Here is a 142,382-nt window from a genome sequence, read left to right as displayed (position 1 = left end):
TCATTGTGGTGGCAGGTGGGCTGCCTAGTTGAGCCCTGCGCAACTAATACAGCGCACCAGCTACATAGTGCAGTCTTCCTTCCGGTGCTTGTTTGATTTCCTGTTTTTGCAGTCCCAGGCAGGCAGCAAACAATATGTTCGTTTTGCTGCTGGTGGAACTTTCGATTTCAAAAATTCTGGTGTTTTTTTTTTTGTGTGTGTGTGGTGGCCGGGATTTTGAACCTTGGGCAAGTCAGGGGGTGTGGCTATACAAGGAAGTGGCTGTGCAAACCATCCCCTTGGCTACCCCCTGAAGGAACCCCACACAGGTACTCACCCCAGTGCCGAATTTATGGGCTCAGTGGGCTGAAGCCTAGGGCCTCTAAATCTAGGGGGCCTCGCCAGCCCTCCTGCTCCCCAGTGGGCAGTCACCCCTCTCCCAAAATTGCAAACCCAAGACTTCATGTGAGGGCAGGACAACTCAGGCCTCTAAATCTAGGAGGCCTTGCCCGCTTGCCCGCTCCCCAGTGCCACAGTCTCCCCTCTCCCAAAATTGTGAACCCAATACTTCATGCAAGGGCAGGGCAACTCAGGCCCAGCAACTATGAGCATACCTGCCAAGTTGCTGTCAGAGAAATAAGGGACCGGGCCGGAAATAGCGCTGCTGCCATTTTGGAACTGGGCGGAGCATGCTCAGAAGTGACTTTTGATGCTGCTTTGCCCAGTTCCAAAATGGCCGCCACGCCAGAAGTCGTACTGCAGCCATTTTGGAACTGGACAGAGCAGCATCAAAAGTCGCTTCTGAGCATGCTCTGCCCAGTTCCAAAATGGCCACCGTGCCAGAATAAACCGGGAAAAAACAAAAAAATCCATTTTTTTCAGCTAGGAACAGCTGGAAAAACGGGGATTTCCCAGGGAAAACGGGAGACTTGGCAGCTATGACTATGAGACTCAGGGCTAGCCAGTGGATAGTTTTGATGAACTGCAAAAGCATTTGTAGTTTGCTTTCTGTTGCCACCCTGGAACTTTTCTTTATTAGTGCCACTTTGTTTTGTACGATTCCTTGCAAATGAAGGGAAACAACTTTTCTGCTTGTATATGTTGATAATATAATTTTGGTTACTGAGGAAAAACAAGATTGTAGAGAAACAAGATTGGATGCAGGCCTGGCCAGGACATAGGGACCCTGACTGTGACAAAGGTGACCTGTGTGCTTGCTTGCTTAACAGCTGTCGAGAACTTCATGGTCCCTGCTGTCCCTTCTTATGGTCTTTGTGCTGGACTTGGAGACTACAATAGAGAGCAGTCCATGTCAAGAAGGATGGCAAGTGGGCACCCTATCAAATAACAGGGCAGGAGCTACACAGAGCAGGGCCTTTTCGGTGGTGCCCACTGTATGCCTCGCTCTTCCCAGACCTGCTCTCTTTTGGCCTATATTTTGGAGCTTGGTTGCAGGGTTATTGTGAGGATTAATACGTGCAAAACTATTTGAGAAAATAAAAGAAGCTCTATAAATGGTATTATTAGCATGACTGCTACTTTAGAGCAGTGGTTCCCAACAGGTGGTCCGGGGACCCCCAGGGGTCCGCGAGCTAAGCCAGAGGGGTCCGCAAGATGCTATTAGAATAAAAAATATATTAAATATATTTCGTATGATAACAGATTTTTTGTTTTGGCCGCTTCCTGCATGAGCAGAGTCTAGCGCAAAACTAGAATTAGATAGAGGCAGTAGTTCTGCTGTATGCCGTTAGGTGGCGCTTTACAAACACTACTGTTTTGCAAAGAGGCAGCGCGCGCATTCTACTAACGCTCACCTCCCCAAGATGCTTTGCGCGCGTCGGCTTTATTTGTGCGCTACTGCGCAGGTACCCTGTCTTCTCCATTCCTCTCCCTCCTCCCTGGCGCGTGCTGCCTCTTTGCAAAACAGTAGTGTTTGTAAACAAAGCGTTGTTTTTTGCGGAAGCTACAGTTCGCGTAGTTAAAAATAGACCGTTGGTTAAAAAGTGGTTCATCTCATTAAGAACTGAAAATTAAAACTAACTGTATACTGATGGAGTACTCTGTTGTAACTGTAAAAAAACGTATAAATATAAAAAGACTCTTAATTTGGCTCTCACTTTTTAATTTTAGGATTAGGAATTAATGGGGGTCCTTGTCACAATAGCGGCTCGATGAGGGGTCCTCGAGAAATTTTTGTTGGGAACCCCTGCTTTAGAGGATACATAACTGTAGAGCACATGATTCCATGAGTAAGGGCCAGGCATCTCCAGTAAAAGGCTTTTGAGTAGAAAGAGAGGAATGTCCGTAAGGCCTGGTGCTTTGACACTGCTGTTATAGTTGGGTGGCACACACATGTTCATTGCCAGGAAAGTGGAAATAGATCACGCCCACACCCACACAAAAAGACAAAAGGGAACACATATTTGCATAAAATTTGCATATGCTAATATATAACTCAAGGACCGCCTTTCTCCATATGAACCTACCCAGATCCTGAGATCATAATATGAGGTCCTTCCTTGTGGGCAGCAACATGAGAAAGGGCCTTTTCTGCGGTGACTCCCTGTTTGTGGAATGCTCTCCCCAAAGAGGCTCCCTTGGCACCTTCATTATACGCCTTCAGGCACCAGGCAAAAACATTCCTCTGCAACCAGGCCTTTGGCTGATTACATCCTATACCCCACAGGGGGGCAATTTGATTTTTAAGGGGGCAATTTGAGAATGAGTTATTAACAGTTAATGGCCTTTTAAGCTTCCTCCACATGTTCACTTTTTGAATACAATTTTCGATTTATGAACGCCGCGGACCCATCTGGAACGTATTAATTCACTTTCCATTACTTTCAATGGGAAAGTTCGCTTCAGTTTATGAACGCTTCAGTTTATGAACAGACTTCCGGAACCAATTACACCTTTGCTTCGGGTTAAGTACGCTTCAGTTTAAGTACTCCGCGGACCCGTCTGGAACGGATTAATCCACTTTCCATTACTTTCAATGGGAAAGTTCGCTTCAGTTTATGAACGCTTCAGTTTATGAACAGACTTCCGGAACCAATTGTGTTCTTAAACCGAGGTACCACTGTAATAAGAATTGTATGTCACCGGGCTGGGGGAGTGGGGGTGCACCAGGATTTTAGAGATGCTTAGGTGGGGCATGGCCAAAAAAAGGTTGGGAACCACTGTCCTATCCCCTTTCAAATGTGCTATGGGAGGGGGGTTATTGGTTTGTTTTTGTTTTTATAATGTATTTTGTGTTTGTTATCTTGCATTTTTGTGCTGTGAACCGCCCTGAGATCTACGGATGGAGGGATTATAGAAATTTTTAACAACAAGAACGGTAACAATTTGTATAAATGCACATTCAGAAAAAAATACAATAATTTAAACTAAGGTTACCAGACGTCCCTGTTTCCCAGGCTCAGTCCTCGGATTTACAAATCTGTCCCCTGACAAAATCCTATCATTCCTGTTGAAATTGAGAAGTGTCCCCGGATTCATTGAAAAAGATCTGGTAACCTTAATTTAAACGCATCTTACTGCAGTAGGTAGGACTGCATCCGGGTGGCCTGCTCAGTCTCAGTGCCCGGTTGTTAACTGTGGACTGCCAACTTCCATAGCTGCCAAGTCTCCCGTTTTCCCCGGGAAATCCCCGTTTTTCCAGCTGTTCCTAGCTGAAAAAACGGATTTTTTTCGGTTTATTCTGGCGCGGTGGCCATTTTGGAACTGGGCGGAGCATGCTCAGAAGCGACTTTTGATGCTGCTTTGCCCAGTTCCAAAATGGCTGCAGTGCGACTTCTGGCGCGGCGGCCATTTTGGAACTGGGCAAAGCAGCATCAAAAGTCGCTTCTGAGCATGCTCCGCCCAGTTCCAAAATGGCGGCAGCGCTACTTCCAGTCTGCTAGTTCCGGCCCGGTCCCTTATTGCTCTGACAGCAACTTGGCAGGTATGCCAACTTCAGAGCTCCTGCCCTACTTTCAAATGGAGGACTGCCCTCTATAAAGGAGGCAGAAGTGGCCACTGGAGCAGGAGTTTTGAAGCTGACCTCCTGGCGGTGGCATTGAAGCTGCTTACAGGAATTGGGGTGGGTGGGTGGCAGGATGTCAGCAAGGGACAGAATGGTGTGGACACACCAGCTGGAAAGGTGGCTTAGGTTTGCTAGTTCACCTGTGACGCCGTGACCTATGACATCCCTGGCAACTGTAAGTGCTGCTGCTACCAGGAGGCTGTTTCTGGGGCAGTACCCCACCCTGCCAGCTGCCCTCGAAAGGAGGACAAATGACCAGTCCACCTGGCCACAATGCTGGCCTAAAAGGTCCAATAACTGTTTGACTGGTGTACTTTCCACACGCTATTTCTCATTTCTTGCGCTCTATTTTTTGACTAAGAGAGTTCGTGTCCCTGAGTGATCCCTGTCTCCCAGCGCAAAGTCAGGTTAAGTCATGGGCTTGAGACCTCACGAGATTTCAGTCCCTGCAGAGACAGAACTTCTCAAGCGTGTTTACAACTGCCTCTGTCGCAATTGAGCACTCTGCTTTCTTAGCAGAGGCATTGCCTTCGTCCTTTGAGGCTTACTGATTTTGCAAGAGGGCAAAAGCTTCCTTCTTTCCATTCACCATCTCGCCCACTGGGAATTTAGAATTATTTTCTGGATGCCTTGCCTTTTGGAGAATGGAGTGCTGAAGGGGATTTGTTGGAGATGACTCATTTTTTAGAAAAAATTATTCACAGCCCATGGCAAGTTTGGAAATGCCACCGTTGCCCACATGGCAGCTGGGTGGGGGTCGCTGGCCATTTCTTTCTCTTCAAAAACCTGCCTTTCGCTGCTTTGTCTTACAAAGGTTTGCCACGTGTACTTACATTGCACAGAACCTTCATATTCCAAAATGAGTTAAAAATAAAATAAAATAGGGCTCATGAACCATTTTAGGAGTGATGTGGTGGCTTAAGTGCCTGCAGGTTCTGCGCTGCCTGAAACGGCAGTCTGCCTACTGCCGCCCTACAGCTGAGGGGGAGGCAGTGGAGAGGCTCCAAGCATTGGAGAGGCTCGCCCCGCCCCCATGGGCAGATCGCCCCGCCCCGGCTGCAAACACGCCCCCACACCAGGCACTTGAGCAGCTAGCTATGCCACTGGGTGAGATTAAGTCTTAAAATTGTAGAGCTGCAAGGGACTCCAAGGGTCTAGTCCAGGGGTAGGCAAACTAAGGCCCGGGGCCCAGATCTGGCCCAATCGTCTTCTCAATCCGGCCCATGGATGGTCCGGGAATCAGCATGTTTTTTCATGAGTAGAATGTGTCCTTTTATTTAAAATGCATCTCTGGGTTATTTGTGGGGCATAGGAATGCCTTCAATATTATTATTATTATTTCCCCCCTTCAAAATATAGTCGGGTCTGAGGGACAGTGGACCAGCCCCCTGCTGAAAAAGGTTGCTGACCCCTGGTCTAGTTCAAACCCTTGCAATGCAGGAATCTTTTGTAAACCCACAACCCAGGGATTAAGAGTTATATTTGTCTGCTTTTGCATTTCAGCTTTTGCAAAATAAACAGACAAACAAACAAACAAGCATCAACTTATGTTGTTGTTGTTTAGTCGTTTAGTCGTGTCCGACTCTTCGTGACCCCATGGACCATAGCACACCAGGCACTCTTGTCTTCCACTGCCTCCCGCAGTTTGGTCAAACTCATGTTCGTAGCTTCGAGAACACTGTCCAACCATCTCGTCCTCGGTGGTCCCCTTCTCCTAGTGCCCTCCATCTTTCCCAACATCAGGGTCTTTTCCAGGGAGTCTTCTCTTCTCATGAGGTGGCCAAAGTATTGGAGCCTCAGCTTCACGATCTGTCCTTCCAGTGAGCACTCAGGGCTGATTTCCTTCAGAATGGATAGGTTTGATCTTCTTGCAGTCCATGGGACTCTCAAGAGTCTCCTCCAGCACCATACTTCAAAAGCATCAATTCTTCGGCGATCAGCCTTCTTTATGGTCCTGCTCTCATTTCCATACATCACTACTGGGAAAACCATAGCTTTAACTATATGGACCTTTGTTGGCAGGGTGATGTCTCTGCTTTTTAAGATGTTGTCAAGGTTTGTCATTGCTTTTCTCCCAAGAAGCAGGCGTCTTTTAATTTCGTGACTGCTGTCACCATCTGCAGTGATCATGGAACCCAAGAAAGTAAAATCTCTCACTGCCTCAATTTCTTCCCCTTCTATTTGCCAGGAGGTGATGGGACCAGTGACCATGATCTTGGTTTTTTTGATGTTGAGCTTCAGACCATATTTTGCGCTCTCCTCTTTCACCCTCATTAAAAGGTTCTTTAATTCCTCCTCACTTTCTGCCATCAAGGTTGTGTCATCTGCATATCTGAGGTTGTTGATATTTCTTCCGGCAATCTTAATTCCGGCTTGGGATTCATCTAGTCCAGCCTTTCGCATGATGAATTCTGCATATAAGTTAAATAAGCAGGGAGACAATATACAACCTTGTCGTACTCCTTTCCCAATTTTGAACCAATCAGTTGTTCCATATCCAGTTCTAACTGTAGCTTCTTGTCCCACATAGAGATTTCTCAGGAGACAGATGAGATGATCAGGCACTCCCATTTCTTTAAGAACTTGCCATAGTTTGCTGTGGTCGACACAGTCAAAGGCTTTTGCATAGTCAATGAAGCAGAAGTAGACGTTTTCCTGGAACTCTCTAGCTTTCTCCATAATCCAGCACATGTTTGCTATTTGGTCTCTGGTTCCTCTGCCCTTTCGAAATCCAGCTTGCATTTCTGGAAGTTCTCAGTCCACATACTGCTTAAGCCTGCCTTGTAGGATTTTAAGCATAACCTTGCTAGCGTGTGAAATGAGCGCAATTGTTGGTAGTTGGAGCATTCTTTGGCGCTGCCCTTCTTTGGGATTGGGATGTAGACTGATCTTCTCCAATCCTCTGACCATGGCTGAGTTTTCCAAACTTGCTGGCATATTGGGTGTAGCACCTTAACAGCATCATCTTTTAAAATTTTAAATAGTTCAGCTGGAATATAAGTTGAAATAGTTCAACATATGTATTTCATAAGCTGAAATAGTTCAACTTATGTAGTTTTTATTAAATGTGTTAGCCACATTGAACACCTGAAGAAAGTCTTTTAAGCATAGATTTTTATGCCTGCCTGCATCTATTCATAGAATTTGATGTTGCTTTTATATATGTAACTGTTTTACATGTTTTTGATGCTTTTTATTTTTTATTTATAAAAATATTTGTCATAAAACTATATCAAAGCAGTTTACAACAACAAAAGGCATAAAATGACACATTAAAACCAATTTTAAAAAGTTAAAAACAGACATTGATTAATACAATGTGGAAGGATGTGTACTTAACTGCCTTCGTATAGGCTTGGCAGAATAAAAAAGTTTTCAGCTGGCATCTAAAAGTTGGCATTTAAAAGATTTTTCAGTAAATCGCTTTGAGATGTTTCATAGGCAAACATTTAATAAATGAAAATAAATAAATAAAATAATTTAAAATCGAGTTAAATATGTAAAACATTACAGAAATCTGCACTGCAATCTACAGCGCTCCCTTATAATTGAAATTTTGATGCTGCAACATTGGTGCATACAGACAGCTGAACTTGGGGATCTGAGACATTTTAAAATGCCCCATGGTCAAATGACATTCTCCAGTATCTACAGCAGTGTTTTTCAACCACTGTTCCGCGGCACACTAGTGTGCCGCGAGATGTTGCCTGGTGTGCCGTGGGGAAAAGATGGCAGTGGGGCGGCGAGCCGCCGCGTCGCACCTGCAGGATCCCTGGCTGGCTGGCTGGCTGAGCGTGTGTGGTTCCTTCCAAGAGGAGCTTGGCAGGCGCCAGCAGGGGGAAGCGCTTCTGCGGGGAGAGAAGGCAGAGTCAGCCTTCCGGGGCTTCCGGTTTCCTCGCGCCTGCTACGGACACGCTTTGCCGGAGCTCTGAAGAAGCTCCGTGAATAAAGCGGCCGCCTAAAGGGGTTTTGGGGGCAACGCAGAGGCTAGGCGACCCCGTGAATCCTGGGGTGACCAGGATGAAACTGAAGCCTGCAGCGCCAGTAAAAGGGAGACCACCGAAGCCTACATCTCTGACGAGGTGAGACGACGACGGGAACTCGTGGCGCAAGGCGGAGAGCAACCCAAGGCGAGCAAGCCTTAGAGTCCGAGGGGGCAAGGCGGGGGAATATCCATTAACATAACCCCAAAATAAAACATAGAAAAAGTCATTAGAACCATCGAAAGAGAGGGGAACCGGAAAAAAGACTGACGCTGAGCGCGGAAGCGACCAGCTTATTAAGGAAAAAAGGACTCTTTCCCCATTAAATGAAATAGACGCCAGTGAAGTATTTCGCGGGGAAAAGAAGGGAAAATACGAAGGAAGCCCTTCTAATATTACAAAACTGTTAACAAGGGATTTCTTACGAGGCAAACGTTAGTTAAAAAGGGAGAGAAAAAACAAGAGAGACTGCGGTGTGTTTTACATTAAAGACAGAGACTTTGTTAAAAGGAGAACTGAGCAGCTAAGAGCGCCGGTTCTAAGGAGCAAAAGCAACGCTAATTAAGAGACTCTGAACGCCAACACAAAGCCAAAAAAAAAAAAAGAGTAATTTTTTAAACATTTTCTAATGGTGGTGTGCCTCGTGATTTTTTTCATGAAACAAGTGTGCCATTGCCCAAAAAAAGGTTGAAAAACACTGATCTACAGAAGTTTTACAGAAAGGCTTTCCTTCTACAATAAAGTTAAGCAAACATTCAAGGTATTCTCTCCCCTTTTCCTCAAATGGCAGTGACATTGTACATTTTACAAAATAAAATTGCTTTCTGATCAAAGAAAACAAAAGGTGGTTTACAAAATGGAACTGTGTACATTATTAATGGCAAACGTCCTTCAGGGTGAATGCCGGAAATGGAATATTGAGACTGCATCTGAAGAGTGCCACCTAATGGTACATAAAGTATAAACAATTGTGTGTGCTTTTAAAAATATATACGTAGATCAGGGGTCAGCAAACTTTTTCAGCCATGGGCCGGTGCACCGTCCCTCAGACCATGTGGTAGGCCGGACTATATTTTCAATAATAATAATAATAATAATAATAATAATAATAATAATAATATCGAAGGCATTCCTATGCCCCACAAATAACCCAGAGATGCATTTTAAATAAAAGGACACATTCTATTCATGTAAAAACATGCTAATTCGTGGACCATCCGCGCATAGCTGTCAAGTCTCCCGTTTTTCGCGGGAAACCCCCGTATTTAAATCTGTTTCCCGTTGTTATCCCGAATGGCAAAATATCCCGTAATTCCCCCGGATTTATAAGAAAGCAGTTCCTGCCGGCCGAAAATCGCCTCTGTGCACGCCCGGGCACCCACCCTGTGGAACGCCCTCCCATCAGATGTAAAGGAGATAAACAACTGCATGAATTTCAGAAGATAACTGAAAAGCAGTCTTTGTATCAGGAAGTTTTTACTGTTTGACATTTTATTATTTTTTATATTTTGCTGGAAGCCACCCAGAGATGGACAGGGTATAAAATAATAATAATAATATCAATATCAATGTATTCTTACAAAGCAAAACATTTTATTAGTGGTGAGTGCATAAGAGCAACACACCTTGAAAGTATTTGCCTGATCTAAGTTTTTGTTTTGGTATGAGCTTTCGTGTGCATGCACACTTCTTCAGATACACTTGAAACAGAAGAGTCAGACCCTTATATATATACAGAGGGTGGTGGGGGTGGGTGGGAATGGGTGATGGACTGATAGGAGTGGTAAACCTGTTGATGGCTGTTAACGACTGTTAATGACTGCAATTGGTCCTGTGGGGGGGGAGCAAGGCTGAGGCGCTAAAGAAAGCTTGATCATGCATAATGAGATAAGAATCCTATGTCTTTGTTCATCCCAGGTGGCTCCGTGGTTTTAAGCTTGGTAATGAGTTCCAATTCAGCAACTTCTCTTTCCAGTCTGTTTCTGAAATTTTTCTGTAATAAAACAGCTGCTTTGAGATCTTGTATAGAATGTCCTGGGAGATTGAAGTGTTCTCCTACTGGTTTCTCTGTCCTGTGGTTCCTGATGTCAGATGTCAAGATGTCAGAGAGAAAGCATGACATCAACTGTTCATAATCAATATGTTCGTTCAAGACATTGAGGGTGTGGCCTATATATGCAATTGAAAGGGGTGGGAATGAGGTGCCAGGTTCCTGAGGTGCTAGGGCTGTATCATTTTAAAGTAGGGAGGGGGGTCATGAATGAATGGCCCCGTACACTCCAACATTTCTCCATTGAAAACAGGGACATCTTACTCAATAATAATAATAATAATAATAATAATAATAATAATAATAATACCCCACCCATCTGACTGGGTTGCCCCAGCCACTCTGGGTGGCATCCAACATATATACTGTAAACACATAATAAAACATTAAACATTTTAAAAAAACCTCCCATATACAGGGCTGCCTTCAGATGTCTTGTAAAGGTTTTATAGATACTTATCTCCTTGACTTGGGGTCGCATAACTCCATACCCTCCAACATTTCTCAAATGAAAAGAGGGACGTCCTAAGGAAAAGTGGGATATTCCAGGGTCAAATCTGAAACTGGGACAGCAAGGGCATTCTCCTGTTTTGCAGAGTTTAAAATTGTCTGAACAGCAGTAGGTGGCATGAGAGGATGATTAAATTGTGTGCCTTGTCTCTTGCAGGTTCATGAGGGCTCACTGAGGATACATTGTTGGAGACCGCCCCCGCCCCCCCCCCAAAAAAATTCTCAAATAGTTCCCACCCTGGTTCATTGTTTGGAGACAGCCTGGAGAGTTCAGTTGGTTAGAGCAGGCTTCCTCAACCTCGGCCCTCCAGATGTTTTTGGCCTACAACTCCCATGATTCCTGGCTAGCAGGACCGGTGGTCAAGGATGCTGGGAATTGCAGTCTCAAAACATCTGGAGGGCCGAGGCTGAGGAAGCATGGTGCTGATCATGCCAAGGTTGCAAGTTCGATCCCAGTATGGGACAGCTGCATATTCCTGCATTGCAGGGGGTTGGACGAGATTATCCTCAGGGTCCTTTCCAACACCACAATTCTATGGGTCTATGATTCCCTGGGCTCTAACTTTCTGTTGGCCCCATTGAGACTGGATCTGGCTTCACACTGGATTGTTGGTTGCTGGCTACCTCACAACTGAGTCTTTCAAACACCTCAAACTTGTTTGTGAATCATCAAATTCACTGCAGTGCACCTTCTTTTTCACAGCTGCCCAACCTTGAATAGTCTGCCGCGTAATACTCACGCTGGTTACTTCCTCCTCCCAACGCACCTGGTGCCAAAGGAATCAAGACAATATTTTTTAGTTGTCAAGACTTTTTGGAAGAAGAAGGGGGGGAAAGCTCTTGGTAAACTGCAAATTCACTGGAGGATTACCCCTTCCTGGATCAGAATATCACCAGCACTACTGGTAGGTTATGTATAAAAATGGATTGACATCTGAGAGTTGTTTGCTGTGTGTGAGTCACATGTCATCTCTTTGACATCAATGAACAATGGAAGGAAATGTAGAAGAAGGGAGCCACCCACAGAATAATGGCTCGTCTGGTCCAGTGTAAGATCTCAAAGCATTCAGACAACGTATTGGGTTTCCTTTGCATTTTGTATTACACATGCTTGAAGACTAAGTGACTTTTCTGGTCTTCCATTTGCGTTATGAAGTCATTGGTATCAAAGGCGTTTATGTTGACAGCATATTTGGGAGTGGTATTCCACACTTTAATTCTACCTTTTTTATTTTAGATTGTAGGCAAACTGTATGCAATATATGAATCTCTCCATTTAATTTGTATGTAATATGGCTAAGCTAAAATGTGCAGAAGGCTGTTCCTTGACATTTTCACTCCGTTTTAAAAAATGTTCCCCTTCCATCAGTTTTTCAGGATGGTGGCGACTATGAGTGGTGGCGAACAAATTTGCTGCACACTTTTTTCCTCAACGCCCATTCAGAGTGAAGGCAATACTTTGTTGCCCTCACTCTGAATTGGCTTCATGGTGTGAACATTGTTAAATGTGATTGGCCGTGTGGTGCCATCATGCTGGTTCTGTCACCCCTGACAGGCTGAGATCATGCTGCTAACAATGTTGTCCTCTCAGAGTGAAAAGCTGTGAGGAAAAAGGAAAAATACCAGACGAGAGCTGGGAGGGGCTGCTACCTTCTGTGAGTGGTACAGTAATGGGTTAAAAACTACCTTTAAGAGAGGACTCTGTATTCTACTTATTCTCTTCGTACTTTTTGTTAATTTGCATTAGTTTTGCATATCTTATTGTAGCATGGAAAACCTTGCTAAAAAGCTCACATGAAGATTCTCCCAAGGCCTGCAGCCACGACACGACAGTCAAAGGATGCAAACATTTTGAAGAACCTGTCTCCTGAAATGAGAGACTGCTTGAGTTTGCTGCTTTCCTGCCTCTTCTTTGTTATTTCTTTGCATCCTCACCTGTCCTTCAAAGCCCTTACCTGTAACAACACTGCCATGGTCTGCCACACTCGGCACTCTGGGGCATTAAGTGCTTTTAAGTTGTAAGAAACGGTGGCATTGTACCGGGGCAGCCTGCTGCTTCTCTTCAGTCAATAGTCTACACGGCTGGGCTGAGACCTTTGCGGCCCTTAGGCAGCTAAGTGCCTCCAGTCTGCCTAGTCTGAGCACTTCAGGAGCAAAAGGATGTCATTAGATACATCGAGTGGTGAAGCTCTGAGAGTTCCCAGCTTTTTCAGCAGAGTCGCTTGTACAACAGAGCATGGAATGCTTACTCTGCCTTTTGTCTTGACCTGTTTCTTAGGCCAAGGTTTATGCCGTCTATCCTCTTTGCTTTGCTGCAGCAGTCAAGGAGTCAATTTCATGCAAGGCTCCCCATTTTCCCGACTAGTAGGAAGATCTTTCAGCAAGTGCTTATCATGTGTCTGTTTTGCTGGCTGCATGCACACCATATATATAAAGCACTCCCTCCCCCAAAATAAATAAATCCTGGGAGTTATAGTTTGATGGTGGTGATTTTGAGTTGTGGGGGGCAGACCCCCATAATCTCTACATTCAGCAAAGGGTCAGATTTTGAACAAACTAATAAATTCATGAATTTAGCAAGGGCTCGAAATAACTCCCTTGTGAGGCCAGCCTGGTGATACCTTCTGGGGGCAGGAGTCAATGAAGACACAAAAAGCTTATAATGGTTTGTTTGATTGTTTGTTTGTTTTCCCCAATAAATTTTATTGCTTTTCATGTAAATACAAGAACAATGGTTTGCTTGATAATGGGAGCCACCAACCAGGTAGAAGACCTGCTGGCATGGAGGGGGAGGTTGCCAGGGTAACGGAGGGGAGTGATGTCACCGCAGGAAAAAGGTGTCCCTTTGAATTGAGGGGCTTGGAGCAAGGGTTTCTGGGAAGGAGAAAGGAGGGGCCAGAACTTCATGCAAGCTGGCTAGGAGAGGCTGTACCAAGAGACCAGGGGGGGATGGCTGGCTTGCTGAAGCTATAGGAGAACAACATAGGGTGCAACGTTCTGCACTCTCTCCATCAAAGCCCAGGTTGCAAATATGTGCAAGATAAACCATATTTCTTGAAGACACTGATCTCCACTGTGCCTTCTTCCAAAGGAACACAAACGCTAGTTAAGTGCCAAGACCTGGAATCTTGTTACTGCTCGGCAGAAATGGGGATGACCTGTAACAATATTTATATCCCGCCTTGTCCCCAGATATTTATATCCCGCCTTGTCCCCTTCAGGGACTGAAGGCAGCTTACAGATAAAATAGTGGAGACCTTTGTAAAAAGCCTCCTCCAGATGACCTGTTTATTGAGCATTCATCCTGATTTGCTTGCGAGGCATTTGTATGTTTTCCCGTTAATCATTCTCTTGTCCCCCCACTTTTTTAAACCGCAAGAAAAGTTTATTTTTAAAAGCGGATCTTTGGGGCTAAGGTCCCGGGATGCTTTGATCTATTTTCATTGTGCAAACCTACATTTACGGTATGCACTTGAATCCCAATAGGCCCAAGGAATTTGTGCTTTTCCTCTCTCCCTCTAGCCCTGGAGGAAAACCCCTTCTCTGAAGCTGGAGTTTGTACTGGGAGGAAATACCCCATTGACCCACATTCTTGACACATCACAGCTTTCTCTTCCTTGCACTGCCCAAACATGCTGGTCTGTGACTTCCCATTCCCCTCTTTAGCTTACTTTCTCCTGGGTCTGTCTAAACAAGCATGGTGGGGAAGTAAATGTTGCTGATTTCTATGGGGAAAGCAGTGGCTCCTCAGTTGTGTTGAATTTGGCTGATGACTCATATTTCTTTTTGCAGGATTCTTCAAGCATTTTCTGGGAAAGAATGTGGACCTCAAAAAGCGACATTCTGCTCATGTTCCAACCCAGAGTGTTTATTTACTCAGCTGAAGGTGATTTTTCGCCTTAAAGGAAAGCCGTGCTTCGATGCCAGCTCTTTCAAATGTGCAAAACCACCTGCAATCCGAGAGAAAGTGTGTGAGAGGAGGTTTTCCATTCAAACAAAATCTGGACCTTTTACTGGGGCAACTGTTGTTGATGTTAAGACTATGGGGGTTGTTGGATCTTGGAGCTTGTCTGATCTTAAGAACCCCAAAGTGTAGGGCAAGTGGGTGCTTTAAGAGGAATGCCAGCTGACTGACAGGGCCTGCAAACACCCTTTCAGCCAAGCCCTGCCCTTACCTGCCCCACACCTGACAACAGGTATAGAACAGGTGGGTGTGGCTTAGCAAAAATGGCTTCATGGGCCAAATGGGAAAGTCTGGTGGACCTAATTGGCCCTGTGGGTAGGGTTGCCAGACTCAATAGAGGACAGGACTTCTGTGCCTTTAATTGCCCTGCTCTCTTTTGAGTCTGGAAACCTTAAAGAGAAACCAGCAGACCCTTTGTTTAATTTCCAAGCAAAGGGTCTGCTGGTTTCTCTTTAAGGTTTCCAGACTCAAAAGAGAGCAGGGCAATTAAAGGCACAGAAGTCCTGTCCTCTATTGAGTCCGGCAACCCTACCTGTGGGCCAGAGACTCCTCACCACCATAGCTGTCAAGTTTTCCCTTTTCTCACGAGGAAGCCTATTCAGCATAAGGGAATATCTCTTTAAAAAAAGGGAGAAATTGACAGCTATGCTCCTCTCCCCTATTCTATACCTGTGGTGCATTTCTAGAATCACATAAGTGTTGGAAGGGACCTTGAGGGTCATCTAGTCCAACCCTCTGCAATGCAGGAATCTTTTGCCCAACATGAACCCATGACCCTAAGATTAAGAATCTCATGCTCCACCTACTGCTGACCTATGCAGCTTTTGTCGTACTAAAATTCCCATCATCCTTCACAGGGCCGTCTTAAGCACATCGGGCGCCCGGGCGCCATGGTGCGATGATCGCTCTGGCGCCCCCCTGCCCCATTTCTCACTGCGGCCCTGATCCTTCACCATTGTTTGTCATGATTCTCTCTGAGAACTCTGGCCAGGAGTTGGAGGCGATTGAATGAAGGTGGGGATGAGACAACAGAGCACCCAGTTCTCGTGAGGGGGTGGGAGCCCCAGAGGCTGCTTTTTCTCTGTGTAGAACAAAGGGGGCTCTACCACTGAGCTCCAGCACTCCCCCTAATTCAAGTTTGTTCGAGCCTTAAAACCCTGGCTCCTCTGTTCCTGAACTTGTCCATGACATGCCCGGCGTGACACATGACACGGAAAACCACGTGCTTCTTTCTTAAACCTCCCTTCCAGAGGTAGAACATGTATGCGAGCTCTGCGGAGAAATCCACTCCATTGTATCCCCGGGAGTCAGAAAGTTCATGCATTGTGGATCAGAGAAAGGGCGTTTGCAGCTTGCAGGAAATGCACTGACAATGGTTAGTAAACACAGCTCAGTCCGTCAGAAAAGGGGAGCTCTAATGCTCCCATTATGTCAGGACAAAGAGGAGATGGCAAGGAGGACTACGACTGGAGCTCTCAGACTCCAAGAGTAAAACAATCTGACTTTCTCGGTTGCCTGGGTGTTCCTGTTCCATGACATCAGGACAAAGCACTTCGGTGAATAATCCTCCTAAAATACCTGTGGCGGACGGCACAGCCAATGAAGCACCCTCCTTTCCATCACTCTGAATGGGCTGGATAGGTTTCAAGACCTTGCCTTAATCCCTTAGATACTGAACAGCCTCTCCTTGCCTGCCTGCTGCCAGGGAGATGAGAGTGAGGTGTGGCTCTGTTCACCGCCCACAGGTCCTCTTCATTGCTGTGGCTCGTGCAGAAGCCCTGTGGACACTTGGAGGGCACACAGAGTTCACCCCACAGCAATCCAAGCAGTTCAAGGGATGGAAAGTGTCTTCTCTACCATGCAAAAGTCCAGCTGGGTCAGCCTTTGGCCCAACCTATTGCCCTCAAGATGTTTTGGACTACAACTCCCATCAGCGCCGGCACATCCTGCTCTCTGGGGCTGATGGGAGTTGTAGTCCAACATGTCTAGAGGGCACCAGGCTGATCTAGATATTTTAATCCAGTGGCATTTTATCCTTCCGAACATCTCTGTAAATCCTGGCCATGTTCACCCCTCTCAGCGCTTTTTTCAGCTGGAACTATCCGGAACTCTTGGTCTTACATCCAAATATTATAAAACATTGAAGGATTGTAGTCCCTAGGGTTCTTTTTTGCATGGAGTCCTTTAAATGTATCTTCTTCTTCTTCTTCTTCTTCTTCTTCTTCTTCTTCTTCTTCTTCTTCTTCTTCTTCTTCTTCTTCTTCTTCTTCTTCTTCTTTGGCGATCACTTTGAGTAAGATTGTCTTCCATGAACACGGTCTTAACAGTGAGTCCATAAGTGACTGTGGAGGCCAATTCTGGATCCACACGTCCTTCCACAGAGGGGACATAGGTTTCCGGGCGGGAGTTTATCATGGTGAAGGTTTGCCAAATGTGCCTTACTCTAATTACGTTCCTCCCTTTTGTCCTGGGTTTTAGCGTCTTCAAAGCCCATGGCACCTGTGGTAAAGGCTGTTCTCCAGTTGGAACACTTGCAGGCCAGTGTTTCCCAATTGTCGGTGTTTACACTACATTTTTTTAGATTTACCTTGAGAGAGTCTTTAAACCTCTTTTGATGACCACCAGCACTACACTTTCGGAATAGAGTAGTTGCTTTGGAAGACGATAATCAGGCATCTGAACAACATGACCAGTCCAACGAAGTTGATGTTGAATCATTGCTTCTTCCAATACACTGGAGATCTTTGCTTCTTCCAATACACTGGCATTAGTTCACCTGTCTTCCCAAGTGATGTCTAATCCCCCCCCCCCGGAGACATCGTTTATGGAATCTTTCAAGGAGTTGGAGGCGGAGTTTATAAGTGGTCCATGTTTCACAAGCATACAGTAAGGTTGGCAGTACAATAGCTTTGTAAACAAGCATTTTGGTTTCCCTGCAAATGTCCTGGTCTTCAAATACTCTGCACTTCCATCGGGAGAGAGCTGCACTTGCCGAGCTCAGGCGATGCTGGATTTCGGCATCAATGTATGGCGGTATCCAGCCTCTGTTACTCAGAGTCAAAACTGTAACGACAGAATAGCTTGAGAGCCCAAACTTCCAGTAAAATATAAAAGGTGTATTTTGCTATGATTCCTCCTGGGTGTAAACTGACATCATTCGAGACCTTTATAGGGAAAACCCTATATACTTTGCATTGGAAATTGGTTCAGCTTTAAACTGGAAGTGCTCAATAAAGTCTGCAGTGGGTTTTGCCTCTATTTCTTTCTATTTCTTTGTGCACAGCCTTTTTAGCGGGTGCCGTAACTCAGGATATAACATCTCTTTTAAACCAGCAACAAAACTTCAAACATCTTGAATGAGCTATTAACAGTTTCGTGCAGGAATCAAGGTCTGAAAAACTGAGTAACCCAAAACATGTACTGATTGTCTGGGGAAGACTCCCTCCCACTTGCTCAAAGAGAGGCTTTTGCAGTGACGCAAGTTTGTTGTGATTTCTGACTTTCAGTGCTGCATAAGCTATCCTGAATAGAATGGAATAGTCCTTACAAATGCACATTAAGGACTGTGGATTTTAACAGCCTTAAATTGTATTAAGTTCAAATACAAGTATAAAGAACACAGATAAGTATCAATACTCAACAAAGCCCACTGTAGTGAAATAGCAAACTTTCAAAGAATAGCACTATAAACACAGTGGCTGCCTAAGAGCCTAGCAGCATATTACCATACCCTCCAACATATTCCCATTAAAAATAGGAATGTCCTATTCAACAACAACAACAACAACAACAACAACAACAACAACAACAACGATGATTTTATTATTTATAACCCGCCCATCTGAGTTGGTTGCCCCAGCCACTCTGGGTGACTTCCAACTTATATACAGTCATACCTCGGTTTAAGTATGCCTTAGTTTGAGTATTTTCAGTTTAAGTACTCAACGGACCCGCCTGGAACGGATTAATCCACTTTCCATTACTTTCAATGGGAAAGTTCGCTTCAGGTTAAGTACGCTTCAGGTTGAGTACTCCGCGGACCCATCTGAAGCAGATTAATCCACTTTCCATTACTTTCAATGGGAAAATTCCTTCAGTAGCACCTTAAAGACCAACTAAGTTTTTATTTTGGTATGAGCTTTCGTGTGCATGCACACTTCATCAGATACACTTGAAACAGAACTTAGTTGGTCTTTAAGGTGCTACCGAAGGAATTTTTTTATTTTGCTTCGACTCAGACCAACACGGCTACCTACCTGTAACTACAGTGGAACCTCGGTTTATGAACACCTCGGTTTATGAATTTTCGGTTTATGAACGCCGCAGACCCATCTGGAACGGATTAATTCATTTTCCATTACTTTCATTGGGAAAGTTCGCTTCAGTTTATGAACGCTTCAGTTTATGAACAGACTTCCGTAACCAATTACACCCATGCTTCAGTTTATGAACGCTTCAGTTTAAGTACTCTGCGGACCCGTCTGGAACGGATTAATCCACTTTCCATTACTTTCAATGGGAAAGTTCGCTTCAGTTTATGAACACTTCAGTTTAAGTACTCCGCAGACTGTCTGGAACAGATTAATCCACTTTCCATTACTTTCAATGGGAAAGTTCGCTTCAGTTTATGAACGCTTCAGTTTATGAACAGACTTCCGGAACCAATTGTGTTCATAAACCAAGGTACCACTGTATTTCGATGGGAAAGTTCGCTTCAGGTTAAGTATGCTTCAGTTCAAGTACTCCACGGACCGTTTGGAACGGATTAATCCACTTTCCATTACTTTCAATGGGAAAGTTTGCTTCAGGTTAAGTACGCTTCAGGTTAAGTACAGACTTCTGGGACCAATTGTGTTTGTAAACCGAGGTACCGCTGTAAATACATAAGAAAAAAAAGAAAAAACTTCCCTATACAGGGCTGCCTCCAGATGGCTTGGGGGTCAGATAACTGATGAAAATAGGGACATTCTAAGGAAAAACAGGACATTCCGTATCAAATCAGAAACTGGGGTGTCTTCTGTAAATCCAAGGCTATCCCTGGAAAGTAGGGACTGAAAACAAATTTCTTCCATCTGCTATGGAACAGCTGACTCCACTACAGGGATATCCTGGCTTCAGCCTCGCATAGTATTTTATCTAGAATTTCCGATTGGCCAAAGTGGTTTAAATTTACAAAGCAGGAGTGTGTATTCTCAAGTTCCTTGAAGTAGTGGCTAATGGTGTAGCAATTCACAAACCTGCACCCACGTGCTTCGTTTTAGGCCATGTTTGTGGCGCAGTTGCCTGGTGTGCTCTGTGAGCTGAAATTACATTCCAAGGATTTAAAAAAAAAATAAAACCAGTTTGATCAAATGCTTGCGAGAGAAGGCACTGTTCCGAACCACTGCACTTATTTGGAGTCAGTCAGACTTCACTAAGTACACAGAAATGTGTATCCTACATTTCAACAGCTGAAACGAGAGGGCTACAGAAAAATGTAGGCGCAGCCATTTCCCCCACAGTCCTCTCTAATTAGATCCTTCTCCCCCCCCCAAAAAAAAATGTCTCAGAGACAAGCCTATGTCTAATCTCTCTCCAACCAGTCAGTACATGTACTTATCAGGAACCTTGGATCTGGTGAGTTGCCACCACTTTCACACTTTTCTTTCTCTGGGTGTGTGAGTAAATTAAACCTGCATTTGAATTTAGCAGCTATGGCTTTTTATTAAACAACCCCATCACTTCAAGCTTTTGCACTTAAGAAGACAGGCTTCATTAAAGGTATTACAGGCAGCGGCGGCAACTAAGGCCTTCAGGGTGGCTTATGACAAAGGGTATATCAAATCATAACTGGAAGCAAGTTAGATGAAGTTTGAGTGTCCAAAGCACACCCTGTATTACCCTTACAACAACCCAGCAAGGTAGGTCAGCATGATTACCCCCACATCGTGGTTGGGACTGGGGAGGTTAAAGATGAGAATGAATGACTTGCTTAAGCCCCCTGCATAGCTGCCAAGTTTTCCCTTTTCTCGCGAGGAAGCCTATTCAGCATAAGGGAAAATCCCTGTAAAAAAGGGATAGCTTGGCAGCTATGGCCCCCTGGCGAGTTAATGGCAGAGACAAGAGTCAAAGGAAGGGGTCAGTGTCTTGCACTGTTTACTCAGACCTAACTCAACCCTGAGTGCTCACTGGAAGGACAGATCCTGAAGCTGAGGCTGCAATACTTTGGCCACCTCATGAGAAGAGAAGACTCCCTGGAAAAGACCCTGATGTTGGGAAAGATGGAGGGCACTAGAAGGGGACGATAGAGGACGAGATGGTTGGACAGTGTTCTCGAAGCTACGAACATGAGTTTGACCAAACTGCGGGAGGCAGTGGAAGACAGGAGTGCCTGGCGTGCTCTGGTCCATGGGGTCACGAAGAGTCGGACACGACTAAACGACTAAACAACAACAAGTTCCACCGAGGAGGCTTATCTCCAGGTAAGTGTGCATATGATCCGTAGACACGATGACATACCAGCTCTTTGCACCACCTGGTTGCTAAGAAAAGATAATTCTCTCTCATCCCGAAAGGCAGCGGCTTTCAACCAGTGTGCCGTGGCACCCAGGGGTGCCTTGAATGATGGTCAGGGGTGCTGCGGGAGGACGGGAGGAGAGAAGCCAAAAAGAAGAGGTGAGCACAGGAGCCAAATCCAGGGGGCCATGGGTGCTTGGGCACCCACAACCCTGAGAGCGAGTTGGTACCCATGGAGATGAGTCTGGCTGGTGAAGAATCACAGGTGTCTCCCCCTCCGGCTGTGACAAGCTCCCCTTCCCCCTTGTCTCCCAGAACCGGAAGAGACCTGAACAGGGCGGAGGAGAGATTAGCGACACTCAGACGCAGCCTCCGATTGTTGGGGGGAAATAAACCCCGGAGAGGAGTGGACTTAAGAGAGCTGTGGGGAGGTGGTGATCTCCAGTCTCAGCACCAGCTTTGAAATATACTCGGAGTCCTGTAGTGACTTCATGCTCTTTATTGCAGCTTGTAAAACAGTGCCCCCCCCAAACCTCAGGCTTTTATATACAGTACATTATTTACACAATGAGTCCTGTCTGATTGGCTGATTCTGCTTCCCAACCGGAGCCTGATTGGTCTTTTCCTGCAGGCCAATCAGTTGTTGCATTCTATGATCCTACCAGCCTAATAGGCTGATTAACTTCTTCCTGGAGCCTGATTGGTCTTTTCCTGCAAGCCAATCAGTTGTTGCATTCTAGGATCCTACTTGCCTATTGTTCTAGGATCCAAGCTTAGTACATAACACGCTTCATGGGGGCAAGACCTGCCAGAGATGAGTTGCTGTGCTCATGAGGCCTAACACTCATGTGCCGATTGTGTTTTTGCTAATAAAGAGTTAATTCCAACTTGCACCCTGTGATTTACTGCTGGCTTGCTCCTGACACTGCGGCCATAGTTGCCAAGTCTCCCGTTTTCCCCAGGAAATCCCCGTTTTCCCAGCTGTTCCTAGCTGAAAAAACGGATTTTTGTTTTGTTTCCCCCCCCCGGTTTATTCTGGCACGGCGGCCATTTTGGAACTGGGCGGAGCATGCTCAGAAGCGACTTTTGATGCTGCTCTGCCCAGTTCCAAAATGGCTGCAGTGCGACTTCTGGCGTGGTGGCCATTTTGGAACTGGGCAAAGCAGCATCAAAAGTCACTTCTGAGCATGCTCTGCCCAGTTCCAAAATGGCGGCAGCGCTACTTCCGGTCTGCTATTTCCGGCCCGGTCCCTTATTTCTCTGACAGCAACTTGGCAGGTATGCACTGCGGCATCGGCATTGGGGCTGGGGCTGGATGCATGTGTAGTTTTCTTTTGCGGTTGCCAAGTTGCACACCCCGCCCCACCCTTTTGTCGCCTGCTTTGCCAGTGTCACCAACCCAGTACCCTCCAGATGTTTTGGACCACAGCTCCCATCAGCCTCGTGCCAGCCCTGGTTGGCAAAGACTGCTTTACAGACTGATCTGATGATGAAGAGATGGGGGGGGATTGCATTCCCATCATATGCCAGCCTTGGCAGAGAAGTTAACGCCTCTTACCGGTAGCTCACAAGCCGCAGAAGCCGTGGGCCTGAACAGTGCCACCTGCTGCTTTGCAGCAGCAACAACAACAACATTAAAATAAAAATGTCCCTTTGACTTTGCTTCCACTTGGGGGCTGTTTGCGACTTATATGACCAATCTCACGGCTGTTTAGGAGTTTATTTGGCAACATTCATGTTTATCTGGTGCGTTTGGTACCGACATTAACCTTGCATTGCACTATGGAATGTATTTTATACCACTCGTTCTTTTTTAAGCTTTCTGTGATTAAAGGTAAAGGGACTCCTGACCATTAGGTCCAGTCGTGGACGACTCTGGGGTTGCGGCGCTCATCTCGCTTTATTGGCCGAGGGAGCCAGCGTACAGCTTCTGGGTCATGTGGCCAGCATGACAAAGCCGCTTCTGGCGAACCAGAGCAGTGCATGGAAACGCCGTTTACCTTCCCGCCAGAGCGGTACCTATTTATCTACTTGCACTTTGATATGCCTTTGAACTGCTAGGTGGGCAGGAGCAGGGACTGAGCGACGGGAGCTCACCCTGTCGTGGGGATTCAAACTGCTGACCTTCGGATCGGCAAGCCCTAGGCTCTGTGGTTTAACCCACAGAGCCACCCACGTCCCCTTTCTATGATTAGGATGGTTATTATTTTTCTAGCTTGCAATTTGTGGCTGTGATTACTTCTAGCTTGATGTTTTGTTTGTTGGGGGGGAGGGAATCAAAATAAAATAAAGATAACCAGACACAGCAGCCAATTGTGTGTAAGGAATAGAGGCTTCTAAAAATTACTTTGGAGGCCAGATATGGAACATGTGCCACCCCTACTTTAAAACCAAAAAGTCACCTTTGGAACTTACCTTTTCTGTTTGATGTACCTTTGATGTACCTTGCTTGTGTGGGCAATAAGCCGCAATAAAGAATCTATCTACCACCTTTGGAATAGTGGGTCCAGATGTGGCTACCCACCTAAAAAAGCTGGAAAAGGGATCAGAAAAGGTAAATTATAAAGGCACTGGAATGCATCTCTCTCTCTCTCTCTCTCTCTCTCTCTCTCTCTCTCTCTCTCACGCACACACACACGGGAGGATGCCTAAAACACTTGGAACTTTTTAATTTAGAAAAACAGTTGACTAACGTGGCAATCCTATACCAGCCCCATTGAACTCGATGAAGTTTCCTTTTGATAAAATTTCTATATCTATATCTATACAGTGATACCTTGGTTCTCAAACTTAATCAGTTCCAGAAGTCGGTTCCAAAACCAAAGCATTCCAAAACCGAGGAGTTCTTTCCCATAGAAAGTAATGCAAAATGGATTAATCCATTCCAGACTTTTAAAAAATAACCCCTAAAACAACAATTTGCCATAAATTTTACTATCTAACGAGACCATTGATCCATAAAATGAAGGAATTTTTTTTTTTACATTATGTTTTTATATATGTTGTATTATCCTCTTGGGAGGCTAATAGCACCTTTGGGTGGGGAAGTTTGAGTCCGGGAATAGGTACAGAGAAGAGAGTTCACCTTCTCCTCTCTCCAAACGAGCATTTTATGCAAAATGGTGCCCATTTTGGGGGTCTGTCAACCATACACCCCTGATTCACAACTTTTTAATAAGATTTTGCTGAACTACTAAGTGAAAGCAACAACAACACAACCACAGCCTGTCAAGTTATTAGTCACTTCACTGGTATAATTATTGTGATCATGCTGTTTTGTTTCCCACATGTGCTGAATTGATTTTTGTTTAAAATGAAAGTTCTGCAATCAAATGCATACAACTTGCAGGCCAATCATGTAGTCAATAACCTAGCTTTTCAAAGTCATGTAATTAAATGTTTCTCCTTTTGTACACACATGCTGCGCCCTCTTTTGTGATGAAGTGCGTTGAAATCATGGCAGTCTCCGAGAGGACCACCCAAAGTCAAATGGAGGAATGCTTTCACACAACTGACAGCCTCTGGGCTGCTGGTGTTTTTTTTCATGTTCCTTTCAATCTGTCATTCATAAAACAATAGATTCCTGTACTGGTGGCAAAGTTCAGTTTTCTGCTTATTCATGCTGTTGACAAAAAAAACCCCCACCAAAACCCTACATCAAGATTAGGGGAGGGGCATTTTTTCCAAGGAGTACATGAATGGGGTAAGATTAGCCAGCTACTAATTTATTTTCTGAAGTTAGGCCACAGCTGTACTCTTCAGAATTGCAAACAAAGGCCACACTTCAGCAAATCCACAAACTGCTAGTCAGTGTTTTTGCACATGACATGTTGATATGTTGCGGAGGCCCAAAAGATGTTAGCAGATAATATGGCCTGTCGCTTTTCTCAGCTTCTGTAAGACCTCCCTCTTGGTCTTATTGGCTTAGCCCATACATGATCAGCGTAGTTCTGTTGATCCGCTGTTCTGTTAACACCACTGCATTGCTAACCCCTAATTTTATGTTTGTTTAATTAAAGAAGTTAAGTGTATTCTTGTCTGCTAAGAGCAAGGATGCGGAAATCTCTCGTCCTCCAGTTGTAGTACAGCAACATCTGGAGCAGCAGAAATTCCTCGTCTCTGGCAAAGAGCAACAGGATAGCTCTGTGCTGATGGATAGCTGAGTTGGTTAGAACATGGTGCTGTTAATGCCAAGGTTGTAGGTTCAATCCAACTTCATATTCCTGCATTGCAGGGGGTTGGACTAGATGATGCTCAGGGTCCCTTCCAGCTATGATTCTATGAATAGTCTTTAGCTTATTCAGACCTAGGGCCTGTCTTTAATCAAAACATGCACAGTACCCACTTTTAAGATTTTTGCACTGCGTTTGCTTGTCTCTCCCCACCTTTTCTTTCTTTAAGAACACCCTAAAGAAAAGGAATGGGAGGTGATGCAGTTGGCATACTTCACTGTAGATCACATCCCAACTCACAAACTGAAAACTGGTGTTCTAACTTGATCAGTTCCTCAGGAAAGAAAGAAAGAAAGAAAGAAAGAAAGAAAGAAAGAAAGAGAGAGAAAAGCTTCTGCTCAACTCAGAACTACCTGCCAAAAGTTTCCTTTTGGAATGTGGGATGCAATCCACTGGGAGCAGTCAAATACATCATTCCTTGTTTTCCTAGAGTGGACATGCAAGGGAATGTTTGGTCCAGCCAGTTGGAACTTCCTGTTCCTCCTGACCTGGAGCATCCTTCCTTGCATGTGACTAGTGGGTGGGCCAGGAAAATATTAGAACCCATTTCAGTCTGGACAAGCCAGATTGCTAAGTACAGTAAAGGAACTTGCTAGTGCAAGTCAGGAAGGATATTAATACACAATATATCCTCTCCTGCCACCCTGAACTTTCCCACATGGAACTGCCATTGTGGTATACATATGTGATTTTTAAAAGAAATTAGCTGAAGTCTAAGCTCATTTGGAAATCTAAAGATTTCATTCATGCAGAATACTCCTAGAAATAAATCCTGGAATTGATTAGAAGCCGCATCATTCATTATGGTGTTTGATGCCGCTAAAAACAGAGACCGTCCACAGGTCCTGTTAGCTAGGGATGGTGGGAGTTGTAGTCCCAAAACAGCTGGAGGGCCAAGTTTGGGGATGCCTTGCTTATGTCCTTGGTCCTGATCTTGCAAAGAGTGTTCAATCAGCCTGGGTGTCTCTGGTGGACTTTTCCATGACCAACTGCAAGAAGGGACCAAAGGTCTGAATTATCTCTCTTGCTATAAAAACAACAACACAAAACCTCCCACTGTGGATGTGTGCCTGGTCTACACACACCGCATGTCAGGGAGAAGGCCAAGATCCTGTGGATGCACGTGGATGTCAGCTCCTAGACCAGGCATCCCCAAACTTCGGCCCTCCAGATGTTTTGGACTACAATTCCCATCTTCCCCGACCACTGGTCCTGTTAGCTAGGGATCATGGGAGTTGTAGGCCAAAACATCTGGAGGGCCGCAGTTTGGGGATGCCTGTCCTAGAACTTGGGGTATAGAAAAAGTGTGGAGTGGAGTTGGGGTTTTTTAAGCAGTTAAAATGCTGGAATGCCTGCATTTCAGTACCTGTGTGGCATTTTGTCACAATGCCCAAAGAGTTTTGGTTTACGGAGACTGAAAGGCAATCTTTGGCAGCAGCGATTCGACTAGAAAAATCACAGCTTTCTTACTTCCTGGATTACCAGCTGACAACAAGAGCGTGCTGAGTACTTTGGTGGCAGAACAGCAAGCACTGATGCGAGGTTCATGTGTGTGATGGAGAGGGAGGGAACGGTACAAGTGAATCCCAGCTTTTACCTGACTCAACCTCCTGCCACTTTCTTGTCCAGAGATGTTGTTGTGCCTCCCCTGATCTACTGGAAAGTGATTACGCTGAGATGTAAAACCCTTGTTGAATAACAGTAAAAATAATGACAAGCCACACAGTGGTGTTTTGTTTTGTTTTTAAATAAAAACCCACAAGGCATGCTCACATCCTGCCATGTCCTCCTGTCGTCTCCTGTGATAATAACAAAAATAACAAACTTGCATTAAGGTTGCCTGTCAGGGAAGAGTGCCAGGTTTTTTTTTTGCCCTTGAATATTTACACTTCAGTTTTTCTTGCATACCTTGGATTTTCAGTTCTGGGGCAGGAGCTTTCAACACTTGACGTGCTTCTTTAATTGCCCATCTATCAGCCAAGTTCACAGACAATAGGTGGGAGATGATAAATGAAGCCGAAAGACAGCAGAAAGACTACTCCAAAATGAGCCTTCCCACCAGGTGGCAAGCAAAGCCCAAATCTATTGGAATAGGTACCGTTTATTTATCTTATTAATTCAATTTCTAAGCCATCCTTCGTCAACTGTGATCACAGGGCAGTTTGCTGCAGATGCATCAGCCTTAAAACAATACCTTTCCATAAAATAACATTAAAGCAATAACTAAAAATAAGTCATCTTAGCAATACTGTACCAGAAAACAGACCTCTATTGATCTATAGCTCTTTGACTTCTTCCAAAATCCCAGGTGAAAAGGTACAGCTTCAACTGGCACCAAATTAACAGTGGTCCCAGTTGTGCCTCCAAGGGAAAGGAGTTCGATAAATTAGGTGCCACCACAGAGAAAGCCCTTTCTCATGTCTTCACTCACTGGCAGGCCATGCAGATCTTTATATATGTGGGCAGGCTGCTAGAGGAAGAGATGATATTTCAAGTATTTGGTTCCTAAGTCACTTAAGGCTTTATAAGTTAACAATGAATTGGGCTCAAGAGCATACAAGGTGTGACTGGAAAGTTCAGTGAATGGTCACAGAAATTGGACAGCGATAAATATTTGAACATACATACCTTACAGGTCTTCAAAGGAGGCCCCCTCTGATACAATGCACCATTGTCAACGTACATAGAAATGTTGGTAATTTCTGTGGTAAGTCCTTTTTTCGTACTGCTTTCATTTCCCTCACCACAGCAGCAGCTTGGACGTGGAAAACGTTGGAAAATCTGTGCCCTTTCAGTGCAGATTTCAGTTTTGGAAAAGAAAGAAATCCGATGGGGCCTGATCAGGAGAATATGAAGGGTGGGACAACTCAGTAACCTCAGTAACAATTTCACACGGAATATGCAATTCTTCTGCCATCATTCGGATGGACAAACACCGATCCCACATCAATAACTCACAAACTCTGTCGTCACTGTCTTTCGAGTTACAGCTTCATCTCTGTACACAATTGTGAGCATTTCGTGGATTTCCGATGTCGATTGTATGTTTGAACATTTCTCGCTGTCTGATTTCTGTGACCATTCACTGAACTTTCCGGTCACACCTTGTATAAACGATCAGTGCAGACCCTGCAGAATCCGTGTTATATAATTCTGATGAGCAGAACCACTCAAAATTCTATCAGTTGTCACTTCTGGACTGTTGTTCTTGTTATTATTATTATTATTTTACCTCCCCCTCCCCACTTTCACAGCAATTTAAAAATGGATTCTGTGTGCAAATGGCACACAAAATGAAACCCTTTATGGCAGGACAAGTTATTATTATTATTAATAGTAGTAGTACCCCGCCCATCTGACTAGGTTGCCCCAGCCACTCTGGGCGGCTTCCAATGTATATAAAAACATGACACATTATGTAATTATGTAATTAATTCCAAAATAACTTAATCCACATATTGGTGATGCTAGGACTTTTAAGGCAATTTGCACTCTGAACCCAAAAACTGTAGTTGAAAACATGTTCCATTGACATCAATCAGACTAATTTCCAAATTACCTTTCTGGAAGCCAGAAAGAAATGCCATTACGTTGAATTGGGATAAATGAGTTTTCATTAAATATCTGGATTATTTTAGTTCACATTGAACTGCTGGTTAGAACAGGTGAAACTCGGAAAATTAGAATATCGTCGAAAAGTGCATTTATTTCAGTAATGCAACTCATTATTTTTTCTTTTTCTTTAATTTTTACAAATGCTTTTCTTTTGGAAATTCCACAGTAATAAAACAAATAGTTACAATAATACAAAAATAATCAAAAACAAACATAGCTATTACATTGCATTAATTCCATTCCATTTATAATTGACCCGCCTAATGACAAATAATTACAATTACAACAAATCAAGGCTTGACATATCTTGCTTTACATGTCATGCATCTATCTCATATATTGGTTTCACCTTTTAAGTTGCATTACTGAAATAAATGCACTTTTCGACGATATTCTAATTTTCCGAGTTTCACCTGTATATGATCACCATTAAGGTACATGAGTAACATTGTCTGATTACAAGCATTCATGTATCAGAATACTGATCTTATGACCCATTGCATTTGAATCCCTCTGTTGGGATCTTTTAAATCCAGTACTCTCAACTTCCAGTTTAGTCAAACAATGTATTTCCTCTCTCCTCACATCAGGGCAAACAAGAACAAACAAAAAACCTCAATCCTAAATACCGTTACAATTGCTGTCCAATCCAGCACCAATTTTGCTCCTGAACTCAGTGAAACTTACTCCCAACTACCGGTAAATGGGCACAGGACTGCAGTTTAAGGCTATTACACCATCAATTCTAAAAAAAGAAAGAAAAGGTAAAGGACCCCTTTGACCATCCAGTCAAAGGCGACTATGGGGTTGTGGCGCTCATCTCACTTTCAGGCCGAGGGAGCCGGCGTTTGTCCACAGACAGCTTTCCGGATCATGTGGCCAGCATGACTAAACCACTTCTGGTGCAACGAGACACTGTGACAGAAGTCAGCCCGCACGGAAACGCCGTTTACCTTCCCACCACAGTGGTACCTATTTATCTACTCACATTGGCGTGCTTTCAAACTGCTAGGTTGGCAGGAGCTGGGACAGAGCAATGGGAGCTCACTCAGTCATGGGGATTCAAACCGCCGACCTTCTGATCCACAAGCCCAAGAGGCTTTTACCATCACTTCTACATTTGTATGAAAACCGATGTACAAATCCGCAAAGCTTTTAGCGCACTCTGCTGTCTGTTGTCATGAGTGCCACACATTTGTTTTACCTTCCTTTCAGGGTTTGATCATAAAAAGATCACTGGAAGAAACATCAAGGAAGAAAGTAGGTTTGAGGAGGACATGGTGACGAACTTTCCTGTTATGCTATGTTTTAACAACGCAAATGACCAAGTGATAAGAAAAGAAGAGATTCGCACACAGGTATGATATATACCACCATTAGCTAGGAATTTATTTGCAAAGGCCTGGAAAGAGGAGTGCAAACTTAAGTACAACAGAATTGGTCTGTTGCTTATGGGAGCAGGTGGAATCGGTTAAATTGACATGAGTGCTTAAGAAACGTGGAAATGATGGAAATGGTTTATTGAATATTTACTGTACAGATAAATTGTAAACAGATAAGATCATTGGCAGGATTATTGTAATAACCTGCAGTTTTATAAGAGTTGTTGTTGTTTAGTCGTTTAGTCGTGTCCGACTCTTTGTGACCCCATGGACCATAGCACGCCAGGCACTCCTGTCTTGCACTGCCTCCCGCAGTTTGGTCAAACTCATGTTCGTAGCTTCGAGAACACTGTCCAACCATCTTGTCCTCTGTCGTCCCCTTCTCCTAGTGCCCTCAATCTTTCCCAACATCAGGGTCTTTTCCAAGGATTCTTCTCTTCTCATGAGGTGGCCAAAGTATTGGAGCCTCAGCTTCAGGATCTGTCCTTCCAGTGAGCACCCAGGGTTGATTTCCTTCAGAATGGAGAGGTTTGATCTTCTTGCAGTCCATGGGACTCTCAAGAGTCTCCTCCAGCACCATAATTCAAAAGCATCAATTCTTCGGCGATCAGCCTTCTTTATGGTCCAGCTCTCACTTCCATACAGGTATATAAAGAGGTATATAAGAGTACAGGTATATAAAGTAGTAGATGAATAAGAAAACCCTGCTGAACCATAATAAATAAAATAAAAACTTAGTTGGTCTTTAAGGTGCTACTGAAGGAATTTTTTTATTTTGCTTCGACTCAGACCAACACGGCTACCTACCTGTAACTGCTGAACCCTGCTTAGATTTGCAAAAGTGCTAGTAGTTTTTACTGCTGCACCATCTTTTATTGGAGGCGAAGCCCTTCTGCTGTTCACGCGCAGCCACGGTCTGCTCTTGATTGATATGGCTCTCATTTCTGCCCCGAAGTACATTTTTAAAAAACCACACACAAAACAGGCCTCTGAGTAGGAACGAGGAAGTGTCGTCTCTATGGACGGCCGTCTCTATGCTTTCGTACTTCTGCATTCACGGAGGTAGCCGAGCGCTTCTAAAGGGACGGCTTCCCTCCAGGAGCATGCGCAGACGGCCTCAAGAAGCCAAGCCCCGTGTGGGCAGGCAAGGTTCCTTTTTCCGGTCTTGTTGATGTCTTGGGCGCCTCTCACTTTTGCAGAAAGGCTGAAAGCGGCTGGCAGAAGGCAAGTCCGCCTGTAGCTTGACCTGGGCTGGGCTATTGTTTGTTGGGTTTTGTTGTTGTTTCTGCTGTTATTCATACTTTGCATATTTCTTTTTTTAATAAAAAAATTATCATGCTTTTGTTGATATTAATATTTTGCACCTTTATTTCTTTTAACCTCTTATTACGAGGCAATTGCTCGATTCTGTGGACTTTTCGATGTGTTTTACTTATTGTTTGTGACTACTTTTGTAATTGCATGATTCCCCCCTCCCCCCGGTGCCATAAGCTGCTTTAATTATACAAATAAAATGATGATCTACCGGTTTGGTAAGTGGAATCCAAGCATTTGCCTTCAGATCTGCTTCCTGTTGGAGCAAATGCTAAGAAAGGCCTCATTTCAAGGTGCAATCTCACTCACACCCACATTTACCTGAGAGGAAGTCCCACGGTCGATTTGATTTAAATCAAATTGATTTAAATCACGATTTCAATCATTATTTAAATCACTAGTCAGTAAGACTTGATTTAAATTTTATTTTTATTTTTTATTTTTACAGAAAGGCATTCCTGTTGGTATAATCTTAATATTTACAACCAGATGAAGGTTTCATTTTTGGAATAATAAAATTTCAGAGTAGTTTTTACAGTTATAACAGAAATTACTGATTTGGTTATACTATTATAAATGCATAGACAGATAATTATGAAATTATTGTGAGGTTTAATAAGTTAACTGTTTATATTTGGACAACTTTTCTGCTGTACTTTATTGGAAGGTGAAAAATAATCATTTCCTTAATAACAATTTAAACAATTTATTTCACTAAAGCAATAACATTATAGCTTATGTATCCATGTTTGTCAACTGATGGGGTTAGACATTTTTTTAAAAAAAAACACCTGAGACTGATTTTCAGCACACATGAAATACTTAAAACAAATCCTTATTTCCCAGACTATAATGTATCTGAAATAGAAAGCTATCTTTAGAAAGATATTTTCCTCCAAAAGCATGTTATTTTAAAAATCCAATTTAAATAATAATAAAATCCGATTTAAATCTGATTTTTCTAAAAGTAATAATTGATTTTTATCCACCCTACACTGAATTCAGTTTCAGAAGTCATGCCTCTGAGTAGCTATGCATAGAGCTGTATTATTGGAGACTAGGAAATTTATTGGCGCACAAAGCGTTGAGGACTTTACCAGATACATGAAGTTGGCAGATGGAAAGGTATGAAATCCCTAACTCACAGGACCAGAGGTCCAGAATGATGGGGCCAACACCTGCTGCCTATTCCCCTGGTTGGTAGCTAGCAATCCTTTTGGCTGCTTTTATGATTTCCACCTCCTCCTTTATCATCATCATCATCACCATCACCATCAGGGTTCCCCCCCCCCCCAAGCTGGAACTTGCTGCAACTCAGTTCCGGCACCTCTCAAGTGAGCGCCATTGCCATTATAAGCGAACAAGGGAATGGATACAAAAACTTATGGAATATGCAGAAATGCCAAAACTTACCGAAAGAATAAGAAATCAAGATAATGAACTTTTTATAAAAGAATGGAAATGATTTATTGAATATTTACAGATAAGTCGTAAACAGACAAAAACATTACCAGGATTATTGTAGTAACCTGCAGTTTTATAAGAGTATATATTTACAATAGATAATTAAATGAGCAAGTTAAATGAACTTGGATGTGAAGAAGATATTAAAAAATAAATTGAAGGAGCCTCAGAAAGAGGAGGAAGGAAGCCAAATTGTCAAATGTTAATTGTGGGGAACCGGAATCGTTGCATCACATAAAATTCTTGATTGTGCTCTTCACTCATCGGCCAGGAGAAAGTTTCTTGCTCCATATCTAAAGGGAATCGCCGATGATTCGAATGAAGCCAAACTGAGATATCTACTAAATGATGAAGACCCCTTAAGATCACTCACGGTTGCCAGATTCTTGATCAGTGTCCTATCCCTAAAGAAGAAAAATGGACTCCTGTGCGGCTCGGATAACCCTTTAAAACCATGATTTATGTTTTAGGATGTAATTAGGTGATATCATCATTGATGTCTTTTATTAATTTATGAGCAGAGGGCGATGGTTATGTTGCAAATTTATTGTATGCTGTTGGTTTTTTGTTTTTGTTTGGTTTTTTTGTAAGTTTTTGGCTGTTTTAAATTTGGAGGTTTAAGTACATATATGTTGGTATGGGAATTGTTGTGTGATGGGCCAATGGCCGTAATAAAAATCAATCAATCAATCAATCAAATGTTAAATGGATTGTAAAACTAATGAAATGTATAAATTTGAAAAGTATAAATTAAAAAATTAAAAAGAGAAGAAGGGAGGCATTCATGGTGAGTTCCGGCACTACTTTTTATAGAAAAATAGCACTGATCATTCTTATTTCAATTTAACCTTTCTAGATTTCTGTCTCTGAATCCGGCCATGGAACCTCCTGCTCCTGAAGTGGAGAAACCCGCACTCTCTGCCGCGATGAGGGCAAAGATAGAGCGGAATCGCCAGCGGGCCCTGATGCTGAGGCAGGCAAGGCTGGCTACTAGGCCTTACCCTCCTACCGGCGAAGGTTCGCTTGGCACTGCAATGTAATACACGATGGACAGGTCCAGGTAGCTTGTGCATGTTAGCCTTCAGCTGGTAAGAGAGGCATGTGGATAGGGAAGAGGGAAATCTTAGAATTGTAAAATGGGAAGGGAGCCCCAAAGCTCATCTAGTCAACCCCCCCCGCAGTGCAGGGTTGATGTTGCGGCCAAAGGGCAAATTCTCAAGCCTTTCTACGTCGGGCTTGCCACTGAAGCTTCTGTAGTCTGAGCCAGTTGTGCATATGGCTAGCAAAAGTATACTGCAAATTAAAAGGCACATTATGATGGGAAGTTGTAGGTTTCTTTTGTGGCTGTGTGATGCTGAAGTTTGTGAGCCCCTGAAGGAGGGTAATGCAATGTTCCTTAAAAACATTCAGGCAGGAAGGGAAAGCCTTCAATCTGTAATGCTACAAAGCAGAAATCTTAGGTGGTTGCCACCAGCTTTGGAGTTACGATCCAGGGATAGAAAATACCTGGGGTGATCCTTGATGTTGACAACCCAAATCTACTTAAAAGGAGACTTTTAAGAGACCTCAGGCCCATCTTCCTTGTTAGTTCTAGCAATCTGATCCTCTGCCTTCCGAAAAGTGAACGGGGATCTCTAAATCAGGCATCCCCAAACGGCGGCCCTCCAGATGTTTTGGCCTACAACTCCCATGATCCCTAGCTAAGAGGACCAGTGGTCAGGGATGATGGGAATTGTAGTCCAAAACATCTGGAGGGCCGAAGTTTGGGGATGCCTGCTCTAAATGTATAGAGAGGCAGTGTGGTTTAGTGGTTAGTGTCAGACTAGGATCTAGGATAGGTCTTTGGACTACAGTTCCCATTATCCCTGACCACTGGGTCCAGCTAGCTATGGATGATGGGAGTTGTAGTAAAAAAAGACCTAAGTTTGGGAAATCCTGATCTAGGAGACCAGGATTCAAATCCCCAAATGGCCTGGAAGCTTGGCCTTGGGTCAGTGCCCAACTCTCAGCCTGACCTACCTCACAGGATTGTTGTCAGGATAATATGGAGAGAGGGAGAACCAAGAATAGGATATTCAAGCAATGCAATAATAATATAATGGATTTCAATAGATGCTCCTCTTTTTTAAAAATTGTGGGCTTCTTAACATTTGAGCAAGGTTAGACATGGCTGTCTCACCTACTGATAGAATTTATTACATTAGTGTCAAGTACTGATTGCAACGTTTATTTTTGTTGTTTGCCTTTGCAGGCAGTTCCAAAGTGAAAGCACCTCCAAAAACAATAGATACCGGGGGAGGTTTCTTTCTTGAAGAGGAGGAGGAAGATGAACACACAGCAGAGAAAGTTGTGCATCTCCCTGGTAAATATGGCAGTGAGGAAACGGCTGCTGTTGGTAATGCTTAGTTAGTGGGAGGTGCCATGATAGGGAAAAATGGAAACTGAGCCAAAAGAGAAATTCCTTGTTTGCAGAGACATAAAAAGATATGTCTGAAAGACTGGTACAAATACACATTGCTATGTGTTCTTCTAGAAGAGCTGATGAACATTATTGTGCATTGGTTCATAATTATCCAAACAGTCTGGTCTCGCAGGGCTGGGAAGGTAAAGAATGTTAAAAGGATATGAATGTCCTTTCACTAAGCTAGACGGCTGCATGCATAAATACTATATTTACCTGCAGGACAGAGAGTCGGAAGTTCTTTTATTCTTCTTTCTTTCTTTCTTTCTTTCTTTCTTTCTTTCTTTCTTTCTTTCTTTCTTTCTTTCTTTCTTTTTCTTCAGTTTCCCCTTTTTCTTTTCTCATTTCTGCCTTTGTTCTTTTTTAGACTAAGTAGCTGTTTTATATCAGTACATTATAAAAAAGATACTTTGCAATGGGTATTTTTGTATATCTCTGAATAAATATCAATCAATCAATAATATAAAATATATATTTGCTATCTTGAATGCACTTTAACAGCTCAAGCCCTGTTGTTGTTTATTCTTTTTTTAAATAGGGCCTGTGTTAGAATTTGATTACATTATTTGTGAAGAATGTGGTAAAGAATTCATGGATTCCTACCTCATGAACCACTTTGATCTAGCAACATGTGATAATTGCAGGTATATAGCAAATAAAGAAAGGGGGAAATAATGGCTTATATGCAATGCTGTGGCCAGCAGGATTCTACTGACCTTTAGCACCCTAAACGGCTTTAGCCCTGTGTACCTGACGGAGCGTCTCCACCCCCATCATTTAGTCCGGACACTGAGGTCCAGCTCCGAGGGCCTTCTGGTGGTTCCCTCAATGTGAGAAGTGAAGCTACAGGGAACCAGGCAGAGGGCCTTCTCAGTAGTGGCACCTGCCCTGTGGAACGCTCTCCCATCAAATGTCAAGGAGATAAGTTACTATACAACCTTTAGAAGACATCTGAAGGCAGCCTTGTATTGGAAATGTCTGATGTTTCACTGTGTTGTTTTGTATTCTGTTGTAAGCTACCCACCCAGAGTGGCTGGGGCAACCCAGTCAGATGGGCAGGGTGCAAGTAACTGAATCATTATTATTATTACTGGCAAAGCGGCGCTCACCTTTTCTCTCATTCTGCCCACAAAACTGCTCGAGCACGCTTTCCCAAACTTGAGTCTCCAGCTGTCTTTGGACTACAGCTCCCATCATCCCTAGCTAGCAGGGCCGGTGGTCAAGGATGATGGGAAGTGTAGTCCCCAAAAAGTTGGAGACCCAAGTTGGATCCTCCAACTCTGGAGCCGATTTGGAGAGTGCACAGAACATCTAGAGGGGACAGAAAGTGTAAACTCCATTGCGCACATGGAAATATTTTGTGCCAGCGGAGCCACAGCTTGGCCTGTGGCTCAATTCCCTTAATATTTAATGGTTTTTTGTGTGTAGTTTAGTGTTGTAAAAATTATTCTTGTCTCAATATAAATGTCCTTTGATAAACTTCATTTCAGCAAAGTGTGATGAAGTTCGTTAAAGGTTGTATGTTTCAGCTGAGCAAAAAGGCACCTGAATTTTCACGCTAACATGAGCTGCCTGTTGTAGAGGTGTGTAAAGGACAGCCCTGTTAAGCACATGCTCAAGTCTTGCGTGGAATGAAATGAATTAAATATAGCCCGATATTATGTATGTGTACTTGGAAGGAACACACACTATGCCCAGTGCAGATAATAATAATAATAATAATAATAATAATAATAATAATAATAATAATAATACAGTGGTACCTTGGTTTACGAACTTAATCCGTTCCAGAAGTCCGTGCTTAAACCAAAGCATTCTTAAACCAAGGTGTGCTTTCCCATAGCAGTGGGGACTCACGGAACACACTCAACAGGAAGCGGAACATTTTCTGCTTCCAAGGCAAAGTTCACAAACACCTACTTCCGGAATAAAAAAAAATATCCTTCCAGTAGCACCATAGAGACCAACTAAGTTTGTCATAGGTATGAGCTTTCGTGTGCATGCACACTTCTTCAGATACACACTTTTTCAGATACCTACTTCCGGGTTTGCAGCATTCTTAATCCAAATTGTTCATAAACCAAGGTATTACTGTAATAAATAATAATAATAATAATATAATAATAATATAATAATAATAATAATAAATTAATTAATTACTTATACCCCTCCCATACCCTAATAAGTGGGATTAGGATTGCATCCAAAATTGCTGAACTTTGCCTGGATCGTTGCTGCTTTGGTGCAGTTATTGAGCAACTAGAACAGGGAATACTTTTTAACCATGAGACGCAATTCATGGCTGGCTTTAAGTTTTGTGGGCTGCAGTGCTAGGCACACTTATGACAGTGAGCCACATTAAAATACAGTCATACCTTGGTTTAAGTATGCCTTGGTTTGAGTACTCTCAGTTTAAGTACTCCGCGGACCCGTCTGGAACGGATTAATCCACTTTCCATTACTTTCGATGGGAAAGTTCGCTTCAGGTTAAGTACGATTCAGCTTAAGTATGGACTTCCAGAACCAACTGTGTACTTAAACCAGTGTTTCTCAACCTTTTTTGGGCCACGGCACACTTGTTCCATGAAAAAAATCACGAGGCACACCACCATTAAAAAAGTTAAAAAATTTAACTCTGTGCCGCCCTATATTGACTATATAAGTATGACTGTAATTTAACCCATGTGCAACTGTACTTCGTGCCTATTTTATAGTTTTGTTTTTCATCGTTTAATTTCCATCAGCTGTCATAACTGTTCTGTTTTATATACATTATGAATATTTTTTTAAGCTTTACCTCCCCCCCCCCAAAAAAATATTACAATAGTTCAGGCAGCTATCTCCCTGTCTTGCTATTTCCCCCCTAGGCATTTTATTTTATTTGAATACCTATAGGCCCCCTATTAAGTAGGAAGGAGGAAATTAATCTCCCTCCCGCCGCCCCATGGGAGGGGAGAAGCCTTCAGACCCCCAATTCTCCTCTCCCGCGGCCCGAAGTGGTACAGTCCAGGCAAGGCTCTGCCTGCCCCCGGATTACAAGGGTTACCTTGGCTGCTGCTTGCGAGTAATTCCGGACCGCGAAGCCCAGCGTCCGCCGCGCAGCCATGGCGAAGGACGGGCGGAGGCAGGGGAGGCGGAGCAACCTCGATGCAGCTTAAGGGGGGCCGGCGGCGGATCTGGAGCGCGCCTCCCTAGGGGGCCTCCCTAGACTCTAAAACCACCCTCCAGTCGTTTGCACTGAGCTTTGGGAAAGAGGAGAAATATTGCTTTCCGGCGGGTTAGTGTTGTTCATTGGCGGCCGCCAGGCACGTGACAATGCAAATCGCCCTTCTCGTCACGGCACGTCGCGGCACACCAGCCAGCGTCTCGCGGCACACTAGTGTGCCGCGGAACAGCGGTTGAGAAACGCTGACTTAAACCAAGGTACCACTGTAGTAGGATTTATTTGTGTGCGTCTGTGCATAGGACCAAAGGGAGAGGGCCATGGCTCAGGGATGACCACTCTTTGCTCTCAGAAGGTCTCGGGTTCTTGCCCGAGCATCTCCTGGCAGAACAAGGGAACCGCTTCTAGTCACTGTAAACAATACAGATCTCATGGACCAGGGGACTAACGCTCTGTAACACACCTTCCCATATCAGATTGCTGATCGACTACTTTACAGCTCAGAAAATAGCAGCTCATACATAATAACAGTCTTAGATTCACTGAATGGGACTTGTGTTTCAGAGATGTTGAAGAAAAGCATAAACTCATAACAAGGAGTGAAGCCAAGCAAGAGTATCTTCTGAAAGACTGCGATTTAGACAAGAGAGAACCGGTGCTAAGATTTATTCTGAAGAAAAACCCTCATAATCCGCGATGGGGTGACATGAAACTTTACTTAAAGCTACAGGTACCAAGCTTTGTTCAATAAGGTGTGATCTCTTTATTATTATTTATTTGCAGTAGTGAAGACAAAATGGATGGTGTGACCCTCCAGAAAAGTTAATTGGGTACCCGGCGGTGAGGGAGCGGTGGTGGTTTCACTGGAGGCACTGGAGACGATGCAGCTTGTTTTTCCCTCAGCGCCCGGGCACTGGGGGCAGAGGGAGTCCCTCTGCCACTGGTGCCCCATGTGGAGGAACAAGATGCTCTAAACCCTGTGAGGCGCTGGGGTGAAATTGCCACTGCTCCTGCCAAGGAGCTGAGGCGGTTTCACCCCAGCCCCTTGTGGGACTGGGCCCAACGCAGCTCGTTCCTCCCTTCCCTTTTCAACATCACAATGTTTGGCTGCCGATACATCATGTTGAAAAGCTGCTATCGCCAAACCCTGTTCTGAACACTGTTATGTACATTCCTCAGCACACACACCCTTTACAGGCAGGAATCATAGAATTGGAAGAGACCGCAAGGGCCGTCAAGTCCAACCCCCTGCCAAGCAGGAAACACCATCAAAGCATTCCTGACACATGGCTGTCAAGCCTCTGCTTAAAGACCTCCAAAGGAGGAGACTCCACCACACTCCTTGGCAGCAAATTCCACTGCTGAACAGCTCTTACTGTCAGGAAGTTCTTCCTAATGTTTAGGTGGAATCTTCTTTCTTGTAGTTTGAATCCATTGCTCCGTGTCCGCTTCTCTGGAGCAGCAGAAAACAACCTTTCTCCCTCCTCTATATGACACCCTTTTATATATTTGAACATGGCTATCATATCACCCCTTAACATTCTCTTCTCTAGGCTAAACATACCCAGCTCCCTAAGCCGTTCCTCATAAGGCATTGTTTCCTCAGAAGGCATCCCTTCTACACGTTAATTCAGAAGGCCAGCATTGTTACAAATGCCTTTGTTGGATACAGATTATGTACCATGTTTTCCCCAAAATAAGACACTGTCTTATATTTATTTTTCCTCAAGAAGACACACTACGGCTTATTTCTGATTCTGATTATTTCTGATTTCTGTATTTTAATGTTTTGTTGGAAGCCGCCCAGAGTGGCTGTGGGAACCCGGCCAGATGGGCGGGGTATAAATAATAAATTATTATTATTAATTATTATTTTCAAAGGATGTCTTATTTTCCAGCCTCGCCTCTTCCTTGGCGCCCTCCAGAACTGCGCCTATCACTATGTCTTTTTTCGGGGAAACAGTATCTAGTTTATTAAATGTCACATTACTTCTGTACCAACATGAATAAAACTAGTGAGGTGGGTGTCTGCATAGTTTTGTGTCCCATTTTTATAGTATGGAGGGAACCAGAGGAATTCTCTATCCAAGCCAGAGGCCTACACAGACCAAGCCGTTCAGCGTAGACCGTAGTGCATTGCAACAGAGTTCAAACTCTGAGACCGGGTTTTTGTTTGTTCAAATGTCTCATTCTGCAGGTGATCAAGCGCTCTCTTGAAATCTGGGGTAGCGAAGAAGCGTTAGAAGAAGCGAAGGAAAGCAGACAAGACAACAGAGAGAAGTTGAAACAAAAAAAGTTTGATAAGAAAGTTAAAGGTGAGTGAATTGAGCGCTCTTGACCACTGCACCCCACAAACCTACCAGTAAAACAACAGGTGTTGTAATCTTCTAGCACACTGAACAGCTTAATGGGTACTTGTACAATGCGGGTGGCGCTGTGGTCTAATCCACTGAGCCTCTTGGGCTTGCTGATCAGAAGGTCGGCGGTTCGAATCCCTGTGACAGGGTGAGCTCCCGTTGCTGTGTCCCAGCTCCTGCCAACCTAGCAGTTCGAAAGCACGTCAAAGTGCAAGTAGATAAATAGGTACCGCTGTGGCGGAAGGTAAGTGGCATTTTCATGCGCTCTGGTTTCCGTCACAGTGTTCTGTTGTGCCAGAAGCTGTTTAGTCTGGCCACATGACCCGGAAAGCTAGTTGTGGAAAACGCCGGCTCCCTCGGCCTGAAAGCGATATGAGCACCACAACCCCATAGTCACCTTTAACTGGACTTAACTATCCAGGGGTCCTTTACCTTTTTACCTACAATGGGGGGGAGGGGAGTTAGTCCCATCTATAGGATAATTTCTCTGTATTTTGGTCCTCTGCAATATTTCAGTTTGGTATACAGGTGAAACTCGCAAAATTAGAATATCGTCGAAAAGTGCATTTATTTCAGTAATGCAACTTATTTTTTTGTTTTTCTTTTAATTTTTACAAATGCTTTCTTTTGGAAATTCCACAGTAATAAGACAAATAGTTACAATACAAAAATAAACATCACTGTTACATTTCATTTATAATTGACCCGCCTAACGACAAATAATTACAATTGCAGCAAATAAAGGCTTGACATATCTTGCTTTGCATGCCATGCATCTATCTCATATATTGGTTTCACCTTTTAAGTTGCGTTACTGAAATAAATGTACTTTTCGACGATAATTCTAATTTTCCGAGTTTCACCTGTAATTGTTTTGGAACTTGCAATGTTGGGGAGACTTCTGCAGTTTTTTCTGCTCTTACAAATCCTGGATTACAATATACAAATTAGGGATTGTGGTTGAAAGCAGGAGCCCATCTCCAGGACACAAAAGGAAAACTTGGGGGCTTCTGGTCTGCCTTCAGTAGTAATTTTCTTCTTCGTTTTGTATTAGAACTGCGACGAGCTGTAAGGAGTAGCGTATGGAAAAAAGATACAAGTCTTCATCAACATGACTACGGAGCTGAAGAAATGATAGACGAAGACCTATACAAGAAAACCTGCACGACGTGTGGTCATGAATTAACATATGAAAAAATGTAGTATGTTCTTAGTGTTGCATTAAAATGTAACTTTTGTAAATTTTTTTTTAATCCAATGAACTAAGTGCTCAGCAACCTTTTTTACACAGTCCTTCTCATCCACAATTGAAATACAATGTTAAAAATCTGAGTTCATGGGAGAACTGCTGAATCATGCAAGTATTGAATTGTATTGTGTATCACTGCTAATAAAATAAAATAAAATAAATGAAAGCAATGGTATTTTCAGCCCTGTTTTATCTTTCATTGTACCACATTATCTTCAATAATTCCTGCTGGATATTCTAATAGTGTGATACAAAGTGTTAAGACTTCCATTGGGTGTACATCCCAATAGCATTTTGTTCACTTAGGACTAAAGATGCTACCAAAGTAATTTACTAGGGCTTGGTAATGCTCTACACGAGTTGGAAGTACAGGAAGTGCCCCCCTCCCTTAAATTATGCACGTGTATGGTTTCTAGTTTTGCTGGATAGAGGAAAACCCAGCATACCTCTTCCCTTAACCACTTGAGATCTTATTTAGCCAGCAGTCCTTAGCATACCAAGTACATGTAACTTTTGTTACCGTACTTAAAATGAAATGTGAGAAGCAGCAACTCGAGTCCTAATCCAGTGGAATCTCACATACGTACACAAAGCAGTGATTTTATATCCACCACAGCAAGGGCTTTTAAGCCAAGACAATCTCGGGTTTTTCAGTAAGAAACAACTTAAATGGTGAAGGCATTCAGTAACGAGATGTGCAGAGAAACCAGATGCAAATTAAGTGCTTGGGGAAATTAATCGGAGACAAATGGTTCTGTGCAATGAGGAAAGGTAGGAACACCTAGCAACACTCAGACTGCAAATATCGATGTACACTCCTGCTGTGAGAATGCCTCAGGAGGCAAATCTCAGAGACAAGTTACATAATTTTGTTAGAAGATCACAAATTCATTTTGAACCCTTTAAGATGCCATCCGGGTCCGGCAATCTCTCAGTTTTTCAATGCAGCCTAATACTTTGTTTCTTGTCTTAATTTGTCCAACTCCATTGCTGAGTTAGTCAAAGATTAGGGAAAAGCTAATTTAGACCCATAATTTAGGACTGCTAAAATACTCTTTTCTAATATGTGATGGTAGCCTGTCCAGTCTTTACCATCACTCCTAAGTTTTGCCTATCCTTTATAGTTGTTCATGGCAAAGATGATATAGGTGAGAAATTCAACAGTATCACTGAATTGCAGAATGTGAGGTCTTCGGAAAAACCATCAAGTCATCTTCACGCAGTCCTTGGGCAAGAGAAACAGGTTCATAGCATGTGGGAAAACAGTTAAGCCCTGTGGTGGATCTGGATAGGTAGTTGCTCCCAGAGCCAAGAGGGATGTGATCAAGATGTCTTGCGAAGCCATTTCTAACTCAACACTTCATCCTGCCCAAATTCCTGAGCAAGTATGAGCATTTAGGACGATGCACAACAGAGGCCTGTACCATACCTGTCTGATCTGCTTTATAATTTTATTTTATTTTTTTTACAGCAGAGAAGGCTGCTTTCTTCTTAACAAAGTGAGATGGTCTGGAGACAAGGTTCTTCCCAGTCCAGCTCACAGTCAAGTTTGCTTTTTTCAGAAAGTTACCCTGTAATGACAGCTGGAGCAGAACACATCCCGGAGCTTGGGCTGCCAACTTCTGATAAGGAGGTGAACGCCACACTTTCCACTGTTACGAAGTCATAGGAGTCTTAGGCAAGTAACTGTCACTCAACCCGCACCCTGCCCTCCATCAAGGACATAAGTGAAACACTAAGAAATTAAATAAAAAAATTCCTTCAGTAGCACCTTAAAGACCAACTAAGTTTTTATTTTGGTATGTGCTACTGAAGGAATTTTTTTATTTTACTTCGACCCAGACCAACATGGCTACCTATCTGTAACCAACACTAAGAAATTGTTATGTATTGTAGTTATTTCTTACAGGATGTTTGCGACCCAAATATACGTTCATCTATTCGTTGCAATCCAAAATAAGCACAACAGGCAGATTTAAAAAACATATTCTGATTGTATTTCAACCATGTTTCATACAACCATGAAAATTTATTTTGATAACAAACATATACTCTAGGCTACTTTGGACGCTTGACCTGTTTAGCATTTCATATGTCCTATGCTTCTGTCCCTCAGAGAGTTTAATGTTACTCATTGGGAAGCTGCTCTTCAGATTCACAAGTCTTGATGCTTGCTTCACATTATTATAATGAGGGAATTCATTATTATGTAAGGGCCAAGCAAAGGTAACCAAATCCTATTTATTCCCTATTTTTTATTTTTATACCAACAACAGAAGGGGACAAAACAAATGCCACGATGAAGCCAGCATTCAAACCATTTCAAAATTAGAAATCCACACATTATTCCATCCCAGTCACCTAGCAGTCGTAAAACAAGAGTTAGGCCTCTACTGCTAAAAGAGTTGCCCCGTTTGAGTGCCGTGTAGCTTATCTACAACAGCTTGGTTTCCAATTAAAAGCTTCATTCCTTCTCTTCCCTCATCAGTTTCCCCATTTTTGTTTTAAAAAGGTGAAGTCAATTAAGTCCTGTACAAAAACGAAGTCTCTCAGGCCTGCAATGCACAGAACTGCTGAAATACAGCCAATATATGATGATCCAATTCTGCTGTGAAGAGAAGGTTCTCCAACGTCACCATGTACTGATGGATGATCTGGTGATGCTGCAGACAGAAAAGAGCCGCCTCGGTTACTCATTAATGGCCTTGACATGACATAGGGAGAGAAAGCACAGCCCCCCCGCATTCACTCGGCAGCTGAGGAACACCAGAAACTTAGATGTTTATGAATGGACACAACACACTGAGAATGTCGTCTGCAATTCTGGTCATTCCACTTAAAAAAAAAAAAACCAGAACCTGAGAAGAGCAGCCAGAGTCAGGGAGAAGAATAGTATAAAAAATGGTTGAAGGGCTGGACAGTTTTAATCATGGTTGGCAAACTAAGGCCCGGGGGGCCGGATCCAGCACAATCACCTTCCAAATCCGGCCCGCGGATGGTCTGGGAATCAGCGTGTTTTTACATGAGTAGAATGTGCCCTTTTATTTAAAATGCATCTCTGGGTTATTTGTGGGGGATAGGAATTTGTTCAATTTTCTTTTCTTCAAAATATAGTCCGCCGCCCCCCCCCCCAAGGTCCGAGGGACAGTGGACCGGCCCCCTGCTGAAAAAGTTTGCTGCCCCTGGTCTTAATCATAAACAACAGTGACAGGAACAATCAGTCGGTTTAAGACAAGCAAGATGTGCTTCTGTATAGAACGAGTAAGTGAAATGCAATTCTCTGCCTCAGGTTTATGCTGGCCTCTGGTATAAATGATTTTGAAAAAAGCCCATTTATATGGACCATCAGCTGAAAATAGCTTCCTCCTGAACATTTACCTCAAGCAAGTACTTGCGAATGCAGAATTATCAGTGGGTCAATTTGCGTCAAACCCATTTCTGTGTGACCACATTTCTATGCAATTTTTAGTTACCACATACAGTGATCCCTCAACTTACGAAGTACTCGACTTGCGAAATTAGTTACGAAGGAAAAAATGGCCGCACGCTTACTTTTTTCGACACCCGAAAGGAAAAGTGCTGCAGTTTAGATGGGGTTTTCTTGACTTACAAATTTTAGATGCAGTTTACTCAACTTACGAATTTTTCCGTTTCCAATGCATTCCTATGGGAAACCGCTTTTTACGACTTACAAACTTTTTGACCTACAAATGTGCATTCGGGAACGGATTAAATTTGTAAGTCGAGGGACCACTGTACATGACTTCGGAAAGTAATGAGACCTACTTGTAAGAAGATCTGCTGCAGCCTCTCTATACAGTTCTTGTACCAAGGTGTAATCACATCAGTGCCTCCTGTTTCACATCGCACTAAGTGCTCCGTAAGGATCATAATGAAGCGCTGGAAAGGGCAATATTAGCAACATCTTTCAAATACAGGGAAGTCAACGTCCACAGGCAAGAGAATGAGGACATGTGAGAAATAGTATTTCTGAATTAAAGAATGAAAATTTCATGACAGAACAGTACCACTTAGCACAGAAGTCATTGCTAATTTTTGGAGATCTTTCCCCAGGTTCAACAAGCGTGGGAACAGGCCAGCACAATAGTTTCTAACCACAGCCATGAGACCGTGCTGCCTTCCAGAGCTTCTCCAGCACAAGCCTTTCTGCTGGTACAACTAGCAGTACAGTTCAGGGACTTTAACTTAGCACTGCAATGAATTCCTTCCCCGGATTCCCAAATACTTGGGATTGCTTCCTCTACTTGAAACTTTTCATTTCATTTATTTGATTCCATTTATGGATTGCTTCCCATAAAATATCTCAAGCAGTCTTTACTGCACAGCAAAAACACCCACAGTAAAACTGGTTAACTTAAAGGGTTAAAATACACATTATAAAGTTTTGCAAAGCTGAGGTTCATAGCTTCCCTAATACTCGACAGCCCACCTTCTATTAACCCGCTTTCTAAAAAGCCAATGAGTATTTCTGCGTTTACCTGGAATATTACAAGGAAGAGGTTTTTTTGTTCACTTTGAGCCGATTCAACTTTTTCTTGCAGGCGTTCTATCTGCTCTTCGAGGGGTCCATCTTCCCTGTCACTACTTCGATCATCGTCGTCGTCATCATCATCACTGTCTCGCTGGGGAGGAATAGTTAACATTTAACAGGGGTATCCTAAGTGCTCCGAGACCAAAAGGTTAGCTGGGGCACATTCTGTTTCGTTCCCTTTTTTAGTTTATAGAGACCTGTCCCACCTAAGTGCTGAAAGCTTCTCTCTTCCAGCTTGGAGTGAGCTACAGTCATGATTTTAGCATGCATCCATAGCATTTACTAAAAGAATAAACAAAACATGTAAGATATAGCAAAATAAAAAAGGACTGCTGCATGTGTTGCCTAAAGCCATGAAATATTGTTCTACAGTAAAGATAAGCTGACCCAGCCCAGCAAACCACTTGGGATTCCCATAATAAGCTGCTCTGGGGTTCTCAGAGAATGAAAGGGGGTTGTCACAGTGGTACACAATACAATGAAAAACTCAATCACTGCAAGCATTTCAGATCTCTGCATGTCCTATTAGATTCCTAGCATAATTTAAGCCAGTATTCAATGCACACTTTCTATCATCAGTAGAAGGACTTTTGGCTGGGCAACAGAACTTCCTCTCCCCTTGAGCCCCCCTATGTTCTGGGGGGTGGCTGGGGGAACCTGGCCAGATGGGCGCGGTTTAAATAAATTATTATTATTATTATTATTATTATTATTATTATTATTATTATTATTATTATTCTGGGGTTTCCCCCAGCCCCATGGAGCAGATCTGGGAGAATGCACAGGGTGTGTCAGAGGTGTGTGTATTGTGCAAAAATAAATCTTGCACTGATGGAACAAGTGGTTTGGCTACTGCCCAATGTTGCAGCTGCAGAGGTGGCCAATGTCACCAGGAACAGGGTGTGCAAGGCAGGAGGGTCTGAGTCTTAACAAAAACAAAAGCTTGCATTGGAATTAATGGGAACTTTTCATGTAAGCCTCATAGCTAGACTAGGGTGAAGCAGACGACTTCCGGTTCACCGCGCTGGCGAGAAGGCGCAGAAGCCTCGAGCTCCGAGGCTCCTGGCAACACGGGGGGAAGACCCGCGGGGGCACGCGGATCCCCGTTAAACCCCGGGTAGAGCGTCCCGGGGGCTTAGCTAGCCCGGCAGAGCTCCTAACGCGACTCCTCCGCTGCCCGGGAAGCTCGGCAGAGCCCCCGAGAGTCAGCGGAGTGGCAGTCGCGGGAGCCATTTTGGGCACCATCGTTACCTCCAGTAGCGAAGCCCTGAACCTGTAGCCAGCAAGCGGTGGATGCCTTCTGAAAAAGCTATGATTTGGAAAAGAACTCAGCGTGAGTAAAAATCTTGATTGACAATTTTTCTTCTTTTTAAGAATTGGACACGGTGGGAGACTCTAAAAACGGAAGTCGGTCTCCGGCATTGATTGTATTGGGACGCAGTAACCTGATCCCCAGCAGGGAAAGTGAGAAAAAGCAACCAATTTACCAAGAATTGGACTTTTAAAATCCCCCAGGAGACTGGACCTGGGTTCCTGGAGAGATCAGTGAATGAATTTATAATTTTGTTGTTATCAAGATGGGACTATTTTATTGACATTTGGATTAGTGGAATAGCCAGAACTGGACTTAAAATGGTTGCTACTTGGGAATTTGACTCCTGCCACATCCGGTTTGGTTATCTTCTGTTTTCCCACGGGATCTGAGAACAAGACCGATGGCAGACTCAACATTATCACAGGATTCATGTTGGCAAAAGATTTTTTTTGGGAACTTTTGAATATCAAAGATGAACTGGTCAAGAACAATAAGCTATGACAACAAATTAATAAACAATTTGAGGATGCAAGATGCAACATGGAAAATGATGTGGAAAGAGAAGAGACCTGTTCTGAGGATATAGAGGCAAAATCACAAACGACAGACAGTAATGACAATTTAGAAGAACTTAAAAGCTGCAAAGGAGAGGAGGAGGAAGGCTGGCAAAATGTCCCACAAGTGGGAGATGTGGGACAGATTCTGGATCTGAAAAAATAACTCCTCAAGGGAGAACCAGAGGGTACCCTTGCACACCCAGTGAGAGAGGGAGTGCAAGGAAATCTCTGGGAAAATGGGAAGGAAGGAGGGTGATGGGAAGTAGCAAGAGAAGTGTGGAAACAGCAGAGTGGGTCTAAAAAAGGCTGGTGGAAGTCCTCGGAAAGGGTGGGAGTGGGATAAAAAGATTAACCATGTGATTTTAGGCTGGATTGATTGAAAAAGTCCGACACTGGTATGAAATTTGCTGAGATATCTGGGAAATCTAGACTCAGGGGAAGGGGGGATGAATGAAGTATTAAATTGGAGTTCATTGCTGGTAAAAATTTAAGCTAAGGGGAGATATAATTAATAGAATGTAAGTATATAAAAATATTGAGTTTATAGATAAATTGAATGGTGATAATTAGAGAGGAAATTTTAATTAATTAAAAAAGAATTTGTATATTGTGAAAACTGCTTTACGATCAATTGAAATAGGGAATCAGTGAGGGGGGAGCCGGGGAAGTCTATAATGTTATGAAGATGATATAAGATTATTAGATATATATTTTCCCTTTTGCTCTTTTATGCTATTTTTGCCTTTTTCTTTTTCTGTGCTCTTTCTTTTCTTTTCTTTTCTTTTAGTAATTTGTACTTTAATGTATTGTTTTTCATATGTGTAAAATGAATAAAGATGAAGCAATTTTAGTCAGGATCAGTGCTAGGAAGGAAAGGGGTAAACCTCTCCTCCTTGCATGTGTTCCCGGTGACAATCAGTCAGTTGTGCCTGTGATTAAATAAAGAAAAAGCTCAGATGTAGCAGCTTGCTACAAAATGAAAGTAACAGTGTAATTTGGTCCTTTGGTCTGCCATACATAACACCCATAATCAACATATTACCTCAAGATGTGGTGATTGCTATTTGCTTGATGGCTTTTTAAAAAAGGACTGGGCACATCCATGGAAGATAGGTCTACCAATGGCTATTTGCCAGGCTATCCCCCATTTTTCAGAGGCAATATATCAGATGATGGAGACAAACACAGGATGACGTTTACAGAAGCCTCTGGCTGGCTGCTGTTGAAAACAGAGTGTTGTACTTTTACACAGTATAGCAATTCTTTCGTTTTTATTGTTGGCGGAAGAGAGTTGCTGCTGTTTACACACATCTTTACGTCAAGTAACATTTTTTTCACAGCCCTGGAAAACGGTTACTTACACGTTTGTGCTGTTTGGCTAATCTCGCTTTGGCCTCCTCTAGCTCTTTTTGGATCATCACCACATGCTTGTTCATCTTACGGATTGTTGAGTGTAAGATTTCCCAGATATAAAACCTAGCAGAGAAAGAAACAGACGCTCTAGTTCATACAATATACTTTGGCTCGTTTCAGTCATAATGCTAATGTACACATTGTACATGCTCTCTTGTAAAGCTGGCTATTAACTGCAAGATACAGGAGGCTGTGGATTAGGAATAAACAACCTGTACCATCACTGGATCTTCCCTACAATTCATGTTAAGGGGCACTTCATAAATGATGTCTTAGACGTACAGTCAAACCTTGATTGTCAAATGCAATCTGTTCGGAAGCCCATTTGGCATCCGAAATGTTCAACAACCGAGGTGCGGCTTCCGATTGTTTGCAGGAGCTTCCTGCACGCAAGCGGAAGCCGTGTTGGATATTTGGCTTCCAAAAAATGGTTGAAAGCCAGAGCATTTACTTCCAGGTTTTCGGCGTTCGGGATACGAGGTTTGACTGTACTGTAAACCACGTCTCTTGAAGTATCAAGCATGAATGTAACAATTCTGTTTGCAACCTGGAGTGCATCGCACAGGTACATGAGAAAGAACCGGCACTGGCTGTGGCCTATTGTCATTCACACACCCTGTGGCAAATCCAGGTTTGTTGCAGCATAATGTGTGTGAATTGGGCCCAACGCACCAGGGTTTTGCTCCCTGCCATAAACAGAAATGGTGGAATTACAAAAATTTCTGCAATTTCTTCGTGTGAGTTTTGAAAAGCTGAGTGAAAGACTGTTTACTCAACACGATTATTCAGAGAAAGTTAAAAGGTGATCTGCTGCCAGCATCATTCAAATCACAAGCCAAACAATTAAAAAAAAGGGGGGGTGGAAGAGGGAGATTTACATCTAGTTACCTAGTGAAATCATGAGCCAGCTCTGGAGAGAAAATCCAGTTTGCCACTGCAGCACAATCCACAATCTGGGTGCGAATCATCTTATCCACCAGCACAGCGATCATCTGTGTTATAAGGGAAGCAAAGGGATCAGCTTATCAAAAGCAGGTGCTTATTTGCAACGAAAAGAGATTAGGCAAAATAAGGGCACACCCTTGTCTCTCCTGCTCATTTATCTTATAGTGGTGACAACTCAGGAAGCATAATCTAGTGCTGCTTTCTAAATTTTTGAAAGCTATGGTACACTTTTATTTTTGAAATTTAATTCAGAATTTTTTAAAAAAGGTTGCAAAACCAAAAAGGATGAGCTTATTCTCCTGTGCTTTGGTGAGAGTCACAAAAGAGAGTTCAAGGTGTCACTTAAGAGAGAAGTCTCTGCACTGGGAGGCAATATTAGCTGTGCTATCCCTGCCACCTGCAATTTTAACCGAAAGGAAACTACACTCCAAATATCAAAATATCACCTTTAACTGTTAAATCTGCACGCAGGGTTTAGTCCAACTTAATTGCTGTACAGAAACAGGTGTCTAGGGCACTTTGTATAATTATTCAACGATTGGAAATCATTGCTGTATGCGGTAATAATGAGCTATCGTACTTGTGAAGATTACAGGGAAAATACAAGTGGAATGCTGTTTAATACTACAAAAAAGGTATTACCGTATTGGCCCGACTATAAGCTGCACCGCAAATAAGCAGCACCTTTAAAATTTAAGGCTTATTTGCGGGTGCAGCCCGCCTCCTGGCACTACCGCGCTGAACGGGGGGCGGCCGGCGCTTTGCGCCCTGTTCTCTATGCTAGTGCTGGTGCTCGGCTCCGAATATAAGCCGCACTAATTTTATATGTCATATATCTTATCTCAAACGCATCATCAATATACTCTAATGCACAATCAATGCAGAGCCTGCAAGAGAAAGTGAACTGCAAAATGGGCAGCAGAAAGGCAACACTGAAATAATCTCCCAAGGATTTAGGGCAAGCTTCCTCAACCTCGGCCCTCCAGATGTTTTGAGACTACAACTCCCATCATCCCTGACCACTGGCCCCACTAGCTAAGGATCATGGGAGTTGTAGGCCAAAAACATCTGGAGGGCCGAGGTTGAGGAAGCCTGATTTAGGGCCTGTTGCAGCAGCACACACTTTACACTGAAATCGATTGATGGAACTTAAAGGTATGAGTGGGAAAAGGAGGAAACCTCTAAATACATTCACTCTCACCTGTGGATGATTCTTCCACACTTCATACATAACTCTGAGCACATGCAGCTTCCCTTCATCGCTTTCCGCCAGCGCTTTGAAAACTTCGCGGAATCTTATCAGAACAGGAAAAGATAGCAATGAAAGGCCGTTAAGAGGTAAAGTATATTGCCAGCTCTTTCATTGGCTGTGACCTGACATACAAAAGGTGATTGCTGAACAAGGGCTGCAGCTCACTTTGGACCTACAGCTGTTGAGTGGCAAGGCTGAGAGGGTGAGAAGAGAGCTAGATGATTCTGTTCTCTCCGTTTCCAGTCATATAGAGCAGAGCCTCTTTCAGAATGGGAGGAGGCATGGGCTTTGTGCTCTGACAGTCTCCCACAGGGATCCAACATGTGCTTGCTGTTGTCAACCAGCAAGGTGATTTGGGGGTACACTCCACCTCATCTCAAGCATCTCCTCTGCAGCCCACCTGCTGGTTACAGGTAAAATAAGCTAGCACAGCAGTGATAGCTTGTCTATTACCAGGAGTACCACACAAGGGCAGATAGTCCTGCTAACCAAGGTGCCCATAGGTTCAGCTGACCGATAGTATGATAGAAAAAGAAATATGCACCTCATCTCTCCCTACAAGTAAACAATAATGATAAATACTTTAATCGAAGGCTTTCGCAAAACTGTCTTGCAGTTTCTGCCTTGTGGCAGGCAGACATTTCATAAAGTAAAAAAGGTAAAGGGACCCCTGACCATTAGGTCCAGTCGTGACTGACTCTGGGGTTGCGGCGCTCATCTCGCGTTATTGGCCGAGGAAGCTGGCATACAGCTTCCAGGTCATGTGGCCAGCATGACAAAGCCGCTTTTGGCGAACCAGAGCAGCGCACGGAAACGCCATTTACCTCCCCCCTGGAGCGGTACCTATTTATCTACTTGCACTCTGCTGTGCTTTCAAACTGCTAGGTTGACAGGAGCTGGGACCGAGCAACGGGAGCTCACCCCGTCGCAGGGATTCGAACCGCCGACCTGATCGGCAAGCCCTAGGCACTGTTATTTAACCCACAGTGCCACCCGCGCCCCTTTTCATAAAGTAAGAAACAATTAAAACTGGTTATATGAGCCAGTAGCAGTGTGCTATTGATAGCCCTGGCAACTTTGTGGTTATTACTTACCTTCCCAGAGCACTGAAGGAGTGACTGAATGACTTTGCAGCCAAATGCAGCAGTGTCTGCACAAACACCTCTATTTTTAAAGGATTAAAAGAGAAGCCTTCATCTGGGGGAAAAAAGTTACATTTGAGTCAGTACCTCCAGTACAGCCTTTGATTCAGCACCCACATTTTTCTGCTTTTTTAAAAATAAAAAGGTCTATGCCTATGTAACCAAAGGCAAGTATGATCTCTCCCTGTGTGTAACTAAGCCTAAGTGTGTGTACATAAAACCAAAGAGTAGCCAATTTCTTCCCCAATTTTTCTCCGCTTCTGTCTTCTTCTCTTGTGCCATTCTTTGTAAAGCACCAAATACAAACGTTGCTATATAAACAACAGCCAATGTGCAAAGCTAAACTATTGTGTGTATGAGGCAGAGAGCGAATGACTGGTGGTGTCCGTTGTCCAAAGAAAGTCAAAAATTCCATGGGAGGGTCATTCCATATCAAGTGATCCAACTTTTTTACCTCATGTCATCCAATTTTCTTAATATTTTGTACACTTGTTGAATGATGAAAACTCAGTTTAAATCTACGCATTCAGAGAAGACGACGTTGCAATGTGGCACTTCTACAGAACAATGAAATAAGCTTAAATACAGAAAGAACTAGGAGCAGCTAGAGTGCAACTACCAGAAGTTCTTACCATCATCATCATCCTGATTTGGGTTGGGCACATCCTTCAAAATAGTCAAAATCTCATCGTTTCTTGCTTTGTTTTTAATGGCGATGTTTAAGCAGAGCGCAACGTTGTATCCTGGAAGAGACTCTACAAATAAACGAAGAAGCAAAGTTACCATTATTATTATTTTTAAAGCCTTATTTCTTCATAAAAGCCAAGACAGTAGAAACATCATTCTTTGGAACTCATCACCCTGCAGACTTCCAGGACATATAACGAGTAGAACCAAGTCAAACTTCACCCTCCTTCTTTCTTCCGCCAGCCTAGATGTTAAGTTTTTAAAACTTGTTAAGAATGAACACACTGTTCTTCCCAGAGTGCCTGCACACTAATAGGCTGGCCTGGTTTTCTGCTCAGCTGTTTGCCAGGCTCCTCGAACTCTTTTGAGGAGCTCCAAATATAAAAAACTGGACTGCCATGCAGGAAACTGACAAAGACAGTCGTACCTTGGGTTCTCAAACGCCTTGGTACTTGGATGTTTCGGCTCCCAAATGCCAAAAACCCTGAAGTGTTCCGGTTTTTGAACGTTTTTTGGAAGCCGAACGTCCAATGCGGCTTCTGCTTGAGTGCAGGAAGCTCCTGGTTTTTTAACATCTTGGAAGTCGAACGGAATTCCGGAATGGATTACATTTAAGAACCAAGGTTACACTGTACATCTTTAGGGGCTTGTTCTGCTATCATATTGTTGAAGCAAAATTAGGAGCTGCTTGTAGGCTTTTCTGGACCTTTTAGAGGAAGCTCAGGCTATTAGTATAACAAAACAAACAGTGCTTAAGAATTTCCTAGTTCTCTTGTAATCCTTACAACATTCCATCATTATTCTCATACTGCAGATGAAGGTTGTAGCTGAGAGAGCTGCTTGGTCAAGAACACCAGGTGAGTCTATGGCAGGGGCCAAATTAGAACCAGGACCCCTCCTCAATTCATAGCTCAGCCTCTCACTCACTAGACTACACCAGCCCCCCAAAGACGGACTCAACAAAGCTAGTCCAACTATTTAAAAATAAAAAGGAAACACTGCAGCAAGTGCATAGCCTATATACATACTGTTGCTTTCATCTCCGTATTTATAAATACATGCTGGATTAGCAGGAGTTAGGACTGAAAAAGTAGCAGGAACAATATCCACTATTCGTTGGTGGTAGGAAAGCCTAGAAGAGATTTTGCAAAAGATGAAGAAGTGATACTCCTATCATATGATACAGGGCTTTGGAAAAAACCCAACCAAGCCTGAACCCTTACTCAGTCTCAGTGAATGCAGATTGTAAATCTAGATATGGCAAAATCAAAGTCTATGCTTTACACTGAAACAGGAAAGGAATAGCCCAAACTACAATTATGCCCCTAGCACCCAGCTCCTGAACATATTTACACAGAAGTCAGCTCCACTGATCTGAAAAGAAGTTACTTCCCAGTAACTATTTAGGATCATTTATTTGTATGCTCAATTGCTTTCCATTTCGTTAAATTTGTTTTTGTTGTTTGATCACTAGACATTACAAAACAAGGAATTAAACTGAGGGATATGAACTTGGAGAGAGAATTTTAAAATTCATTCAAAAGCACTATTTTTATTTACTGAATTTTCTCCCAGCAGAATACTTCCAGCTACTGTTCTCCTCCTGTTAGTGAGACAAATACCATCCAGATGATGTCTTAACTCATAATGGATAAGTGACCTATTCCTGGACAAACATACAAAGACTAAGCAAATACTATTGATTTGAAATGGGAGGTGATATTATTTCTTCCGCACTTTAGCAACGGCATTAAGTTGGAAAAATAGGCTATATCTACCTTGAATAATACCCCTTTTGCAATTCTGATGCCTCATACTCACCTCATACATTTTTCCAAAACTTCTCTTATGAATTTAGGTCTGGGTTTGTCAAGGTCCTCAGAAAGACAATCTGACCTATGGTTGGAACAAAATTGTGCAATTGCCATTACCCAGAAAAGCATATATAGGCTTATTTGTCTAATATGCACTGATTTAGGAAGCTTCAATCTTCACTGTTGTGCTTCTTTGGCTCTCTGCCGTGTCAGAGCCACTAGGAAGCAAATTCATACAGTACTGGGGGGTACAGTTTAAGGCAGCAAAGCTTACATAATTTCACATAATGACATTTTAAACCACATATATATGTGGGCTACCTAGTCTTGCACAGAAATCATTGAAAATATATCACATTTGTAATGTGACATTTGCAGAACTTAGCACCATTTGCATATTTCAATAATAATAATTAATAATAATTTTTTATTTATACCCCCCCCTTTCAGGGTTCAGAAACCTGGGCTCAGGGCGGCTAACAACAAATTTAAAACACTTAATTGTAATACAACTTAAATGCAGCATAAAATACAGTATAAAAGCATGAATAACAATAAAATTCAAAGTTCAAAAATCAATTTGTGAGAAATCCATCCAATAAACATTTAGATGGTCACCAGGGCTAGCTGGCTAAATTAGTCCTACTTGGGCCAGCAAGCAGGCCAGGGGAGAATTAGCTGTGGGGTCCCAGAGCAGGAAATCTTCATAAAAAGGGGAGGGGGGAAGAGAAGGGAAATAAAATATCAGGCTGAGTTAAAATTAAAGGCTAGGTGGAATAGCTCTGTCTTACAGGCCCGGGGGAAGGAGGCTATATCCTGTAGGGCCCTAGTCCCATGGGACAGAGCATTCCACCAGGTCGGAGCCATCACTGAAAAGGCCCTGGCGGAGGACAGTCTGACTTCCTTACGGCCCGGGCCCTCTAAACTATGGTTATTCATGGACCTTAAGGTCCTCTGCAGGGCATACCAGGAGAGGTGGTCCCGTAAATATGAGGGCCCTAAGCCACAAAGGGCTTTAAAGGTCAAAACCAGCACCTTGAACCTGACCCAATACTCCACCGGGAGCCAGTGCAACTGGTAAAGCACTGGGGGAATATGCTCCCATGGCAGGGACCCCGTGAGGAGCCTCGCTGCATCATTCTGCACCTGCTGGAGTTTAGCCCTGCGTAGAGCGAATTACAGTAGTCAAGCCTGGAGGTGACCGTTGCATGGATCACTGTGGCCAGATCGGGGCAGGACAGGTAAGGGACCAACCGCTTAAGGCAGCAAAGATGGAAAAATGTTGCCTTAACTGATGCTGTAACCTGCGCCTCCATGGAAAGGGAGGCGTCAAGGATTACACCCAAACTCTTAACAGAAGGCACTTGCACTAATTGGGCCCCCCGCAAGAGAAGGGAGTTGGTCCCTCATCCAGAAGGAGGTAATAAGAATCACTGAAAAATTACAAAAAGTATATTAGTTGGGAAACTAATAAGAAATAAACTTACCAGTCTTCCCAGGTCCAAAGGAATTGAAAATTATTCAAATGGTGGGAAAACCAATTAATGAACCTTCATGAAAAAAGAAGTAAACTTTCACTAACTCCCAGATGACCAAACCACAGCCATTCACAGTGACATTATATACACTACAGTATATCCTAGCCCAGGCATCCCCAAACTTCGGCCCTCCAGATGTTTTGGACTACAATTTCCATCTTCCCCGACCACTGGCCCTGTTAGCTAGGGATCATGAGAGTTGTAGGCTAAAACATCTGGAGGGCCGCAGTTTGGGGATGCCTGTCCTAGCCATTACAAGGAATGCCACAACCCATTTTGTTGAAATGGATTCCTGGAGATACTGGTTATGAAGCTCAAGTAAATACAGAACTCTTAATAAATTAAGATTAAGGTGCAGAATGCCCAAAGCTGTCAGATAACTGGATCTTCTGCAAGGCTATCTATCTCTAATTATCTTTGAACAAGCTAATTACAGTCATACCTCTTGTTGTGTTTGCTTCACATTGTGGCTTTTCAGGTTGTGAATGCGGTAAACCCGGAAGTGTATACTTCCAGGTTTCGTCCCCCACACAGAAGCGTTCTGCACGCTTCACGCATGTGTGGAAGTGTTCTGTGCGCTTCACGCATGCGCAGAAGCGCTCTATCGGCTCCGCACTTACGCAGAAGCACCGCTCTAGTTGCAGACTTTTCGGGGTGCAAACGGCACCCCAGAATGGATCGTGTCTGCAACTAGAGGTACCACTGTAGTTCAGATATGGAAGCTTCAGATAATAGTTTTGTATGTAATACTCGAAGTGTATTTTCAGATGCTCCTGGCTCCTCTTCCAAGCCAAGATGTACTTGGCTACCCCCACTCAACCAAGAGACGCTCTTTTATAATTACTGTGACCATAAAACAGGGAACAACAGTTATACATTTATTCAGTTCAAATGAGCTGATGCCAGAGAAACCTGCCTGTCATCAATCACACATCTCAAAAATGGAGTTAACTTTTTATCAGCAAAAAACATGGCTCTGCACAGACTTCGTTGAGTTTCAGGCCTAGTGAGCAGAGCGGCTCATTCCCTGCGGCCTTCCTCCATGAAAATCAGTTGTCAAGACTGAAAGTCCCTGCCTTCTCACAGCTGCCTTAAGTCCCCTGTTCTCCAGTGCAAGCAATCAGAGAAGGCATCAGCATGCAGCCAATTTCTCCTCTGCCCTTTTCATGCCTATTCTGGTTCTGGGAGTCGGTTAGAGGGGAGACACCTGTAACTCTTCACCAGTCTGACTCATCTCTGCCTCTTGGCCTCCCTCTTTCCACTCTCCTCCTCCTCCTTCAGTTTCTGGCTGATTCTGGACTTCCCCCTGCCAGACTCTCCCAGCTCACTATGCCCTGTTACCTCTTCAGCTCCCAACACCTCTTCTTCCCAGTCTTCCCCCTCTGACCACTCACTGTTGTCCCTCCACCCCACCCCAGGTTCTGAGCCTTCTTCCCTTGGCTGATTCCTCCCACCATTCCTCTGCCTCCAACCGCTCCATGACATCTGATGAAAACTGCTTCCCAAACTTCTTGGAAATCGAACGGTAAGTGCACTTACTTACCTGTCTATGCAAGTAGTGTTCATTGTATCCAAGCGCATGTACAGCATTTCTGTGGCTTGCGCAAGCTGCAAGATTCCATTTAAGGAATAATATGGACGAACCTTTAACTCTCTCTCTGTTAAGAGAGAAACCGCGTGTGCCCAAACCTAGAGTGCTAGGCTACTGAATCAGACTCAAATCAAATACAGTGGAACCTCGGTTCTCGAACATCTTGGTTGACGAATGTTTGGGAATGCAAATGCTGAAAACCCAGAAGTAAATGCTTCTGTTTTTGCACGCACCTTGGAAGTCGAACGACTTCCGCTTTGTTTTTCAATTTTCTCAACTGAATTTGCCGACAGCCCTTTGCGCCTTGGTTGTCGAACGTTTCGGAAGTCGAACGGTCTTCTGGAACAGATTACGTTCGACAAGGAGGTTCCACTCTATCTTGGATTTAGACACTTTAAGAGGCAGTGCAATATTTCATTTGCCATGTAGAATTATTAGAATCATAGAATCGGAAGAGACCACAAGGGCCATCCAGTCCAACCCCCTGCCAAGCAGGAAACACCATCAAAGCTTTCTTGACATATGCCTGTCAAGCCTCTGCTTAAAGACCTCCAAAGAAGGAGAAAATTGTTATTTTAATTCAGTACCTGCCCTTCACCCTAAGGCCTCAGAGCAGGCTACAACCATTAAGCTTCTGAGTAGCCTTCCTATTTTTGCCTGATGAATAAGATTGGTTACCAATGAAAACATTTTTAGTCACAACCTTCATTTCAGCGATTACTCAAAATAACCTGCGTCTGCAACCAACCGACTTCTAATATAGCTGTGAACAGTAATACATAATGCATTAACATTAAAATGTGCTAACTGATATCAGAGTTGTTGAGAAGAAAGGATACAACTTGGGGTAAGGAGCCAGGCTGAAGTTTGCAAAGTTCAATAAGGAGTGTTGTGTACATGACCTCAGTGTGTGGTGGAATAGGAAGCTGAAACAGCTCAGCAAAGATTACCTGGGGGGGGGGGGAACATGACACAGATACAATGAATATACAGATACAATGTATACCTGTCTTATCTGAACTGATATTGGCAGGTATTATTAGTATTAAGTCTGGCAACTGTTGGGGTATAGTGGTGAAATGACCCGTCATATGCTCTAACAACAACAGCAATAACAATTCATTGATATGCCGCCCATCTGACTGGGGTGCCCTAGCCACTCGCGGCGGCTTCCAGCAAATTAAAATATCAAACACAGTAAAACATCAAACATTAAAAACTTCTCGACACAGGGCTGCCTTCAGATGTCTTCTAAAAACCAGATAGTTGTTTATTTCCTTAACATTTGATGGTAGGGTGCCACTACCGAGAAGGCCCTTTGCTTTGTTCCCTGTAGCCTCACTTCTCGCAATGAGGGAACTGCCAGAAGGCCCTTGGAGCTGGACCTCAGTGTGTGGACTGAACAATGGGGGTGGAGACGCTCCTTCAGGTATACTGGGCCAAGACCGTTTAGGGCTTTAAAGGTCAGCACCAACAAATATGCACAAACTTGCATATTTATTAAATTTATTTCCTGTCTTTCTTCCAAGGTCTAATGCCCCCATTTTATCTTCATTACTTCCCTGTGAGGCAAATTAGGCTGAGCGAGAGGGACCAACCCCAAGGGCACCTAATAAGCTGGATGGCTGAGCTGGGGCTTGAAATTAGCCTTAGGTCAATTGCTCTAACCACTACCCTCAGCATTTATATATTCTATAAGTTGCCCAGTGTGGCTGGAGAAACCCAGCCAGATGGACGGGGTGTAAATAAAACAACAACAATTTAGCCAGATATAGCTCATCAGTATTTAACATATTTATTTATATATGAGGTTTGACACAGATTCAATCTGCTTTTCTGCATAGTTGGGGCTTTTTTGGCAAACGAGTTTGGGTAAATTATAATAGAGTTTACAGCATAGGAAGTAAAGGCATTTTGAAAGAGGAAAAAGATAAATACGATAAAGAGATGCATACCTCAACTATGTGGTAGTTCAGGGGGATCTTGTTATTCCCTGGGTAGCTCAGTAACTGAGCAGCACTAGAGGAAAAGGCAGACTCAGTGATTCAAAGAATGCAAATACAGAAAAGGGTCAGTTAGGAAGCAAACTGAAGCCTTGCTAAAGAACAGACTGTCAGTTAGGTGCATGTGTATCAATTCACATGGCACTAAAGGACAGTAAGACTCATAAGCATAGCAAAAGGACTATGCAAACTGAAGATGGCTCCAAGAATCTGTATATATCTCCTCAAAACCCACCATAAGCTTTTGATTGACTAGAATGAGAGATCCACGTGTCATTATTACAGAAACTGCAAGAACAGAGGTCTGGATTTTGAAAGCATTGTTTGGTGAACTTATTGTCAAGACACAATTTGATAAAGAGCATTTCGCGCTCAAGTACAGCAGCAATTCTCTTTGCATTTAATTTCAAAGCCACTTCACTCTTATGATGCAGCAGGACTTTGCTAAGAACGTAGCCTCGATTTACGTGCTACAGAAAGGAGGACATTTTCCGATGCTTTTGAAGCATTTTCCTGAGAGAATGGAAAGTGGCAGAAAGCAAAAGTTGGATTCGTGCCGCGGCAAGGCTTTGCCAAGACTGTACTGGGGGAGGGGGTAGTTTCCCCCGATGCTGCGTAGAGTTTGCAGACATGCAAAGCACAGTTTGATGCTGTGCCAGAGGCCAACAGCCACTGTGTGTGTTCGGCAGGAAAGATACCTTTTTTCCCTTTATCAGATAACAGATCTGATTTTTATCAAAGGTTTGTAATATACTGCACTTGCAAAAGGGCTGGCTTAGGCAGTGGCAAGGGGTTGTGTGGAGACACTGTGAAATATAACTTTTCCAGATCAGTGCAATTTGCAGAAATTTGATGCACATGCAGCTGAAGAGTTTCTTTGAGGTTTTCACAGCAGGAATTGGATAAAGAGGCAAGCTGCTTTTTAAATGAATTGGTGAATTACAGCCATCCTCACCTCACGAGCAAATATGCTCTTTAGCCACACTTCTCAGAAAACAGTACTGTCAGGTAGGTAGAAAACAAAGGTCTTTTTATCTCCTAATGGTTGCCCTGCATGAAAAGTAACTCCTACCATGTCTTCCTTTCTTTCCAGTGTGACTTAATAATGCAGTGAAGATTTTCCTCTATCACAAATCTTTCAGCGGAATGACTGCCAGGCATAACAGGACCCTGATGAAGGAATTAAGAAATGGCAGAAGGGATATAACATAAAAGTCCATTTGAAACAAAATAAATAGCAAAGTTTGGCTGCATTACTAGCACTATAGCTTTGACAATAGTTATAATACAATACAATTTATTGTTTCTAGGGAATTTAACATTTGCAAGCAATTTCAAAATGCTAAAAAGTATTTTTCCCCATAATAAAATTTGCTGCTGTTAAAAACAGGTCAGGATTCAAAGAACTGTGAACTCAGTTCCATGACCTCAAGGGAACTTTAGATTCTTTATTCTTTTGTGAGTAGCCCCCTATGTCCTCCCCTATGTCCTACGAAAAGCAACTTTTGAAACAAAAGTCTCAAAAATATATTTGTTTGTCATGAGCAGGGTGGGACAGGTTATGCCCTAAAGAAATCACTTGACTACTGCAAGCCTCTAGTGTTGGTCTAAACAACTCTTAGTTGAAAACTGTCCAGGACCCAAAGAAACCGCAAAAATCAAATTTTTAGAAGGGAGAGAAGACAATACTTTGTATCCTCATTATAAAGTGTCTCTCTCATAGTCAGGGACTGCAATGAATTAAATTAAGCCCCCCCTCCCCAATTTAAACTGGAAGCACACTTCATGCTTGCAAATAATTAATAATAATTTACTTGTACCCTGTCCATCTGAATGCGTTGCCGCAACCACACTAGTTGGCTTCCAGCAGAATACCAGACACAACAAAACACCAGACATTAAAAGCTTCCCGATACAGGGCTACCTTCAGAAGTCTACGGAAAGTTGTTGATCTCTTTGACATCTGCTGGGAGGGCATTCCACAGGGCAGGCACAACTACTGAGAAGGCCCTCTGCCTGGTTCCCTGTAACTACACTTCTCGCAATGAGGGAACCGCTAGGCGGCCCTCAAGGAGCTGAATGGTGGGGATGGAGATGTTCAGATATTCAGGGCTGAAGCCATTTAGGGCTTTAAAGATCAACACCAACACTCTGAATTGTCCTGGGAAATGCAATGGGAGCCAATGTAGATCCTTTAAGACCGGTTTCATATGGTCTCAGCGGCCACTCCCAGTCACCAGTCTAGTTGCCACATTCTGGATTAGTTGTAGTTTCAGAGTCACCTTCAAAGGTAGCCCCACATAGAGTGCATTGCATAATCCAAGCAGGAGATAACAAGGGTATGTCCCACTCTGGTGAGAGAGTCTGCGGGCAGGTAGGATCTCAGCTGGCATACCAGAGGGAACTGGATACAGAATTTACTTGCGCCTCCATGGACAGCTGTGAGTCCAGAATGAACCCAAGGCTGTGCACCTGGTCCTTTAGTTACCCCATTCAGGACCAGGGAGCCCCACACACCTGTTCGCCCCGTCCCCTAGAAACAGTGCTTCTGTCTTGTTGTGATTCAGCCTCAATCCGTTAACCACTATCCGTACGTACACACAACTCACCTCGGGATCATCAGTGTAGTCAAACATTCTGAAGATAACTCTTGGCATCGGGTAAACGGAGTCTTCGGTGTGAGGTGGCGGAGTGAAAGGAGGCAGATTGTGCTGTAGTGCCTCACAGAGCACATTGTCAAAAGCAAGGTATGGCCTTGGGATGTGCCTTTCTTGCCAGCGGTCTTTCTTCAGCTTCTGAACCTGAGCCCACAGGCAATCCAAGTACTGAAAAACAAAAGTGCCCATCATGCAGGAAGATGCCCGCTGTCAACAGAATGGCATTTCTTCTTCCATCCACTCCATTGCCCGACTTGGAAGCCAACTCTCCATCCATCCCCGCAAACATCCTTTTGCCCTCTGCTGCTGTTAGTGCCTGTAGGGCTTCAGAACTAGTTTGACTGTAACTCCCATCAGGCTCAGCCAACACAGTCAATGTTCAGGGGTGATGGGACTTGTAGTCTGGCAACATCTAGAGTGCCACGGTTTAGCCCCCATCCCCTTGATCTAAAGAACCACATAAGTAAGTTATGACTTGGATTTGAAAACAGCAGCCCACAGTGCCACACGACAAATCTTTTTTACAAAACAAAACAAAACTGAGAACTTTATTAGAGGCATACGGGTGCCAACTTTTCTCGTTGCCAGATAAAAACATTTTTTTATTTTTCCAGGGTTTATAATGTATTAACTTTAAAAATGCGCTCAATTAGTATTTCATCATGGACTTTTAAACCACCATGGAAGCTCTACAAAGGACAATATATTTTAAATAAAATAATTCAGATATATGCGGTGACATGTACTCAAGACTCCACACTATGTTTTACCTCTTCTTGAGGATGTGGTTTATCAGCAGACCAAACTTGTAGCATTGGTACGTGAATCTTTTGACGCCGTCTGAAATAGAGTGAGAGGAAATATAAAAGTTACTCAAATAAGCAAGCATGATTGATAGAGGGGTGGGGCTTGTTGCCAGAGTATGGTTAGATATGCATTTTCAATTATCCAGTTTCTTTTTCTTTTTTGTGTGAGTTTATGGGGATTTTGAAAAGAAAGTCAAAAGTCAAGACCTAAGAGCACACACTTTTAAAGTTACATGATAACCATGATGACTCAGCGCAACTCAAAAAACAAAATCTAATAAAGTTCTAGGGCCTGGGTTCCCAAACTGTGGTCCGTGAGCTTCGTTCAGGTGGCCTACGATGAGTCTGTGGATTTGTCTTTGAGGACATGGTACTGAACCCAGTTCCTAACCATCTGGGTTGCTGTTACTGTTTTAAGTGTTTTGTCCGGGGTTCAGGAAGCAGAGAGCCTGCTTCTTAGCTCTTTCTTCTTCTGAATCTTGGTGCAGTCTGGTAATCTTCTGTCCCAGACTGGTTGGACATAAGTAGTGATGACAGTTGTAGTACTTTGCACAGCAATGTGTCCTGTGTTTCCCCTGCCCCTCTTGGGAGTAGGGGGAGGAGGAGGAGGGCACGGACAGAGCCTGCGAGAAAGCAAATACTTTTTTTCTACTCTGCTATCTAATAAGGCAAAGCAGATTGGTTACTGTTCTCTTACTTCAGGTAGTTTTCAACCTGGGACAAGATGCGGTCCATCTCAGCATCCTTCTTCTCATACAACTCCTTCCCCACCCAAGGTAAGGATGAGAGAAAAGCATACACATACCAGTCACAGCGTACCTGTGGCAAACAGAAGTGATGATAATGTTCAGGTGCATAAAAGGAACAAGGGTAAGGGGCTTGTATTCTGATATAATGCTTCAAGCTCAAATCATCATCAAGGAGGAGGAGGAGGAGTTTGGACTTGATATCCTGCCTTTCACTCCCCTTAAGGAGTCTCAAAGCGGCTAACAATCTCCTTTCCCTTCCTCCCCCACAACAAACACTCTGTGAGGTGAGTGAGGCTGAGAGACTTCAGAGAAGTGTGACTAGCCCAAAGTCACCCAGCAGCTGCATGTGGAAGAGCGGGGAAGCGAACCCGGTTCACCAGATTACGAGTCCACCGCTCTTAACCACTACACCACACTGGCTCTCTAAAACACAACAGGCCAATTTGCTTACATCTATAAACAGCTGTCTAAATATATGTAACTAGACTACTAAACGAAGAGGGCAAATTCTCAAAAGTTGTTCATGTGTTATACTGTGGTTGCATAAGCATTTATTTAAGTTCTACTTTAATTGACCACATCTTTCCTCCAATTTTATTTAGGATGTACCCTCACTTTCCCTAGATCACCCGAGGCTTGGAAAACGCCCAATCTTGCCAGCAGTTGGCAGAAACCACCCCACAGATCTAGATATTTTAAATACTGAGTCTAAAACTATACCAATATGAAAACAGCTGCAGAAAATATGCAGAAGATGAACAAGCCAGAGAACAGAAAGGCCACATAGCTCAGTGACAGAGCACATACCATAATGCTGTAGAGATGTCAGCGGGTGTGTGCAAGATGATCTAGTCTAGAAGAAAGCAATTGGTGCGCCCACCCACCCCCCCACAACCCAAATCCAGCACCCTGGTGTTATTTGGTCTCCTAAGGCAAAGTTTAATATGAATAAACAGAGTTTCTGGTAGTGGCACTAGCAGGCTGTTGTGGTGATAAGTATGGGTTCTCTGATCATGTTGTTGTTGTTGTTGTTGTTGTTGTTGTTGTTGTTGTTGTTGTTGTTGTTGTTGTTGTGACCAGGCCTCCTAAAGGGGAAATTCCTATCCCTGACAATTTGACATTTCAGTGTCTGTTTTATTCAAGGAGCTTCAAATCCCAAACCTGAATTAGGGTTGGCTCTAGCAGGTTAGAATTATAGATCCTTCAAGAACCCTGATGGAAAGTTTCTGACTGTGCTGCGGCATTCTTTTTCTCAGGCTTCCTCAACTTCGGCCCTTCAGATGTTTTGAGACTACAGTTCCCAGCATCCCTGACTACTGGTCCTGCTAGCTAGGGATCATGGGAGTTGCAGGCCAAAAACATCTGGAGGGCAGGGTTGAGGAAGCCTGTTTCTTTCTTCTTCCAAAAGGCAGGTATCTTAAAAGCAAAATCATCTATGGAAAAAAAGAATGTCTTTGCTTACCTGAGGTACATCCTCCTCCTGAGTCACAGCAACGAAATTTTCAAACATGGCTACCATTGATGGGGCAGCTATTACATGACAATTCACAAGATCAGACAGAAAACGGACCTAGAGAAAGAGAAGGGGGAGCTGGGAGTTTACTTGTGGTGAGAATGGAATCTGCTTTGGGATCCTGTGTTCCCTCCCTCAGCCGACAGAGAAAAGCAGGCTCTCCCAAAAGGTCAGAGTCCCACTGGGACTGCACTACCTTCTGCCCTTGGTGAGGGAGCAGGAGAGGAAAGCACACGAGACCAAGACCCAACCTTATCATCGACTGGAATCCCTTAGAAAGGCAGCAGCAAGACAGAAAACAAAAAAGCTTCACCTGTGAGTTGTAAATTACAGTCATACCTTGGATCCCGAACGCCTTGTGAGTTGAACATTTTGGCTCCCAAACGCCGCAAACCCAGAAGTTTGTGTTCCGGTTTGTGAACATTCTTTGGAAGCCGAACGTCTGATGTAGCTTCCGATTGGCTGCAGGAAGCTCCTGCAGCCAATCAGAAGCCACGCCTTGGTTGTTGAACGTTTTTGGAAGTCGAACAGACTTCTGGAACAGATTCCGTTTGACAACCAAGGTACGGCTGTATTAAAAAGACGCAGTGAATAAGAAAAAAAATCTACCTGCTGAATCTTAATCCTTTGTGTGCCATCAGTGTAATGAGGATGCTCTCTGAACGAGCACTAAAATCACACATGCCATGCCACTAGCACTGTAGTAAAGCTACAAATAGATGGTCATGTGTGGGTTTGGATGGGTGCATTGGGGAGGAAACGAGATTGAGTTTTCCACAACTGCACCCTGCAAGATGAAAGGTAAGCCCTTCAGATTCACTGGAAAGGAAACTAAATAAAGGCTGTAAGATGTAAAAGGAACTTACTAAAACCACAGCTTCATTATACATGTTGACCTTGAAACACTCTTTGAGTTGACGTATCATGGCTTCTACAAACTCTCCGCCAAAATTGTAGTTCCTTGCATTCAGCAGGCCGACTAGAGTCGTGTAAACCGTCAGCTTTATGGGTAACAAACGTGCACTGATTTTTCCCCATTGAGGAGGAGACACAAACATCAGGCATTAATTCAGACTGCAAACATTGTGTTATCATTCTTCAACATGGCAAATTCAAACCCTTAGGTGGGATACAAGTATTTTTTGAACTCAAGAATCTATATCCTAGAACAAAGTGAGAAAAGGCTCTGCTCGGATTTGACTTATTTTTGAAACTAGAATAAAATACATATACATTATGCAACATAATCTTCTGTGATTTTCCCTCTTAGGGTGAAATTCAACATAGCACTAAGGAGATCATACCACCAGCGCAAGTATTTCTGCTTGCCCAATGGAATGATTTCCTCACTCCTCTCCCTACATATTATTATTTTTTTGGGAGGGGGGAATCTCCCGGCCCTCCAGAGCAGATTTGGGGGAGGAAGCTCCTTTGCAATGTCAGGAGTCCTCGTGCCATCTTCCGCTAGCAGAACGGGGCAGTTGAGTCCGGCCTTTAGTTCAGCTCCACTGTAGAGTAGCAGTGTCTCTCCTTGTATTGCAGGGCACTGGTTGAAAAGAACAGAAGAAACAGGAGGAAGAGCAGGAGGCAAAGTTCTTATACTTTCCTGGAGCTCCTTGAAATATCTCCCAGCAATATGGAACTACAAAACATGCCTCAGTTGATTGCTGCAGTCAACAGACGAACTGTGGCATTTGCATTGCGGTGTATGTGGCTAAATGATCAGCCATAGCACTCCAGAAAGCACGCATATACACACAGGGCAATACAGTGAAAAAAAGTACCAACACACTACTGCTCACCTCACCATCGCCACCCATTGCCAACAAACCACCTCACAATTATTTGGCAAGATTGCATGTGGTGCACTTTAAATTAAAACCTGAGGTCCTTTTCCCCATTTCTGACCATGAACCGTACGCATATTTACTCAGAAAGGCTAGTCAATGATTATCAGCTCAAAAACCTGCTGCCTAAGGTGAACAGACTATTCATTTTACTCAGATTGTTCATTTCCTCCCTTAGATTTTCTCTCAGTTTCAAGGTCTAAGACAGAAAACATCTAAGACAGAAAATTAATGACAAACACACACACACACACAAATATACAACGTAACCTTATGAATGTTTAAAAGCATTTAGTGTAGGTAATACATTATCACCTGGATCCATAAATCTTTTGCATACATACACTGTACAAAGGATTCTTAGTATCTTGCTTTTGTAGTTTGGTAAATCTGCCTCCAAGACCCCAGCCAGGCCTTCCAAGTTACTCTCCAAAGAAGAAGTACTCTGAGAGGATTAGAAGAAGAACTCTGTGTAAAGGTATTTGCACTGCAGTACACAATTTAAAAGCTTTTAAAATCGCACATGCAAAACAGTATAAAGCTACAGCCCATCATACCTTTTCTCCCACTCTGCATATTAAGGATTCCAGCCTCTCTTCAATTTCAGATGGCTCAGATGTTCTCCTCCTCTTGTGTGGCTGCCCTCCTGTTTCAATGAGATAAAGCATAGAAGAACTCAGCCCACAAATAACTTCCATGCCGATGCTTCCTCCATCTCTTGAGAAAGCCGGTCTTTTTGGCACCTTTGGTCGGCAGAGAGAAGTCTGCTCAATCTGCCAGGGCAGTGGGGGCTGTATCAAGACTTGGGCCAATAGGGGTGGCACCCCACACAGGGGAGCGACCTTAGGGAAAGGCAAGGGCCATAACATCATTTTCTCTGGGGATAACCTTGCTCTAATTCTTTCAAATACTGTTTTTTAACGTGTGTTTTTTTAAATTTGGGGTTTTTGTTGTTGTTTTTTAATTAAAGGACGTAAAATGTGGCTGGGAAGAGTGGAGCTGGGGAGAGCAGTGGGGAACCCAATCAGTGGTTCTGGGAAAGGGGAGGTATGGTGTGGGGGCAGGCTAGGCCTGGTAAGGGGCACATGGGCAGGCAGTTGGTGATTGTGCTGTGTGCCAACCCTCCCTCCAACCTGGGAAACTGTGATTGTCCTATCATCCAGCCATCGAGTCTGTGCCTGCTTCTGCTGCTGAATGCCAGATTGGCTTTGAAGAAGGCCTCCCTCATCCATGATCTGATTGTGGATGGAGACGGCAGATTTCGTCTGCATCACTGAGACCTAAGTGAGCAGGGTGGAGTTGGTCTTATCCAGCTTTGCCCATCTGGGTACTCAGGACACCATCGGGGCAGACTTGAGGGTCAGGGAGGGGGAGTTGCGATAGTCTAGATCAGGGGTGGCCACTTCCCAAGAGACTCTGATATACTCACAGAGTTAAAAACTGGGAGTGATCTACCCCCTTTGGGGGGATTCAGGTCAAAGCTGTTGAGTTTTTTAAGGAAGGGAAGCCCTGTTTTGGGGGGTTTAGGTCAAACTTGTTGAGCTTCTTTTAGGAGGGAGGTAGGCCCATTTTTGTTTAGGGCTTCAGGTCATAGTTCAGCTTTTTTTAGGGAGGAGGAAAATTTGGGGTGAGCTTTTTAAGGGGTGCCAGTGATCTAGCAGTGATCTACCACAGACATCCAGTGATCTACTGGTAGATCACAATCTACCCTCTGTCCAGTTGAGTGAGGGCCCAGAGTGCCTGTCCCTGATGTTGGCCAATTCTGGTCTACTGGCTGCCTTGCTGTCCAACAGTCCCCCTGCCTGAGCTGACAGAGTTGGTCATGGAGGCAGTATTGAGGAATCCCAGACTGCTGCTGTTGGGGGTCATCCATGCCGAAGCAGTTACCTCTGGGGTGCCTCAGGATTTCATGGCTGCCATGCCAATCACGTGGTAGGTCACACTCTGGACTGTGTTTTCTCAAATGAGAAGGGAAAGGGTGATCCAAGAGTGGGGGGATATTGACACCAGTCCTTTGCCATGACCAGATTCACTTCCTGTTAAGATTTAGGCTCTCAGTGTCTCTACAGGTGGGAGACCTGTAAGGATGGATGGACCTATGAGGCTGATGGATCCAACTGGATTCCAAGTGGCCCTGGGGGATTTGCTAGCTGGTATGACTGGTGTTCCTGTTGAAGCCCTGGACGACATGTGGAAAATCTGGATGGCTTGAGGCATTGACACACTCGCCCCGAGCGCTCTCTCCTGTTTTGTGGAGCCCGCTTGGCTCCCCCAGTATACTCCAGAGCTTAGGGCGAGGAAACAAGCTGGGAGACAGCTAGAACGTGAGCAGGGAAAAACTTGGGTCAAATGCAATCAAACATGGGTAAGGGCTTGTCCTCAAGCAGTGAAGGGAGAAAAGGTGGCATACTCTGCTGCCTTCATTACAAAGCTTTTTGTAATGGGCCTCTTACAGGGCCTCTTACAGTCTGGCCTGAAGGAAGCGGCAGAACCGATGGTATCTCACTGTGACTTGTTTGCTAAGCATTTTGAGAATAAAATCGCTTGCATCCACTGGAATATTGAATCCACTCAAGGGGTATCCAGAGCATTGCTAGAAACTCAGGTTTGGAAGCTAGGCACCAAACTGCACCTTAAACCTAAGTTATGATCGCCACAATGGAATGTCTATTTGCCAGGGGGTTGGACCAGATGACCCTTGGGGGTCCTTTCCAGTGCTACAATTCTATGATCTCAGCTACATTACTTGACTGCAGCTTGTTCTTACAATAATTCACTTGTCCCAGTGTGCAAGGAGGAGAAACACACACAGTGGAAATGGAATCAACTATGGACCAAGCAGACGTTTTTAAACTGTGGTCTGTGAGATTCATTTGGGTGGCCTGTGGACAAGCTGCAGCATAGTCAAATGTATCTGTATTCAGCCCTGCACTTACTTTCCTTGATGTGATGATAGAGAACTGTGTGCGAGTCAGCTGGCTCAATGGAGATGTCAGCCGCCAACCTGGCAACCAAAAATCTCCACGTAGTCGCAGTTGGACCCACACCAGTAAGCAAAAACATGCCTGGTGAATTTCGAACTCTGGTCCATAGCACTGTCTGGTCCTGTTGTGTTGGATGAGTTTCAGTCGGTAAGGCTTGAGGACATGGACAAGGTACTTGGATCGGTCAAGGCAACTACATACACTCTGGACCCTTGGCTGATAAAACTAGCAAAGAGGGAGAGGGCAGCTGGCTGGGCCAAGGAGGTGATTAATGCCTCCCCCACAATGCCACTGAAAAGTCGCTTTCTTCCCTCCCCATTGTTCTGAGTGTCCTGTGAGTGGAACTCCACCCACATGATGTTCCTGCTGGCAGAAAGAAACGCAGGATCCAAGCCATTATTTATACGGCACCTGGAATTTTCTAGTTGCTGTCCTAAGATTAAAAGCATCAAACGCTCTGGCCACAGGCTTACAACTTAACAGACATGATACAAAAAGAGGAAGATCAAGCAGAACAAGCCAATTCAGACAAAAACTCTTTGCAGATATAAAATGTTTAATGCCTATGTGGAGAAGTTCTGGGAGAGGAGCAGCAGTCGTAGCTAAGCTGATGTGAGTGGGCCATGCTGCTTCTGACCCTGCCAGGAGGAAAGCAAGACAAAAAAAAAAAACCCATTCCCCATTGAGAATATAGCAGGGCTCATTTTAAAGATGTGAAAGTACTTGAAGGAAAAGAGAGTAAGCAATCAACCTTGTATTTCCAAAGGTCAAGGAGCTAAACAAGGCATGCAAAACTGAAATGCATGTATATGAACCAATCATTTTGCATCACCAATTGGAAGTGAAAATTTCGCTGTCAACATAGTTTTAGACTACCCCCCTCATTGCACTTGCATAGTAGTACTCAAATGACTTAATAGGTGGCACAGGTCTAAATTACAACACAATCCTAACCATGTCCTAATTAATTCAGCGGGGCTTACTCCCAGGCAAGCAAGGTTTGGATTGCAGTCTAGGTTTAAGTGGCTCTTAAATTGACGGCTGATCTGTAAATAGCAACAATCTTAACGGGTGATGGCAAAGAACAGCAAGAAACTGTTCCACGAACAAAGCTTATCAGCATCTTTTAACAAGAAGATTAGTTAAGGGAAGGAAAGCTATCCAACAGATAGAGAAACATAATATTCTTATTTTGCTTACAAATTCTGAATCTAAAGGAAGAAACACTGAACAACACCAGAATAACCCTACATTTAGATGAAGGCCTCTAGAGCAGTTTCCCACCTAGTTACCCTCCATAAATCCTTCCATATTGACCTATCTACCTCTGGAGCACCTTCTAGGCCTAGGGTAAAGTTCAGCTTGAACTGGCTCTGAGTGAGGCCTGTTCCATACAACTACTGCATCCGTGCAAACTAACTGGGCCCAACACTGCAAGCAGCTTTGCACTTACAGGGAAAAATAATAATGTGAAAGTTTGTTTGCCCTAATATTTTTGTGCAAGAAATGATGATAGGCTGTCTCCACAGACCAGGTTGAAATAATTTGTTCTAGACTCTTAAGTTCACAGAGAACCAATAGGCTAGCTTTAGAGAAGAACTTTTATTTGCTATGCCAAAAACACATGAAGGGGAGCTGAAATTAACACACTGGTGCATGGTGACAACCCGTTGCATCTGACTTGTGTCTCAAACTTTCCCAGGACATTGCTCTACCCCCCATGCCTAGAACAGCAAGGCTGCTATGGTGACAACCTTTTGAGAGGGGTGTTTCCAGCTACCCCACCTTGCTCCCTTGCCCTTGGAAGGCTTGCAAGTGGCTGCAGGAGACTGTAGGAGAGGGACTGTGAGGGGTATTTCTAGCAAAACTGTGAAGCTCCCTTGCTATTTTTGTTATATGATGCTGTTTATTGTTTATGTAATCTTTATTGAAATGTGTTTTTGGCATGCTATATTTGCTATTGTTTCACTGTGCTATTATTAAATTGTTTTTGTAGTGTTTGTTTGAAATGCATTCCTATTTTCCTTGCTGTATGCTGCTTTGAGCACTGTTCTTTTGTATGTGGAAAAGCGATATACAAATAAAATGAATGAACATGATACAGGAATTGGACAGGCCGGGAATTGCTGATTTACATTTGTAGTCCACTATTCCTTTGAGCACCACAGATTTTATATCTGCTAAATAGATATAATAATCTGCTAAAATTGGTAAAAAGAAAGCTTCACACCAGCTCCAGAGTTAACCTCAACATAACCTTTTAAACCTTGTGTTTTTAACATAGAACAATCATTCACAGATAGTCTTGCTTATTTGGTAGTGGTCAAATCAGATCTTGAATCTGCAACTAGGAATTACAGTACTGTAGTTTAAGAGGAGTTATTCCAGAAAACAGCTATAAAAATGAGAATACACCACAACAGGAAAAGTTAAAGGAACAAAATTTGTTTTGGTGTCAAGAACAACAGGCTTAGAAAAAAAGTAATTTTGAGGGTTTAAAAAAAGTATGCTGAGTGATCCTCTTAGACCAGGGATGGGAAGCCTCCAGGCCATGGGTCAAATTCAATTTGGCTTGCAGGACTGTTTTCCCCAAATCATGCCCACCTGTGGCTGTGGTGTCAGCTGTGGGGCAGAGAAGAAAGGGGGCTGGCTGCATTGTCTGCATGGTCAAGTTGTGTCAGGTGACTGATAGGTGAGTGGCCCCACCTACCCATCAATTTTGGGCTGCACACCCAATCAGGTTCCCCACCCATTTTTGATCATGACAAAGTTCAAACAAAGGAGAAAAGTTTTTAAATACAAATAAAGGATCTTTGGACAAATCCAGCACCCAATGTGTTGCCATTTAGCCTCTCAGCTACCAACAGCAGAGTGGGGTGGGAGGAGTATGGAGGAGTGATATTGATGCAAAATGAACAGCAGCTGGTCATTTTAGAGAGCAAGAGATTGGGATCTGTTTTCTTTCTTAATGTGACCCAATGGCATAAACACCTGAAACTTGTGGTCAGCAGCTAACTACAGTTGTATCTGGGTTATCGAACGGCTTAGTTGCCAAAGAAATCGGCTCCCAAACACTGCAAACCCGGAAGTAAGTGTTCCGGTCTGTGAATGTATTTCGGAAACCGAACTTCCAACGCAGCTTCCGCTTGAGTGCAGGAAGCTCCTGCAGCCAATCGGAAGCCATGCCTTGGTTTTTGAATGTTTTCGGGTGTCAAACGGACTCCTGGAGTGGATTAAGTTCGAGAACCAAGGTACTGCTTTTTATTGTTCAACTAAAGAATGCCTGACAAGTCTGACAGATTGCAAAGGTGCTTTGAACACCTCAGTTACTTTGCCAAATACCTTCTGCTTTCAGCTCTCAAAATTAAAAGAAAGACAAGAAAATCAGACACTCTCTTTTCAAAGCTCAACATTAAACTCCATTTCTTCCTTCTATGGAAACCCCACCACCAAACCCTGTATTCATACAAAACTTCACACCATTCCTTATACCACTCCTTCCTCCTCCTCACACTGAATGAGGACAAGCCAAGGCTTATTGACCTGCTAATGGATTATCTTATTACTTAACAATGGTACCTTCCATGATATCTACCTTATGTTCCAATGACATGGAAGAGGAGGGAGCTGCTACTACACAATATGTGACACAGTGCTAGGACACCAATGAAACACAAATTGTAACTACAGTTAGTTTTCATATACTTGATAACACAACTTGATTACTCTTTACTTGGCTGCCAGTAAATTGTGCAAACTCTCTGCATAAAAAAGTACTTCATTTGAGTTAGCAACAGATGGCATGGAAATCGTCTGTGAAGACCATATTAGAAAATGGTCACTTTATTCTACAATCAGCAAACAATGAAAATGCACATGAACTGGGACAAAGAGGGTCTTGGCCCAGGGTTGGTACCTATAGGCAGGAACTGGGCAGCCACAACACTCCCAGCAAAAGCCTAAATAGCATTTCCACCCATTAAACAAACCACACATCTACTGCATTTCTTCCCTGTCCTCCGAATCCCTTTTCGTCAAATATATACATTAGTATTCTTTCTTTGGTTGGAATTGTTCATTCGACAGAGCACAAGACTCTTAATCTCAGGGTCCTGGGTTTCGAGACCCATGTTGGGCAAAATATTGCAGGGAGTTGGACTAGAAGACCCTAGTCATCTCTTCCAACTCTATGATTCTATGCTGGAACTAAGGTATCTTTAGACTTAACAACACATACCATAATCATACGGGGGGGGGGGCTCAGTCACAGTCTCCGCTAAATAAATCTACACCAGGGTTTCCCAAACTTGTGTCTCGTGCTGTTTTTAGACTACAACTCCCGTCATCCCTGCAAGGATGATGGGAATTGTGGTCCACAAACAGTGGTGCACCCAAGTTTGGGAAAAACCTGACCTCCACACCCCTTAAACCCTGTGGTCCTGTGGGATCGTAGTTCACAGGCTCTCTCAGGTGGGCATCAAAAGAAGCCCTTTCCCTCAGCACCTGGCAAAGTGCTGCCAGCCAGAGCAAACATAACTGGGCTGGCAAAATGCTGCCAGCCAGAGCAGACATAACTGGGCTGGCAAAGCGCTGCCAGCCAGAGCAGACATAACTAGGCTTGGCAGGGGCCGGAGGATTGACAGAACTCGGTCTGTGGCGCCTTCCTGTGCAAGTTCAATTTAATAAAATAAATTTTTATACGCACGGTGGTGGTGTTGTGTGTGTGTTTTTTTTTAAAGTTCGCGTGCAGGAAGGCGCGCGCCAAGGCTGCCGTTGTTCCCCGTGCACTGCGCGTCTACATGAAGCACGTGCACCAAGGGGGGTGGTCGGGTGGGGGCGCAGGTCGGTGGGTCTCTCCCCCGGCGGGTCACCTGTGGGGCCAGGGAGAGGGAAGACGCGGCCACCCCCGGACCCTGCCCGTCCGCGCTCCCCGCTCGCTCACCATCGTTCTCGTCGCTGTGCCGCCTGCGCGACATGGCCCGGCTCCCGCCTCGCGAGCGGCGTCCAGGCGCAGGGAAGGGTCTGCCGAGGGCGTCCCGCGAGCTTGCAACCGCCGCTCTCTCGCCGGAGGCCTCGGCCGCTGCCGCCGCACAACGCCCGCCCGCTGAGAAACCGCGCGCGGAGAGCTCTGTCCTCCGTGCCTGCCTCCCTCCCTCCCTTCCGGTAGCCGCTCGCAGGCTTCTTCCGGTAGCCGCAGACTGTGGGCGAACCAACTCAGCTCTGAGGTGAAGGGGGCGGGACAGGAAGCGAACCGGCAGCTCTTCCGGGGCAGCCAGGAGTAAGGGAAGGTCTGCAAAGTGCGGCCTTCCTCGGAAACGAACGAAACGCGCAGAACCGGTGGTTTTTTGTTTTTTTTAATGTCAGCCTTCTTTGGACTCATGTTCCATGTTTTCATTCATATTGCAGTTTTAATTATTATTTTATTTGGAATCGTGTTTCATTTTTTAAATTCATATTGCAATTTTAATTATTTTTCTTTCGAATCATGTTCCATTTTTAAATTCATATAGCAATTTTAATTAATTTTCTTTGGAATCATGTTTCATTTTTTAAGTTCGTACTGTAGTTTATTATCTTTCTCTGGAATCATGTTTTGTTTTTTAAATCCATATTGCAATTTTCATTATTATATTTCTTTGCAATCATATTTCATTTCTTAATTCATATTGCAATTTTCATTATTATTTTCATTTGCAATCAGGTTTCATATTTTAATCCATATTACAATTGTAAGTTATTTTTCTTGGAATCATGTTTCATATTATTATTATTATTGGGAATCATGTTTCATTTAAAAAATATTATTTATAAATAATCCTTCACCCTGTGATGCAGCGGGTGGCATTTTGCTGCTATTTGCTTTTTAAAGAAGGCAAACATTTTGGTGTAGGCTGCAAAATCAGAGCATACTGGCGAGGTGGTCTAAATCCAGCAGCAGCTATCTCCAGGTTTGGTCTTGAACTCACACCAAGGCTGCGCTCTTATCATGGAATCATAGAGTTGGAAGGGACCCCAAGGGTCATCTAGTCCAACCCCCTGCAATGCAGAAATCTTTGGCCCAATGTGGGCCTCTAACCCACAACCCTGAGATGAAGAGTCTCATGCTTTACCAACTAAGCTATCTCTCACACAGTTACCTGGGAGCATCACATTGAACTTTATAGGACTTAACAGGACGTAGAACCACAGAATTGTTGAGTTAGAGGGGATCCCAGGGGGCATACAGTAAAACCTGCAAAGCAGTAGGATTGTTCTGTACTAGAGCAAGAGCATCACTGGTCAAACTAAATTACTCTGGTGGATTTTCTTGTTATAAATAATGAGAAATGGCACATTACTGTCCAAAAATTTTAAAAATCCCAGCGTGCTGCGGTCAAGGATCCAGGCCCAGGGTATGACTATGCAAATAAGAGTAGACTTGAGTGTCCCCATGTTTGTGCCACTACAAATCATATACAGTACACACATCTCCAGGCAAATATCTTTTATGAGGTGGCAGTGAACTGTGTCTGCTTTCACTTTTTCCTTACCGTACTTTGTGTAATACCCAGCCCAATTAAGCTTGCTCACTATATTGTGGACATTTTGTTTCGGTCTAATACTGGTATTACTCAAGTGTGGATTTCAGAATTTTCTTTGGATTATGCAAATTCAGTTTATAAAAAAGTAGACATGGTTAAGATTGCGCTATAATTCATATTGTGCCTGCTCTTCGTGTATTTTTTCTCTTGATTTGACACTATGTTATACACACACACTGCTTTTTTTTCTAGAAAAATAGGTGCCGGTATTCACCATGAAGTTGTTACAGTAACTTTTTAACAACAAAAAGAGGTGCCAGTAATGTGTAACATTTAGTATCCCCTAAAAAAAGGACACTCTTTCTCTCTCTGTGTGTGTATACTGTACAGTATATATACAAATTACTGAACGTTGAGATTGCATTAAAAAAAGATAGGCTATATTTTCACTTGTCAGCTTTATTGGGTTTGGTGAACTATTTCAAATATATTTGTTAATTAAAGATGTTAAAATCAAAACAATTTTAAAATAAATATATATTTATTCTTAAAGAGACAAGCACAACAAAATTTAGTATTCAGGTGTTCACAAATATAGCTTAAAATAACAGAAGACGACTCCTGGGGGGGAAATCCATCAGGATTCTTTCATCCATTCATCTATACAAAATTTAAAGCAATATATGTGAACTGATAACCTCAAAATTAAAATTAATAATTAAGACTCCACAATTGGTTTAAAAAAATCATTTGAAATACACTTGATTTCATTTTCTATTAATCCAAAAATTACAAAACAAACCATTTATTACACATTGGAAGCATAATTTCTTATTTGAAGTATGTGGTTTGTTTTTCTAACATTTTGCTGCAGGTGCTGCTTAACAATATCAATATGGAAATAGTTACAGGTAGGTAGCCATGTTGGTCTGGCGTAGTCAAAACAAAATAAAAAAATTCCTTCCCGTAGCACCTTAGAGACCAACTAAGTTTGGTATGAGCTTTTGTGTGCGTGCACACTTTTTCAGATACACTGAAACAGAAGTCACCAGACCTTTATATATAGTGAGAGGGTGGGGAGGGGTATTACTCAGAAGGGTGTTGGGAATGGGTGATTGACTGATAGGTGTGAAAACCCGTTGATGACTGTTAACAACTGCAATTGGTCTTACAGGACAAAACAAGGGGTGAGATGGCTAAAGATAGCTTTATCATGTATACATAATGAGATAAGAATCCAATGTCTTTATTCAGACCAGGTCTCTCCATGGTTTTAAGTTTGGTGATAAGTTGCAGTTCAGCAACTTCTCTTTCCAGTCTATTTCTGAAATTCTTTTGTAATAAGACAGTTACTTTGAGATCTTGTATAGAATGTCCTGGGAGATTGAAGAGATTGAATAATATGGAAAAACTCCGTAAAACTGGCCAAATCTATTATCAGGCAAAACCCGTCTCATAGGAAACTGGAAAAATATTCTTTTGAGGTGGATTTTGCCTGATGATGAGCAAATTGCATTTCTCTGACCGGCTTCACACTACTCTGCTGTTAACTGAAAGTTTTACCGAGTTTCTGCGCATCGCAAAATGTCTGCATCATTTTAACAGGTGAGACCTGCAGCGTCCAAACTAGTGCTTCTATCTAATGGACAATCCTGTTGTGTTTCTGTATTGTCTGCGATTGAGTGGAGACTAGCCAGAATCACCCACTCCCAAGAGGCCGGCATCTGCATGAGTTTTAGCCTCTGCTGTGGGCTTGTCTCCTTCCAAGCAGACGCCCCCAAGAACAGTAATTCATGCAGAATCATAGAATTGTAGAGTTGGAAGGGACCCCAAGGATCATCTAGTCCAACCGCCTGCAATGCAAGATTGTGCAGGTCAGGGCTGGATTTAGGTTTGATGAGGCCCTAAGCTACCGAAGGTAATGGAGCCCTTTATATCTCCAGCTGTCCTTTGTCAACAACAAATGGTTGCTGTTTTTTGTTGTTGTTGAATATATGCTATATGGTAATTTATGGACCTAATAGGTATCTCAAGCCATTTGCACATGTTGCCCTGCAACCAGTCCATGCAGAATGTAGGCACCCTATATGTAGAAATGAGCAAAGCAGTGATATTTTAGGGAGCAGGCTAGCAGGCAGTGCCCATTACAGTGGTACCTTGGCTTACAACCATGATCCGTTCCGGAGGTCCGTTTGTAAACCAAAACAGGTTGTAACCCAAGGCATGCTTTCACCAATGGGGCCTCCCAAAAAAATTTGTTCGAAATGCAAAAAAAAAAAAAAGGGTTGTAATAAAAAAAAAAGAGTTGCAAACAGGGACACCCACTTCCGGGTTTGACATGTTTGTAATGCAAAATGTATGCAAACCAAGACGTATGCAAACCAATATCTTATATTTTGGAAATGTACATCCAGTGTTTTTTTTCCTTTAATTTTTTTGGGGGGGGCCCCAAAGAGACTTGGGCCCTAAACTATAGCTTGTTTAGCTTATACTGTACGCAAATCCGGCACTGGTTAGGATGTCTTCAGAGGCTGCTAGCCTTTTCCCCTTGCAGAGAGAGCGCCCCTCCCCCTCCCCAGCTTTTGTCTCCTTTACTTTTGCCATTGCAGGCACTGCCTGCAAAAGGCTGTGAATTGCAAGGAGTCCCTCAAGTGCCGCGTTCCCAGGGAGGAGCCGGGGTGGAGGGTTGGGTGGGAGGGGGAGAGACATGCTTTCCCTTAGCAGAGAGAGTCAGCAAATTCAGCTGCCTGCTCGGGAGGGGAAGGAGCCGCTTCAGAGAACAGCTGGATCAGAGATCTCCTGGGGACACAGGGAGCTTTGCAAGGTAATAAAAAAAGGGGGGGGCGATGGAGCAATAGCAGGAAAAAGGAGAGGAGCGCTGGGTGATGCAGCAAACAGAACAAGGCAGAAAGAGAATCCGGAAAGGAGTGTTGCTGTCTTGGCTCATGATTGCTCCCATTGAATTCTGTGGGACACAGCAGCATGGGTTGCAGCACTCTGGAGAAGGGGGCAAAGCCAATTGAGCCAAGAAACTCAGTCCAGCAGCTACTCACTTTTGCTTCCTCTCATTCACATGACTATGAAAAGAGTGAAGCACAACTTTTGGAAGCAGCCATGAACTTTTGTGGCAAATCCCAGCAGCCGACAAGCTCTCCACCTTGCTTGCCATAAACATGGGTATTTTCCGCTCACAGAATAATGCTTTCAAGCACTTTGATCTCGTGACTCCTTTACAACAACCCCAGAAGGCAGCCTGGTATTCTTCTAATGTGCTTATTGCAGGCGGGGGAGGGCGGGATTCTGGCGGGTAGCGTCTTGCCACAGACGCCCACCTGCCCCTTGAGAGATGGGCAAGCTTCTTCACACAGCACAAACGGTGGAACTGGCTCCCAACAAGAGGTAGGGATAGCCAGCAATTGGGATGGTTTTAAAAAACAGAGAAATCCATGGCAAATATAGCTATCAAAGTCTACTCGCCACAATGGCTATTTTGTACCTCTACCGTCATTCAAAATCACACTGTCCATAGGTGAAGACAGAGCTTAATAGGAAACAGAGATCATGGCATATTCTGAGAGATCACGGCATATTTCTCAGCTGCAAGGTGAACTTCTCTGTCTTGCCCCCTTCCCCCACGCTTCAGGTGGACTTTTTCTACCTTTTTATTTTATTTTTTTAAGTGCCACATGTTGCTCCCATGGTGAGCAAGGAGGCTATTTCAGACATTAGCCCGGGAAGGAATAGGAATGGGCTTGGAATGATTTGGACTGATCAAAATTCCTCTTTTTTGGAACTATCTCTCTTAGATCCCAGAGAAGAACTTATGCCCGGCAGCTGTGACGTAGCAATGACCTCTTCCTTGTCGCTACCTGATGGAGACAATACCGCGGAATTTTGCATTTTAACATTTGCAGACCTGGAGCTGAAAGATCACAGTCCTTCCCCACCCGAGGGCCACCTGAAAGCCGAATTAGATGCCAGGGCCCGAAAGAAGTATGCGTCCGCAAAGAAAAAGGTATTTGGCGTATGGATCACACGGTTAGAACATACCCAACCGTCTAGTGATGTGAAAATTGTTGTGCATATGGCAGCTTCTTGGCATTGGTCCTGAGTAGGGTAACTGTGCCCCTGAAGGACCAGGTGCGCAGCCTGGGAGTCATTTTGGACTCACAGTTGTCCATGGAGGCGCAGGTCAATTCTGTGTCCAGGGCAGCTCTCTACTAGCTCTATCTGGTACACAGGCTGAGACCCTACCTGCCCGCAGACTGTCTTGCCAGAGTGGTGCATGCTCTGGTTATCTCCCGCTTGGACTACTGCAATGCGCTCTACGCGGGGCTACCTTTGAAGGTGACCTGGAAACTGCAATTAATCCAGAATGTGGCAGCTAGACTGGTGACTGGCTGCCGAGACCATATAACACCGGTTCTGAAAGACCTACAGGACGTTTCCAATCACAATTCAAAGTGTTGGTGCTGACCTTTAAAGCCCTAAATGGCTTCAGCCCAGTATACCTGAAGGAGCATTCCCCCCCCCCAACATCGTTCAGCCCGGACACTGAGCTCCAGCTCCGAGGGCCTTCTGTTGGTTCCCTCCCTTCGAGAAGTGAAGCTACAGGGAACCAGGCAGAGGGCCTTCTCGGTGGTGACGCCCACCCTGTGGAACGCTCTCCCATCAAATGTTAAGGAAATTTCTGACTTTTAGAAGACATCTGTTTAGGGCAGTTTATAATGTTTGGTGTTTTATCGTGTTTTTAATATTCTGTTGGGAGCCGCCCAGTGTAGCTGGGGAAACCCAGCCAGATGGGTGGAGTAGAAATAATAAATAATAATAATTATTTAAACCCCCCCCGTTTTCCCTGTATCAAATCTGTTCTGAACAGTGTTAGAGACCTAGGAGGACAATTAAAGTAGGGTGCCAGCGTGTTCAGAGGGTCAGTGCTCTTTGAGCGGGGGGAAATGTGCATAGTATATGTGTATGCACATAGTTCGAATGTGCATAGTGTGACCACAGTCTTTGCCTTCTCCAGTGGAAAGGTGGTCTGTACCCAAAATTCTCCTTTTGTCATTTTCGCAGGCCTTTGCTCTCTTCGTTAAAGCCAAGGAAGTGGCAGCTGACACTTGCTGCCCTGTGTCGCCTTGCCAAAGGGCGATTTCCTGGAGATGTTGCCAAGAAACTTTCAAAGATCTGTCTGGCATTCACAGGCATGTAGCGGCTCAGCATTCGGGCGATGTGGGGCAGCAGACATCCGTGATCCTGAAACAGATGGCGCGCAGTGTCAGCGTCACAAGTAGCCCAGTTTCATCGGCAGATGAAACACCCAGGCCTAGCAAGCCTCTGTACAGAAGTCAAGAGATGTTCCAGAAGCTTCCAGACACAAGCCATATCGATATCAATGAAATGACAAGGTAAGAGGTTTTTTTAATACACAAACAGCACCTGGGAATGCGCAGTTCGGCAAATTTCAGTTTATCCTCCCCATCTTAAATTCAAATATCCACCTTCAGTTTGCAGTTTTTTAAACATAAGGTCATCCCAATAATAATAATATTATTATTTATACCCCGCCCATCTGGCTGGGTTGCCCTAGCCACTCCCCCAAATTTGTCAGCATTTGTTAGCGTGCATTTCTCCTAATATACTGTGCCATTTTGCCTAAAAATGGATGGCCCTCTGTGATGTATGGTCAAGCTGAGATTCCTGGATAGCAAGGGTTGCACGAGATGACTCGCAGGCCCCCTTCCAACTCTACAATTCTGTGATTCCACACACAGTTCTGCAAGCAAATTCCCCGTATATAATCCTTTTTTGTACAGTGGTGCCTCGCAAGACAAATTTAATTCATTCTGCGAGTCAATTTGTTTTGCGAAAAATGCGTCTTGCGAATCGCGGTTTCCCATAGGCATGCATTGAAATTTCTTTTTTTGCCCATAAAGGTAAAGGTAAAGGGACCCCTGACCATTAGGTCCAGTCGTGACCGACTCTGGGGTTGCGCGCTCATCTCGCATTATTGGCCGAGGGAGCCGGCGTATAGCTTCCAGGTCATGTGGCCAGCATGACAAAGCCGCTTCTGGCAAACCAGAGCAGCACATGGAAACGCCGTTTACCTTCCCACTATAGCGGTTCCTATTTATCTACTTGCATTTTGATGTGCTTTCGAACTGCTAGGTTGGCAGGAGCTGGGACCAAGCAACGGGAGCTCACCCCATCACAGGGATTCGAACTGCCGACCTTCTGATCAGCAAGCCCTAGGCTCAGTGGCTTAGCCCACAGCGCCACCTGGGTCCCATAAATTTCAATGCATTCCTATGGGCAACCGCGATTCGCAAGACGAATTTTTCGCAAAACGAATTTGTCTTGTGAGTCACCATCAGATCACAAGACGCATTCGTCTTGTGAAAAATTTGCCTTGCAGGGCATTCGTCTTGCGAGGTACCACTGTATGCTGTTTTCACTAACATATGTAAATGTTTCCCTTGTTTTTGGTTGGCGAAATACACAGGAAAATTCAGTGAAATACAAAAGTCAAAGGACAGGTGCTCGCTTCGGCAGCACATATACAAAAGTCAAAGGACAGGTGCTCGCTTCGGCAGCACATATACAAAAGTCAAAGGACAGCTGCATGTTGGGGTCACATATTGGGCGGAATTTAACGTTGAGCTGACACAATTGTTCCATCCGTGCAAGCGTTTCTGCTTCCAGAGGGACTGATCTCCCTTCCTCCCCCTGCATACTGTTCCACGGGTTCTCCTGACCCTCTAACATGGATTTGGGGGAGGCATGGGGGCCACATAGTGAGGAGGAGATGGTAGAAAGCTCCATCCCTCTAACAGGAGTCTGGCCCTCTGTTTCGGGAAGGGCAAACGAAATCAGTTTTCTCCTCCAAGCCTTACTACGGACCCCGCACAGTTTCCATGTCTTTGTGCTGTGAAGCGGTCTATATACAGTCATACCTCGGTTTAAGTACGCTTTGGTTTGAGTACTTTCAGTTTAAGTACTCTGCAGACCACCTGGAACGGACTATTCCACTTTCCATTACTTTCAATGGGAAAGTTCGCTTCAGGTTAAGTACAGACTTCCGGAAGCAATTGTGTACTTATACCGAGCTACCACTGTATATGGATAATAACTTTTCAGGTGTTATATGGCCAATGCGGAAGTCATAGTTTTTCTTACATAAGCTTCTCCCTGCTCCCCCTTTGTTGTCATTGACAGTGAGCCTGGCCAAGTTTTGCTGTACTATTGTTACTGCGAGGTGGCAGATACCCGGGGACTCTGTGACTGGCAGAGGGCTTTATGCCAACACCTGCATCTCACTGGCAAGGTAAGTCAGTGCACTACACAGCGAAAAGCTGCAGCAGATTGGCAGACCTGGCAGGCTAGGGATTCCTCCCATATCAGGAATCTCCTATCTGTTCAGACACCTTACCACAGCCACTGTGGCATAGTGTAGGGCTGATATGGGACGCAGGTGGCGCTGTGGTCTAAACCACTGAACCTCTTGGGCTTGCTGATCAGAATGTCGGCGGTTTGAATCCCCACGATGGGGTGAGCTCCCGTTGCTCTGTCCCAGCTCCTGCCAACCTAGCAATTTGAAAGCACACCAGTGCAAGTAGATAAATAGGTACCGCTGGGGCAGGAAGGTAAACGGCGTTTCCATGCACTCTGGCTTCCGCCATTCCAGAAGCGGATTAGTCATGCTGGCCACATGACACGGAAAGCTGTCTGTGGACAAACGCCGGCTCCCTTGGCCTGAAAGCGAGATGAGCGCTGCAACCCCATAGTTGCCTTTGACTGGACTTAACCATCCAGAGGTCCTTGGTTTTGACCTTTAATGCACTGTGCGGCTTAGGACCCTCGTACCTACGGGACCGCCTCTCCTGGTATGCCCCGCGGAGGACCTTAAGGTCCACAAATAACAACATTCTGGAGATCCCGAGCCATAAGGTTGGCCTCAACTAGGGCCAACACTCTTTCACAGGAGAACACTCTTTCACAGGAGACCAGGGCCCTGCGGGATCTGACATCTTTCCGCAGGGTCTGCAAGACAGAGCTGTTGTGCCTGACCCCTGTGTTTTCCTCCCTCATGGTTTTGATTTATGGACTACTTAAAATGAGGCTGTATTTTAAATTTTAATATTGTATTTTAATCTGTATTTTAATTGTTTTCTTTTCTTTTATGTCTTATTGTGATTTTATTGGTGTTAGCAGCCCTGAGCCCAGTTTTGACTGGGGAGGGCGGGGTATAAATAAAATTTTATTATTATTATTATTATTATTATTATTATTATTATTATTACCGTTTACTTAACGTAGGGCTGGATGCAAATCATGATGCATTTGCAATGCAAAAATCATACTGCGAAGCCAGCTAATGCCTCTACATAGTTCCATCCTGATTTCAGACATTGTGATATATCAGTATATTGCAATGTTTCGCGGGTGATATGTCTCAACATTGAAAACCAGATATCTCCCAGCCCTAGTATAGCATCAGGCTTTGAGCACACTGTACCTTTAAAGCACAGTTGAAGCTCCTTCCCTTGCCCCTCAATGAATTCTGGGCATCGTAGTTTGTTAAGGGTTGCTGGGAATTGTATCTCTTTGAGGGGGAAACTGTAATGCCCATAATTCTTTGAGGGGAAATAATGTGCTTTGAATGTGCATAGCTTTTCAGACTTCCTCCTTCTTTGGCGATCACTCATAGCCGAGTAAAATTGCCTTCCATGAACACAATTTTAACAGTGAGTCTGTAAGTGACTGTGGAGGCAAATTCTGGATCCATACATCCTTCCACAGTGGGGACATAGGTTTCCAGGCGGGAGTTGATCACGGTGAGGGTTTGCCAAGCGTGCCTTCCTCTTAGCATGTTTCTCCCTTTTGTCCTGAGTTTGAGCATCTTCAAAGCCCACGACACTTTTGGTAAAGGCTATTCTCCCATTGGAGCGCTCGCAGCAGGTCAGTGTTTCCCATTTTTAAAATATTTGCCTTGAGAGAGTCTTTAAACCTCTTATGGGGCTAGGACCTGGTAGGACCCAGGCTTCAAATCCCCACTCAGCCACAAAGCTCACTGGCCCAATCACTGTCTCTTAGCCTAATCTACCTCACGGGGTTGTTGTGAGGATAAAATGGGGAGGGAGGATCCATGCAGGCCACCTTGACCTCCTTGGACGGATTGTGACCTATAGATGCAATAATAAATAAACCACATTAGTTCTATGGAGGAACTAATTTTCCTGAAATCCAGTCCTTTGGAGAGTAAGTCCACCAAAGGTGTTATACGACCTGTGCTAGCATTTTCCTTGGATTACTTACATGCAGCTGTGTCATAGCTACCAAGTTCCTGTGGGAGAAATAAGGGACCAGACCGGAAGTAGCAGACCGGAAGTAGAGCTGCCGCCATTTTGGAACTGGGCGGAGCATGCTCAGAAGCGACTTTTGACGCTGCTTTGCCCAGTTCCAAACTGGCCACCACGCCAGAAGTAGCACTGCAGCCATTTTGGAACTGGGCAGAGCTGCATCAAAAGTCGCTTCTGAGCATGCTCCGCCCAGTTCCAAAATGGCCGCCGTGCCAGAATAAACCGGGAAAAACATCCGTTTTTTCAGCTGAGAACAGCTAGAAAAATGGGGGTTTCCCGGGGAATACGGGAGACTTGGCAGCTATGAGCTGTGTGCAATGTGTCGTTGGGCTGGAAGGCCAAAACCCAATGCATCCTTTCTTCGATGTAAGCCAATCTGTTGCACTTTACTTCTGGGTAGGCTTGAGTTTCGCATCTCGTCTCCTGTCCTTTCCTCCTTGGTTGGTTTCCAGGTGCGAATAGCTTCTGAAGGAATCAATGAAACCGTTGGTGGGAGCAAGTTGGCTACTAGCCATTATTATTATTATTATTATTATTATTATTATTATTATTATTATTATTATTAAATTTTCCACACATACTTTAAACCAGGCATCCCCAAACTGCGGCCCTCCAGATGTTTTGGCCTACAACTCCCATGATCCCTAGCTAACAGGACCAGTGGTTGGGGAAGATGGGGATTGTAGTCCCAAACATCTGGAGGGCCGAAGTTTGGGGATGCCCGCTTTAAACCAATGATAAAGGAAAAAAAACATACACATATACATTTATACAGATATACCTTCTTCAAATACATTAGATTAATTCTCCATCACATATCTATACTTAAAAACTCCATCTCCTATTCCTATACCCCTATACCCTCCTGAACCCCACTCCCCCTCACCTGTGTATGATCTCAGTATAGAATTTCTCCTTCACTTTACTTCTGGGTAAGCCGGAGTTTCGCATCTCATCTCCTGTCCTTTCCTCCTTGGTTGGTTTCCAGGTGCGAATAGCTTCTGAAGGAATCAATGGAACTGTTGGCGGGAGCAAGAGGGCGACTAGCCTTTACATGGAGGCAATGCTGTCTCACCCCCTCTTTAAAGGCATTTTGACAAGGGAGGATTTCAAGGTGAGAGACCTGATCTGCTCGGCATGATGCACAAACGCCCATTCTTGGTCCTACAGCGAGCATTTCTTTAAGTGCCCTTTCCTCTCCACTTCTAGGGTGGAAGGCAGAGAAGCCAGGAGTAGGCAGAGCTAGAGCTCCAAAAGAATGGATATGCGGCGTGAGACTGTCAAATCCACTTTAAATGGGCAAAACCTAAGACGGAATCGTATCTGCAAAATAGTAGTTGTTGGCATCTGTCTGTCTTGAGAGACAAGGGAATGCTGCTCCATGGGTGAAGTCAAACCGCTGCATTAGCAGCAGCAAAGTGACCTCTCTGGGGCGCGAGCCTGGGCAGTGTGTATGGAGGCCTCAAGCTGCCCAGATGGCAAGACACCCCTCTCGGTCTCGCTGATGTGGTCCAAAGGGAAGCAGAGCAAATAGAATCATAGAATCATAGAGTTGGAAGAGACCACAAGGGTCATCCAATCCAACCCCCTCTATATGACATCAAATATATAAAAGGATGTCATATAGAGGAGGGAGAAAGGTTGTTTTCTGCTGCTCCAGAGAAGCAGACCCAGAGCAATGGATTCAAACTACAAGAAAGAAGATTCCACCTAAACATTAGGAAGAACTTCCTGACAGTAAGAGCTGTTCGGCAATGGAATTTGCTACCAAGGAGTGTGGTGGAATCTCCTTTTTCGGAGTTCTTTAAGCAGAGGCTTGACAGGCATATGTCAAGAATGCTTTGATAGTGTTTCCTGCTTGGCAGGGGGTTGGATTGGATGGCCCTTGTGGTCTCTTCCAACTCTATGATTCTATGAACATCCCTGTCTCCACTTGACCTGCCTGCAGTGTAGATCTGTTGGTACCTGTTTCTTGTTGGTTTTCTGCTTGTTCCTCAGACCAGTGCAGGAGGAGCCCACTGTTTCACAGACCTCCGGATTGGCGTCTTTGAAGAAATTGTGCCCATGGGAATCAACCCGCAGAAAGTCTCTTACAAAGAAACAGGTGTGGCGAATAATGATATAAAAATAATATTTTATTATTTATACCCCGCACATTTCTCCCAACAGAATATTAAAAGCACAATAAAAAAATTCAAACATTAAAAACTTCCCTAATCTGGGTTGCCTTCAGATGTCTTCTAAAAGCCAGATAGTTGTTTTATTTCTTTGACATCTGATGGGAGGGCGTTTCACAGGGCGGGTGCCATTACCAAGAAGGCCCTCTGCCTGGTTACCTGCAACCTCACTTCTTGCAAAGAGGGAACCGCCAGAAGGCCCTCGGAGCTGGACCAGAGAGTCTGGGCTGAATGATGGGGGTGGAGATGCTCCTTCAGGTATACTGGGCTGAGGCCAACAAGTCTTGGCTTTAGAAGGACTGGGAATTGATGGGTAGGGGGCACCAAACATGGCGGGGGGCTGGGAGGCAGGGAGCCCAAACAGGAGATGGACCTGGAATCAGTGAAAGGCGGAGCCAAAGCTAGTGATGGGCGGAGCCAACTGAGTCTAGTTTTGCCTTTATCCTCCTTAGCTGACACCCAGAGCTCTGCCCCGGAGCAGTTGTAAAAACTAGAAGGCAGATGGGGGAGGGCAGGCTCAGGTTGGTGGAGCAGAGCCCCATTGGCCTTAATGGACAAGCTGCATTGACTGAACACTGTAAAAGGAAATGGCCGCTGAATTGATGCCACAGCCTCTGTTTGCTTACCCTTGCTTTGCCCTTGAAGACCCTGGTTTTTAGGACCTCTTCACCCAATTGCTACTGCAAAGGGAGACTTCAGGCAGTCCCATTTCACGCACCCACATTGTTGCTCCCGTATGGATTTGAAACACTTTAATGTTATACCATGGGACCCAGGTGGCGCTGTGGTTAAACCACTGAGCCTAGGGCTTGCTGATCAGAAGGTCGGCGGTTCGAATCCCTGTGACGGGGTGAGCTCCCATTGCTTGGTCCCAGCTCCTGCCAACCTAGCAGTTCGAAAGCATGTCAAAATGCAAGTAGATAAATAGGAACTGCTACAGCGGGAAGGTAAACGGCGTTTCCATGTGCTGCTCTGGTTCTCCAGAAGCAGCTTTGACATGCTGGCCACATGACCTGGAAGCTATACGCCGGCTCCCTCGGCCAATAATGCGAGATGAGCGCGCAACCCCAGAGTTGGTCACGACTGGACCTAATGGTCAGGGGTCCCTTTACCTTTAATGTTATACCAAAAGATGTCTCATCGGAAGGAGTTTCCTGTTTCGACACAGGGTTCCCCACATGATTGCAAAGGGAGGAGAGGAATGCTGTTTGAGTCCGAATTCAAGTTTGTTTTTTATACCTTTAGAACCTTTGTAAGCCATGTTCAATTGCTTGTAGGGATCCGTCTTTCTCCGAAGGAGTTTCATCTAGAAGTGGAGAAATATCTCTCTCAGGGTAACAAAGGGCAAGCAGATACCATTTTGCTGGACTGCAGGAACTTCTATGAAAGTAAAATAGTAGGTGGCTTTTGAGTTGGCATTTATTTTCTTCCTTGGGGATTCGAAAGGCTGAAGGAAGCAGATTTTGTCTTTCTTTAATTTATATCCAAACCCAGGGCAGCAAACAACATGTGATAAAACAGTAGAAAAGTGTATCAAAAAGAATTCCAAAACAGATGCAGACTGGGGAAGGATTTCAGCTTAAAGATTTGTTGACAGAGGAAGGTCATCATCAGTAGTTGCCAAAAAGACAACACTTCCTCCTTTCTATTCCATCTGCTTTTTGCCATGTTCTAAAAAATGATTTCATTGATAAGATTTACAGCCTGCCTGTGGCACTTTCAGACGACCTGTTTATTGAGCATTCTTCATGCTTTGTTTGTAGGATGGTTAGATGATGTGGCATCAATGCAAGTGCTATCCCAGACTTCCCGTTGCATTCCCCTGTCACTTTCCTTACCGCAAACATTCTGATCTTGGGGGGGGGGGCAAGCAGGTTTGGTGTGCACTCCTTCCCAACAGCATAGCCTGAATTTGCCAGTATGTGATTGAATCCCAGCCCCAGAAAGAGTGGCAGTCTGGAAATGCCTCTTAATTCTCAAGGCAAGCAGAAAGCAATAGGACACTGATGCAGAAATGCCCCCATGAGGCTTCAGAGCCAGTGTGGTGTAGTGGTTAAGAGCGGTAGACTCGTAATCTGGGGAACCAGGTTCGCTTCCCCGCTCCTCCACATGCAGCTGCTGGGTGACCTTGGGCTAGTCACACTTCTCTTAAGTCTCTCAGCCTCACTCACCTCACAGAGTGTTTGTTGTGGGGGAGGAAGGGAAAGGAGAATGTTAGCCGCTTTGAGACTCCTTAGGGTAGTGATAAAGCGGGATATCAAATTCAAACTCCTCCTCCTCCTCCTCCTCCTCCTCCTCCTCCTCCTCCTCCTCCTCCTCCTCCTCCTTCCTACTCTCCAGAAGTGTTTCAGTGGCCCCACTTTGCAAAACACTTTAATTAAGCCGTATGCCTTTCTTTCGGCCCGCAGGGACATTTCCGAGGCTCTTTGGCTCCAGACATCAGGAAATTCAGCTACTTCCCCACCTATGTGGATGAGAACCTGGATCTTTTCAAGGGCAAGAGGATCCTGATGTATTGCACAGGAGGAATCCGTTGTGAGCGGGGCTCAGCTTACCTCAGGTCCAAGGTGAGCAGCTGCCTCAGGGGAAAGCACTCGGCCGAGAGAATTTGTGTGGTGCAGAGCATGACTGGAGCAGTCAAATGTCCATAGCTTTGCTGGTTTGACATAAAGGTAAAGGTAAAGGGACCCCTGACCATTAGGTCCAGTCGTGACCGACTCTGGGGTTGCGCGCTCATCTCGCATTATTGGCCGAGGGACCCAGCGTATAGTTTCCAGGTCATGTGGCCAGCATGACAAAGCTGCTTCTGGCAAACCAGAGCAGCACACGGGAATGCCGTTTACCTTCCCGCTGTAGCGGTTCCTATTTATCTACTTGCATTTTGTCAGGCTTTTGAACTGCTAGGTTGGCAGGAGCTGGGACCAAGCAACGGGAGCTCACCCCGTCACAGGGATTCGAACCGCCAACCTTCTGATCAGCAAGCCCTAGGCTCAGTGGTTTAACCACAGCGCCACCGAATAAAAAACGATTAAAGCAGAACGACAGCACCAGGTAGTGACAAATTGACTTGCATAAACTGGCATTCAGCACTTGAAATAATTAAGAAGGAATGGAAAGGGCATAAAATTAATCTATTCTAAATGCTGTGATCAGAGCTAGATCAGCTGTCGCAGCATCCTTAGCTGATGAGCCAATATAACTTAGAGGAGGCGAAGAATTTGCTGCAACTTCTCTTCAAAACATTTAATTTCTTTCCTTATAGAAACAAAGCTCTTTCGAGTGCCACCAGGAATAACTGCTTAAGCCATTCGCAGACAGGAGATGCCATCCTGTTATTTCCTGTGCTGTCTGTGTTTTGGAAAACCTTCCCCTAGAGATAAGGTCCTTTAAGGTTCGGAGATTAACTCTTGTCCTTTCAAGGCAGTTCACTGAGCTTAGAAGCAACAGATATTACACTTCAGGCCCTGCCGTGATAACCGAAGCAAATTGTCTCCTGTCATTTCATAGTTACCTGGCAGAGGATCCCATCTCTTTTGTTTTAAGGAAATGCAAACTGGTTTCTCGTCCCCATGTTGGGTGGAAATGTATTTCTAAATGGGCAGGGGGTACCTGTAAAAAAGTTTTTTCAGTCAAGGAGCAGAGCTTCTGTGTTCTGGCTGGCAACTTCCTGGTTCCGCCCTCAGGAATATGGGCCATGTTTTCCTCAGTTTCCTATGTTGCAGCCCTGCTCCCTACGTGATCAGCGGGCGTCAGCAACAGTGGGAGCAGACGTAGCAGGGGAACTTTGCTTATTATATACTCAGCCCCAAGCAACATGTGAAGAGGGCTTACATGGAGGGCAAGGTAAGGTAAGGAGAGGGTGGCTCTGTGGTCTAAACCACTGAGCCTCTTGGACTTGCTGATCAGAAGGTTGACGGTTCGAATCCCCACAACGGGGTGAGCTCCCGTTGCTCTGTCCCAGCTCCTGCCAACCTAGCAGTTCGAAAGCACACCAGTGCAAGTAGATAAATAGGTACCGCTGTGGCAGGAAGGTAAACGGTGTTTCTATGCACTCTGGCTTCCGCCATTCCAGAAGCAGATTAGTCATGCTGGCCACATGACACGGAAAGCTGTCTGTGAACAAACGCCGGCTCCCTTGGCCTGAAAGCAGATGAGCGCTGCAACCCCATAGTTGCCTTTGACTGGACTTAACCATCCAGAGGTCCTTGGTTTTGACCTTTAATGCACTATGCGGCTTAGGGCCCTCGTACCTACGGGACCGCCTCTCCTGGTATGCCCCGTGGAGGAACTTAAGGCCCACAAATAACAACATTCTGGAGATCCCAAGCCATAAGGTGGCTAGATTGGCCTCAGCTAGGGCCAGGGCCTTTTCAGTACTGGCCCCGACTTGGTGGAACACTCTTTCACAGGAGACCAGGGCCCTGCGGCGGGAAGGTAAATGGCATTTCCTTGTGCTCTGATTTCCGTCACGGTGTTCTGTTGTGCCAGAAGCAGTTTAGTCATGCTGGCCACATGACCCGGAAATCTGTCTGTGGACAAACACTGGCTCCCTCAACCTGAAAGCGAGATTAGCGCCACAACCCCATAGTAACCTTTAACTGGACTTAACCATCCAGGGGTCCTTTAACTTACCTACATGGAGGGCCAGGACATTCAGTACAAGGATGTTCCCTCCCACTTCAGAAAATAAGCAGGTAGTGCAGGTAACAATAACCAAGCCAATTGTAGACTGGAGATAAGTCTTTGCTTCTGTGTCAGAAATTAAGAATAACTCTTGGTGGTTTGGGGCTGTTCTGAAACAGGGCGTGTGCAAAGGCGTGTACCACCTCAAGGGCGGCATCCACAAGTACCTGGAAGAATTCCCAGATGGGTTCTACCGAGGGAAGCTCTTCGTCTTCGATGAGCGTTATAGCATCTCCTCCAACGGTGATGTGATTTCAGGTAGGTGAGCCTCCTCTCCTGAGGGGCTTTTGTGACATTCAACACTTTCCCCTTTCCTAGGCTTATTTGTAAACTTTAGTCCAGGGATGGGGGTGTATGGGGTGTTAGGGGAGGGGGTAGCACCTCTGGTGGGAAGACACACCATGGTCCTTCTGGGGTAGTTTGTCCACCTTTGGTCCCCACCCAGCACTCAGCTCTCACCTGCGGCTCCTAGAAGCTGTCAGAATTCAGCAGCGTCCACACTCTGGGGATGGCTTTGACTGGCCGGCTAAACCTGGCGAGGGTTGCCAATGGGTCTCAAACCCTTGGTGAGTTAGGGACTTGTCCTAGATGCGAAGACAGGCTCTAGCAGATTGAGCGGATGAGACCAGTAGAGGTTACAATGTCAAGAAGGCAGTTTCTGCACATGCTGGGCACAGTAGTTTGGAGTGGTGGTTATTTTCATTTGGGTATAACTATAAATTATAGTTAAAGGGATAACTATAAATTATAGTTATAGTAAAGTATAGTATAGTAAATAGTATAGTATAGTAAATTATAGTATAACTATAAATTATAGTTAAATTATATAAAGGGACCCAGGTGGCACTGTGGGTTAAAACACTGAGCCTAGGGCTTGCTGATCAGAAGGTCGGCAGTTCGAATCCCCGTGACGGGGTGAGCTCCCATTGCTTGGTCCCAGCTCCTGCCAACCTAGCAGTTCGAAAGCATGTCAAAATGTAAGTAGATAAATAGGAACCGCTATAGCGGGAAGGTAAACGGCGTTTCCATGTGCTGCTCTGGTTTGCCAGAAGCGGCTTTGTCATGCTGGCCACATGACCTGGAAGCTATACGCCAGCTCCCTCGGCCAATAATGCGAGATGAGCGCGCAACCCCAGAGTCGGTCACGACTGGACCTAATGGCCAGGGGTCCCTTTACCTTTACCTATAACTATAAATTATCATCATCATCATCATCTATTGATTTATTGGTTTATTGGTCTGTATAATATATTTTGTTTTTTAATGTTTCATGTTTTATTATGCTTGTATATATGCTGTAAGCTGCCCAGAGTGGCTGGGGAAATAATAATAATAATAATAATAATAATAATAATAATAATAATAATAATACCGTAATAATAATAATAATAATAATAATAATAATAATAATAATAATATTTCATAGCTGTAGAATTGATCCCAGCCTGTCCATGCTAATTCTCAATGCATTGCTCCTCAAGTGTTCAAGACATTTTAACTGATGTTAAAACTCAAATCATTGGTGAATTCAATTTGAATGGTGTTTTTTTTGGGGGGGGTGTCACCAAACTTTCCACTGATGCCTTTCCGTGATCCGGCTGATTCTTTGAATCCTCCTTCCCCAGACTTCTTTTCTATCCCTGTCTTTCTGCTTTCTTAGATCCCCTGCCTCATTCCCTCGGACCCCCATCTCACCTCCCGTCTTCCCTGGACCCTTTTGCCTTTATCTGTCAGGAACTGGCAGGGCTGTGAGGAGGGGTGGAAGGGGTAGTGGTGCCAGAGGCTGATCTAGGGGAAGGGGGCAGTGATTTATGTGGTTTTGTGCCCCCTGCAAGGCAGGAGCCAGAGCTGGAGGATGGGGAGGGACATTCACAAACGGTGGACGGAGGACAGGACACACCAGGAGCTGAGGGAGAGATGGTCCCTGAAGTGAGGGGGCTGGCAGAATCCTCCCCACTGCTGCTGCCCCCCAGGACCAGGAGGGGGCTTGAAAAAGCAGGCGCAGGAACACTTTCCATGTAGGGGAATTCACAAGTTGCTTGTCGGACAAGAGGACTTAATTTTTTGGGGTGGGGGTGGGGGGTGGAGTAGGCATGGCCACCCATTGCTCAGAGCACAGGCCCAGAGTGGGGAAGCAGCTCGCTAGACACCAGAAGTATATTGTGCGTGTTTGGTGCACCTCAGGAACTACTGTATATTTGTGGCTTGTCAATAGAGACTCAAACCACCTGCCATTCATCCTCCTTGGGCTGGATGCACTTAGGACTCCATCTTGGATCTGAACACCTCAGCCAATGGCTGCCTGAGATTTTGCTTCTCTGCAATATTAGGCAGGCCTATCCATGAATTTTAATGGTGCGTAACCATTAGGCCCCAGGTGGTGCTGTGGGTTAAACCACAGAGTCTAGGGCTTGCTGATCAGAAGGTTGGCGGTTCAAATCCCTGCAATGGAGTGAGCTCCCGTTGCCCGGTCCCAGCTCCTGCCCACCTAGCAGTTCGAAAGCACATCAAAGTGCAAGTAGATAAATAGGTACCGCTCCGGCGGGAAGGTAAACAGTGTTTCCATGCGTTGCTCTGGTTCATCAGAAGCAGCTTTGTCATGCTGGCCACATGACCCAGAAGCTGTCTGCGGACAAACACTGGCTCCCTCGGCCTATAGAGCAAGATGAGCGCCGCAACCCCAGAGTCGGACACGACTGGACCTCATGGTCAGGGGCCCTTTACCTTTTTAAGGTTTAAGTGGGATTAAGATGGCAGCCTTAGTCAATTTCTGCTGAATAGAACAGAAAAAAAATTAAGGAGTGTCTTTCCTTTTTGCATTGAGAGGCAGCTTTTGTTGATTGAACACAGTGCTTTTTTTCTGGGGAGACGCATGGCTACGCATAGGCTACCCCTTAACATTTGTGAGTCTGTTGGGAGAAGAAACTAAAATTTTATGAATCGTCAGTTCCGTTGCTACCCCCGATGGTGGCCTCATTTCCTGTCATGGTGTTTCCTGAGTCTCAGACAGAAGTGAGAGTACCCCTCAACATTTGTAAAGAGAGAGAAAAAAGCATTGATTGAACGTGTCTTGATCAGAAGTTACGATGAATGCAGAATAAAAAGTTCATCTGGAGCAGGCTTCCTCAAACTCGGCCCTCCAGATGTTTTGAGACTACAATTCCCACCATCCCTGACCACTGGTCCTGCTAGCTAGGGATCATGGGAGTTGTAGGCCAAAAACATCTGGTGGGCCAAGTTTGAGGAAGCCTGATCTGGAGGGTCTGCCAGAGGGGCTTGGGGAGGGTGGGGTCAACGGCAACCACAAATAACGGCTATTGGCAGGAGATTTAACCCTCCTCTTCCCTCTCTTCCTCCAGCCTGCCGTTACTGTGGGATGCTCTGGGACCAGTATCGACTTTGCTCCACCCAGCCCTGCCGCCAGCTTGTCCTGGCATGCCCGCAGTGCCAGCTGAAAGGGTTCACAGCCTGCTGCCCCCTCTGCCAGAAGAAAGGCCTGGCGCTGGCTTCAGCTCCTTCCGGGCCCTCCTTCAAGGAGGAGTGTGAGTGCACCGGCACACGGCGGCAGGTCCCAGTGGAGCGCATCTAACCAAGGGCCCTGCAGCAAGAATCCCACCTCCTTGGACTTCCGCTTGGGGTGCCCGAATCCCAGCTCTCTTTTTTCAGGGGATTTGAGGCAAGCAGCTCCATTCGGCAGCTTTGCTCCGGTTTCAGGCAGTTAATCAGGGCTTCATGGCAATGCTATTGCGACTCTCTGGATTAAATTACTGGTGCAAGCATGTACACACAACTCCCATGGTGCTACACAACCGTTTCCTCACGTGAGGTGATCACCCGCCCCTTCCCTTCCAGCGGGATGCAGAGCGCTGACAGAAGGCATCACTGCTTCTCTGAACCAGGGCAAGACGACAGAGCGACAAGGCACAATGAGGTGTAAGCGGATTCCCATTAAAGGAAAAGCACGCCACAGACAGGTAGACTCTCATGTGTATATGCATTGGGAGGCTACAGTATGCTCTGGCTTCCAGCGAATGTGGGCCACCTATACATGCAGTGAGTTATGCACTTGTAGGTATAGGCTGCGATCGGCCTGCAAGTTTCCCAGTCTTTCCTCCGAAAAGGTGGATTTTGGGTGGGAAACTGCTCTGGTTCCCGGTTTTTGTGGAATCCCCACCGCTGCCCAGGTAAGAGATCTGCATGGGGATCTGAAGAATCAAAATAATCAGAATTGTAGAGTTTGAAGGGATCTTAAGGGTCGTCTAGTTCAACCCCCTACAATGCAAGAATCTCAGCTAAAGCATCCATGACAGAAGGCCGCCCATCCTCTTCTTAGAAACTTCCAAGAAAGGAGAGTCCACCGCCTTCTGAGGGACTTCCTCCCACTGTCGAACGGCTCTCACTGTCAGAAAGTTTTTCCTGATGTTTAGTTGGAAACTCCTTTCTTGTAACTTCAAGCCATTGGTTCAAGTCCTGCCCTCTAGTGCAGGAGAAAAAAAGCTTGCCACATCTATCTACCCTGTGGCAGCCCTTTACTTATTTGAATAAACATACCCACCTCCCTCCAACAGTTCCTTGGAAGGCTTGGTTTCCAGATCCTTGATCACTTTTTAGATCAGTGATGGCCAAACTCGGCCCTCCAGCTGTTTTGGGACTACAACTCCCATCATCCCTAGCTAACAGGGCCAGTGGTCAGGGATGATGGGAATTGTAGTCCCAAAACAGCTGGAGGGCCAGGTTTGGCCGTCACTGTTTTAGATAGTAAAAGACATCAGAGACCACAGGTTTGCAAGAGGACTCAGAAAGGGGGCTTAAAAGCTCCTTAAAACGCACATATAGATGAGTAAAAGTGGTTAGGAGGTTCCAAAATGGGGGAGGCAAAACCTCTGTGAAGCAATTTGACATACTCCCCCAGATTCCGCCACTTCACTCTTTTATTTTCTGGGTTAATGGGTTGCAAACAGATTTTTTTCCCCCAGGAAGCAATTTACATGGAAATGTGCATGGAACTTCCACTATACAGTCGTTCCTTGGAAGTCAAACAGCCTGGTTCTCAAACATTTTGGCTCCCGAACGATCAAAACCCGGAAGTGACTGTTCAGGAAGTGAGCTTCCTGCAGCCAATCAGAAGCCGTGCTTTGGTTTTTGTTGTGACGTGGGGTACACAACAATTTTTGAAAGTCAAACGGATTTCCGGAATGGATTCCGTTCGACTTCCAAGGTACGACTGTATTCCGCTAGGTTCTGAAGTGGATTTTACTTCATGTGAAAGCTCAAACATAATGTGGAAATTAACAGCTAAGTAAATAAGATAAAACTCCTGTGTGGATACAGCCTAGGAGACGCAGAATCATGCAAAGGAACAGAAGTTATTATATTTGCGTAACATGCATAGGTTGTAGAAATCGGGCTTTCTTAGTCTGGAGTTTTTATTTGTGGGTGGAGCAAAATGCACACAACCTTGGCCTAGAAGTGGAGGCTGTTTGGAAATGCAGTAAAACTGCCCCGTAGTTTGGTGTCCAGTGGCTTCCAGGGAAGGCAGGCTTAATCAAGCTGCACCTATGGCAACTGCCCAACGTATAGGCAGAATTGGTGGAAATACTGCAAATACTGTATACATTTCTGCACAGTGCCTGTGTATCTAGTTGCAATTAGCACCTTCTTGCAACAGGAGGCAGACCCCTCTGGACTCCTGGATCTGCAAGCAGGAGGAAAGATTTGAGAAGCTGGCAGACAAGATGTGGCATATTTTCCTTTAGGCTATGAGATGTGATGCAGGGTTTAAAGAGCCTAACAAGGCGCTAATCAGATTCTGATTCTTCTAGCAGGAATGGTCCAGTATCTATTTTCAGCCAAGGTTGTTATTATGAGCAATGGTTTATTAAGGGGTAATTTACAAGCAGTGCAACATTACAAGGCTGGCTGCAACAGACCAGGTAGTGTTGCATTGAAGCTGCCATTCGTTTTAATAAGTTCCACAAAGGGTGCCTTGCCATGTTTGAAAGGGCCCTGAGCCAATCTCTGCTCCTCAGAGCCTGAGCTTTTAAGGGCAGCATCAACCTCTGCCCCTCTTTCATGTTGATTTTTTTTTTGGGGGGGGGTTCTTTGATGGGGCATATTGTGACACCGCCAAGGAGATTTTGCACCCAGGCAGGCAACACCCTTCTCCTTTGGCAGAAGACCCATTTAGGGTTGCCAGACTCAATAGAGGACAGGACTTCTGTGCCTTTAATTGCCCTGCTCTCTCTTGAGTCTGGAAACCTTAAAGAGAAACCAGCAGACCCTTTGCTTAATTTCCAAGCAAAGGGTCTGCTGGTTTCTCTTTAAGGTTTCCAGACTCAAAAGAGAGCAGGGCAATTAAAGGCACAGAAGTCCTGTCCTCTATTGAGTCCCGCAACCCTAGACCCATTTGATCAAAGGCAACGATAGGGAGGGCAGTTCTTGAAACAGAAGTGTGACAAATAAACAAAGCAGCCATTCAGAAGAATAAAGAGCCTCGACACTTCCTTGTGCTTATTAGAAGATGTTTTTAAGAGAACCAACATGTGCAAATTCACTGTTTTAAGGTCTTTGATTCTTCTGCAGGAGAAAAACAACCGTCATCCCAGTCGGCAGCTGTCTTCTTGTGACTATTGCTGGGGGGAGGGGGAAGAGTGGCCTTACATTCTTTCTGTTGGGTGGGTGTGTAGAGACTTATTAACAGATGCTTTATAAACTTAGGTTGCAATGCAGGGCTGTGGATATTAGGCGACTGCACTTCACAAGTCCTTAAAAAAAACACAGCAATGCAAACTGGGTTGATAGAAATGCTGTCAAACTAGTAGCTTCTTTCTAATTCTTGGAGACTGTCAAAATAAAAATAAAAGTATTTTTTTAACATTTCTGCTACATTTGCAGAGTAGCATCGCATCCTTTTCTTGTTGTCAACTACTCATGCATATCACACCGCACACAAAAATCCCATACCAAAATTAAGCTACGGTCTATCAGCTGAAGCCATCTTTGTGCTATGATGTTGTTTTGTCAGAACCCAAAATTAGCACCTTACTGTAAACAGGCTCAAACTGGATTACTCAAACAAACAAACAAACAAACAAGAAAATGTCATTCTCCACACAATGATAATACGGGCCTTTGCCTACAATCACTATTTCGTTTAAACCTTCAGTGCACAAGGGTGTCGTATGAAGAAGAAGAAAAAAGCAGGCACCACAAATTCTCTGCACTGTTTGCTCCACACCAAAGCGTTGCAATCCAGTGCGAGCATGAGACTTCTCAATCCAGTGCCATCGGCACAGCCAAGAGCTACACTCCGGTCCGGCACTTGGGAAAGATGGGCCCATTCAGGTCCTCAAGCCGCCTCTTCCTCACTGAAAAGGAAAAGAAATACAGTTGAGGTAAAAGAGCTGCTATGCGCCTGTCCGGTTTGGGGGCAGGCCGTTTCCAGAGATACAGTGGAACCTCGGTTTATGAACACCTCGGTTTATGAATTTTCGGTTTATGAACGCCGCGGACCCATCTGGAACGGATTCATTCATTTTCCATTACTTTCAATGGGAAAGTTCGCTTCAGTTTATGAACGCTTCAGTTTATGAACAGACTTCCGGAACCAATTACACCCATGCTTCAGTTTATGAACGCTTCAGTTTATGTACTCCGCAGACCCATCTGGAACGGATTAATCCACTTTCCATTAATTTCAATGGGAAAGTTCGCTTCAGTTTATGAACGCTTCAGTTTAAGTACCCCGCGGACCATCTGGAACGGATTAATCCACTTTCCATTACTTTCAATGGGAAATTTCGCTTCAGTTTATGAACGCTTCAGTTTATGAACAGACTTCCGGAACCAATTGTGTTCATAAACCGAGGTACCACTGTATTCTAAATCGGGCTTCCAGATGTTTTGAGACTACAACTCCCATCATCCCTGATCACTGGTCCTGCTAGTTAGGGATCATGGGAGCTGTAGGCCAAAAACATCTGGAGGGCTGAGGTTGGGGAAGCCTGTTATAAATTCTCAAACACTTCTTTCACACAGAAGAACGTTTTGTGTGTAAAACCTGTGGTAATAAATCCGCTAATCTCCTCTGGAAACAATCTAAACCAGGCATCCCCAAACTGCGGCCCTCCAGATGTTTTAGCCTACAACTCCCATGATCCCTAGCTAACAGGACCAGTGGTCGGGGGAGATGGGAATTGTAGTCCAAAACATCTGGAGGGCCAAAGTTTGGGGATGCCTGATCTAAACCAAGGCGGCAATTTCATGGTGACATCCATGCAAGGCCCTTTCTACACCGCAAATTAATATTGGCTCGAGACTGCCTTTCTCCATCGCTCAAGAATGCTAGGAATCTTAATTTGAGGAATTCTATTCGATACTCCACCACTGCCCCTTGTACTACAGTTCCAAGGAATGACCGCTAGCCACATTCACTGTGCAATCCCATAAATAAGGGGTGGCCAACTCCAAAGAGACTGCGATCTACTCACAGAGTTAAAAACAACCCCATTTTGTTCAGGTCAAAGTTCTTCGGCTTTTTTTAGGGAGGAAAGCCCTGTTGAGCTTCTTTGGGGGAGCCAGTGATCTACTGGTAGATCACGACCTACCTGTTGGACGTGCCTGCCATAAATGTTTACTCAGAAGTAATCTCTATAATAAACCTCAGTGGCAGTTGTTCCCAGCTAAGTGTGGAGAAGATTGCAGTGTAATATGCAATGGGATATGGCTCAACTGTTTTGCCTCCCAGCTGAGAAACCCTAGAAAGTTGTTCTATTCTGTGAAAGGGCCAGGGGCTGGGGGCTGGGGTCCAACACGGAACAGGCCTTGGGAGACTCTGAGATTAAGTCTTGCTAGTTAAGCCATGTGCTATTACTGAATGCAAAAGGCACAGAAGACAGATATGTTGGTCTGAGAATGTAGCAGGACAGCAGGATTTTCTTTTGTTGCATTAAGGCCTAAATCTGCAGGTTTCCATTGTTGAGGGACATCTGAAGGAAGAACCAGTCACATGTATATCGCAGAGGAGTCCAAGCAGGTCTCTGCAAATACCTGTTAGCAGTTTTGTGTGGCACGACACAAGTTGGGGACTGTCAAATGATACAGAACAAAAGACAAAAATGAAGGCAGTCCTTTCTCAGGAACAGCCAGAGTATTCTCGTTGCCTAGGCTGGTGAACAAGCCTGACCTGGAAACTTTTTCGGTGGGTGCAGCGATCTGCTCTGGCCAACGACCAGTGTCGACAGGCTTCCTTACTGGTTGGCCTAGTCTCCCTGCAGAGCCACCCTTAGGCCAGAGCTAGAGGTGGTACACAAGAATGAATTCTCACATCAGGTCTTAAGGACCTGCCGCAAGTCCTGACCCTCCAGGACTTGGTTTTCTAACCAACGCCGTGCTTGCAACAGGGCAGAATTGGCTCTAAGGTGCATGGGCTTGAAGAGCTAGCTTCAATATATCTAAGGCTGCGTAAGGATGACTGATTTTCCGAGGTTCAAAAACTGTATGGTGAAGCTATTTGGTACATGCACACATTCTCTCCCCTCTTCCCTGTTTTGCTCTGGTTATTAGCCAAACAGGCCTTCCAGGTTTTTATTTCCTTTAAAAAACACACCTGCCAAAGCTGTTAGAAAAGGGATGCTTGCAGAGCAAAACATATGGTTGGGTTTCCCTAGCCACCCTGGCGGCTCCCCACAGAATTAATAATAATAATCGATAAAACATCAGACATTAAAAGCTTCCCTAAACAGGGCTGTCTTCACATGTCTTCTAAAAGTCAGACAGTTGTTTATTTCCTTGACATCTGATGGGAGGGCGGGCGCCACTACCGAGAAGGCCCTCTGCCTGGTTCCCTGTAACCTCACTTCTCGCAGTGAGGGAACTGCCAGAAGGCCCTCAGCGCTGGACCTCAGTGTCCGGGCTGAACGATGCGGGTGGAGATGCTTCTTCAAGTATACTGGGCCGAGGCCATTTAGGGCTTTCAAGGTCAGCACCAACACTTTGAATTGTGTTCGGAAATGTACTGGGAGCCAATGTAGGTCTTTCAGGACCGGTGTTATATGGTCTCGGCGGTCACTCCCAGTCACCGGTCTAGCGGTAGACGGTAATGGCTCCTCCTATCACTCTCAAAGCCACCTGAAAACATAATCTGTTCACCAGCAATCCAGTCCCCAGCAAATGTTGGCTCAATTGAATCTAGAACTGCTCTAAAGAAGGGAATCAGCCATACCGCCGCTTCTTAGTGGCTGAGATGGGTAGCACACCCATCTGAGATATAAGCACACTCATCTGTGGTGACATTTATGTGTGTGGAGTTTGTTGCCCTTTTGGGGGGCATGTTTCCCATTGTCCTGTTGTGGGGAGTACCAACGCCAATTGTATGGGCATACCTTTATTCAATCCTTTGAACCTTTACTGCTTCTTTATATAAAAAGAGGAAGATATAAGCGTCTCTCACCTCACGAATGAATCCCTCTAAACACACACACACACACACACACACACACACACACACACACACACTACAAGTTCTCCCCCTTTGAAATCACAGGCTACCCTTTGTTGATGTTCTACCTCTAAAACGTATTTGCTTCCAAAAGAGTTAGTTTTCAGTCATTCTGATGAATAAGACCGGGAAGAAGAAAAAGTTGAAAGAGAACAGGTCACATTCATGTTACAATGAAGGCAAGAGGTGGCTCTCTCCCCACACCTCACTCCCTGTAACAGAGCAGATGAAGGTATTTCCAAAGAATAAAACATATCCATAGCAAAGCCATGACGGAAGCTGAAAAGAGACAGTAAAAACCAAGTGGAGTCGCAGGAAGGCACTGTGAGTTGAAGCCCACGAACGAAAAAGAGTGATTGCCAAGAGGAAAGTGGGTGAGGGAAGAATCTATACTTATACATCTTCCAGTTCCGGGGGTGAGGTGTTATGCCAGAGGCCATCACATCGATGTATACGAGCTGCAAATAAGAACTGAGTCAGATATCTTTTGCACAGCTCCTGCCACCACGGAAGCAAACTCTGAGAAGTTCCCAGCCAAACTGACAACTGCTCTTCCCACAAATACTGGACTGCAAAGCTTAGATTAGTAACAACTTTGTCCCGCGTGAAGTTGGACTAATCTGTGCAATTGCACCAACTCAGCCAACGGTACCATCAACCAGAAGCGCAATATAAAATAAATATCGCAATAGACAAGCTAACTTTTGCACAGCAGCTGCTTAAAAAGGTTTGATCGCCCACAATCACAGCTGAGGCACTATGCTAGTCTTCAGGACCTCAAGACATCCCACTGTTCATAGAACAGAGATACGGAGAGCTTGTGCGCCCTGCGTATGAAGTGTATATGGTTCAGGTGCAGATTCAGTTCCTGGCATCTTCCATTAAGGGATCGCAGAGAACCAAGGAAGATTTCTGCTTGAGGCCCTGAAGAGCAGCTGTCACTCAAAGTAGACAATGAATCAAAGTTCTGCCTCAATATATAGCAGCTTGAGATATGCACACAGGGCTTACCCCAATGTTTAGGGTATATTTTTAAATAGTTCTGGCAACATCCCCCTCCCACTTTCAAAATAATTCAGCAAAGCTTCAAGGGAGTCAGTTTATTCAGGATGGGCAACCCTCACTCTGACTTGACTTGTTTTGCCCTCTGTGGTTGCAGCACAGAACCAAATCTGACTAGCCACGAAGGGTTGCCACATCATCAACTCACTACATGTTCCCCAATTGGCTGGGATCAACCACGAGCAAGGAAAGGGGGGAAGTGTTAGAAAAATGGCACTGAAGCACCAGCAACTAGGGGAAATGAGGGCACCAAACAGAATTTGGAGCACCCCTCTCCCCCACAGAGAAGTTTGGAGGATGGCAATGTGGGAGGTGGTAATTTTGGTTGGTGTTGATTTTGGTATATTCCTTTACTTCCAGGCATTCAACAGCACCCGAGGGGTTGATTATTAAGTCTTGACCAGCACTTGTTGATTGTTATTGTGTTGGGATGCAGTGTTTTACTACTGCTACGAGATACGAGGAAAGCAACCTCTTCTGTCTGCTAAAGAGACAATATATCAGCGCCGCATTGGCCGGGGCAGAGGCAGGAATTCGTGCCACCTCTGGGCACAACAGCTGCTTTTACAGACCCAAGGAAATAAGACAAATAGGAGCCCAATCACCTGGAGAAAGCAACTCACCAAGGTCATTATTGTTCATCATGGCATTGGACGCGCGAAGCCTGGGGCCTTGCTGAGTGAAATGATACCCAAACTTCAAGAGAGACTCGTTCTTTTCTAACATGCTCGCAATCTCCATTTCTACCTTGTTGCCTAGGGGCTGGCTCTTTATTTTAGAAAGGAAAAGGAAAAAGGGTTAGTACAGGAACCCATTCAGTTTTTACTTCCCCGTCCCACATCTTGACGATTTCTTACTTCAGCTCCACAATTAAAGGTCACAGTCCATCACACTTTCACTGCGTGAGTATACTCATGTGTAGGCACCTTGCTAGAAGCTTTTATTCATTTAGCAGACAGGTCAGCCCTGCAGTTCTATGATTTTATACTTTGGGAGGGTCAGTGAAGAATTTTTTGCTGATGCAGCCAAAATGGACTTTGAATATATGGAGAATTCCAAGCATACTGAAATTAAGCTCACCTCAGATTTCAAACTATGCCCCAAGAATAATCTCCTTAATAGGCCAACCAATTGGTATCTTTGTGGGTTCAGAAGACAATGTGTGCTATATCCTGTATTGCTGTTGATACACGTCACCCAGCAAATTCTTTTTAGAAGGTCAGCCAGATGATTTCAAAATTAGGTGATTGATATAGTGATGTCCCCCCCCCTTATATCCACTAGCTGCAAGAAAGTCATAAGCTACTTGCTTTGACCCAAAACAATGTTGGCAGTCAAAAGGATTTTTGAAAAAAAATCTAAGCGATTCGTGTAATTACAGAGTTTTAAGTTTTAATGATTTGCAGTTCTGAAAATTGATAAATGTTTTGACTCACTCATGGATTGCCTTGTTTGTTTTCTGTGAATTATACTGCAACGGCCACTGGCTACAAATAATAAGCATTTAACTGGCTGAATGGATCTATGCTCTCAGGCCGCACTTTATAACAGTAATAATTCAAGAAAGTAAACTGCTTTGGTGAAGCATGAGAGAAGGCACAAGTCAGACAGCTGAGCCAGCGCTTCAGTTACTGGAATGAAATGCATGCAAGTCATTTCAGTTGTAAAGCTGGGAGGAAGCTGGACTCAGAGTCATGCTGAGTTCTCGTTTTTACATTGGCATGGCTCACATTTATTGCTAAGTGATTCTTTAGCCTAACAATGGTATGTTTGAACCCAGCCTACCAGACTAACCATGGTTTGTTTCCTGTCAACAAACCAGAATGTGAAGCCATGGTTTACTGTTTGCTTACAAACCATGGTTTTTTCTAACCATAGTTTGGTGTCATATTTGAACCCAAAAACCTTGCTTAACCATGGTTTGCTCAGTCATACAACCCAGATGCTTCAAAGGCATGAAGCAAGAGCATCTGAAAAGCAAACCAAGCTTAGGAGAAATAAAACATGGTTTCTTTGCCAAGATGTGAGATGGCTCATGGTTTGTTGAATCAACCATGGTTAAAACAAAGTACGGCTCAGCATTAAGTGCAGCCATTAGGCCTGTCTTCACTGGATGAATTTGCCTCATCCCTTACCTGTGCATACAGTCTACAAAATATGTATCACTTATGTAATTCTCCCCATGCAACATTTCTGTTTTTCTTCTGAGCATAAAGCAGAACTTTTTATTTTGTGCTTCCTTGTATAACAGAACGGACATGGATTTTTATGTTACCTGGTTGTCAATTTTGAGCTCAATTAGTGTCGTGTTGTCCTGCAGTGCTTCTGCGAGTGCCAGAATTCCCGATCCAGAAATGAAATTTGATTCCACATTTAAGCTCTTCAATACACCGTTGACTTTTAGCATTTCTGCCAATGCCTTTCATAAATAATAATAAACAAAAGAAGTAATAAGTTCATCATCAGTAACTAGAAAGCTTATTTTATTGTTGTAAGAACTTAAGATTCCTGCTGTTGTATCAGACCAAAGCAATAGTGAAACAGGTATTCTGCGGTGCCTGGGACAGTTCCTGAGATTTTTCGATATATGACTGCAGAGACCCAAAAAGGCCAGGGCCGTGTGCTTAACTCCATTTGCTAAAGAAATTGGAGTTCTTGATCGAAGCTTACACAAAAAATTGTAGAAGGCAAGAACTCTGGCCACAAAAGTAAAATTGTGCTGGACTAATAGTTTGAATGATTCAAATTTTTCAAATACAATGGTGCCTCGCTTAACGAATGCCCTGCTTAACGAAATTTCCGCTTAACGAAAGGTTTTTTTCTAGCGGAGGTTGCCTCGCTAGATGAATTCGTTTTACGAAAAATTCGTCTAGCGAATCGCGGTTTCCCATAGGAATGCATTGAAATTCAATTAATGCGTTCCTATGGGCAAAAAAAATTTCAATGCATTCCTATGGGATTCGCTAGACAAATTTTTCGTTATAAGAAAAGACCCGTGGAACGAATTGAATTCATCTAGCGAGGCACCACTGTAGTCTCTTATGGATAGATTTATTTCTTGAAGTTTATATGCCAGGTGAAGTTAGTGCACCAGGACAAGGCCCTGTTTCGAAAATTCTTCAGCAAATAGTCTTAAAGTCAACGTGTTCTGGTAGCTTAGAGTAACTTCACCTGGCATATAAACTTCAAGAAATAAATCTATCCATAAGAGACTATTTGAAAAATTTGAATCATTCGAACTATTAGTAACTCCATTTGCTGCCATAACCTGATTTCCAGTTTATGAAAGAGATCTTTCACACACGACTTGCATGTTGACACTTCTTCATCCAGTAGGCCGTCTTTAAAGGAGACAGTCCCATTAAACACTTCCCCGAGAAGATTAGCTGAAAGTAATCTGTCTAATACTTACATAAGCGACAGGGTCATTGCTCCTTGTTCCTACTATGCTGAACTTTTTCACATACGAGTTGTTCTTCAGAGCATCAGCATAGGCTTTTAAAGTTGGTATGGGAATGTCCTTCAAAAGAGAAACATGCAGTCAATGGCAGTGTGTTCTGTTTTTTTGGGGGGGGGGGCATCATAACTACACACACTGAGGAAAACACAGCATTAAAAAATGTGATCAGTCCATTCTACTGTCTGTGTAGACCAGGCCTACGCCAGTGACATGATCTGTAGGTATTTCTCCTGTGCAGGCTTCACTGTAATGCTCTTGCGGGTGGCGCTGTGATCTAAACCGCTGAGCCTCTTGGGCTTGCCGACCAGAAGGTCGCTGGTTCAAATCCCAGTGACGGAGTGAGCTCCCGTTGCTCTATCCCAGCTCCTGCTAACCTAGCAGTTCAAAAGCATGCCAGTGCAATTAGATAAATAGGCACTGCTACGACGGGAAGGTAAACAGCATTTTCATACACTCTGGCTTCCGTCACGGTGTCCTGTTGCCCCAGAAGCAGTTTAGTCCTGCTGGCCACATGACCTGGAAAGCTGTCTGTGGACAAACGCCGGCTCCCTCAGCCTGAAAGTGAGATGAGCACCGCAACCCCATACTGTAGTCGCATTTGACTGGACTTAACCGTCCAGGGGTCCTTTACCTTTTTACCTTTACCATAATGCACAGCTTACATTCATTCTGCTATTTGATGAATGGAAGGAATTCATACCTTTATATTATTGAGATTAACTTCTTCAAGGTCTGGATCATTGTTTTTCACTCTTTGCAAGGTTTCTTCTACATCTGTTGCATTGGGCTCATCAGGAACTGGTTTATATTGTGTGGGCTTGATTATGCCTGCATGGGAAAGGGTAGTGTGACAAGGATAACAAATAAACAAAGAAAAGGCCTATAGCAGGCATCCCCAAACTTCTGCCCTCCAGATGTTTTGGACTACAATTCCCATCATCCCTGACCACTGGTCCTGTTAGCTAGGGATCATGGGAGTTGTAGGCCAAAACATCTGAAGGGCCACAGTTTGGGGATGCCTGGCCTACAGTGTCTCTTCCTCTGACCAGTTCCCCTAGTGTGAGAAAGAAGCTAGTGCCCATCTCTCAGGACTCCAGTTTTGAGCCCTGCAGCTTCTGATTCCTGGTAACCATACTGGTTTTGCCAGCTTTCATTTCATTTGGGGAGTAAAAGAGGAAATCTGATTCTCCAATATTGGATCCACATAGAAATGGCACGGGATAGTTTTAGCACATAACCAAACAGTGTAATGTGCTCACAACAAGCCTCACTATATGACCATGAAAGCATCCCAAGTGTGGTTGGGGGAAAATGTTCTTTGATTCTGTCTTTGGTTATGCACAAGCAGGTATTTCTGAAAAGCTTTCAACTTTCCTCCTAATTCAGGCGTGGCTATCCTGCGCCGCTCCCAATGCCACTGCCTGTACTAGAATTTCTGTCATTCCTGACCGCTGGCTGGGCCCACCTCTGGCCTACATTACGCTGCAGCACAAGCCTTGACCCAGATTTAGTACCTCCTTTAGTACCTCTTCCTGTGCATTTTCGCCCTGATTCGAATTCCAACTGGGTCCCATACCCTCCAATACTGGTGAGTGGCGGGGCCACCTTTATACCGCTTAAAAGACAAATGGAACTAAGCAACAAAGAAAGAAAGAAAAATCAAAACCTCCTCAGAAGATGGGCCTTCCCTGAATGGAAAGAGGAGAATGTTTACTCAGCAGTAGACCACCTGAAAGGGAAGGTGTGGGGGAACGTTGGCCCAGCAGATTTTGCTGAGCTACAACTCCCATTATCCCCAACCATTCACATACTCACTGGGGCTGATGGGAATTGGAGTTCAGCAACATCTGGAGGGCCTAATGATCCCCACATCTGTGATAAGAAGTCCTTCCCAGCCAGTAGACCCGATGATCCCTGGGGCCACCCATTCTTTAGAGAGGAATTTGCTCTCTCATTTAAAAAAAGCCTAGAATATCACGGAGAAGACACTAGCCCTTCCAGGGACAAAGCCAAGAAAATACATTGGTGATGATTCACCTTAAGTATATGCATTCATTCAACAAGTACCGGTAACATTATACCTGTTGGCTCAGGTGTCCAGAACATGTCATGTGGCCGCGAATCTTACTTACTATCCAAACCTTCCTTGTTGACTATAGCCGTGCTTCCAAGTGCTTCGTAATATTGTTGGTTACTCATCAGGGTATGCATGCCAAGAATAGCTACACGAGAGAGGAGAGAAATAAAACAAAACAAGTTAAGCAAAATAACCAAACTCCTTTCTTGGGAAAGTGAGAATCTGGCCAAGATACATAGGCGGCTAGGGGGGGGGGGAGAGAGCTTGAAGCAGAAGAACTCAAGTCGATTATGTTGTTCATATTTCGGGTGGACTCGGAGGGCAGTGCAAGAAGATCCAATGCGCTGGGTGGGACTCAACACAATTTACATCAAAATTGTGAGAGGATATGATTCCATGTTTCTCAATATTCACTTTGGTTGACCACAGATGATCTTTTACCATGCAGCAACTTACTGGTTTACCTGTAACGCTAAGCTGTGGTTTAGTGCTACATGCATGAGTTGGGACGAGTACAGTCGTGCCTTGGTTTCCAAACAGCTTAGTTCTCAAACGTTTTGGCTCCCGAATGCCGCAAACCCAGAAGTGTGTATTCCGGTTTGCGAACTATTTTTGGAAGCCGAACGTCTGACGGGGCTTCCGATTGGCTGGAGGAAGCCCCGCTTTTGTTTCCAAACATTTTGGAAGTCAAACGGACTTCCAGAACGGATTCCGTTCAACTTCCAAGGTATGATTGTACAAGAAAAGCCTCAGGCTCGTATGCTTCCCCCTCTAGACTGCTTGCATAACTGGTTTCTGTAGAGTTTCACTCCACTTTCTATGAGTCCTGGTTTATGGCTTTCCATGAATCCTGGTTTATCCCTACATACAAACCAGAAATTGTGATTTAAAACCAAAATTCATGGAAAGTGCAACTAAACTCTGCATTAGTCCTTTCCCCAGTCATGCAGAAGGTGGTGTGAGCCTGTGGCTTTGCTTGGGCTCTTTCCAGCTTGTGCAAGTTGCACTAAACCATAAGTGTTATACACAAATCAGCAAGTTGCTACTTGGTGAAAAGTCGATCCTGCCAAGTGTTAAGGTTTACTGCAATGGTTCAGAAATCGAGGGGGAATCGGGAGGGAATCTGGGGGAAGCAGCAAAGGAAGGAGCAAAATTATCCTCACCATTTAGCAAAATGTCATAAATGACTAGTCTGCCAAGTGGGTTGCATGCCCACCGCAACAAATTACTGTTAGGGAAATGGTAGCCACCCTTTGACACTAGTTTGTCTGGGATGTGTTTCATCTATAGAACTTGCAAAGGCCTGGGAAAAAAAAATGTGTGAAGTTTTCCTGTTACTGTCAGAACAGAGAAGACTTGGACTTGGCTTGATTTCAGAGTTTGTTCATGAAATTCACTCTATGACATGCACTCAGCAGCAGGCAGAAATACAGTACATTAAATAACAGCTGGATCTCTCCTCGGGCAAATGATCTGGCAACATGCAACATCCTGTGTAGCCTTAAACCTGAGAGCAGCTTAGAATTTACCTTTACCATGTCTGCAATCTGATCTCAAATGATTCATTCTATGAGTATTACATGTCAGTTTGTTGCATATTCTATAAGAGGCTTTTGCTTCAGTATAGGAGAAAAAGGGAAAGGCCTCTTCAAAGATAGTGCCTGCAACCAGGGCCGGCGCGTCCATTAAGGCAAACTAGGCCTAGGGCGCCAAAATGGAGGGGGCGCTGGCCAGCCTGCCCGTTGCCCACCTGAAGCCGCTGAATTCGGCGCCCCTGATGGCCAGGTGCCCTGGCGCCTTGCGCCACCCAGCCCAGGCCTAGGGACGGCCCTGGAGGTGCCCTCTCCGCTAGCTCGCTCGAGCCGGGCCTACCCTTCCAGCAGCTAGCGCGCCAAGATTTGGCTCCAGAGGAAGCGGGGGAAGGCCGTGCCAGAAACAGGGGAGGCCGCTAGCTGACAAGGTAAAGAGACTGCTTTTTACCCCTTCCCCTCACCAACAACCAAGGAACTCTCTTTTTATTTTTTATTTTATTTTTTCTACTTTTTAATTTTTTTCTATTTTCTATTTTTATTTTCATTTATTTCTTTATTTTATTTTTTATTCCACTTTTTATTTTTTCTAAAAAAGGTCAACAACTCTGGGAAATTTTGGGGGGGGGCAGAAGGTGATCTCGCCTAGGGCGCAAAAAACCCTAGCACCGGCCCTGCCTGCAACCCTCTCTCTCTCTTTTTAAACATCCATTAAAAATATGCATATATGCTCAATCAGGGGCAGTGTTTCAAATGGCTGAAATAATTTTAAATAAACTAATCTGATAAGCCTGACTAAGGATACAATCCTAAATAGGCCTCCTAGGGAAATAAGCCCACTTGGGACTTAACTTCCAGATAAACATGCACTGGAAATGAATATCCTGTTAAACATTATTGTAAGGCATCCAGTTAGTAACGTTCAGGCAAACTCGTTTTCTTACCGACAGCCATCATTATTCAAGTACAGAAATCAAAAAGAAAGGAACAAAGGCTTTTGCCCACAACCGTACAATCTTATCCGTGGTAAATATGCTACTCAAAGGCAGGAGGAAGTCAGAGTTATTTGCCCCCAAATGGATCATGTACACATTTGCAGACATGTGGGACACAGACTGCTTTTTAGCAGATGATTACATAGGGCTTTTACAATGCACCGTTCCCCCCCCCCCCCTGCTTGCCGGGGTGTCAGTCATGGGACAACAGGAGTGCCTTTGCCAAGTTTAAGCTGGTCCACCAACTGCGCCTGTTCCTGAGGAGGTGAGAACAGACCACAGGGACACACGCCTGGATTATTACGAGGTGCCCTGAACCTCTGAGTCTTCGCAAGCTGCAATTGATCAGCTTGCCAATCTGCGTCTGTAAATAAAGAAAGCACCTAAGCCAGGCACGTCCAACAGGTAGATCGTGATCTACCGGTAGATCACTGGACGTCTGTGGTAGATCACTGGTAGATCACTGGCTCCCCCTAAAGAAGCTCAACAACTTTGGCTCCCCTAAAAAATGCTCAACATTTTAGCCATTCACCCCCCAAAAAACAGGGCTTTCCTCCCGCCTCAGAAAAGCTCAACAACTCTGACCTGAACCCCTAAAAATGGGCCTTCCTAAAAAAATCTCAACAACTTTGTTCTGAACCCCCCAAGAGGAGGTAGATCACTGCCAGTTTTTAACTCTGTGAGTAGATCACAGTCTCTTCGGACTTGGCCACCCCTGACCTAAGCAAATGGTACCCTGGCTTATTACGGCGGTAGCCCTAACTCGCCGTGCGGACAGGCAGCTTTTTGCAAATACAAAATGACCAAGCAGCAAAACCATTTTGGACGGCAGGGCAGAGCAGCAGGACCAAAGCATTCCTAAACAGGGCCACGAGGCCACCAGCAAGGTTCTCTTACAGTCCCTCTGCGGCTTCTAGTGAGATGGATGATGTCATGGGAATATGGGGAGGAACAGACAGCAGGCTGGAAAAAAACAAGACACAGTTTAAGGAGGAAGGAACGGGTTGGATTCAGTAAATGAGCATGAATATGAGATGAACGGAAGAGGAGAGGATTTTAGTCACGACGAGTGAGTCGGGTGTTAATACGAACTCTTGGGAAATAAGCCAAGACAGTTTGCACTAGGCAAGTGCTTTTCAGATACTGGTGGTCAGAGAAACTGGGTGTTGCAGTCCATCAACATCTGGAGGGCAAACAGGGTTAGAGAGTAGACTGCATTAGAGCTGTCCGAATGATGGTGGAAGAACTGCATATTCCACGTGAAATTGTTACTGAGGTTACGGAGTTGTCCCACCCTCCATATTCTCTTGCTCAGGCCCCATCAGATTTCTTTCTTTCCCAAAACTGAAATCTGCACTGAAAAGGACACAGGAGTTTCCAACATTTTACACGTCCAAGCTGCTGCTGCGGTGAGGGAAATGAAAGCAGTACGAAAAAAGGACTTCTCCAGAAATTACCAACATTTCTATGTACGTTGTCAATGGTGCATTGTATCAGAGGGGGCCTACTTTGAAGGCCTGTAAAGTATGTATGTTTGAATATTTCTCACTGTCCGATTTCTGTGACCATTCACCGAACTTTCTGGTCACACCTTGTATTTTTAAAAAAACAGCTTCAAAATTGCTCTGTGGATGGGAAGAGATAATCTGTGAGATCGCATGAGTTAGCCGTTCAGTGCTGTCCAGAGGCAGCTTTTGCAGCAAACTTACAGAACGGTCTCCCCCAAAAAACCTCAAAACTGGCGGATGAAACAGCACATACAGACTGAACGTAGTGAGGTGGCTTCCAAACCGATAAGGATAATTACAAAGAAAGCCAAATGTAGGCAGCCTCGTTTTCTTACCAGCGATATCACAGAGCTCAGCATCTGAGGCATTTGCTAGTGCTTCCTCCAGTTCTGGTTCCAGAGTTACGCTTTCCAAAACAGGATCTATAGCCTTCTGCTTGGGGACCCAAACTTTTCCTGTAAATACAAAAAAGGGCTATCAGCCTCGTGGCAATTGCTTTAACGACAGATATTTAAGTTTCCTTGCCACAAACTCCTATTAAACAGAATACGTAGGACCAGGAACAACAGCTACTGCGTTCCAACACAAAGGTTCAAATTTGATCCTATTGACAGGGATGCAAGTATGTTTTGATTAAGCAGAAGTACATAAAACAGCAGGATGTATAATCAGTGGATAACAAAGGGTAGCAAGCGGTGCAATATTTTCAGAGGGCACTGTGGTCTAAGCCACTGAGCCTTTTGGGCTTGCCGATCAGAAGGTCAGCGGTTCGAATCCCCACGACGGGGTGAGCTCCTGTTGCTCTGTCCCAGCTTCTGCCAACCTAGCAGTTTGAAAGCACGCCAGTGCCAGTAGATAAATAGGTACCACTGCGGCGGGAAGGTAAATGGCATTTCCTTGTGCTCTGATTTCCGTCACGGTGTTCCGTTGCGCCAGAAGTGATTTAGTCATGCTGGCCACATGACCTGGAAAGCTGTCTGTGGACAAATGCCGGCTCCCTTGGCCCAAAAGCGAGATGACCGCCCCAACCCTATACGTAGTCGCCTTTGACTGGACTTAACCATCCAGGGGTCCTTTACCTTTTACCTATTTTCAGAGCAGCAGGTCTACTCTGGAAACAAACCTCCTTGCATTCAGTCCCATTCTCCGAAAATACCTTTCCTCAAGGCTGAAGCGGAAAAGTCGGCCGTGCATGATACTGACTGCCTGCCCACCTCCTAGCGACGGCATTAAGGAACGTCTCTTACCTTCTGGAGCAGTTTTGCACTAGAAAATCGGTACGGTGAACAAACTCACGAACTTCATGTGGTTCTTTAAAAAAATAAAGGTGCTTAGCCCACTAGAAACCCTGCGAGGAGGCAAAGTCCGACAGCTGTGCCAGCATTGGATTTGCTGGCATGCACATCTCCTGTTTCAGTTGCAAAGCTGAGAAGGAGCCAGGCTCATCCCCCAGGGATGTCTCAAGACATTTTGGTGCCTGAGGCAACGGACAGGACGGCGCTCCTTCGCCCCTCACCATTTCGTGTACAGAGCCTGACCGGGCTGACAGCTGAATCTTACTTCAAAACTGGCAACAGGGTCTTCCACCAGAGAGCAGCAGGGCGCAAGGCAGGCTAGTTAAGGGGGCTTGGTTGTGTGATGGCTGGCAGGGTGGGTACTGGCACTGCCGCTCACCCGCCTTCATCTGCCGAATAAGGTGGGCACATTGCTCTGCCTATCTCTCCCTGCTCACCCCACAAGCAAGGGACACTTTGTGTTTCGTCTGATCTTCACTCAAACTCCAGAACCCTGGTTTTATACCGTTCCCCTTTTGCTTATTATGTTCACATCCCATGGCTTTTCTCGCCTCACTTTCAAAACTTTAAGCCTACTGCGCTTGTAAAAAGAAGCTGAAACCTGGGACAACCAAATCCCAATTAAGTCATTTGGAAAAAAGAAAGAAAGAGATGTTTGATAACAACTCCAGTTTAATGTTAAAGAAAGTGGGTTAGCCAACACAGTGGTACCTCGGTTTTTGAACGTAATCCATTCCGGAAGACCGTTCGAGTTCTGAAACGTTCAAAAACCGAGGCGCAAAGGGTGGTCTGAAAATCTAATATAGAAAATTGAGAAAGATAACATATACGCTCAGCGGAAGGTGTTCGACTTCCGAGGTGCGTTCGAAAATGGAAGCATTTACTTCCGGGTTTACGGCGTTCCGAGTTCTGAAATGTTCATCAGCAGACACGTTCAAAACATAGCTGCCAAGTTATCCCTTTTTTAAAGGGATTTTCCCTTATGCTGAATAGGCTTCCTCGCGAGAAAAGGGAAAACTTGGCAGCTATGGTTCAAAAACCAAGGTAGCACTGTACTGTTTAGTAGGGCTTTTAGTAGTAACGATGGCACTGAGATCAGATAGACAGGAGACATGTAACCTTGTATATCTATTTTATTTATAAAAATAATTGTGTACATTGCAATTTGGTGTTTTTTTTTTTTAAAAAAACAACAATACGATTTAAAAAATGACAAAAAAATAAAAAATTTAAAAGGTCAGCAGCTGATTTTTACAAAGAATGTTTTTCTTAATTCTCTGCATAAGCCTGGGAGCACAGAATAGTTTTCAGCAAATGTTTGAAAGTTCCTATAGAAGGCGCCTGATTAATCTCTATCAGAAGAGCATTCCACAAGAGTGGGCCAATTATACCGAAGGCTCGGTTTCCTACTTATGTCAAATGAGCCTCACCAGCTCTGGGGGCAAGCAGTGACACTCCTACAGATGTCCTTTCAGCAAAATCTTCAAAGTAAACACACACACAAACATACAAGAGCACGGACAAAGGGTTGAAAATATTATAGAACAATCAACCACTGTATTGTAAGGAAAAATACATAGATTAAAAGGTGGTGTTGGTTAGAGGGGAATAATTTATCTATTTTTAATACCTGTTTAATTATTTTCCACTGAAAAGGTGGGGGGGGAGAAGTTCATTAAACAATCTATAAAAGCTGGATTTTGAAAGATCCACAATTAAAAGAATGAAAACACGAGCAGCTTTAAGAAGAAAAAAAAAGAGGCACTTTTAAAGAAAACTATCTGGGAGACGCCTGTAAATGAGATAGCATACTCATTGCTCCAGGCATGGAATGTGACACTGGGGCTATTTTTGTCCTTGCTGCCCCTGCAAAGCAGAATGGAGAGGAGAACAAAGACCACACTATCTCGAAAGCCGCTCGAAGGTTGAGTGTGGCTAAATTTAGGCCTCACAAAGAACCAACTGCTCCCTGGTTGCCTCTCGAGATCAAGCAGAAAATAAATTTTGAAATCTCTGCACTGTAAATGCTATGCACAAGAAAACTCTTAAAGACACAGCGGACTTGGGTGTCTTCACTCAAGAGTAGCCGCAATAGCAGCATTACACCATGGTTTGCTTTGAGAACTATGGTTTAATGTGATGTGCGAACCGGGCCAAGTCAGTGGGAAGTTTGCCTGAGCAACCATCACTGAGATGAACGGTATATGAAATAGGGGACTTCATCTTCAACATCACCTCGATTCACTCGGCGGGGCTAACTTAAAATCCAGAGAACACATAGCCGAAACTTGAGAAACACCCGGGCATAGTCTCATACCTCTTTTCTCCCCTGTAAAAGGAACCAGATCTTCTCGGTCTTCAATCTCATTTGCCTGCTTCTCCAGATGGGCGAGTAGGTCATCTCTTTTAAAGGGGCCAGTGGGCGTTTTCTTCGTTTGATCTCTCTGTCTCATTCCTGCAGGCAATAATGCATTCTAGATTTTGGAGAAGGGGAGGGAAAACGCACCATCACCATCACTCATCTGCCCGTATTCTTAAATATAAGATACCACTGAAACACCACACACGGAGTGTACCCATTTGACCAGGCATCCCCAAACTTTGGCCCTCCAGATGTTTTAATTTCACCCCTGACCACTGGTCCTCTTAGCTAGGGATCATGGGAGTTGTAGGCCAAAACATCTGGAGGGCCGCCGTTTGGGGATGCCTGCATTTGACTGTATCCAGTGTAGGGAAGATGACCAGGTAAGTTCTTTTTAAAGAGGTAAGTAGAATCTGCAACAAAATGTCGCAGTGTAGAGTGATCCTCTCCAGGGTTCCACACAGCCAGCCATGACCCTTTTCCAGAATATATCATTCCATTCCCCCCATCTTTACTGGTTTTGTATCTCCCACCATGAATGCCAGGCAGTTTCAGTCAGGGAGCCACAGGAAAGTAGGTTCTCTCCATAGAAGAGAGCATGGGTTGCGGCAGGGCTAACAAGACGACCCAGGGCCTTGGGGGGTGGGTCTGATATTTGGCTTTGATTGGTGGTTTAATTGTTGCCGGGAATTTTTCCTTGTTGCAATTTATTGATTGACAGCCCTTGCTTGGTTTAAGCTGAAGGAGCAGTTTGTGCTACCTCTTTGCTGCTCGCTTCGAATCTCCCGCCCACCCTCCGCTTTCTTTAGGCCCCTTTGCTTGACCTTGCAGTGCCTGTCTAGGGGTCGCCTGTATTCAGGGGCCTGGTAGGAATTTTGCCACTTGGCTGATTGGCTGGTGCCAGGTGGTTTTTTGCCTACCATGCTGCAATTAGTCACAACTTGTAAGGTTGCGGTTAGTCATTGGTTCAAATAATTGGTCGAGGGGTACGGATTTTGGCTGGGCCTGACCCTCATGTGATTGCTGCTGCCATCTAGAAGTATTCCGATAAAGGAATCCCGGGCTCCACATGTTTGTCGGTTTATCCCCGCTAGGGGTCAGGACCACGCATGAGCCTCGGGGAGCATCTGGGGAGAGGACAAAGAAGGGCTTGTGGTCCCCTGCCCCGTCCTCTCTCAGGGGGTGCTTACTTACTGACTCCCCTACTAGGCTAGAGGGAGTCAGATCTGTCCCAGGCGGGAGACAGATGGCTGGGGAACCAATGACTAAGCAACCACTCACATTTAATTGATTGTATTTTAATAAAAAAGTGGTGGCCAAATTTTAATGCCAAAAACCTTAAGAAAAAATTATGGTGTCTGTGTGAGTTATGGGGGGGGGGGGGTCCTCTCGGTGCCTCGGCACGCAAAGCTCATCACTGTGGCTCCCAAAAACATAAAAATAAATATCTGTGAGTAAATCTGTTGCCACTGTTCTGACCTGTCAGTACAGAGGAACTGGAATAAATGTCTGCGTGGCAAAGACACCTCTTTGCACATGCCGACTGGAACAGGGGGAGCTGGTGGCAGGTTTACTTGTTAGGAAGCAAGTGGGTGGCATGCTACCAACATACTTCCCCTTAGATCTCTAAGGGGAAGACTTCTAAGATCTCACACTGAGGGAAGGCTCCTGAAATATCCCTGAAGGAGCCTAGTCCTCACAGGACTTCTAGCTACATTGCACTGAGAAGGTAGCTTGAAAAATAAAACAAATCCACAATTCATTCCCCTCTCTGGCTGGGGTTCAATTAATCGGTCCTGTCAGCCAGGGGCGCCTGCTTGCCCCCCACATTGAGGGGGCCCGGCATTGCGGGACGTCATATGCACATAATACGCAATCTGGGGGTCGGTGGCGGGGAATGGGGAGCGTGGAAGGTGATCTTCCACGCATCCTGCCCCCTGTCTGGCACGCCAGCATGGAGGGCATGTTTGCTGGTGGAAGGCCAGTCTGTTTGGGGGCCCCTCAATATTGGAGCTCAGCCGCCTGCCCACAGATATTGAGGGGCCTGAAGCCCCTTCTGCCCCCTATAGGTGGCGCTGCTGCCGCCAGCAGAAGCCCTGCAGAAGGGCTTGTGCAATGGGGCTCTGTCCCCCCTCTCCTTCTGTCAAGTCCCCCCAAACACTGGCTTGGGAGTGGGTGGGAGACCCCCCTGAAAAGGGTGCGAGGGGGGGAGGATCGTTCCATCTCACAAGCCAAAACGCTTGCATTGATGGAATGCTGAATTCCACCCACTGTGTATAATTTGGGGTTATCCCATCACAAATGTAGGAGGTCTACATTTCAACCCTACCCGAAAAACGGCTGTCTCTGGCACAGAAATTGCTAGTTCCTCTTAACAAATTTGGCTTCCGTGCGCGGCGAAAACAGCATGGAGAAAATGGACATTTTTGTGGTATTTACATACTGGCAAATATTCCTACTGTACATGGGGAAGAAGGCGAGTGGAAACACACAAAAGTAGCATCACCCTCCCCCAAAGAAAACAGCACACCTTTGCAGCTCAGTATGAAAGAGGTCTCTAAGAGAGAGTTTAGCACAATACAAAAGAACCTTAGAGCCCCTCCAGATGTTCAATTTCTTGTGCATTTCTGATGTTTTGTGCCAACAATGGCATTGTGCCAGTTATATGCGATCCCCCTTTCAATACTCTGCATCTCTAAATGTTTCGGAGTCGACATACAACTTTGCGCTGAAGCTTCCTGCTTAAATCCTGCAACTTTTTATAGCACAAACGTTTTGGATTATTTTTTTTGTGCTGTGCCTCTCCAGATGGCAACGACGTGGTCACACTGGGGAAGCATCACAGAACAAACTACAGTCATACTTTGGTTGTTGAACATTTTGTTACTCGTCCGTTTTGGCTCCTGAACGCCGCAAACCTGGAAGTGAGTGTTCTGGTTTGCGAACGTTTTTTGGAAGCCAAACGTCTGACGTGGCTTCCGCAACTTCTGACTGAGTGCAGGAAGCTCCTGCAACCAATCAGAAGCCACACCTTGGTTGTTGAACAGTTTTGGAAGTCGAACGGACTTCTGGAACGGATTCCGTTCGACAACCAAGGTACGACTGTACTATACAGTGGTACCTCAACTTACAAACGACTTGACCACCGAATTATTCGACTTACGAATGGGGGTAATGGCCATGCGCTTACGAATGTCTCAACATCCAAAAGCAAACCGCGGCGGTTTTAGACAGGGATTTTCCGACTTACAAATTTTTAGATAGGGTTGCTTCGACTTACGATTTTTTTCCGTTTCCAAAGCAACCCTATGGGAAACCGCGTTTCCAATGGGGTTTTTCGACTTACGAATGTTCCGACCTATGAAGGTGCCTTCAGAACGGATTACATTCGTAAGTCGAGGCACCACTGTACTTCCAATCTTCTCCTCGCAGGTGTACTGGAGGGGAAGAGCGAAAGGGGAGCCCAAGGCTCCTTCACGTAACATTTGAACCATGTCTCAGTTTCCCAGTAGCAACAGTAGATAATCAAAAGGAATTAAAGCAGCAACTTTTTACCAGGAGTACCCACCAAGGAAAAATCTAAACAAGATTCTATGACTCTATGATCTGAACCAAGGGGGCAATTCTAGTATTCCTAACACCACCAAACAGAGCGAGGTGCCGGCGTTTGCAGGGAAGAGTCTGCTTCAAATTAAGCAGACAGCGAAGGTGTAAGATTCCAAAATAGACTGTGTATCAAACCTGGCTCATGTCCAAGGAGAGGGGGGGGGAGAGGGCGAAGCAAAGCCCAAGCAGATCCAAAGATGGTCTACCACTGCAAAGCGTAGCAGAAGGGTCTCCTATTTATTTATATTTCATTGCTTAGCATGCCCGACGTAGATGTTTTCACACAATTCAAGAAGTATCACATGGCCTGTCCTTTAAAATCACTTACATCAGGGTCTAGGTCTACCAGTTCATCCTCTAACATCTTGATCTCTTCTTCTGTCAGTGCTCCAAGGATCTGATCTTCATCGAGATCTCGGTATTTCTCTAGTTCTTTTCGGTACGACATCCTGGAGAATTCTTGCTCTCAAGAGCTTCTCTCTAATATACAATCTGTACGTTTCTAAAAGAGAAAGTATAAAATATAAGATGGAATTTAAACATTGTGCCCCTATGTTTGTTCCATGATTGCAAGCATTGAGTGGCTAATGGAACAATTTTACACACACACACACACACACACACACACACACACACACACACACCCCACTGCAACCTCTTCTAGTGGTTCTCCTGACCCCCTTCCTCAGAGCCAATTTTGGGGGAAGTGTGGGGAGAGCAGGACTCATTGCAATGGCTCCCGCTTGCGCAACTATTTAGCTGAATCCGGCCCATTTTCAGTTTCACGGTTGGTTCAGTTGCCAGAGCTCAACTTTACTGGAGAACTGAATCAACAATAGATTAATGAACTGAGACTTATTAGTCTCGCACTGCAATTTTTAGTAGAGTTTGTTGTCGTTTGGCAATTTGTGGGGAGGCAAAGATACCCCCAATGACTCTGGGATGGATGGGCAAAGTTTCCTGAAATTTAGGGGTGGGGGTGACTTTCTGTGCACTTAAATAAGAGACTCTGAGAGTCTCCGTTGCTTTTCAGCTGCATCACACATCCTGGAATGCCCACAGAAATTATGTCCTACAGTGTGGATTGCATGGGTACTCCAGGAAAACATGGCAATGTTGGTAAGCCACAGAACTACAACACTTTTTTAAGTGCAGAGAAACGGGAACCCTCACACCCACCTTGTAAAATTCTTTTTATGCAGGTATTTTATTTTCAGTATAAACAGGACTCTGTTTTTGCACCTATCCACACACACCACTTTTACCGTAATTGTTCTCCAAGAGATGGAGGGGAGGAAAAAGGGAAACTGGGATATTCCAGGATCAAATAAAAACACTGGGGTGGCTTCTGTGATTCCAGTACTGTCCCTATAAAATCAGGACACTTGTGGAAAATAAAAGTCCCAATTAAAGAATGTCAACTTAAACTCACAGAATATGCGCAGCTTACAGATTTAACGTATAGAATAAGAGAATATACGTTTAGAGAAGATTGGGAAATGTTTACTGTATACATGAAAACGTTGGCAGCATCAAGATAAATTCAACAGTGCAAATAAGTTTTGATACGTGCGTATCATAAATCCCTGCACATTTTACAAAAACTAAAACATTCAGTATTCCATTATTACATCCATCAAAACTTATTTGCACTGTTTTTGCCTGGTGCTTAAAGATCTGTAATGAAGGTGCCAGGCAAGTCTCTCTAGCAGTGCCAGATTTATGTATAAGCAACAAGCGATAGCTTAGGGCCCCAATCTCTTGGGGTCCCCAAAAATTTTTAAAGGAAAAAAAAACCTGGATGTACATTTCCAAAATACTGTATAACAGGGGTGGCCAACTTCCAAGAGACAGGGATCTACTCACAGAGTTAAAAACTGGAAGTGATCTACCCTCCTTTTTGGGGTTCAGGTCAAAGTTGTTGAGCTTTTTTTTTTTAAGAAGGAAAGCCCTGTTTTGTTGTTGAGCTTCTTTAGGGAAGAAAGCGATGTTGAGCTTTTTTATTTGGAAGGAAAGCCCTGTTTTTTGTGGTTCAGGTCATTTTAGAGGTGCAGGGAAATGATGTTGAACTTTTTTTAGGGCAGCCAAAGTTTTCTAGCTTCTTTGGGGGGAGCCACTGATCTACCGGTGATCTACCACAGATGTCCAGTGATCTACCGGTAGATCACGATCTACCTGTTGGACATGCCTGCTGTATAAGATAAAAAAGAAGTAAAATAAAACCTACATACAGCAACAGTGTTTTGTGTTGTGTAGGCGGCTCCTAATTGTTCTGTGCAAATGGCTTTAGATACCTATTGGGTCCATAAATTACCATATAGCATATATTCAACACAAAAAAACGACGACAATTTGTTGTTGACAAAGGACAGCTGGCCATATAAAGGGCCCCATTACCTTAGGGCCTCATCAAATCTAAATCCAGCCCTGCTCTCTAGGGATTGCGCAAGTGGGAAGCCGGTGCAGGAAAGGCCCGTTCTCACGTTGCTATTCTCTGGACCCTCTTGCAGAGGAGGACCATGAAGAAGCCATCTCAACACAATTGGGGGTATTCAATTAAGTGTTACTCAGAGTAGACCCATTGAAATAAATTAACATGTCTAAGGTTGGTCCAGTAATTTCAAAAGGTCTACTTGGAGTAAAAATGAGTTTAATAAACGGTTCAGGACCGCAATACCTCAAGGACCGCCTCTTTCTATATGAACCTAACAGGACCCTCTGAGATCATCTTCTGAGGCCCTCCTTCATCTGCCTCCTCCTTGAGAGGTCCAGAGAGTGGCAACACGAGGAGGGCCTTTTCTGCAGTGGCTCCCTGCCTGTGGAATGCTCTCCCCAGGGAAGTTCACCTGGCGCCTTCATTATACACTTTTAGACACCAGGCAAAAATGTTCCTTTTAAACCAGGCCTTTGGTCGATCTGTTTGACATCCTATGCCCTTTTAAAATGTGACTACTGTATTGGGTTTTTTTTAATTTTTTAGGTATTTTGTAGTTTTATATCTTGATTATATTCTGTGAACCATCCTAAGACCCCTGGGTATAGGGCGGTATATAAATTCAAATAATAATAATAATAATAATAATAATAATAATAATAATAATAATATACCACCCAATGTCATCATCACTAATCAAACCTAACACTCATCTATCGCTTGAGCGCCTGGTTGTATTGCTGAACTCTTCACATTCTTAAACATTCATTTATTCAAAACGTTTCTATCCTGCTTCTAAACCAGACAGAAGGGGGACAAAATACTGCCAAAAAATGCCAAGCATTTTTTATTATCTGTTTTCAAAGACATTAATGCAGAATCCAAAGAATTCATAACATTTACACTGTTTGCAACCAGGCTGAATATTTTGCAACAGGGAAAAGCTACCGTTGACCTAAATTTAGACCTCTGGCATAAAAATTATTGGAAACACTGCAGAAACGATAACTCCAATTCATTTCTTTATCGGTCAATCAAAACCAAACATTTTCCTTAGCATGGCATGACTTAATTTTTTTATATGCAGATAAAAGTGATTCTGTAAGAGGCAGGGTAGATAAAAATCAATTATTATTTTTTTAAAAAAATCATTTAAAAAAATTTAAATCGGATTTTTTTATTTAAATTGGTGTTTTTTTAAATCAGATTTTTAAAATAAAATGCTTTTGGAGGAAAAATCTTTCTAAAGATAGTTTTCTATTTAAGTTACATTATAGAACAAAGACTATTAATCAGGAAACAAGGATTTGTTTTAAGTTTTCCATGTGTGCTAAAACTCAGTCTAAGGTTTTGTTTTGTTTTTTTAAAAAAACATTGTTTAACCACATCAGTTAACAAACATGGATACATATGCTATAATGTTATTGTTTTAGTTCAATGAAATATTTAAATTGTTATCAAAGAAATGATTATTTTTACAGCAGAAAAGTTGTCCAAATATAAACAGTTAACTCTGGTTGTAAAAATTATGATACCAGCAAGAATGAGTCTTTCTGTAAAAGAAGAAGAAGATTTAAATCAAGTCTTACTGACTAGAGATTTAAATTATGATTTAAATTGTGATTTGAATCAATTTGATTTAAATCAAATCCACCCTGACTGCATCAGCCCAGCCTTGTGAAATTATCGCTGCTCCCACTGAGGGCGCTGGGGTGGTTGCCCCCCCCGCCCCCCAGCGCTTTGCAGGGCCTGGGCCGAAGCAGCTTGTTCCTCCCTTTGTGTTTCAACATCGTGATCTATCCATACCTGCCAAGTTGCTGTCCGAGAAATAAGGGACCGGCCCGGAAGTAGCAGACCGGAAGTAGCGCTGCCGCCATTTTGGAACTGGGTGGAGCATGCTCAGAAGTGACTTTTGATGCTGCTTTGCCCAGTTCCAAAATGGCCGCCACGCCAGAAGTCGCACTGCAGCCATTTTGGAACCGCGCGGAGCAGCATCAAAAGTCGCTTCTGAGCATGCTCCGCCCAGTTCCAAAATGGCCACCGTGCCAGAATAAACCAGGAAAAAACAAAAAAATCCATTTTTTCAGCTAAGAACAGCTGGAAAAACGGGGATTTCCCGGAGAATACGGGAGACTTGGCAGCTATGGATCTATCACTACATCACAATGTTTGGCTGCTGATACGTCGCAATGTTGAAAGGCCGATATCGCCCAGCCTTAATCCTAAACCTCTGCTGCCTTGCAGGAGAAGAAAAGGCAAATTTGGAATGGAAGAGATACCAACTGTTGGAGAATGGCAGATGAAAATGATGGACTATATGGAGCTAGCTGAACTGACCGGGAGACTCCGCGACCAGGGAGAAGAGACGGTGGGAAAAGATTGGAAGAAATTTAAAGAATATTTAAAGAAACATTGGAACACTTGAGGTTTATAATACAGACTTGGAAGAAGTTATAGGCTGTAATGTAAGATATGTTAAGAGTTTAGACAATATGAAGACAAGATTCTAAAGGGTGAATAAGTAGAAAATGAGATAAGGAGATTTTAAAAAATGATTCATTTTAATAAAAAAGATTTTTTAAAAAAGATTCATAATGAGGAGTTAGAAGTTACTAAAGATGAATTACAATGAAGCGCAGATTCAAGGAAGTCACCCTAAAATGGTAAAGAATGGTAAAGAAAAAATAAGAATTTGTAAAGATAGATTTTTGTTTTATGTGTATTTTTCTGTTGTGTTTGCATCGTTTTGTGTGTGGATGTGTTTTTGTTATACTACATGTGTTTGGAAAATCAATTTAAAAAGGGGGGGGGGAATGGAATGGAGTCCCTACAATGGTTGGATGGTGCCTTGTACGCCTCCTTCCAGCAACTCCTGCAGCCACGTTGGTGCCAAACGTACTGTTCTGCTTTCTTTTGGACCACTGTATTCTGCTCTGGTCAGACCTCACCTGGAGTACTGTGTCCAGTTCTGGGCACCACAGTTCAAGAAGGATACAGACAAGCTGGAACGTGTCCAGAAGAGGGCAACCAAAATGCTCAAAGGCCTGGAAATGATGCCTTATGAGGAACGGCTTAGGGCGCTGGGCATGTTTAGCCTGGAGAAGAGAAGGTTAAGGGGTGATATGATAGCCATGTTCAAATATATGAAAGGATGCCATATAGAGGAGGGATAAAGGTTGTTTTCTGCTGCTCCAGTGAAGCGGACACGGAGCAATGGATTCAAACTACAAGAAAGACGATTCCACCTAAACATTAGGAAGAACTTCCTGACAGTAAGAGCTGTTCGGCAGTGGAATTTGCTACCAAGGAGTGTGGTGGAGTCTCCTTCTTTGGAGGTCTTTAAGCAGAGGCTTGACAGGCATATGTCAAGAATGCTTTGATGGTGTTTCCTGCTTGGCAGGGGGTTGGACTGGATGGCCCTTGTGGTCTCTTCCAACTATGATTCTATGATTCTACATCAGCGAGGCCGAGGTATTAGTTGACCAAGACGCCTTATATGTAGAATTGTAACAGTCCATTGATTGCGGGCAGAAGCTTTCGAGCTTAAATGAGAAGAAGAGATAAAGCATCCCAACAAATCCAAGAGGGTCGCTTTTAAACTGCCAGAATGTATGGAAAAAGAAAAGAAAAAGTCCTTCTACTCAATTGTCCAAACCACAGCATTATATTTCATAACGCTGTTTAGCAGTTTGATTTACAGGGCACTACACTAGAACATAAGTTAAGCAAAAACAAGCCGTAAGTTACAGAGCAATGATTTTTAAATGGTGCAAATATCTCATAAATCATCTGAGTCGCAGCTGTTTCAAATGCTTCTCCCCTTTCTCCTGGCTGGAACAAAACTGTACAACAAGCCAAAGAAAGGCTGAAGACAAATAATGGCTTTGGAGAGAGCGGGAGGTGATTTGCCCAGAACCTGCAACACCTGCAATTATTTTGTCCCACCCTTATCTCTGTGATCAAAGAGGTTTGGTGAGATTTAAAAACCCTGCAAAACCTGATTGCCAGATGAGCACACAGATCAATGGTAACGATTGCACCAAACCATTGTCCTGCATGTTCCACCAGTAACCTCCTATCAGGGCTACTGTAATGTGCTTTATATGGGGCTTACTCTTGATGGTTCTAGGCCAGGACATTGTGAGCCTTGGTCAAAATGGCCTCAATCTCCACCATCAAAATAGATAGATAGATAGATAGATAGATAGATAGATAGATAGATAGATAGATGATAGATAGAATAGCTAGAAAACCATTTCACAACTTTTCTGCAGAATACCTGATTGGACCATCATTGGACCACAGACCAGTCTGAAAATCTCTGCTCCAGGAAGCTCTAGTTCAGTGTTATCCTAAAAGGATCTTTTGTCTCTTACCCTGATCACCTTTCTTTATTATTATTTATTAACTAGTGTCATTCAGCCCGTTAAGTAAACGGGCGCTAGCCGGGCGGGAACGGAGGGGAAGCCCTGGGACGGCGGGGATGTGCGTCGAGGGCCCCAGGCTCCCCCTGGGTGGTTTGCTGTGGCGACGAGCGGGCAGTTTGTGTGTGTGTGTGTGTGCGAGAGAGAAAGAGAGAGAGAGAAAGAAGTGAGCAGGGTTTCTCCGGCACGTGCTGCCTGTGCGAGCTAAGGGAAAAAGCAGCAGCCGTGAGAGGGGAAAGTTGCGGCTGTGCTTCCCTCCAGTCGAGCGGGGAGTGGCGGCCAGAGCTTGAAGGGCGGGAGGGCGAGGGAGGGAAGGAGGCAGGCAGGAGGTCCGACATGGGGCAACTCCCCCTTCCCCTCAGAGTCGGACTCTCCCCCCCTCCCCAAACCGTCGCCAATTTCCCTCGCAATTTTGTCTCCTTTCCTCTTCGGACAATACCCCCCTTCTTTCTTTACTTTTTCTTGAGGGGGGAATCCCCAATGGTGCCTTCCATTATGTCCTCTCAACACCGTTCAGGGGGTTGGGGGGGTGGGGAGAACGTACGCGCGTATGTGCGTCCAATCCCTGTGTCCGTGGGGCACATGCGCAGTAGCGCGGACACAGGGACTAAAGGTAAAGGTAAAGGGACCCCTGGGGTTGCGGCGCTCATCTCACGTTATTGGCCGAGGGAGCCGGCGTATAGCTTCCAGGTCATGTGGCCAGCATGACAAAGCCGCTTCTGGCGAACCAGAGCAGCGCACGGAAACACAGTTTACCTTCTGATCAGCAAGCCCTAGGCCACGGGTGTCAAACACAAGGCCCGGGGGCCAAATCCGGCCCGCCAGACCTCATCATGTGGCCCGCCAAGCGCCCCAGCCAGCGGGACCCAGCAGCGGGACCTTGCTGCTGAAGCGCCGTGCCGACAAAGCGCCGACAAACAGCTGGGGCCTGGGGGGGTAGAAAGGCGGCTGGAGCAGCGCTGCGTGGAGCACCCCGAGCCACAGCAGGAGAAGGAGGAGGCAGCTTGCCAGGTCAGCGCCCAGCAGCGCCGCACGGAGAGTCCCGAGCCTCAGCGACGCAGCAGTGCTCTGTAGCACTTTGAATCCTCCTCCTCCTGCCACGGCTCGGCGCCTGGAAACGGCTACGGCTGCTGCTGCTGAAGCACAGACAAAGCACCCAGCAGCGCCGCGTGGAGGAGCAGGAGGATTCAAAGTGCAGCCAGCAGCAGCAACGCTCCCAGAGACTCAGGGCGCTCTGCGCACGCTGCTGGGTGCCGACCCAAGCCTCTGGGAGCCGGCAGGAGGAGGAGGAGGCTTGCCGGGTCGTCACCCAGCAGCGCGCGTGGAGCGCCCCGAGTCTCTGGGAGCGTTGCTGCTGCTGGCTGCCGGAGGCTAGGGGCACTCTGCGTGCGCTGCTGAATGATGACCCAGCAAGCCTCCTCCTCCTCCTGCCAGCTTCCAGAGGCTTCGGGGCGCTCTGTGTGCGCTGCTGGGTGCCGTCCCAAGCCTCTGGGAGCTGGCAGGAGGAGGAGGAGGCTTGTCGGGTCGTCACACAGCAGCGCGCGCGGAGCACCCCGAGTCTCTGGGAGTGTTGCTGCTGCTGGCTGCCGGAGGCTCGGGGCGCTCTGCGCGCGCTGCTGGGTGACGACCCGGCAAGCCTCCTCCTCCTCCTGCCGGCTCCCAGAGGCTTGGGTCGGCACCCAGCAGCGTGCGCAGAGCGCCCCGAGCCTCATTCAAACCAACTTTAAAGGAGAACACATTTTTTTAAAAAAAAATCAGCAGTAACATGGTCATAAAACCACATCTAAAAAGTCTGGGGTAATACAACGTTTTCACCTGGTACCAAAAAGAAGAAAAAAAGACAGGTCCAGTTGAACCTCTGCACGTGCTGCTGGAACCACTTACAGTAATAATAATAAAAAGACACCCACCGAAAATAAGACACCCTGTGTTTTTTTGAGGAAAAAAAAGTTATAAGATGGTGTCTTAAAAAAGGGAAAACACGGTAGAATGCTGCTTTATACTTCTGGCCCTTAAACCCTGGAACCAGGAGAACAGCTCCAGTGAGTCAACCTCAGCCAGTCCCTTTGGTGAAGGGTGGTGGCTCACTGGCAGAACATCTGTCCTGCATGCAGAAGGACCCCAGCATCTCCAGGTACCAGTAGCTCTGCAAAGCTCCTGCATGAAACCCTAGCGAGCCTCCACCACCCAGTGCAGTTACCAAAAATCATTTTTTCAATAAATTGTACAATAATTGTACATTTGAATATCTACTTGCCATTATTCTGACTATGTTAGTTATTACTTACATTATTACAAAAAACAGTAATAATTGAATGCAGTGACAATAATTTATGATAATAAAGAGTGGACACATAGTCCTACAGATACTACCGGCCCTTTGAGGGTGACCAAACTGCTGATGCGGCCCCCGATGAATTTGAGTTTGACACCCCTGCCCTAGGCTCTCTGGTTTAACCCACAGTGCCACCCGCATCTCTGCACTACCCCTTCCCTTTCAGATCAGTTTATCCAATTCAGTCCGCTGTGTGCCACCAAGCGGATAGCATAAGCACTGCAGAAGATGCCTGTGGAGCAGCCGGCTCCAAACAACTCCTACAACCAATCCAAGCCTAAACAAGCATGAAACTCAACCATAGAATTGTAGAGTTGGAAGGCACCCTAAGGGTCATCTAGTCCAACTCCCTGCAATACAGTGGTACCTTGGTTCTCAAACGCTTTGGTTCTCAAACTCCGAAAATCCGGAAGTAAGTGTTCCAGTTTTCGAACCATTTTTGGAAGCCAAACGTCTGATGCGGTTGTCGGCTATTGTTTCCGGGGCGCCTGCACCAATCAGAAGCTGTGCCTTGGTTTTTGAACATTTCGGAAGTCAAACGGACTTCCGTAACGCAGTGTTTCTCAACCTTTTTTGGGCAAAGGCACACTTGTTTCATGAAAAAAATCACGAGGCACACCACCATTAGAAAATGTTTAAAAAATTAACTCTGTGCCTATATTGACTATATATAAAGTAATTCTCCCACGGCACACCAGGCAACATCTCGCGGCACACTAGTGTGCTGCAGAACAGTGGTTGAGAAACACTGCCGTAACGGATTAAGCTTGGTGCTTTTGTTTTTGCTATTTATTTTGCGTTTTTGTTTTTGAAGCTTTTCCGGTTCATTTGTTTTTGTGTGTTCATTTGTGTGGAACCCAGTTCAGCTACTGATTGATTGTGTGACTGTGGAAATGGATAAAAGCCCCCCATCCAAACAATGACTATCATCAGTGTAGGGAAGAAAAAAATTAAAATTTTCATTTTTATCATGTACAATACTGTCTTATTTATTTCATAGTACAGTACAGTGGTACCTCACAAGACGAATGCCCCGCAAGACTAATTTTTCACAAGACGAATGCGTCTTGCGATCTGACGGTGACTCGCAAGACGAATTCGTTTTGCGAAAAATTCGTCTTGCGAATCGCGGTTTCCCATAGGAATGCATTAAAATTTAATTAATGTGTTCCTATGGGCAAAAAAAAAATTTCAATGCATTCCTATGGGAAACCGCGATTCGCAAGACGAATTTTTTGCAAAATGAATTGACTCGCGGAACGAATTAAATTCGTCTTGCGAGGCACCACTGTACATTGATTATTGCTTTCATTTTATGGATCAATGATCTCGTTAGATAGTAAAATTCATGTGAAATTGCTCTTTTAGGGGTTGTTTTTAAAAGTCTGGAATGGATTAATTTCGTTTTGCATTACTTTCTATGGGGAAGTGCGCCTTGGTTATGGAAAGCTTTGGTTTTGGAATGGACTTCCAGAACAGATTAAGTTTTAGAACCAAGGCATCACTGTACATGAATCTCAATTAGATCATACATGACGGATGGCCATCCGATCCCTACTTAAAAACCTCCAAGGAAGGAGAGTCCACCACCTTCCAAGGGAGTCCATTCCACTGCTGAGCGGCTCTTACTGTCAGAAAGTCCTTCCTGGTCTTTAGTTGGAATCTCCTTTCTTTAACTTCTGAAGTCTAAACAAGAGAGCCCAGTATTACTGTTCCTATATCAAAGCAAGATGGAGTGGTTTGATGAAGAAGGCCACCAATCGAGTTTTTGAAAGAGGAGAGGGGAACACAGAGACCTCTCTGGTTTGCACCTCAGCCTTTCAGCCACATCATCACATGCTTTATAAATAAAACCGTCTGCAAATGTCATAATGGTGGCATGTAGCTGCAGTCACAATGGGGATTTCTCCCCACTGTCATCATTACTACAATCTGGAGTTTAGGTGGGAAGGACCATGTCTCTTTAAACATTTGTATAGAAGAGGAAGCTCTGGCAGGTGCAACTTTTGTTATCCCTACACAAGGTGGGTTTGATTTAAATCAAATCGATTTAAATCACAAGTCAGTAGGACTTGATTCAAATCAAAAAATTTTTTACATAAAGTCTCATTCTTGCTGGTATCCTCTTAATATTTACAAGCAGCTGAAGGTTTCTTTTTTGCAATAATAAATTTTTACAGTTTTTACAGTTATATCAAAAATTACCGATTTGGTTCTAGTATTAGAAATACATAGACCGATGATTATGAAATTATTGTGAGGTTTAACAAGTTAACTGTTTATATTTGGACAACTTTTCTGCTGTGCTTTATTGGAAGGAGAAAAATAACCATTTCCTTAGTAACAATTTATTTAACTAAAACAATAACATTAAAGCCTATGTATCCATGTTTGTTAACTAATGTGGTTAAACAATTTTTTAAAAACAAAACCTTAGACTGAGTTTTAGCACAGGTGAAAAACATAAAACAAATCCTTATTTCCTAATGAATAGCCTTTAGACTATAATGTAACTTAAATAGAAAACTATCTTTGGAAAGATTTTTCCTCCCAAAAGCATTTTATTTTAAAAATCCAATTTAAATAAAAAAAGGTCTGATTTAAATTTTTAAAAATCCGACTTGTTAAAAAAAACACATTGATTTTTACCCACCCTGTCCCTACACAATACAGTTGCACCTCCTGGAACATCTCTTTACAGCAGATTAAAAGAGAGGTTCTGCCATCTGCTTGACATCTGATCACCTGCACCTCTAGGCTCAGATGGCACAGTATGCCCCTCCTCACTCAGTGAGCATCCTTCTAGTGAGAAGGTAAAGAAAGGTTCCATCATCTCAAGCCCCCCCCCCCCCCGATCCTTGTCTTTATTTAAGGCTCAAAGTGCTTCCTAGAGGGTATGCTGCTTGCCCTCTTTTTATCACTCCTGGTGCTATTAAGAGCAGTTTGACACACACCCATTCAGCAAAGAAGTACTTTCCCCAATCCTTGTCTTCACCAGAAAAAAAAACTTCACCACAGAGTCTAGGGCTTGCTGATCAGAAGGTTGGCGGTTCGAATTCCTGCAATGGGGTGAGCTCCCGTTGCTCGGTCCCAACTCCTGCCCACCTAGCAGTTCAAAAGCATGTCAAAGTGCAAGTAGATAAATAGGGACCGCTCCGGCGGGAAGGTAAACGGCGTTTCCGTGCGCTGCTCTGGTTCGCCAGAAGCAGCTTTGTCATGCTGGCCACATGACCCGGAAGCTGTCTGCGGACAAACGCTGGCTCCCTCGGCCTATAGAGCGAGATGAGCGCCGCAACCCCAGAGTCAGACACAACTGGACCTGATGGTCAGGGGCCCCTTTACCTTTACCTAGATTGCTGCTAAGGTTGTCAACCATTCTACCAGGTCCTGCTTCTATGCATTTAACAGCAACATGATTTGCAGCCATTAGCAGGTGAGAATGTTTATGCCCATGCCCTAAAACAAAAGTTTGCTGATTTCTGCAAATGAAGCAAATGCTAAAAAAAAAGAAGGGTGGCCCATGTAGTCCAGCATCCTGTGGTCTACCAGATGCGTATGGAAAACCCACAAGGAGGACCTGAGCACAGGAGCTTTCTCCCCTCCTGTGGCATCCAGAAACTGGTATACCAATATAAAGGAATAGGAGCAAACGAGGCGGTTTTACTTTGGTCAGCTGGGACACGTTAACTACCGTGTTTCCCCTTTTTTAAGACACCGTCTTATAACTTTTTTTCCTCAAAAAAACACACGGTGTCTTATTTTCAGGGGATGTCTTTTTTATTATTCTTATTACAGTACCTTACAGCTGTTCTTGGTAATATATGGGAAGCCAGAGCAGGTGGAGAGCATGCAACACTGTCCAGGACAGGGGTCAGCAAACTTTTAATGTGGGGGGCCAGTTCACTGTCCCTCAGAATTTGTGGCGGGCTAGACCGTGCGCGCGTGCACACACACACACACATACGCCCATGCCTTCCTTCCCTCCCCGCGTTCAGATGGAGCAGGCTGGGCTGAGGAGGGGGCATCCCGTCAGCGCTGGGTCTCGGCTTGTGCTGAGGGGCCGCAGCCACCCTGCCAGGAAGGGCCCCTACCCCGGGGTGTCCATGATCATGCTGCTAAAGTGCCACCGCCAAGCAGCACAGAGGAGTCCTCCTCCTCCTCCCTCCTTGCAGGCTCTCTGCTTCCGCGGCGCTGCTGGGCTCTCCGAGCGCTCTGCGCTGCAGCAGCCGCCAGTTCTGGGCTGCAGGGAGAGCAGGCAGGGCGTGTGCGTGCAACCTGCAGGAATCAATGCACTCCCATCTGCGGCACGTGAAAATGGCCCGGGAGGGCCACCTCCGCCACCTCTGCTGCTAGGTCAGGTCCCTGCCGTAGCTGCAGGCTTCCCGCGGGGGCCGCCTGCGAAGCGCCGCACCGAGACTCCCCGGGAGAAGGCGCGCGGGGGCTGAAACCAGAGGCAGCGGGGAGCGGATTCCGGCCCCGCTGATGTCAGGCGTGTGGCAGTCCCCTGAGCTGAAGCGCAGCTCGGGGGACTGGCGGCAGCAGCGGGGCTTCAAGGAAGTGGCCTGCCGGGTCGGCACTGATCAGTGCTGCGCGGAGCACCAGATCGAGGAGCCGGTCTGCAGAGTCAGCGCCCAGCAGCGCCGCACAGAGCATCGCCTCCCACGGCGTTGCTGGGCGCTGACTCTGCAGACCGGCTCCTCGATCCAGTGCTCCGCGCAGCACTGATCAGCGCCGACCCGGCAGGCCGCCGGATCAAAGAAGCAGCCTGCCGGGTCGGCGCCCAGCACGGGTTGAGGAAGCTTCCGGGGGGGGGGGGAGAGAAAGAGGAAAAAGGTGTCGGCGGGGAGGGAAAACGCGCAAGTCCTCTCCCCTTTCTTTCCTGCTTAGCCGGCTTGCGGGCATTTTACAGGAACAAACAACGTGAATAGAAAAAAGAGGCAACGAGCCCGGTCAGCGGTGTCTCCCTCCCTCCAACTCCCCCCCACACCAAATGGAACTTCCCGACCCCCCCCCCCAACTTTTCGCCAAAGGCATCCTCGGCCCCGTTCCCACTTTCGCTGCTGGGTGCCTGCATGTCTTATTTTCGGGGTATGTCTTATATTTTAAAAATCTCAAAAATCCTGCCATGGCTTACTTTATGACTACGGCTTAAAAAAGGGGAAACACGGTAGCAAGAATGCTTAGGCCCTTGCTGTTCTCCTTTTTAAAGGAACACTATTGCAAAAGTAACAAATTGGGCTGTTTTCCTCTGGTCAGCTGGCAGCTCTGGTTGTTACTGTCGACGGGCAGGAGCACGTCTGAGAAAACCGGCAACACTGACCTGCCAACCCCATTTCACTGCTTAACATTCCCTCTTGCAGCATGGCAACCCACCCACTTCGTGACTCACTGTCTTACGTTATTGGGAATAGCATAAAGTAAAAAAAGGCCCTGAGTGCTCGTGAAGCTGAGGCTCCAATACTTTGGCCACCTCATGAGAAGAGAAGAATCCTTGGAAAAGACCCTGATGTTGGGAAAGATTGAGGGCACTAGGAGAAGGGGACGACAGAGGACGAGATGGTTGGACAGTGTTCTCGAAGCTACCAACATGAGTTTGACCAAACTGCGGGAGGCAGTGCAAGACAGGAGTGCCTGGCGTGCTCTGGTCCATGGGGTCACAAAGAGTCGGACACGACTAAACAACAACAACCAAAAAAAAAAGGCAAAGAGAAACTGTCTCCAATTCTGGCATAAAGAGCAGGAGGTTCTTCTCTTCCTGGGTCAGGAAAAATAGGGTGAAAGTCCATCAAACAGCACAGTTTCCAAAACCCTGGATTTGCTGCTGCATCCAGAGGTGATCAAAGCAACATATTTGACAGTACCAATGTAGCTTGTATGGGCCCCAAGGTGTATACCTCACATGCATCACAAAGCCACATGGTTTCTGGGCACAACTAGCCTGCTGTGCATAAACAAGATTTAAACATGCTTCAAGACAAGTTGCTGGAAACAATTCAGGATGGTCCGATGCTCATTTTGGGATGCCAAGCAGTTACAGAGTCCCCTCTCCCAAGTTCTGAAGCACGTTGCTACTGTACGTTAACAGACTATTATTATTGGCCAGCTTATTGTCAAGACACTGAGATTTATTTAGAGGCGTCCCTTCTACACCCACCCACCCACCCCACAAGGGTTGCCAAAAACTTTCCTCATGGCCCTGCTTGCTCGCCTCTTGTAATGCCCAAAGCTTTTAAGGTGGCAAGGTCCACCGCCCATCCCCCCCACTTATCTCCCTGTCAGAAGAGGAATTGGGGAGGGGGAGAGCCACCTGCCTAGCTCTTTGGCGCCAGGTTGCTTGCTGAAGAGGTCCAGGAGGAGTTTGGATAAAATGTCTGAAAGGAGACCATTCCAGTCCCTCTTAGTGTCCCTATTTTCCAGGGACAGCCCCGGATTTACAGAATCTGATTTGATCCCAGAATGTCCCTAATTTCATCAGAGAAATGTCAGAGGGTATGGGGTTATGTGACCCCCGGAAGAAGGAGATTAGAAACTATACTTACTGGGACAACCTTGTAAGATAGGCAGGCAATAAATAAATAAATAAATAAATGCTTAACGTTTTAGTAAGTTTTTATATGTGCTGTAAGCTGTCTAGAGTGGCTGGGAAAACCCAGCCAGATGGGCGGACATAAATAAAATTAATAATAATAAATAAATAAATAAATAATAATAATAATAATAATAATAGAATTGGACGTTCCTATTTTTACTGGAGAAATGTTGGAGGGTATTGTTATTCCAGGGTCCCATTTTCAGGCAGGCTCCCTCCGGCTGCGTGTCTCGCCCTGCCACTCTCCAGCCAAACCTTGCCTTGCCTGATCTTGCCATTGCCACACACGCGTCGGGGGCTCCACTGCTTTCGCACGAGCCAAGGGGCTCCCGAATTCGACGCGTTTGGGGGGGGGCGTCGTCTCCTCCCTCCCTCCCACGCAACAGCAGCAGGGAGGGAGGACGACGACTCCGGCTATTTATAGGCGCTCTGCTGCTGCGCCCGGCTGGTCCCCGGTGGTGGCCGCGGGATGTTTTGGCCACATATGGCTTGGCGGGCTGCCGCCGGGTCTTTCGGACATAGGTGGGGTTTGGGGGGGTGTCCCGAGCCGGTGGGCCCCCCCCCGGCCTGCCCACAGCCCGCCCCTCCCGCTTCTGTACCTGCTGCCGCCTCCCAGGCCGTGGCCCTGCCGAGCGGTGCGCCAGGAAGACGCGCGCCGAGTGCCGCCCCGCCGCCGAGACGCGCGCCGGGGAGAGGCGCGCTCTTAAAGTTGCGCAGAAAAGGAGAGTCTGGGGGGCTCCTCCCGCCGCCTCTGTCAGTCATGCGGCCCAGAGGATAGCGGAAGGGGAAGGCCGCCCACCCCCACTGGCTGGCAGAATCCACCGAGGAAAGAAGGGTGGATCTTCTTCCCAGCCACCGGGGGTGGGAAGAGGCAAGGAGAGGCTGGAGAGGGCGATTCCACTGTGGATCGCTGGCGGGGAGGGGAGATCCGCCTCTTATACAGTTACCTGGGAGCATGGGCGTAGCGAGGATTTATGGCGCCGGGGGGGGGGGCAGGACAACCACCTGTTATCATCCTCTGCCTGACTCGGAATGAAATATCTCTCTCCACAACAAGTTGTTTTAAATGTTCTTTTGACTCCAACGGCTCAGAAAAATCTGTCCAAACCACTCTACGATTTGCACTTTTAGTGAAGTGTTTTTATTTATTTACTTGGATTTAGAGGGGATCGGCAGGCAGCTGCCCCCCTGCCTACGCCCACGCCTGAGGAGCTCCTAGGGGCCGATGTCCCTTTGCCCCCCCCATAAATTATTTGAGGGAGCCAGCCCCACCTCCCCAAGTTGATGGATCTTAGCATCCAAAAAGTGTGTGTATGCTGCGTCATGTGCTTAATTACGCGGGGATTACCTGCTGCCCCACCCCCAAATGTGTTATTCAACTTGGCACCCCTGCTGGGGAGGGTATACCCACCCATCGAAGCAACAAATCGCCCCGGGTGCAACAGGCCTCTTTTCTCTGTCTCTCTTTTCTTTTGTCTGTCTCTTCCCCGCCACTTCTAGGTGTGCACAGAATGGCAACCGCGTGGTCGAGCCTATCTATGCCGCAAATTGTAAGTGTGCAAAGGGGCGTTTAGAAAAACCGGGAGAAACGCACGTGGTTCCGGGAAGAAAATAAAAACACAGAAGTGGCTATTTAACTCCTTGAAGGGGGGGGGGCAGCCGCGGAGGATCAGTTTGTCGTTATCCGTGTAACCTCTAGGGGTGCCATTCCCCCCTTTTCCCTTTCTCTTTCTGCTTCTGTGGCTTTTAACGATAGTTGAATAAAATACTGTACAGTAAAGGACTTCTGTAAAAGTGCAACCTGTTAGAACGACTCCGGTCGTTTGCAGACTGCCAGCACTTAGTCCCAATCTGCCACCCATCAAAACCTCACCAATTTTAATCAACCATTTGTTCTTCCTTACATCTGGGATGTTGTTGATCCCATTGATCTGAGTGGATATATATTTTTACTACTGGAAAAGGAAAATTATCAGTGAAGCCATGGTTTTTAATCTGCAAATGTGTTATGTTTAATATCTAGTGGAAATATATTTGTATGACTTTTGTGTTGCAGTTGATCCCAGGTTTAGATTTATTTATTTATTCAACAGAGGGTTAAAGGAGTTTTGATAGTTATATCCTATTCTTAACATAGAGGAGCGGGTGGCTCTGTGGTCTAAACCACTGAGCCTCGGAAAGTCGGCGGTTCGAATCCCCATGATGGGGTGAGTTCCTGTTGCTCTGTCCTAGCTCCTGCCAACCTAGCAGTTCAAAAGCACGCCAGCACAAGTAGATAAATAGGTACCCCTGCGATAGTAAGGTAAACGGCGTTTCCATGCGCTCTGGCTTCCGTCACAGAGTCCTATTGTGCCAGAAGCGGTTTAGTCATGCTGACCACATGACTCGGAAAGCTGTCTGTGGACAAACCCCGGCTTCCTCAGCCAGAAAGCAAGCTGAGCGCTGTAACTCCATAGTCTCTTTTGATTAGACTTAACCATCCAGGGGTCCTTTACCTTTTTTAAAACCTTATTCTTAACATACCCTCCAATGAATTATTTTCTCTACTCTCCCATCTTGTCTTCACAATCAGCCTATAATGTAAACTAAGTTGAGAACAATTGGCCTAAGGTTGCCTAATGAGCTTCATGACTGAACAGGGATTGAAGGTGGGTTCCTCCCAAATCTCATCGACTTTACCACACAGATTCTCAAGAACAAAAATTAAAAAGCAAGCCGTGTCTAATATTTGCAACTGTTATTTAAATGCTACCATTATTGGCTTGCTCCATGCAATTAAAATGTTTGAATTTCAAAAAAGATTGTGATCACACACTTCTTTTCTTCTTCTGCGGTGATCACTCGTAGCTGAGTAAGATTGTCTTCCATAAACACAGTTTATGAGTCCGTGAGTAACTGTGGAGGCCATTTCTGGAGCCACACGTCCTTCCACAGTGGGGACATAGGTTTCTGGGCTGGAGTTGATCATGGTGAGGGTTTGCCAAATGTGCCTTCCTCTTAGCATCCTCTTTTCATCCTGAGTTTCCTGGGCATGCGACTTTGCTTTTAACAGCTGCATGACAGGCAGAAAGTTCTTCAGTATTTACCTCCAGATAGCTGGAAGGTACAACTGCCGAACTTCTGCCTCTCAACCCACTGTTTATGGAAATAAAGTCTTGATGGGAAAAAAAAGCTGGCAACACTAGCTAAGGTTGCCTTAAGGCAGCAAAAAATTAAGCTTGCCCTTACTCTGCATTACAGAGCAACTTCTAAGCAGTGCCAATGGCAGGCTATTTTGCACTCTAGGCAAGGCTAACAACTTGCACCCAACCCCCCCCAAAAAATGCTGACTTCAGTTTTCAAAAGCAGATGTCTTGTTGAAAAAATAAAAAGCACAAGACTTGACACTGCTAAGTATAAATTGCAAATATAAGTAATACAAGAATCTTTGTTTATCTTTCTCAAATACAAAAGAAAATGTTTTAGCACAGAAATCATATCAAATAATCCTGTGAATTGTGATTTTTAAAGCCTCTTAAAAGTTTAAATTTCAGACACATGAAACCTTCGCTTTGCATGACTTTTCCTTTGCAAATTTTGCCACCAATTCCTTCGTCAAGTGCTGATGCTCAGGCATGTACAACTGAGATGGTTTGCAAGGCAACAAACCTTAAAGAGAAACCAGCAGACCCTTTGCTTGGAAATTAACCAAAGGGCCTGCTGGTTTCTCTTTAAGGTTTCCAGACTCAAAAGAGAGCAGGGCAATTAAAGGCACAGAAGTCCTGTCCTCTATTGAGCAACCTTATTAAAAACACACACCAGCACTCAGACTCCATTGATTCTAGACTAAAATGTCTGTATGCAGTCTCAAGTGTCTGGAGTGAG

General features: G+C 44.8%; 4 protein-coding genes across 9 annotated transcripts; 2 read left to right on the top strand and 2 right to left on the bottom strand.

Moving 5' to 3' along the window:
* The first annotated feature begins 31,343 nt into the window (after positions 1-31,343).
* On the top strand, positions 31,344-42,423 carry XPA (XPA, DNA damage recognition and repair factor). Its single transcript, XM_035097336.3, has 7 exons — positions 31,344-31,458; positions 33,869-34,029; positions 35,264-35,374; positions 36,012-36,117; positions 39,201-39,366; positions 40,834-40,951; positions 42,048-42,423. Exons 1-7 carry the CDS (start codon positions 31,406-31,408, stop codon positions 42,194-42,196), a joined length of 864 nt encoding a protein of 287 aa, XP_034953227.3. The 5' UTR covers positions 31,344-31,405; the 3' UTR covers positions 42,197-42,423.
* Positions 42,424-44,216: 1,793 nt separating this feature from the next.
* NCBP1 (nuclear cap binding protein subunit 1) lies at positions 44,217-76,842 on the bottom strand. Of its 2 annotated transcripts, none has more exons than XM_035140991.3 (23): positions 76,550-76,842; positions 69,181-69,269; positions 68,968-69,068; positions 67,643-67,799; positions 66,726-66,833; positions 65,212-65,333; positions 64,479-64,548; positions 63,661-63,876; positions 62,124-62,221; positions 61,004-61,067; positions 59,888-59,998; positions 59,001-59,065; positions 57,407-57,469; positions 55,927-56,001; positions 55,134-55,237; positions 54,051-54,173; positions 53,371-53,473; positions 52,226-52,319; positions 50,968-51,071; positions 50,028-50,142; positions 46,742-46,885; positions 46,029-46,142; positions 44,217-44,905 (listed from the first exon to the last, which is right to left on the bottom strand). In XM_035140991.3, the coding sequence occupies exons 1-23, from the start codon at positions 76,581-76,583 to the stop codon at positions 44,792-44,794; spliced, it is 2,388 nt and encodes a 795-aa protein (XP_034996882.1). In that variant the 5' UTR covers positions 76,584-76,842; the 3' UTR covers positions 44,217-44,791. The 2 variants fall into 2 exon arrangements, with proteins under 2 accessions (XP_034996882.1, XP_034996883.1); XM_035140992.3 differs by having other exon boundaries at positions 68,939-69,068; positions 76,550-76,829.
* Positions 76,843-80,767: 3,925 nt separating this feature from the next.
* On the top strand, positions 80,768-98,312 carry TSTD2 (thiosulfate sulfurtransferase like domain containing 2). Of its 3 annotated transcripts, XM_035097314.3 has the most exons (10): positions 80,768-80,952; positions 81,935-82,143; positions 83,202-83,533; positions 85,341-85,449; positions 88,473-88,598; positions 89,483-89,588; positions 90,939-91,057; positions 92,070-92,228; positions 94,464-94,602; positions 97,704-98,312. In XM_035097314.3, exons 2-10 carry the CDS (start codon positions 81,952-81,954, stop codon positions 97,931-97,933), a joined length of 1,512 nt encoding a protein of 503 aa, XP_034953205.2. In that variant the 5' UTR covers positions 80,768-80,952; positions 81,935-81,951; the 3' UTR covers positions 97,934-98,312. The 3 variants fall into 3 exon arrangements, with proteins under 3 accessions (XP_034953205.2, XP_034953206.2, XP_088514440.1); XM_035097315.3 differs by lacking the exon at positions 88,473-88,598 and having other exon boundaries at positions 80,817-80,952; XM_088658314.1 differs by lacking the exon at positions 80,768-80,952 and having other exon boundaries at positions 82,005-82,143; positions 83,330-83,533.
* A 2,400-nt stretch (positions 98,313-100,712) lies between these two features.
* On the bottom strand, positions 100,713-139,427 carry TMOD1 (tropomodulin 1). 3 transcript variants are annotated; one of them, XM_035141178.3, is made up of 11 exons: positions 139,118-139,346; positions 123,065-123,238; positions 119,086-119,242; positions 115,809-115,928; positions 111,497-111,586; positions 110,065-110,192; positions 109,317-109,424; positions 108,180-108,323; positions 106,528-106,672; positions 105,242-105,300; positions 100,849-101,711 (listed from the first exon to the last, which is right to left on the bottom strand). In XM_035141178.3, exons 2-11 carry the CDS (start codon positions 123,182-123,184, stop codon positions 101,709-101,711), a joined length of 1,074 nt encoding a protein of 357 aa, XP_034997069.1. In that variant the 5' UTR covers positions 123,185-123,238; positions 139,118-139,346; the 3' UTR covers positions 100,849-101,708. The 3 variants fall into 3 exon arrangements, with proteins under 3 accessions (XP_034997068.1, XP_034997069.1, XP_088514441.1); XM_088658315.1 differs by having other exon boundaries at positions 105,236-105,300; positions 139,118-139,345; XM_035141177.3 differs by lacking the exon at positions 105,242-105,300 and having other exon boundaries at positions 100,713-101,711; positions 139,118-139,427.
* Between the last annotated feature and the right edge of the window lie 2,955 nt (positions 139,428-142,382).

The sequence above is a fragment of the Zootoca vivipara genome, chromosome 15 (assembly GCF_965207765.1).
Source record: "Zootoca vivipara chromosome 15, rZooViv2.hap1.1, whole genome shotgun sequence".
NCBI classification, from domain to species: domain Eukaryota; kingdom Metazoa; phylum Chordata; class Lepidosauria; order Squamata; family Lacertidae; genus Zootoca; species Zootoca vivipara.
This window is presented reverse-complemented; position numbering and strand designations above follow the sequence as displayed.

What these genes read in the sequence shown, in the direction of transcription:
- XPA (XM_035097336.3), top strand. Translation starts at nt 31,406, where the DNA reads ATGTCTTGGGCGCCTCTCACTTTTGCAGAAAGGCTGAAAGCGGCTGGC. An exon ending in TTACCCTCCTACCGGCGAAG is followed by an intron (nt 34,030 to 35,263) that starts GTTCGCTTGGCA and finishes TTGCCTTTGCAG; the next exon opens with GCAGTTCCAAAGTGAAAGCA. An exon ending in GAAAGTTGTGCATCTCCCTG is followed by an intron (nt 35,375 to 36,011) that starts GTAAATATGGCA and finishes TTTTTTAAATAG; the next exon opens with GGCCTGTGTTAGAATTTGAT.
- NCBP1 (XM_035140991.3), bottom strand. Translation starts at nt 76,583, where the DNA reads ATGTCGCGCAGGCGGCACAGCGACGAGAACGATG. An exon ending in CAGGTTGAAAACTACCTGAA is followed by an intron (nt 64,549 to 65,211) that starts GTAAGAGAACAG and finishes ACTCTATTTCAG; the next exon opens with ACGGCGTCAAAAGATTCACG. An exon ending in CTTTGGACCTGGGAAGACTG is followed by an intron (nt 56,002 to 57,406) that starts GTAAGTTTATTT and finishes TTCCAACCATAG; the next exon opens with GTCAGATTGTCTTTCTGAGG.
- TSTD2 (XM_035097314.3), top strand. Translation starts at nt 81,952, where the DNA reads ATGCCCGGCAGCTGTGACGTAGCAATGACCTCTTCCTTGTCGCTACCT. An exon ending in ACCTGCATCTCACTGGCAAG is followed by an intron (nt 85,450 to 88,472) that starts GTAAGTCAGTGC and finishes GTTGGTTTCCAG; the next exon opens with GTGCGAATAGCTTCTGAAGG. An exon ending in CAGCTTACCTCAGGTCCAAG is followed by an intron (nt 92,229 to 94,463) that starts GTGAGCAGCTGC and finishes GTTCTGAAACAG; the next exon opens with GGCGTGTGCAAAGGCGTGTA.
- TMOD1 (XM_035141177.3), bottom strand. Translation starts at nt 123,184, where the DNA reads ATGTCGTACCGAAAAGAACTAGAGAAATACCGAGATCTCGATGAAGAT. An exon ending in TGGTAGACCTAGACCCTGAT is followed by an intron (nt 119,243 to 123,064) that starts GTAAGTGATTTT and finishes TCCAAAATCTAG; the next exon opens with AATGCATTATTGCCTGCAGG. An exon ending in TTTTACAGGGGAGAAAAGAG is followed by an intron (nt 115,929 to 119,085) that starts GTATGAGACTAT and finishes TTGTATTTACAG; the next exon opens with GAAAAGTTTGGGTCCCCAAG.